Raw genomic sequence first — 102,329 nt, 5'->3', positions numbered from 1 at the left:
CTCAAACAAGGTCCTGATGCCAGAGATTAATGAGAAGAATTTAAATAATATCATTTCATGAAGATGCAAGAAGGGGAACAAAGCAGTATTTTAAATCCTTATAATTGTCCAGATAATGTGATTTTAAATTCATCTGAGGATCTACAACAAACGAGACACTACAAGTAGATAACTATTCCCTTTAAATTTCTAAAAGTTTACATTAGGTCGAACCATATGAGATTGCCATTTTTGCAGGTTAAAACAGCTGAATGTTGGCAATTTCACATGGTTCAACTTCATAAACTCAAGTTGGCAATACACACAAAAAGATATTATTGGGAAAACGATGGGTCACCCTAGCTGTGGGGTCACCTTATATGCAGGTGTGTACACTTCAAGGTGAAAGTGGAACACTGGAATTTTCTAACTGCGGAATCTTCAAGGTTAGGGTCATGATGATATTTAGTAGATTTATTGAATTTTTCATTAACGGAGGACCATTTGGGGAGACAAACTGTTGGCTTCATCAGTAGTTACTCCAATAACCCTCCTCTTTTTAGAATAATCAAGATTTTAGTTGTTTTCATTATAAATTATCATTTTTGTTCACTATTTGCCCAGTTTCTTTATTAGAAGGTCTACTTTCACGTGAAGTCATGGAATACTTATTTCATGTGCTCACTAGTGACATCAGTGGTGAATCATTTGCCTACAACTAATGCCAAAATCAGGTGGCTGATGCTCTAGGAAGGATAAGATCACAATTATTCCTTCTCAGAATTCTCCAGGCTTTATTTATCCCTCTATCCATTGGGACCAGCCATCATTTGCAATTCTGCACAGTATCACCTTGATCCCCCATAGAATCCCCTTAATAGACTCATCATTCTTACTATTTCGTGTTTATCATCACTTTATGTAAGAAAGACAAATAAGTGGATATTCCAGGAGTTCCTGTAAAAGGAATTATCAAGGATACATTATGTTGACCTCCAGCTCTCATGTAAAGATCGCCCTCAGGAAACTGATTCTCTCTCCTTTGGGCTCACATTAGGTCGTAGGAAGCACATCACCCATCAGTTGTCCTCTTTGCCTTGACTCTTTGGAAACTCAGAGCCACGCTTGAGTTCAATCAACGTGGAACATTTATCACATACATTTCTTTTTTTTTTAATGAGATAATATGAATATTTATATTGATAAAAGGCATAATCCACATATAGGTACAAATATTGTAAATCAAACAACATAGCATTCGAAGTTGAAGTGCGAGGGGCCCCTTGGGGCATCTGTTTATCCACCTGAATTCGTTCTTCAGCTCTCCAGTGTGCGCAATGGGAGGTGGGGTGAGAGGAAGAGATTACATATGTCTCCCATAGAAGGCATCCAAGCTGACTAGTGGCCCATCTTACCCTGGAAAAAGAGTGGGCATCCATTTCTGCCCTTCGTATTGGGTAAGCAGCTGTGGGGTACACTCTGAATTTGTGGAAAAACTGAGAGTAGCCCTTGAACTGGGATGTGGTGTAGATGGGCCCAGGGTCCAATCTAGTGACCAGAATTTAGCCCAGTGCCCTTAATCCTTGTTCCCAGTTGCCCCAACCTAGAAAAACACATTCCTGGGCATTTCAGGCTGGCATATAACACTCTTCTCCGAAGGATGAATTCCTCCTCATCCTTTAAGACATGGCTCCATTGTCACTTCCTCCAGGAAAGTTCCCGTTCTCTTCCCTGTGCCCCTCATCACCAAGTTTCAGTTTATTACATTACAGAGTAATTGTTTGTTTATGTGACTCTCATTCTCATTAGTCTGGGAGCTCTGTGAGGGGAACAGGAACAAAGGTTCACACAATTGTGTATCCTCCGTGTCCGGCTAGTCAGCCTAAATTGTTCAGTAAATATATGCAGAACGAGTGAAATCGCATTGATTCCTATTTTTTTGTATTTCATCTAGTAGTTTCTTCACCAAATTTGAGGACCAGACCTCATAACTTCCTTCTCATTCCTGGGAGATGTAATGTCATTGCACCTGCAGTATCTAATAAACAAGCTGAGCTTTATGCAATAGGTGGTGAGATTTCTTATAAGTGGAAGGAGCTCCCTGTCCTTTTTCATGAAGTCCTCTCTGATTGTGTTATGTTTCCTCCTTTACACTGCCCTCCACCCTGCATTCGCTCCAATTATTGCCCTGGACTTATTTGCTCACATCTCTCTTGTGTGGGTTACTCCAGGACAGTGTCCATACTGCAGGAATCAAGGGTGTGGCCTTGACACATATACACAATGGAATATTACTCAGCCATAAAAAAAATGAAATTGAGTTATTTGTAGTGAGGTGGATGGACCTAGAGGCTGTCATGCATAGTGAAGTAAGTTAGAAAGAGAAAAACAAATACTGTATGCTAACACATAAACATGGAACCTAAAAATATGGTACTGATGAACCTAGAGGCAGAGCAGGAATAAAGACGCAGATGTAGAGAATGGACTTGAGGACATAGGGAGGGGGAAGGGAAAGCTGGGACTAATTGAGAGAGTGGCATGGACATATATACACTACCAAATGTAAAATAGATAGCTAGTGGGAAGCAGCTGCATCGCTTGGGGAGATCAACTCGGTGCTTTATGATCACCTAGAGGGGTGGGATAGGGAGGGTGGGAGGGAGGAGATATGGGGATATATGTATACATATAGTTGATTCACCTTGTTATAGAGCAGAAACTAACACACCATTGTAAAGCAATTATACTCCAATAAAGATGTTAAAAAAAAAGGGCCGGGGTGTGACCTTGAGAGGAACGCCTGGTCTGGATCTTGGCTCTACTACTTGTGTGAACTTGACTTTCTCCACTTTTTTCAGCCTCAGTTTCCTCACCTCAAAAATAGGGGTAATATCAGTTACCACTTTTGAATGTGAGTCTCAACTCTTCACATGGATTAACTTGTCTAATCCTCATAAAGCCACTATGATGTTGGTACTGTAATTAGCACCCCTGTTTTACAGATGAGGAAACCGAGGCACAGAGAGCATAAAATAACTGGCCCAAGATCCCAGAGTAAGAGAGCAGTGAGTTAGAGTCAGAACTCAGGCAGCCCATGTTTGTAACCACCACACCCATCTGCCCTGTGTTCACTGGACTTTGAAATAGGACTTGCTTTGTAGGGTTGATAAGATATGGAAAGCCCAGCAGCCGACACAGAAAGAGCATTCAACAAAGGTTATGTGTTGTGACCTCCATACTCTCCTATTGCAAACACTCAGTACATGTTGACTAGTTTTGAGTGTTAATAAGTGTGTATGAGGATATAGGAAAGAGACAGACACACACATACAAGAAGACACAAACCCACACATAAGCATGCATCCTCAGACACATGCGTGCACAGACCAGAGGGACTGAATGTGGAGTGTGGGGAGTCAGTACGCATCACGACACCAGTAGGGATGCGGGAGCGCCTCAAAGGCAGGGCAGGAAGCTGGGAGAATAGAAAGCATCCCGGATGTCTCAGTGCTACTTGCAGGTGCATTCAGGGCCAGGGAATCTCAGTGAATGCGAGGAATGGCCGTCAGGACTGCCACGCGTGATGGTGCAGTCTGTGCCCTACACAAAGATGTGAGCTGGGAGTGGCAGGGGGCGTGGAGGCTGATGTCCAGCCTGCACTCTGTCTGCTATAGTGTGTCCCCCAAGGCTGTGTGCATCCCCAAGGGGCACCCTTTCTGTTTATCCGCCAAGAGGGAGTGCCCTTTCCTAACTCTCACAATGGTGCTGTATAGGCTAATAATGGCAGTAAAGACCCCAAGAGACCTAAGAGATCCCAGGAAAAGGTAGAGCTTATGGACAGCACCCTTTCTTGGGGTTAAGCAGTGGGGTTATGCGTTCAGGGTACAGAGCCCCAGTAGTTCATTCATTTACTCAAATAATAATTAAGTACCTACTGTACGCTGGGCACTGTGCTGAGGAAGATGGACACGGTCTCTTCTTTCCTGGAGCTTACAGACCCAGGTGGGAGAAAGATATCAACCAGTAAACTCACATATAATGCCAGATAGCGGTAAGTGCTAAAATGGAAGGAAAACAGAAGCACAAGACTGAGAATGACAGGGGGAAGGGAGGACAACTCTGGGTAGATATTTGAGCCGAGAACTGGACGATGAGAAGGAGCCAGCCATGCTATCTCGGGGATCAGCTCTTTAGGAAGAATAAGCTGCTTTTGGCGTTCAGGGTAAGATCAGAGTGGTAGGTATGGCAAACGGTCAGAACCAAAGAAAACCTAGGAGAAGACTGGTCCCAGGGTCTAGGCCAGCAGGAGCAGAACACTGGGACAATTTTGGCCTGAGGGCAATAAGGACACCAGGGAATTTACCACCCAAACTGGGGCCCTGCTGAGTGTGGAAGGGACAGTGTCAATAATTTCTCCAGGACATCAGGTATACACTGGATCTGTCCTGGGAAAACCAGGGTGAATGATCACGCTACCCTGGGCGTAATGGGTATTGAGTTTATTGGGCCAAAATCTTTACAGCTCATCAGTTTAGACTCAGCCACTTGCTCCTGGGTTGTGAGAGTGACTTAATTCCTAGGCACATTGGAAGAGATAGGATGGAGGAAACTGCTACGAGCTTGGTTCTATTGGAGATGCGGTGGATCTAAGCTGACAGGAGTGGTAGGTTCCACTGCCAGGAACCAAATAAGTGAAAATAAAGGGAATACAAGTGAGCACCTACTATGTGTCAGGCACATGCTTTCTCACCTAAGACTCACAACAAACCCCTTATCATAGGTACAATTTCTGTCCCAGTTTACTAACGATAAAATTAGCTCTAAGAAGTTGACAATCTGACCAAGATCACATAGGTAGGAAAGAGCAGAGGTAGGATTCAAACTCAGACCTACCGGGCTCCCAATGATATATTGTCTTTAGACAGAGGCAGGGAAAGCAAGGCTGACACAGGTGTAGGCACATTCGGATAGGCTCAGAGAAACACACTTACAGAGCGACACTCAAGACGCAAGAGATCCAGACGCAGCTGGAAGCTTTGATGTGTGGGTAAGGTTCTGTGCCCCGTACAGCTAGGTGTCCCCCAATATCTGCTCTCCCCTGCTTCTATAGAATACCCCAGTTTTAGCCGAACCCTGTGCCACCAAAATGACAGATTATATTTCCCTACTTCCCTCGCATCTAAGAGTTCTACCCAAGATGATGTGAGCAAAAATAGTACCACTATCCTTGCACAAGCCTAGGGGGCACTGTTCACAATGTGAGGAATATATGAGTAAAAAGGATGTTGCAACCTTGACTGGAAGAGGTTTGTTCTGCCCATTCTCCCTTTTGCTCCCAGGAGACTGAATATTTGAAAGGAAAACGGCCAGACCATATATGACAACAGAACTCTGACCCATACTCCTGCAGCAACTGGCCTGGAATGGTCAGGACCTGCTCAATGACTGCCAGCTGTCCTACTTTTATGTCCCTGCTTCTAACTGAGGACCCACCAGAGAAAGTCAAGTATGCCCACAAAACAATCACATAGGATGCCCGCTTCTAGTTAGCCCACCTCCAGCTTCGCGGAGCCAATAACCACCTTCAGGGCACACCTGAAGAGTCAGGACGCTCTGTGTGTTCTCTTTTGGGCGATCTCCACTGATTTCTACACTCCCTTCCTGCTGGTGAGTATGGAATGAGCCATCGTGTATTGTGAGCTCCAGGATGGAAGGAACCTGAGTCTCCAGTAGTTTGGAATCACCGTGCACCCTGGACTGTTAGTGAGAGAGAAGAACGCTTCACACACACACACACACACACACACACACACACACTCAGGTCCAGAGGAGACTTTTTTGTCCCAGATTGAATAGTCAGACCTCATCTATTTAAACCATACTAATTTGGAACTTGTGCAAGTTTGCCCTTGGGCAGCCTGGGCGAAAGGGTACTTTTGCACTGGATTAAAAATCAGAGGTTGCTGAGCAGATTCATGTATACACCTGATTTCACTCGTTTAAACTAGGATTTTTAAGGTACTTTAGCATCTTTCATTTGCATATGATGATTGATACGCTAATTACAATGGACTCTGACCTATTCATTAATACTTAGAGGCTACTTAGTCTGGGAGGTCTGTGAATGCTTATAATGCAAAGGAATAAAGCTGCATTTGTGCACACAAAATTCAGAATTTTCATCAATTCTAACCGGATTCTCCCTGATCAGGATAAACAAGCAAATTTCACTGACTCTTTCTTGGGTATTTCCTTTGTGTCCCAAATTCTATCACCCTCTGGATACAACCTTGGCCACCGCATGGCCCAGGATCACAGGACACCAAATACTTTTGGATGGGGAATTTATAAGGGCAATTCATTAATGTCCACATACAACTCATCACCAGAGATTCCGGGCTCAGCTTCTGGGTGGTAGCAGCTCCCATTGGCCTCTGTGTCCCTTCTCCATGCCCATGGGGGATGCACAGAGGGGGCAGACTCCCAGAACTGGATGGATTCTTGGTACAATGTTCTCAGTCATTTGATCTCCTAAGATGCTTGGGGTGGAAAGATGGGTTAAGACGCAGAGCCAATATCTTACGTTTGTAAGTCTTGTAAGTCAGACTCTTATTTTCAGGAAGCTTCCATGATGCCTGACAGAGCAGACAAAGGCAAAGTGGCCCCTGGAGGTTCAGCAATCCTTCCCAGCTACCTGTGGGTCCTATGGAGCTATCTGGGAAGCGTCCCAGAAGTGCAGTTCCATGGGACATTCCTGTCCCTGCCACCAGACCTCCAACATCCATCCACACACTCACACATTCATCCATCAAACACTTGCTGTGTGCCTACTACATGTCAGCAAGATACAATCTTGACTCTTTGGGAGTTCACGGTCTATGGTCAAGACAGACATTTACACAAGTGATACTCTAGTGTGATAAAGGCTGGAACTGAGATGCATACAAACTACCAAGTGCAGAAGAGTGAGCAGATAACTCAGCTTGGTTGGGGAAGACATTCACAAATATCAAGCCAGCGACAATTGACTGAAGTCTTACGGGAGCAGGGGTTTCCATTAGCTGGAGACACATGGGGGGAAGCATTCCAAGAAGGCATGGAGACAGAAAAGGATCAAGAAAAGACACGTAGTTCTGTAAGGCTGGGTGAGGGAGGAGAAGTGCATAATCCCCAAACTGACATCGGGGTTGTTTTGGGCACCATGCTGGAGGATTCGGACTCTATTCTGAGGCCACGGTACACACTCAAAGCAGGGCTGTGAACGCAAATGCCTACAGGGTCAGGCAGATGATGAGGGGGGCCAGGTGGGAACTGAAAAACCGAGAAGTGCAGGTCCCATCCAAAGGTGACAGCCATTGTCGCCGTGCTGGAGCACAGGCTCAGCGTGGCCAAGTCTCTATGTCATACTGACTGAAGTAAGTCAGACAGAGAAAGACAGATATCATATGATATCGCTTATATGTGGAATCTAAAAAAATAGTACAAATGAACTTTTTTACAAAACAGGAATAGAGTCACAGATGTAGAAAACAAACTTATGGCTAGCAGGGGGGAGGGGAGGAGGGATAAACTGGGAGATTGGGATTGACATATACACACTACTATATATAAAATAAATTAACTAATAAGGACCTACTGTATAGCCCAGGGAACTCTACTCAATACTCTGTAATGACCTATATGGGAAAAGAATGTAAAAAAGAGTGGCTATATGTATACGTATAACTGATTCACTTTACTGTACAGCAGAAACTAACACAACAATGTAAATCAACTATACTCTAATAAAAATTTAAAAAATAGAAGCTGGAAATCCATATTTTTATATGAACACTCCCAAGTTTTAAATGTTGGAAATTATTTCAAAACATCATGCTGGCCAAACAAAAACATGTCTGATGTCCTATCAGCCTCTAGTTTGGCTTCACTTCAGATGTAAAGCTTAAACAGAGAGCTGACACCGTCAGACTATGTTTCAGAAAGAGGATGTCCCCACTGACCTCCCCAGCCTTTGCCAGCAAGGACCTCTTCTTCTCCCTCCTCCACCCCCTTGCTTCTTCCCTCACTGCCCTCCCAGACCATCCCCAGTGCAGCCCCATCTTGCTTGGAGGAGCTGGATGAATGCGCCGTGCTCCAGGCCTGACTTACAGAGAAAGCCCAGCCATGAGAACACGAGAGAGCCGTATTTATTTCACATGGACAAGCGTGATTCTGTCACATGCTGAACATGAAAGCTCGCGTGAGGAAAGTACCCGTAACAGCAGAATTATGTGCTTTTGTCCACAGGGAGCAGGGAGAGTCACAGAGTGGTTTTCAAAGACAGTTCAAGCAGCGTTGAGACCACAGGCTTTGAAATCACTGGTTTATTTCATCAGCGAAGGGTCTGTCTCCTAGGAGTGACCAGGGGGACACTTCCAGCTCTGTAATCTCGCCACGAGCTGCTAAGGTCAGGAGGACGAGGCTGGTTCCCCATCCATCACCCAGGGTGGCTCAGAGACTTAAGCTGAGAGGGGAGGTACATGCCACTCGAAATTAACAAACCCACCCCGGGGTGGACGGGGACAGGGACAGACTGCTGTGTTCATAGCAACAGACCATCATCCCTTATAATATGTATCGTAATTGGAAGATGCACTCCCACTCCTCCTAAAGCAATTTCCCAAGGCCTCTTAAGGGCTGAAGGGAAACAATTCAGAATTGACCGGACATGCCAGAAGCAGATCAGCTTTGCATGGACAGACTGGGAGGGCTAGTGGCAGGGACCCCTCTGGTCTCTTGGCCTTATCTGGGCTCCCCGGTTCCAGGATGATGAAATCTGAGATAGGAACAGGGGTTGGAGCCTGGGTTCCCTGGGGGCAGAGGGTCAAGGGCTCTCAGGGCAAACCTCGTGGAAGAGACAAGTGGAAGAGCCCTTGCATCTCGCTGGCTCATTCCCACCTGAAGTCCTGCCCAACAGTTTCATAAAATTTAATATTATAAGGTCTATAAAATTCCCGGAGCTGGTCTATCACTTCCGGATCGATCTGTACATGAGTTCTGCCTTTCGATTTGCCCAGGCATCGAGGCAGGAGGCTCGATTCTGTTTTTTTCAAGCAAGGGAATCCTTTGGTCTTGTTGAAGTAGAAGTGCTTGTCCGTGATGAGCCTCTTAATGCCCAGGAAGTCCTGGACCCGCCCCATCTCGCCGGCTGGGTCAGTGATGAGCCGCTCGCCGCTGACGAAGTGGATCTGGGCCAGCGGGAAGTAGCGCAGCCAGCTCTCCAGGTGCAGCGCGTACATGCCTATGCGGATGGCGTTCCAGGACACATCCACCAGGCCCAGCGTGCGGTTGCGGAAGGAGAGGCCCTCGAAGGTAGGGATGTCCGGCTTCTTGGAGAGCGTCTGCGTGTAATCGGAGATGGCGCGGGTCACGGGGTTCCGCACGACCACTATCAGCTTGGTGTCTCGGGACATGTTGAAGATCCGGCGAGGGGCCTCTTGAGTGACGAAGTAGCTGGGGGTCTTCTCCAGTGTGATCTGGCTCTCGAGGGTCCGGGGCATCAGGCTCCTGTGGGGCAGAAACGCACATGATCAGCCAGGGCTCTGCTGGGGGCTTGGAGCAGATCACTTCCCTCCACCCAGCTCCCTAGTGAAGCACCCGCCCCTCACCAACGGGACATTTGAGGCTCACCTGCTCTCATCTGATGAAGAACCCACTTTAACTCTTGTTGACTTTTTTTTTTTAGGTCTTTAACAGTTTGCTTTAAGACAAGAACCAACCTAAATGTCCATCAGTGTGAAATAAATAAATGATGGAATAGCCAATTAATAGAGTTAGGTAGATCTGCGTGTACTGTTATGGAATGATTTCCAAGATTTAGTGCTTAAATGAAAAAAAGCAAGATACAACTTGTTTATCTCAGGAAAGATACCAAGAAACCAATAAAAGTAATTGCTTCTGGGGAGGGGACTTGAGTGGGAGCAGAGCAAGGAGGTCAGGGATAAATGAGAACTACTTTTTATTGTGCAATCTTTTACGCTGCTTGAAATTTTTATTGTGTTTATTACATATTCAAAAAATACAAAGGAAGCCACCGAATATTGTTCTGGCCGAAGATACTTCTCTAAATATATTAAGAAAATCTTTTGGGGGGAGGAAAGGCATACTTTGTAGGAATAACATGTGTTTTAGAAATGAGTTCTGATGTCTTTTCCTCCTTGGTGCAAGACTGAAGAAGCACAGAACTGCAGGCTAGTTGGGACCTCAGTCGGAAGCCCTAATGCAACCTCTTGCTCCCTTACTTTTTTAATTTCCTGGTTCTGCTTAAGGTTTAAGGGAGGATGGTGGGACACGCTGATGTCTCCTTCTCAGGTGTGTCTCTTTCAGGCCCTTGTGGAGGGGAATACCTCTGGCTACCAGTCGCTACATTTTTCTTAAATAAAATAAAAATTTCGTTTTTATTTTTGGCTGCATTGGGTCTTCGTTGCTGGGCACGGGCTTTGTCTAGTTGCGGTGAGTGGGCTTCTCATTGCGGTGGCTTCTCTTGCTGCGGAGCACGGGCTCTAGGTGCACGGGCTTCAGTAATTGTGGCTCGCGGCTCTAGAGCGCAGGCTCAGTGGTTGTGGTGCACGGGCTTAGTTGCTCTGCGGCATGTGGGATCTTCCCGAACCAGGGATCAAACCTGCGTCCCCTGCATTGGCAGGTGGATTCTTAGCCACTGCGCCACCAGGGAAGTCTGCTACTTCTTTCTGAAGGTTGTGTTTTACCCTTAACTAGTTTTTCTTAATCCTGGCTGTTCATTAGATCACCCAAAAAAGTTAAAAAAAAAAACCCCACAAATGTCTGAGCCCCATCCTAGACCAACTGATTAAAAATATTTGGGGGTGGGTTCCTTTGTGAAGCTCCTCCAATGTGAAGGTAGGGATGAGAACCATCAACACAGCGTCCTTCCCCCACTCTTAACACTACGGCTTCCCAACACCCACAGAATGCATCTTCACAGTCCTCTGGAATAGAGGCGCCTGGTACCTGGTCTTCTTCGTCCCAGCCCCTATCGTCATCTCTCTTCAGTAACCTGGCCTTACAGTTCTTTGACCAAATATCTCCTTTTTCTCTTCCTTTTAGCAACTCTTTTTCATGGCCATACCTTAGGTCTTGTCCTTGGGATTGCCCTAATTCTGAAAAGGTTCACAATGAAATTCCACTCTAGGACTATGTTGTGGGTTGAATGATGATCCTCCAAAAGATACCTCCACCCAGAACCTATGAATGTGACCTTATTTGGAAAAAGAGTCTTTGCAGATGGAAGTAAGTTAAGGATCTCAAGATGAGGTCATCCTGGATTAGGGTTCCTTGTAAGGAATATCCTTAGAAAAGAAGAGAAGGAGAGAAGAGATACACAGAGAAGGAGGCAATGTGATGAAGACAGAGCACGTAGTGATACGTCTACAAGCCAAGAAATGACAAGCATTTTTGGCAGCCTCCAGAAGCCAGGAGAGAAGCATGGAGCAGATTCTTGCTCAGAGCCTCCAGGAGGAACCAACCCTGCTGACAATTTGGTTTCAGAATTCTGGCCTTTAAAACTGTGAAGGAATAAATCTCCATTGTTTTAAGACATCCATTTTGTGGTCATTTGTTATGGCGGCCACAGGAAACAAACACAGAGTACAACCTTCTTTCTTTCTACCTTTACCACGGTTTCAAATTCATTGTATTGATACCCGATCTTCAGATTCATCTGTGATATTCTTGATTTCACTTTCTTCTAAACCTTCTCTGGACCCAGTGAACAATCATTTCAATAGCATCATCTTCACATCTAACCCTAACCCTAACCCTAACCACCATCGCCATCACCATCATCATCACTAATTTCTTTGTAATACTTGCTCTTCCAGTCTCTAATAATGCATCTTGCCGACTTTTCATCTTTTCTAATTCTGTCTTTGGGTTGCCAAACAGCAGTAGAGAAAATTGCTGATCCTGACAAAGGATTTCTTCTCCTTTATATATTTATTAGTTCTAGCTTAAATTGAGCCCTCAACACTGCTCAATAATCTTTTATATTTGTCTTTACAGCACCCCCATCATTCCTCATAGTAAGTGTTCCAAATTCTCACCATAAACTCTCAACCATACTCAACCACCCTAACACACAACTAGTCTCCCACTACTCTAGAAAAGGATAAGCTTCCACCCCTCCACTCCTTCAGTCTTCCTCTCCTTCACCTTGAAAGTGACTATTATCCATCCTTAACCCCTCCCATTAATCTCAGAAGACAAGGTAGGCAAGGGCTCACCTGCCCACCTGTGCTGTCAGATCCCTTCCCCTACTGCCTTCCTTGCAAATCTACCCATTATCCCTTTGAATCTTCAAATTCTCTTTGCAGCTGATAAGCTGATACGACTGATATTTTGCTTCTAGGCCCAGAGTCTATAATGCACCCTTATGGGTTGAAACTTAAGTATTTATTACTACTGAGAAGGCCATTTTTTAAGTTGGATATCATTCTTGGCGAATAATCACAGGTGTACTTGAATAGAATTCTTTGGCTGGATTTTCTTAGACATCTGCCTGTAATATTTTACGACCTTGGCATACATTGTAATGAGGTTTTGGCCTTTATGACAAGAGTAGATGAAATTACATATATGTGACAGTGCATTTAAACTTAAGGACTTTCCAAACTTTATGGGGGTTACTGATATCAACACACAAAAAGTTGACCTGATAAGCCATTAAACAGATTTCTTCACAATATCCTTTTTTAAAAAAGATTTATTATTTATTTATTTAATTTATTTTTGGCCGCGTCGGGTCTTAGTTGCAGCACACGGGATCTTCACTGAGGCATGCAGGATCTTTTGTTGCAGTGTGCGGGCTCTTTGTTGTGGTGTGCAGGCTTCTCTCTAGTTGTGGCGCGCGGGTTTCTCTCTAGTTGTGGTGCACAGGGCGCATGGGCTCTGTAGTTGTGGCACGCAGGCTTAGTTGCCCCGTGGCATGTGGGATCTTAGTTCCCTGACCAGGGGTCGAACCCAAATGCCCTGAATTGTAAGGCAGATTCTTTACCACTGGACCATCAAGGAAGTCCTTCTTTGCAATATCCTTTAATACGCTAAAGAACATCCAAGAGAGGAATTGAAGGTGCAGCATTTCCAAAGCTTATCTGGCCAAGGAGCTGTGAACTTTTGCCAGGAGCACCAATTGACACCTCTTTCTGTTACCAGTTTGGGAAATTCTGACCAATTCCAGTGATTGTCAGAGTGTCACATCATTCCCCCAGCTGTGAACTGAAGTGAAGTTCCACCCTTCTAATTCCTAATTGGTATATCAGCTACAAAACCAAATTACAAATACTAAGAAAGATACAAACACCAGACTGTAAATAACATCACACCAAGGTCATCACGTCGTGAGTCAAATGTGTACTCCAAATTTTCTCTATCCCACCAAAGGACACCCCTATATATTTATTTCTCCTTAGGTCACTGGAATAGAGTACAGGAGGCCTGCGAGATGATAATGTACAAGGAGACCATATGGACACACACCTCCCTGCTCTGTGGTGGGAAGGGGGCATTAGGCTTTTCCTTAAGGCTCATTTTTCCTCCTCATGTCATTGTTCAAATTTTGCTGATTTGTTTCCAGCTGCTAACAAACAGCTGAACTTTTCTCTCACCCTGTAACCCTTTTAAGCTTCAGCGTCCTTTCTTTTCTGTGTAGCTCTGCAAAAATTACGGAAAGAATGGTCTAACACTCATCGTTTGGACTTACCTCCCATCTGTTATTTTAACCTGCTCAGCAACAATTTCCACCACATCTGGTAACAGCTCCCAGATTTTTTTAAGGAACCACCACTCCTGCTTTAGATAAAATCTTAGCAGGCCAAGGGGAGGGTGCCGTGACTGAAGTTAGGCTAATTAGTGCCAATTGTGTCAGAAAGACAAAAATGTATCATAAAGACTGAAAGTGGACTGAATCTTCCAAGAAGACACAGAGCATGGAAGAGCCTCCCTATCGATTTTTTTTACCAAATCCCTTCAGCTCTCTGGGTTCTTGCCCTTTCTGAGACCTGGTTTTCCCACTTTCCTCTGTATTCTGTGAGTTACTGCACATCCTTCTAATTTGTTTGTTTGTTTGTTTCTGGACTACTTTAAATTAGTCAGAGTCCGTTTCTGTTGTTTGCAACCCAAGAACTCCAACGTGTCTTACACAACTTGGCTTCCTCTCTGTGGAAGCTACACTCACCCCCACTAGATTATAAACTCCATGAGGGAGGGCAGGTGCACCTTATTTGCATCTACATCTGCAAAGTCTACCACAGCCATGGCACAAGTAAAGTCTCCATCAATATTTCTGAGGTTACATGAAGCCAACAACCTAATCCAGTTATGCAACGAAGCCCTCATCCCTTTTCACATTCTCAACTCTCTCCAAACCACTGGGAATCTTCCCAGGAGTCTATCTCCCACTTGTCTTATTCTACATGATCTTCCTGGATGACCTCATTCCTTCCCCAGCCATTAGCACCGCCCAGGAGTTGTTGACTCTTCATGAGCCTGTAACTGCAGCTCCAGCTTTCCCACACTCTGGCCTGGAACGTCCAACTGTCTGTGGATTGGACACCCCACCTCAACAACCGAACTCCCCATTTTCTTTCCAAGCTTACTTCTCTCTTTTGCCTGTTCGTGTAGGTGATATCACTGCGAGTCCACTCACAAAGCAGAAAAACGTCAGAGTCATTCTTGACTCCTTCTCACATCTAATGTCTGTCGTCCTTGTAAGTTCTCAAGTTTCCCCCTCCCCCTCCCCCAGCACTCATACACCTCAGGCTCTCTGTTCCTCTGACAACAGATTTCTCTCTGACCTCCATGCTTCTACTCTCTTCTCCCTTTCAATTTATTCTGCAGTCTGTGTCCACCAGGGAACTGCTTCTCAAGCAAATCCAATCTTGTCAACCATCAGTTATTCTTTTGAAGAAAGCCCACATTCCTTGACCTGGTACTCAAGGCTGCTGCCTACCTTTCCAGAATTTATCTCTTGCCACCTCCTGGCAATCTGATGCTTATACTATGCCGAACACAAAATCCACTCCCCAAACACATCCTGCTCTTACGTATGTTTTGCACTTGCTGAGTATTTTTTTATTTTTTAAGACTCTTGGTCATCTCTCTTGTCTCTTTCACCCTGGTAAATGTCTACTCATGTTTCCAAGTCCAAAGGAAAAGTCATATCCTCTGTGAACCCTTTCTTGTAATTTCTTGGCACTTCCTGAATCCAACTACTAAGACCTCACCCCATTGTGTAGAACTTACTAGGTATGCATCCATTTATTCCAACAGATCATCAGCATCTTGGGTGTGTTTCTCATTCTTTTTTGCCTTCCTAGCACAATACCTGGCATGACATAGGTGCTCAATAAATTGATCAAAGATCCAGTGTCAAAGGTAGGTGCCTATTCAGAGGTTACCTCTAGTCCTCAGAAGTTACCAGTGTTTGCTTTATGAAGCTTGGCCTTTTCTTGGCATTCTGGCCTTGGGCAGAGGAAGGTTCCAGCAGATAGTCCTGGGGCGAGGGGATCGCTGTGCCGTTTTAAAAATTTAATCATGGTCACACGTGCTCAGGTTCACAGGCTGAGGGGAATCCAAGCTCTGCTTCAATCAAAACCTCCCAATATACGAAGGTAAAATGAGATTGAAAGGAACACATCTTGTACCATTTCTGTTTTGCCATCTGCACTCTGTCCTTTGCCCAAGGCTGCCTCCAATGTTGAAAGAGGACAGGGCTGTGGTCATCTGTAGTGTGGCTGGGAAAGGAGGAGTTGGGGAAGTCAAGCTGGACTCTGGGACCACCTGGAGGGCTTTGGAAATATGTAAATAACCCCACACCAGACTAATTAAATAAGAATCTCTGGGTGGGCACGGAGGCCTTGGTACCTGCGACTTTAAAGCTCCTCAGATGATCCCAGTGGGCCCCCCAGGGCTAAGAACCACGGTTGAGGACTGCATGTTCCTTTAGGCACGTAGCCTTCAATATGGTAGCTCAGGAGTATCACCTGGGGGTGTGCCTTAAAGGGTCCCAGTACATTCAGCTTCAGCGGGTTTGGGGTGCAGCCCAGTAGCCTACATTTTTAACAAGCCCCCTGCCCCAGGACTCATGATCAGAGAAGCTTGGGAAGCACAGCCTTAATAAAATGCACCCTCATAAGTAACATGATGGTGCTCATTACTACCTAAGATGTTATATATTTATTTGATGGATGTCTCTGCCCACCCCTGCCCCCAACCATAGACTGGAAGTTCCAAAAGAAGAGTGTTGGTGTCTGTCTTGTTCATGGCTGTGCTCTCAGCACCTAGGAGATGGCTGGCACTTAGTAGGGGCGTAGTCAATATTTGCTGAAGAGAAAAAATAGAAAGGCAAGGTTTTGGTTCCCAAGTCTGGGAACAACGAGGAAGAAGCATATTTGTGTGTGCCGGTGGAGATGTATGCACGAAAGTCCGTATTTTATCTTCTCCCTAATGGAAAAATCACAGACTTCTGCAGCCCTTACCGAAAAAGACATACACACACAAAATCCAAACACTCACTTGTCAGCTTGAGGCTCTCTGGAAATGGCATTTTCTGACCCACCCAGTGGGACACAGGCAGTTCCTGTGGCTCCACTGTCCACAGAGGGACGTCCTGTGCGGGGCCTCTGAGCAGGGCCGGCACACCCCTGATTATCACTGAGAGGGTTCTCTGGAAGATTTCATTTCCTGCTAAATCTGTACACTCTGTGTATGTGTTCTAAAAGGTCTGCGGCCTGGGGGACTTCAGTGATTTATTAGCTCCTAGCTGGGCAACCAGGCTCCTTGAAGAAAAAATCATTGCCGTCTCCAGAGGGATAATTAGGAGCGGAAGAGGGGGGAAAAGACTTTCTTGCAAGAACCTGGTTCTTAAAACTAAACCTAGAGGGGTGGGATAGGGAGAATGGGAGGGAGACGCAAGAGGGAGGAGATACGGGGATATATGTATATGTACAGCTGATTCACTTTGTTATACAGCAGAAACTAACACACCATTGTAAAGCAATTATCCTCCAATAAAGATGTTAAAACAAAACAAAAGTAACCTAAACCTGCTAAACCTGCTCACCCGCTACATGCTGGCTGCGCGCAGGCACAGCACCTGTGAGGGTAGAAATGAGGCCCCACTAGCATCGTGGCAAGTCCACAGCCCCAGATCCTTATATTGATGTGACCCAGGAGGAAACCGCTGAGTCCCAGCCTGAACCCCATCAATAATTCTTCACTGCTCACAGGATAGAGGCCTAAACAGGATTTATGTGGCTCATCTTGATCTGGCCCACAGCCGCCCTGGGCTCTGGCCAGACTGGACTATTCAGGATTCTCCCCCGAAACTGCATTTTTCATGCTAAGGGACCTCTGACATGTTTTGCCCTCTGGGGGAAGGCTCTGTAGCCTATCAGGCAGAACTTCTTCATCTCTCAGCTCTTAGTTCATCATCACCTCCACCAGGGAGCCTTCCCTGACTGTGCCCTTATTATTTCCCCCTTCCCAGGAGTTAGGCAATTTGCAATTTGTTACCCTTGTGATTCCATGGTAGTCACTACAGACACATCCCACTTTTTTACACATTGTCTGCATCTGTCATCACCCTAGAATGTTAGGTCACGGAAGGCAGCGATCACCACTGTCACATCTCTATCAACAAGGCCTGTCCTGTGCTTGGTACGCATTCATGTAATCATTGGACAAGGATTTATTGAGCACCTGCTGTATGCCAGGGTACAAAGACAGGCATGGTGTAGTCTCTGTCCTCAAGGAGTTAACAGTCTTGTAAACCCCAGGGATGAAGGGGTTCCCTTTTCTCAATGTGAGGGGCTGCACTGAACTTGGCTTCCCACTAGGGCTGGTGGCTTCCTCCTCTGCCAGGAGGGGCCATGCCTGAACCCAGTCTCTGACAGTCATCAAAGCCCCCAGGGGCTGGGCAGCTGGCTTTCCCAGATAACTTCTGTACACAGCTGGCACCTCAGCCCAGCCTGCCTGGTGTCCCAGTAGTTTGATTGTCCCCCCAGCTGACAAGGCTGTTCTCACCCCTGCCCTATAAGAGGGGAAGTTGATGTAGGTGTCGGGGCAGAATCCCTTCCCTGGAGCGTAAACCCGCAGCTGGTCCAGGCTCTGGTATGTCCCCCAGGGTGACGGTGAGAAGACAGAGTAACCCCTTGCCTGCCTCTTCTACTGCAAGTTTCCCCAGTGACGCTTATTCTTTTTTTTTTTTTTTTAAGATTTATTATTTATTTATTTATTTTATTTTTGGCTGTGTCGGGTCTTAGTTGCGGCATGCGAGATCTTCATTGCGGCATGCAGGATCTTATGTTATGGCGCGTGGGCTCTTCGTTGCATTGCTCAAGTTTCTCTCTAGTTGTGGCATGCGGGTTTTCTCTTCTCTAGTTGTGGCGTGCAGGCTCTGTAGTTTGCGGCACGCAGGCTCTCTAGTTGAGAGGCGCGAGTTCAGTAGTTGTGGTGCACGGGCTTAGTTGCCCTGCAGCCTATGGGATCGTAGTTCCCTGACCAGGGGTCGAACCCGCGTCCCCTGTATTGTAAGGCGGATTCTTTACCACTGGACCACCAGGGAAGTCCCCCCAGTGACACCTATTGTTTCACCCATACTTTGTGCATTATGGAATTTGTCTTGAGTCCTGCCATGTGACCGATGGAGACAAGAAAGGGATCCTCCTTGCCTGATATATCCTAGACATGTTCAGAGGGCAGTGGGCTACTTTAGCAGCTGGTTTTGAGTATGGGATTTGGAATCAAAGAGACCTGAGTTTGAGTTCTGCCACTTGCTAATCAGAAGAAATGGGCACACAGCTTACTTCACTTCGCATAATGTCCTGTGGGTTCATCCACGTTGTCACAAATGGCAGGCGTTCCTTCCTTTTTTATGGCTGAGTGAAATAAGCCAAGCACAGAAAGACAGATATCAATACTACATGATTTCACTTACAGGTGGAATCTGTATGTCTAACTCATATAATCAGAGAGTAGAATGGTGGTTGCCAGGGGCTGGGGTAGGGGGTGGGGAAATGGGGAGACTTTGGAAAAAGGGTACAAACTTTTAGTTATAAGATGAATAAGTTCTGGGGATCTAATGCATAGCCTGGTGACTACAGTTAACACTACTGTGCTGTATACTTGAAATCTGTTATGAGGGTAGGTCTAAAGTGTTCTTACCACACACATACAAAAATGGTAACTATGTGAGGTGATAGATATGTTAATTAACCTGACTGTGAAAATCATTTTACAATGTAAACATATATTAAATCATTATGGTACATACACACAGCATACATCAGCCATACACATAGTCTGCTACAGACTGAATGCTTGTGTTCCCACCATCCCCACCCCAAATTCATACGCTGATGCCCTAACTCCCAGTGTGATGGTATTTGGAGGTGGGGCCTGTGGGAGTAATTAGGACATGAGCGTGGAGGCCTTAGTGCCCTTATAAGAAGAGACATGGGAGAGATGATCTCTCCCTCTCTGCCACATAAGGACACAGTAAGAAGGCATCCGTCTATAAACTAGGAAGTGAGTCCTCACTGGGAACCAAATCGGCTGGCACCTTGATCTTGGACTTCCAACCTCCAGGCTGTGAGAAATAGCTTTCTGTCATTTAAGCTCCGTGGTCTATGACATTTTTGTTATAGCAGCCGGAGCTGATTGAGATGGGGTCATTGATGCCTTCGATGTAAACAAGCTCACAGCTAACATTTCTTGCGCAGTGACCGAGGGCCAGATGCAGTTCTCAGCTCTGTGTATGAACCACCTCCCTCAGCCTTCACATTAACTCCACGAGGCCGGCACTCTCACTATTCCTGTTTATGGGCTGAGGAATCTGGGACACAGGGAACTAAAGTCAGTCACCAAAGCGATGCAGCAAGTTGAAAAATCTGGATTCAAGCAAGTGTGACTCTAGCACTAGAAGAAAACATGAGAATATAAAATTAATCTTGGCACGAGGACAGCCTTTCTAAGCATGAGACAAAACTCATGGAGGAAAAGACTGAAAAGTTAGATACGTAAAAAATGGAAGTATCTGGGATGGAAAAATACCATAAATAAAATAAAGGGAAAATGACTCACTGGAAAAACATTTGCAGCATATAAGATAGGGAAACAAAGGATGATTTCATATATTTTTAATATCTATATACATGTTCATATGTTTTATATATTTTTTCAAAGTTCTTGCAAATTAATAAGAAAAAGAGCCAGCTGGTAGAATAAAGGAACACAGGCTGTGAAAAGTTAATAGCAAAAGAGCTACCTATGGGAAATAAATACATGAAAAGATACTCCATCTTTCTTAAAATTAAAGAAATGCAAATTAAAACTAAGATGAGATCATATTGTTCACCTATAAGACTGGAAAATATACTTTAAACAATTATAACAGTTATTGCTGGCAAGAGTGTGTAGAACTAAGTACTTGCCAATATTGGAGGGAGTGTAAATCAATGCATCTTTAGGAGGACAATTAGATATTATCTACCCAAATGTAAAATGCACATACCCTTTAACCCAGCAATTCCACTTCTGGAAATTTAGTTGTGCAAGTGTGTAAAGACCTGTGTGCAAGAATGTTTGTTGCAGCATTTGTGGCAGAGATGGGGAGGTGTCCACCAAAGATCCCTGCCCCTCACTCCATAGTGTAGCTCTGTCTCTAGAGGGCGGTGGCCCAGCCACGGACTACATTTCCCAGCACCCCCTGCATCCAGGTGGGGCCCTGTGGCTGGTTCTATGTGTGTTACCTCCAGACCCAGGTGCTTACAAAGTAGGTGTGTCCTTTTCATTTTCTTTTCCATCTACTAGCTAAATGCAGAGAACTCTGAGGCCCTAGAAGGTCCAAAAGGTAGAAGGGGAACGAAGACCCCTTATAACTGGGAAAACAACCCCCTTGGACTACCGTGAGCAAGACATACACTTTTCTCTTGGCGTTTGTTTGTTACAGCAGCTGGCATTGACCTAATGACTGAAACACTGTTTGTAGCAGAAAGAGACCAGAACAACCTACATGTCTATTGTAAGAAGCTGGTTAAATAAAGCCAGACAATAGCTTATTTTGTGGCTGTTAAAAAAATAAGCTGGTTCTATGGATATTGACACAGAAAGGAGTCCAAGATGTATTCTTAAGTGAAAAAAAAAGCAAGATGCAGAACAGCGAGTTCAATATGCACCTATTTACATACAAAATATACACACAGATGCCAGTATGGATATGCATATACCATCTCTAAAAAGATACACAGTAAACTGTTAGCAGTGATCACCTTGGGGGACCTGGATGGCCCGTGGTATAGAATGGACTTTTTTTTCACCTTTATCTTTCTGCACTCATTGGATTTCTTTTCCTTTGCCATGAGCATGCATTCTTTGTAGTTAAAAAAACTAGCTAATAAAAAGCTATGTTAAAAAAATCTCCATTGATATTGTTTAGGGAGAAGATAGCCTGCATGGAAACAGTTTTGAGGAGTGAGGGGGAGGAAATGTGTCTGGAGGAGATGGGGTGTGGGTGAGAAGCAAAGATATGCAAGGCCGGGAATCCACAGCTCTGCTCTCCGGAATCTTGGCTCGGAAAGGAGGAAGGGCGACCGTGGGTGTGTTGAATGAATGGATTTTGCTGCTGCACATACAGTTCTGATAAGTTTCCAGGCAACTGGACCTCAGTTTCTCAGGTGCCATCAGGCTAGTCTGGCCTGACCATGGGGACACTAGCAGGGCACCTTCTGTGGGTAACTCTGGGTCTCTCACCTTCTCCCACTGTCTGGGCTTAGCTCCTTCCCCACACTAAGCCTACGCTCCCTTTTCCCTGGAAGTGGGTCCCTTAAGTCAGCCCTTCTCACACTTGGAGGCACATTTGTATCACCTGGGGGTCTTGTGGAAAGGCAGATTCTGATGCTATAAGTCTAGGGAGGGGGCCGAGATTCTGCATTTCTAACAGGCTCTGCAGTGAGGCTGACAGGCTGGTCCATGGCCCACAGGTTGAGTAGCCAGGTCCTGGCCAGCCTGGCATGAATTGCATAGTCAGTGACTGTTTATGCACTAAATGGAATTGGCTAATGGATATTGGATGACGAACTGTAGATGATGTGAATTCAGAAAACCCAGATTGGAGGCCCAGCTTTTCCATTTCCTGGCCTGTGACTTTCATAGTAGTTCCCTCAGCGCAACAGGTGGATGGTGATAAGGTGGGCTTCCCCTGGCTGCTGTGAGGTCTAAGCTGGATGAACACATGAGAGGCCCATGTAAACCATAAAGCACTGTACCCAGCCATCAATGGATTCCTCTTTCTCTACTTAATTTTCCCCCTTTCATTGAAGTCTTTTCTTTTTTGTTGTTCTTTCATTTATTCAGTTATTTTTAAAAATTGAGATATAAAAGACATATAATATTATATTAGTTTCAGGTGTACAACGTAATGATTCAACATACATATATATTGTGAAATCATCACCATTATAAGTCTAGTGAACACCATCACCACACAGACTTACACACAGTTACCTTTTTTCCTCACGAGGAGAACTTGTTAGAGCTACTCTCTTAGCAACTTCCGAATATGCTATAGAGTTTTATTAACTGTAGTTACTGTGCCATAGTGTTTGTCTTTCTCATGTTCAAAAAGCCAGTCATCTGTCCCTTCATGCTCTCCTGCTACAGCCCTATATAGCTCCTTTTCTTCCCAAAGTTCATGAAATAAAGCTCAATGGTTCTCCTTTCTCACCTCACATTCATCCTCAACTTGTCACACCTGCCTCCTTCCTCCTCACCCACTTAAGGCAGCTCTCTCTGAGCAAACCCATAAATGCCGGTGTCATTTTGTCCTGGCCTTGTTTTAACTTTCTGTGGCATCTGAGGCATTAGCCCACTCCCTACATTTTTATTTATTTATTTATTTATTTATGGCTGTGTTGGGTCTTCGTTTCTGTGCGAGGGCTTTCTCTAGTTGCGGAGAGCGGGGGCCACTCTTCATCGCGGTGCGCGGGCCTCTCACTATCACGGCCTCTCTTGTTGTGGAGCACAGGCTCAGTAATTGTGGCTCACAGGCCCAGCTGCTCCGTGGCATGTGGGATCTTCCCAGACCAGGGCTCGAACCTGTGTCCCCTGCATTGGCAGGCAGATTCTCAACCACTGTGCCACCAGGGAAGCCCCACTCCCGACTTCTTCAGGAATGTGTTCTTTCTTGGCTTTGAGAACACAAGGTCTTGGTTTCCTTCTTACCCCTCTTACCAGTCCTTCTCCATACACATTTCAGTTATTTTTCCCGCACTTACCACTTATATCTTTATGTCTCACTTAATGGCCCCACCATCCACCAGTTGCCCCAGCAACACTCACATCTAATCTGTAACCAAATCCAACTGGTAACCTCTCACCCAGTCTCTTCTGACATTGGTCCCTGCCAGCTTAGGACCAACCACAGCATCCTCGTTCACGGTCGGAGCTGCAAGGAGCGGCTCAGCATCTTTCTCTAGGTAGACTCCGCTTGCCAGCATCCATTCTGGGCCAGCTTGCTCCACCAAGTGGCCCCAAGGCTACCAGGGGTGGTACCAAGGGGTGGCTTAGGGGGCCTTCATCCTCCTTGCAGTCTCCTGAAGTCAATCTAAGTGAAAACAGATGGAGGGGAAGAAGGGAAAGTGCTGCTGGAGAACGTCTGAAACTGGCAGGATGGCTCCATTACAAATACCTTATTCTTGACACAAAGGGGGCCTCAGCACAGCCAGCAAATTCCACCATGTTCCTCTGGCCAACTCGCTCTCCCATTCTGCACAATGACTATCTCAGACCTTTTTTCCATTCTCTGCAAATGATCAAAGCCAGCCCTTTTCTGTCCCTCTCAGCAGATGAGCTCGCACCATGGAGAACAGGAAACTGTTAGCATGAAACATCTTCATTATCCTGCTGCCAAACACATAAATTTTTCCACACTGACCAGCCGAGGATGGAGATCGTCAACCCAGTGGCCTTCTGATGCTTGTCCCCCAGACCTGCGCGTCTCCACCTCCACCTCCACCTCCACCTCCCAGTGTTCCCTGCCTGCAGTGTCCACGGAGGCCCACCTTCCACCTGTGCCTGGATCCATGCTAAGGACCTGTCAGTCCCCACCAGATCTGAATGCATCCCAGGTATCTGCAAATACCCCAGCCAAAGACTGGATGAATCAGTGAGTTCATCTTATTTTTTAACACCAAGCTTTACAATTTCACACTCCAGAGTCCCTGTGGGTACTAAATTTCGCAGGGTTGAGCTCCACAAGCCTGCCCCCGCTTCCTGCAGCATAACAGTGCCCCCTAGTGGGAGGTGATCCAACTGCAGCTGTCCATCAGGAGTTCTTTCCATTTTGTCTCCCGAAGAGGCAGGTGTATCAGAATACACGAAGCCCAGTGGTTGCAAGGGTGAGCAGGGGTTGGCTTTCTGATCACGCAGGGAGTAAGGAGAGCAGTGCTGTTGAGCAAAGCATTGGAGAGTCAGCTGCTCAGATATCATCCGGGCCAAGCTGCATGTATGGTTACTGAGTCAACAGCACTTCTACAGGGTCCAGGTCTCGCCCAAACTGTGCAAATCTGGATTCTTGTCCAGGCTGTGGTGTAGAATGATCCAGCTCGGCACTTCGGTTCTGGAAGGCATCCAGGACACCTTGCAAGATGAGATAGCAGACACTCTCAAATCCTTCAGTCCTACCCTTTCCTGCCTCCAGGGCTTTTCTGCTCTTTCTGCCTAGAACACTCTCCCCTGACTCTTCCATGGCTCAGCCCTTCTCATCCTCAGGTCTCTGTTCAAATGTCACCACTCTCAAATGTCACTCTCTAAACCCCATGGTTTATTTCCCTCCTCGCGCTGAGCACAACCTGTAATTCTTTTGCATATTTGTTTGTTTATCTATTGCCTTTCCCCCAGTTAGTCTGCAAACCCCATCAGGAAGGGATGCTGTCTTCCTTGCTGAGTGTGGAGTCTCAGTCCTTGTCACTGGGCCACACCACCACAGGCAGTCAAAAAAGCATATGACTCATGCTTGTCAAGTGAATAACAGGGGAAGAATCAAAGCCTAAAGGCAAGAAGACCTGGGTGCCTTGAGAAAATGCAGCAGCCTGAGCTCTTTAGAAAGGGTTTCCCAAAGTGCAGTCACATATAATCTCTGGTGTGCAAGTGATTCATGGATGAAAATTACATTTTTTTAAAACAATTTTGTGTTTATTTTAATGTATTTTAGAAAAATAGAACTAGAAGATCATCTATATTTAACAGATTTTACTGCTTAGGATGAGGCTTAAATATGCAGTGACCATAGAAAATGTGACTTGATCTAAAGACAAATACTAAGTAAATAGTACAAATGGTACATGAATATGGAAAAAAGGTGATCCTTATAATGACTCAAGTTTGGGAACCTCTGGCTCAAAACAATGTTAGTTTGGCCAAAGGAAATCCAAGCCAGAGTAATGTAGACATAGACTCATTCAACAGATAATTATTAAGTACCTACTGTTTGCCAGCCATTGCTGGTGCCGAGGCCATGGCTCTAAGTAAAACAGATGTAGCACTTGCCCTCATGGAGCTTCTGGTCTGGTGGAGGACATAATGAACAAAAAATAAGCAAATATATAATTACAATTTGGGGTGGAAGAAAAGAAGAGCAAGTGTAACGAGGGAATTGAGGGGTCGAAGAAACCCCAGAGTGGACATTTGAGCAGAAGTTCAGGAGATGAGCATTGGCTTGGATGAAAAGGCCATACGATGAAATGAGAAAAACAATAGGATAAGACAAAAACAGGTATGGATGAGGTAAGACGGTACTGTAGAGAATCTAAAAATGCCCTAGCAAACTACACTGACAGAAATCAAGAGTAGAACTAGCAACGTAGAAAATAAAAATCAGAACAAACTTGAGCCTGATCTTGGGCTTCTCAAGTAAAGATCCACAAGATTGAACTGTTGGGAGAGAAGATGACATGGAAGACAGAGTAGTCACAGGCAACGAATAGTTTGCGATGTTACTGAAGAGGAAACCTGAAACAAATTGGACAGAGCTATGGGCAAAGATTTCATTAAAGAGACACTTCCAGAGATAAAAGATGGCAATGTGGGCAGATCAAAAGGCCAGCTTAGTCCAAACAAAATAAAACTTACATCAGTGAACCCATCCATCCATCCATCCATCCATCCATCTATCCATCCATCATCTATCTATACAAACATGCGTCGGTCAAACATTTAACATTATACGTAAAATGCAAACGTTTTATAAGTATTATATATACCCAGGATGGATAAAGCAAACAAAACAGTTTTTCTACAAATTCAAGCCGGACAAGGACTTTGTAGCAGCAGTAAATGCTAGAAAACACAAATCATCATTCATAGAGTTTTGCAGGAAAAAAAATTGTTACTTCCAATACCTAGTAGTTAGACAATTTTCCTGTGAAGGCAAAAGAAAAGCACTATAAGATAAGCTTGAAAAGCATTCCACCTCATTCTTCGAAAAGTTTTCTGAAGATAAAAGCAGTGACCTGAGTGATGGTGTGAAGGAACTTGGGAAAGGGAAGTTGAATATAAAAGGAGAGTGACTGGAATTGAACACAGCACAGAGTGTAAAGAATTAATATATCTAGCTCTTAATATCAATAGTTTTCTTTAAAAATTAGATGTAAAAAGTAATCATTTATACCCCAATACAGTTGAAAAAATTAATAATTTCATCAATCAAATTCAAAATCCCAGGTTAAATTAACACAGACTGAGAAATTGGCAATAGAGGAAGAGGGGGAGGGAAGCGGCAGAGGGAAAGCACAGGAGATCCTTTACCAGAAGGTCCCTCCTGCTCATTTGCTCTATTAGAGAAAAATACAATGAAGCATTAAAAACAGGACATACATCTTTCAAAACACTGGAAAATAGAAAAGCAAAGTAAATGCAGCTCATATAACAAAAGAGACACGAAAGGAAAGCAAGGAAAAAATAGCCAAAATTGTAGAGCAAGATGACAGAAGTGCAGAAGTAGGATTGATTGTGTTAATATTAAAAATCACTGGAAATAGGCTAAACCCCATAATTTAAAAAAATGACAACAATAAAGATTTCTCATTCTCACATAAAACCTAGTCAGTCATATTTGTGTTTATAAGACCACCCAGAACACAGGGATGGAAACATTTTATATGAAAATGGAGGGGTTCAGATGCAGCAGGAAAATGCCAGTCTAAAGAAAGCTAGAGTCACATTATTAACACCAGAAAAAGTAGAATCCAACGCAAAAGACATTAAATGAGACAAAGGGCATCATTTAATATTGATAAAGGGCCCAATTCATGGTAGTGCGTTCATATAATGTGAGGGAATCACAGTGTTCATCTCTCTTCTTTCTCTGGTCACCACTAAGTTGATAATGAATGGATAAAAGGTACAAAGTCAAAATATCAAGAGAATGGGTGAAGAGTTGGTGGCAGACAAGGAAGAGAGACTTACTTTTGGAAGAAGGGAGGCTGACTTACAAGGGGTATTTGTCTTGGAAAAGAAAGCTGAAACTTAAGTGGCTGCAGAGAGAAGAGGGTGTCACTATTGAGAAGAAAGTGGAATCTTCCAATAGCTCTGGAATTGGAGGCACCAGGGACCCTGGTGGGGTGAGAGGGCAGAAGAACAGTCAGTGTTAGAGGTCTCTAGAGCGAGCAGCTGGACCTACAGAGCTTCCCCCAGCCCTACAGCCAGGCTGGAGCCACTTTCCTAGTAGGGCAGAGATGGGGAGATCATCTTGTGGCACTATTAAAACAGGCAGACCCCAGACACTGGCCAAGGTGAAGAGGGGGGCGAGACACCTGCCAGAATGCTGTCAGGCAGCTTATCTACCTCAAGCTGACAAGTGAAAGATCCCTCTTGAGAGAAACTGACCAGTCAAGATTTCAAGTAATATCTACCAAAGCACAATTTATTAAGAGAAAAGCTGCCACATCCCATTGAGATCCATATCATTACATGTAATACAGAATCATAACTCAGTGCAGAAATAGGTCAAAAGGAAAAATGATCCTCTCAACTGATTCTGAAAAGGCACTTAGTAAATTCAACATCCATCACTAATTAAGAAAAAAATTACCTTAAGAAACCAGGCAGGCTGCATCTTTAACATGAAAAAGAATATCCATCTCAAACCCACAGGGACTTGTATATTGAAGGATGAAATAGTATCAATAGCTAACTTAAAAAAAAAAGTTTTTATTGAAGTATAGTTGATTTACAATGTTGTGTTAATTTCTGCAAAGTGACTCAGTTATACACACATACATATATGTATTCTTTTCCATATTCTTTTCCATTATGACTTATCACAGTATATTGAACATAGTTCCCTGTGCTATGCAATAGGACCTTGCTGCTTATCCATCCTATATATAATAGTTTGCATCTGCTAATCCCAAACTCCCAATCCTTCCCTCCCCCATCCTCTTCCCCCTTGGCAACCACAAGTCTGTTCTCTTCAATAGCTTACTTTTATTGAGAGCCACGTGGCAGGCATGGTTCTAAGTATTTTCATATCTATTATCTCATTTAAATCTCACCACAATATCACTAGGTAGGTATTTGCATTAACCTTGTTATTCACATAAGGAAATTTGGTGCAGAGAAATAATCTGCCAAAGACCCAAGGTAGTAATTGGTGAAGCCAGGATGTAAACCCAAGGGTTTTGATTCTAGTTGTATGTGCTGTAACCTCCAGGCTATGAGTCTCGTTAAAGTCAGGCAAAACAAAGATGCCTGCTAACACAATTGATATTTAAGATTGTTCCATATTTTATAGACAGTTCAATTAAAACTTTAATAAATGGAGAGATGGGAAATTGTAATATTAGAAAGACATCCATACTTCTCAAATTAATCTATAAATCAAATGTAATACCAATCCAAGTCCCAAGAGGATTTTAAAAATTGAATTTGACATTATAATTATACAGTTTCTTTTGGATGAATAAATTAAAAATAAGAGCCAATGCATTGTGTTAGAAGGAAGAATCATGGGGAGGAAGCTACAGTGTCACACAATATATATTATAAAGCTATAGTAATTAAAACTGTGTGGTTCTGGCTCAGAAACAGGCAAATGTATTTATAGAACCGAATACAAAATCAGAAATAAGCACAGCTACATAAAAAACGCATGATAAATGTAGTATTTCAAGTCAGTTGGGAATTATGCATTATTGGGACTTTGTTGGGACAATTAGGTTATTAAGCTGGGAAAAATGTAGTCAGATTTCCTCATTTACATCTACACCAATATTAATTCAAGATGAATGAAACATTTCAATGTTAAAAAGAAAACAATGGAGTAAGAAATTAAAATATCAGTAAATATGTATATATTCTTGAGAACTGGGAAGGCTTTATAACCATGATATCAAAGAAGAAAGAAAGAAGAAAGTTAAAAGTTAAAGTTTTGGGGAATTCCCTGGTGGTCCAGTGGTTAGGACTCAGTGCTCTCACTGCTGGGGCCCCAGGTTCGATCCCTGGTTGGGGAACTATTATCCCACAAGCCGCAAGGTGAGGCCAAAAAAAAAAAGTTAAAGTTTTGGAAGACAAAAAAAGTAACCATAAGGGAAAATAAAACGCAAAAAAGCAAATGGTGTTCCAAATATGATAGACAAATATTTAGTATCTTTACTAGAGTTTTTATAAATCAGTAAGAAAGACACCCCAACAGAAAACTGAGGAAAAGACATAAACGATTCCTGAAAGAAGACATAAAACTGGTAAAATATTAAAATTCATTAGGTATCAAAGAAATACAAATTCAATCCAAATAAGATAGCATTTTGACCTATCACAAAGTTATTATTTAGTGTTATCCATGGTGCATAGAAATATGCACTCTCATACAATGCTAGGTTTGCAAATAAGTTTAAAGTAGTAGATGCAGACTATTACATATAGAATGGCTAACCAACAAGGTCCTACTGTATAACACAGGGAACTATATTCAATGTCCTGGGATAAACCATTATGGAAAAGAATATAAAAAAGAATGTATATATGTGTATAACTGAGTCACTTTGCTGTACAGCAGAAATTAACACAACATTGTAAATCAACTACACTTCAAAAAATAATTTAAAGGAAGGTTCTCGTTAGAATTTAGCCTGTTGAAATGTTAAGATATTTGTATAAAGATGTGTTATAAGGCTGCTCAACACAATATTCTTTATTTAAAGTGGTGAACTAATAGAAACAACCTAAATACGCACAATACCATAATGATTAAATGACGGTATGTATATGCATTTTGAGAAATGCTATGCTGCGATTATAAATAACTTTTCAGAAAATGTTTAATACACGGGAAAATGCTGGTATTAAACTGGTAGGTTGAAAAAAAGAAGTTAGAAAATACCATATTACACATGTTAACTGGTCTTCTCTGTGTGTGTGTGTGTGTGTGTGTGTGTGTGTGTGTTTGGATAGCAAAAGCGAAGACATAGTTACCCCTGGATATTCTGGTTTCCTCTATTTCTCCCAACTATGTATAAAAATATACGACCTGCTGTTCTTGATGACTTTTCCTGAAAGATGTGTAGATAGAACAGACTGTTCTTCATTTGATATTTATACAAAACCCTTCCCAGTTTTGCTCCCAAAGCATTTATAAATTCTAAATGGGAAACTTCAGTACAGAGATATGGTCCATTTCAGCCAAACAACTTATAACCGCAACTTCAAAGAAAAAAATGAGGTGTACATGCATAGTTATATTGGATGCTACGTAAGAGCATGGTAGAGTGGGCCTCTGGGAAGGGAAACCAGGAGACTAAGGGCTGGGAGGAAACTCCATTTTCATTACACATCCTTTGTATATCCTTTGACTTTTTTTGTCAAGTGCATTTTTTCTTCAAATGAAGAATGCAGAAGGGGAAAAAATATAGGCATTGGAGCCAGACATGTCTAAGTTTGAGTCTCTGTTTTGCCACTTATTTGTGTACAGACTTGGGCAAGTAACTATCCTCTCTCTGAGCCTCAGTTTCCCCAATAAAGGGTAGAAAATAAACTTTACTCTGCAGGATTGTGGAAAGGATTGGAGGTGATGCATGAAAATTTCCCCGTGTGTTGGCTGGTGCATAGTAGGCACTTGTTAGCTGTGGTTATTATGATTAATCTTGTACCTTCCTGAGACTGTAGGCAGAGCTGAAGCAGAATGTAATTATCCATTGTTGGAACAAAGCTAGGATACCTGAATCTTGCAAAACATGCTGTTGAATGTTCAATCAAGATATGTAAGTACACACAGCCGCAGAACATACCCAGTGCTTTCCCCCAGGGTTCAGGAAGTAAAATGCATTTTACCACAACACATCTGCTCGTTTTTTAAAATTCCACAACTAATTAACCAGAATCCTCATCAGCCATCTCCATGAGGATTAACTAAACATGTCAGCAAACCCTGGCCCTTTTCTGTTAAACACAGGCAACTTCTTCTCCCCACCAGTGGTTCCAGCAAGATGCTGACTGCAGGGGGATTTGAACTGCAAAGTCTACCCTTCATTTAAACCACTGTAAGGCATTTCTCATGCAGTAGGTCAGTTTGATAGCTCCTCAACATTAGGAAGGCACATATCTTAGTGGTTAAATCTACAGTCCCTGGAGTTGGTCTGAGATGGCTTTTAATTCTGCTTGATCACCTCTTAACTGACAAATCATGGGTAAGTTATTTAACCTCTGTAAACCTCAGTTTTTTTCCATCTGTTAAATGGGGCCAATTATGGTGCTTACCTCATAGGATTCTTGTAGTAATTAAGGGTGAAGATGGAAGAGCATTAAAGGTATTTTGCACAATGTCTGGTGCTAGGCAAGGCCTCAAAAAATGATAACAAAACAAAGATATATGTGCTTTTGCATTAGAAGATTCCCGGGAAGGATCATGTCCTCATGCAGGCAATGGGGAAGTCACCTACCTCAGAAAGATGTATGTAGCTGAGCTCTCTTTAAGGAGCCCTGTAACGACCAGAAAAAGCAGTCACAAAGAACATGCACATTGTCCTCTGTGTTAAGTTTATAAATAATTTGCTTATCAAATATCCTAAAAAGGAAAATGTGAGGAAAACTGTTTAAAAGTATGATTGCATTATGGTCAAAAACATTTCATTGGTTTTCAAAAAAAAAAGAAAAAAGCTATGCTCCTTTAAGAAGAAAATCCTTTTAGAAAACCCCAAAGTCTGGTTATTACTGTGATTATCTAATAGTATCTCTCATATGTCAACATTTTTCAAGGGGTGGGCTGTCATGTAAATGTAACTAATTATTATTTAATTCCAGTCACTTATGTGAAAAGTAATTTTCTGATTAGCAAGGCGGTCAAAGGAGAGATGTCAGAATTTTTTTTTTTCCTTTCTGATTGTACAAGGTTGTCATGGAGGAGACGTGGATTTGTCCTTATTATATCAAGAATCTTGACATGGAAGAAGGTAGTCACCATTTAAATGCTATATCTTGAATCAAACCTAAGAATAGCCATTGCGGCGGTCCCACCCCCTGAGCCCAGAATGTAGCCCGCATTTCTGCAGAGCTGGAACTCCTGGCTCGGGGCCTCTTCCCTCAGCCGTCACTGAACTGCCCCGGAGCCCGAGGGGAGGGCGGCCTCACTGAGGCTGCCGGCTCTGGACGGGCCTCAGCAGCCGAAGCCACAACAGTCCTGGGGACCGTGGGCCAGCCGTGTGGGTGACAGGCTCTTGGTGCTCCAGCCAGGCATCAGGGCTGTGCCTCTGAGGTGGGAGAGCCAAGTTCAGGACACTGGTCCACAAGAGACCTGCCAGCTCCACGTAATATCAAACGGCGAAAATCTCCCAGAGATCTCCATCTCAATGCCAAGACCCAGCTCCACTCAACGACCAGCAAGCTAAAGTGCTGGACACCCTATGCCAAACAACTAGCAAGACAGGAACACAACCCCACCCATTAGCAGAGAGGCTGCCTAAAATCATAAAAAGGCCGCAGACACCCCAAAACACACCACCAGACATGGACCTGGCCACCAGAAAGACAAGATCCAGCCTCATCCACCAGAACACAGGCACTAGTCCCCTTCACCAGGAAGCCTACACAACCCACTGAACCAAACTTAGCCACGGGGGACAGACACCAAAAACAATGGAAACTATGAACCTGCAGCCTGTGAAAAAGAGACCTCAAACACAGTAAGTTAAGCAAAATGAGAGGACAGAGAAACACACAGCAGATGAAGCAGCAAGGCAAAAACCCACCAGACCTAACAAATGAAGAGGAAATAGGCTGTCTACCTGAAAAAGAATTCAGAATAATGATAGTAAAGATGATTCAAAATCTTGGAAATAGAATGGAGAAAATAAAAGAAACGTTTAACAAGGACCTAGAAGAACTAAAGAGCAAACAAACAGTGATGAACAATGCAATAAATGAAATTAAAAATTCTCTAGAAGGGATCAAGAGCAGAATAACTGAGGCAGAAGAACGGATAAGTAACCTGGAAAATAAAATAGTGGAATTAACTACTGCAGAGCAGAATAAAGAAAAAAGAATGAAAAGCATTGAGGACAGTCTCAGAGACCTCGGGGACAACATTAAACGCACCAACATTCAAATTATAGGAGTCCCAGAAGAAGAAGAGAAAAAGAAAGGGACTGAGAAAATATTTGAAGAGATTACAGTTGAAAACTTCCCTAATATGGGAAAGGAAATAGTCAATCAAGTCCAGGAAGTACAGAGAGTCCCATACAGGATAAATCCAAGGAGAAACACGCCAAGACACATAATAATCAAACTATCAAAAATTAAACACAAAGAAAAAAAAATAAAAGCAGCAAGGGAAAAACAACATATAACACACAAGGGAATCTCCATAAGGTTAACGGCTGATCTTTCAGCAGAAACTCTGCAAGCCAGAAGGGAGTGGCAGGACATATTTAAAGTGATGAAGGAGAAAAACCTACAACCAAGATTACTCTACTCAGCAAGGATCTCATTCAGGTTTGATGGAGAAATTAAATCTTTACAGACAAGCAAAAGCTAAGAGAATTCAACACCACCAAACCAGCTTTACAACAAATCCTAAAGGAACTTCTCTAGGCAGGAAACCCAAGAGAAGGAAAAGACCTACAATAATAAACCCAAAACAATTAAGAAAATGGTAATAGGAACATACATATCGATAATTACCTTAAATGTAAATGGATTAAATGCTCCAACCAAAAGACATAGACTGGCTGAATGGTTACAAAAACAAGAGCTGTATATATGCTGTCTACAAGAGACCCACTTCAGACCTAGGGACACATACAGACTGAAAGTGAGGGGATGGAAAAACATAGTCCATGCAAATGGAAATCAAAAGGAAGCTGGAGTAGCAATTCTCATATCAGACAAAATAGACTTGAAAACAAAGACTATTACAAGAGACAAAGAAGGACACTACATAATGATCGAGGGATCAATCGAAGAAGAAGCTATAACAATTGTAAATATTTATGCACCCAACATAGGAGCACCTCGATACATAAGGCAAATACTAACAGCCATAAAAGGGGAAATCGACAGTAACACAATCATAGTAGGGGACTTTAACACCCCACTTTCACCAATGGACAGATCATCCAAACTGATAATAAATAAGGAAACACAAGCTTTAAATGATACATTAAACAAGATGGACTTAATTGATATTTATAGGACATCCCATCCAAAAACAACAGAATACACTTTCTTCTCAAGGGCTCATGGAACATTCTCCAGGATAGATCATATCTTGGGTCACAAATCAAGCCTTGGTAAATTTAAGAAAATTGAAATCATATCAAGTATCTTTTCTGACCACAATGCTATGAGACTAGATATCAATTATAGGAAAAATCTGTAAAAAATACAAACACATGGAGGCTAAACAATACACTACTTAATAACCAAGAGATCACTGAAGAAATCAAAGAGGAAATAAAAAAATACCTAGAAACAAATGACAATGAAAACACAATGACCCAAAACCTATGGGATGCCGCAAAAGCAGCTCTAAGAGGGAAGTTTATAGCAATACAATCCTACCTTAAGAAACAAGAAACATCTCAAAGAAACAACCTAACCTTACACCTGAAGCAACTAGAGAAAGAAGAACAGAAAAACCCCAAAGTTAGCAGAAGGAAAGAACTCATAAAGATCAGATCAGAAATAAATGAAAAAGAAATGAAGGAAACAATAGCAAAGATCAATAAAACTAAAAGCTGGTTTTTTGAGAAGATAAACAAAATTGATAAACCATTAGCCAGACTCATCAAGAAAAAAAGGGAGAAGACTCAAATCAATAGAATTAGAAATGAAAAAGGAGAAGTAACAACTGACACTGCAGAAATACAAAGGATCATGAGAGATTACTACAAGCAACTGTATACCAATAAAATGGACAACCTGGAAGAAATGGACAAATTCTTAGAAATGCACAACCTTCCGAGACTGAACCAGGAAGAAATAGAAAATATGAACAGACTCATCACTAGCACTGAAAATGAAACTGTCATTAAAAATCTTCCAACAAACAAAAGCCCAGGACCAGATGGCTTCACAGGCGAATTCTATCAAACATTTAGAGAAGAGTTAACACCTATCCTTCTCAAACTCTTCCAAAATATAGCAGAGGGAGGAACACTCCCAAACTCATTCTACGAGGCCACCATCACTCTGATACCAAAACCAGACAAAGATATCACAAAGAAAGAAAACTACAGGCCAATATCACTGATGAACATAAATGCAAAAATCCTCAACAAAATACTAGGAAACAGAATCCAACAGCACATTAAAAGGATCATACACCATGATCAAGTGGGGTTTATCCTAGGAATGCAATGATTCTTCAATATACACAAATCAATCAATGTGATACACCATATTAACAAATTGAAGGAGAAAAACCATATGATCATCTCAATAGATGCAGAGAAAGCTTTTGACAAAATTCAACACCCATTTATGATAAAAACCCTCCAGAAAGTGGGCATAGAGGGAACTTTCCTCAACATAATAAAGGCCATATATGACAAACCCACAGCCAACATCGTCCTCAATGGTGAAAAACTGAAACCATTTCCACTAAGATCAGGAACAAGACAAGGTTGCCCACTCTCACCACTATTATTCAACATCGTTTTGGAAGTTTTAGCCACAGCAATCAGAGAAGAAAAAGAAATAAAAGGAATCCAAATCGGAAAAGAAGATGTAAAGCTGTCACTGTTTGCAGATGACATGATACTATACATAGAGAATCCTAAAGATGCTACCAGAAAACTACTAGAGCTAATCAATGAATTTGGTAAAGTAGCAGGATACAAAATTAATGCACAGAAATCTCTTGCATTCCTATACACTAATCATGAAAAATCTGAAAGAGAAATTAAGGAAACACTCCCATTTACCATTGCAACAAAAAGAAGAAAATATCTAGGAATAAACCTACCTAAGGAGACAAAAGACCTGTATGCACAAAATTATAAGACACTGATGAAAGAAATTAAAGATGATACAAATAGATGGAGAGATATACCATGTTCTTGGATTGGAAGAATCAACATTGTGAAAATGACTCTACTACCCAAAGCAATCTACAGATTCAATGCAATCCCTATCAAACTACCAATGGCATTTTTCAGAGAACTAGAACAAAAAATTTCACAATTTGTATGGAAACGCAAAAGACCCCAAATAGCCAAAGCAATCTTGAGAAAGAAAAACGGAGCTGGAGGAATCAGGCTCCCTGACTTCAACTATACTACAAAGCTACAGTAATCAAGACAGTATGGTACTGGTACAAAAACAGAAATATAGATCACTGGAACAGGATAGAAAGCCCAGAGATAAACCCACAAACATATGGTCACCTTATCTTTGATAAAGGAGGCAAGAATATACAGTGGAGAAAAGACAGCCTCTTCAATAAGTGGTGCTGGGAAAACTGGACAGCTACATGTAAAAGAATGAAATTAGAACACTCCCTGAAACCATACACAAAAATGAACTCAAAATGGATTAAAGACCTAAATGTAAGGCCAGACACCGTCAAACTCTTAGAGGAAAACATAGGCAGAACACTCTATGACATAAATCACAGCAAGATCCTTTTTGACCCACCTCCTAGAGAAATGGAAATAAAAACACAAATAAACAAATGGGACCTAATGAAACTTAAAAGCTTTTGCACAGCAAAGGAAACCATAAACAAAACGAAAAGACAACCCTCAGAATGGGAGAAAATATTTGCAAATGAAGCAACTGACAAAGGATCAATCTCCAAAATATACAAGCAGCTCACGCAGCTCAATATCAAAAAACAAACAACCCAATCCAAAAATGGGCAGAAGACCTAAATAGACATTTCTCCAAAGAAGATATACAGATGGCCAACAAACACATGAAAGAATGCTCAACATCATTAATCATTAGAGAAATGCAAATCAAAACTACAATGAGATATCATCTCACACCAGTCAGAATGGCCATCATCCAAAAATCTACAAACAATAAATGCTGGAGAGGGTGTGGAGAAATGGGAACCCTCTTGCACTGTTGGTGGGAATGTAAATTGATACAGCCACTATGGAGAACAGTATGGAGGTTCCTTAAAAAACTACAAATAGAACTACCATACGATCCAGCAATCCCACTACTGGGCATATACCCTGAGAAAACCATAGTTCAAAAAGAGTCATGTACCAAAATGTTCATTGCAGCTCTATTTACAATAGCCAGGACATGGAAGCAACCTAAATGTCCATCGACAGATGAATGGATAAAGAAGATGTGGCACATATATACAATGGAATATTACTCAGCCATAAAAAGAAATGAAATGGAGGTATTTGTAATGAGATGGATGGAGTTAGAGTCTGTCATACAGAGTGAAGTAAGTCAGAAAGAGAAAAACAAATACAGTATGCTAACACATATATACGGAATCTAAGGAAAAAAAAAGCCATGAAGAACCTAGTGGCAAGACGGGAATAAAGACACAGACCTACTAGAGAATGGACTTGAGGATATGGGGAGGGGGTGGGGTGAGATGTGACAGGGTGAGAGAGTGTCATGGACATATATACACTACCAAATGTAAAATAGATAGCTAGTGGGAAGCAGCCGCATAGCACAGGGAGATCAGCTCGGTGCTTTGTGACCACCTAGAGGGGTGGGATGGGGAGGGTGGGAGGGAGGGAGATGCAAGAGGGAAGAGATATGGGAACATATTGTATATGTATAACTGATTAACTTTGTTATAAAGCAGAAGCTAACACACCATTGTAAGGCAATTATACTTCAATAAAGATGTTTAAAAAAAAAAAAAAAGATGTGGCACATATATACAATGGAATATTACTCAGCCATAAAAAGAAACGAAACTGAGTTATTCGTAGTGAGGTGGATGGACCTAGAGTCTGTCATACAGAGTGAAGTAAGTCAGAAAGAGAAAAACAACTACCGTATGCTAACACATATATATGGACTCTAAAAAGAAAAAAAGAAAAGGTCATGAAGAACCTAGGGGCAAGACAGGAATAAAGATGCAGACCTACTAGAGAATGGCCTTGAGGATACGGGGAGGGGGGAAGGTTAGCTGTGACAAAGTGAGAGAGTGGCATGGCCATATATACACTACCAAACGTAAAATAGATAGCTAGAGGGAAGCAGCCGCATAGCACAGGGAGATCAGCTCGGTGCTTTGTGACCACCTAGAGGGGTGGGATAGGGAGGGTGGGAGGGAGGGACATGCAAGAGGAAAGAAATATGGGGACATATGTATATGTATAACTGATTCACTTTGTTATAAAGTAGAAACTAACACACCATTGTAAAGCAATTATACTCCAATAAAGATGTTAAAAAGAAAAAAAAAGAATAGCCATTGCTCCAAAGGCAGCTCTTTAGTCTGTTTTATTTTTTTTTTTTAAGAAATATTTTTGTCAAAAGTCCATTATGTCCCAGAAAAAGGTTATAGGTAATACCCCAAATCTCAGGTCTTATCCCACTTCCTAGTTGTAAAAACCTGCTGAATGTGTCAAGCATAACCCACAAGGAAATGATTTCAGTGCAGTGAAAGCTCCAGCCTGAGTTCTGATCCAGTCTCCACCGCTTACACTGAACAAGTCACTTCAACTCTGGGTCACTTTCTACACATATGAAAGGGAGAAAGTGATACATTTCTACAATGGAGAACTTCAACTATAACACTAATGTTAAGTGTCAACTTGACTGGGCTAAGAGATGCCCAGAGAGCTGGTAAAACATGATTTCTTGGTGTGTCTGGGAGCGTGTTTCTGGAGGAGATTAGCATTTGAATCAGTAGACTCAGCAAAGAGAGTGGCCCTCTCTTTACTCCCAGCATACGAGGGCATCATCCCATCCATGGGATGGAGGGCCCGGGTGGAACAAAAAGACGAGGAAGGGTGAATTCAGTCTCTTCCGGAGCTGGATGCCCATCTTTTCCTGCCCTTGGACTTGGGGCTTCTGGTTCTCAGACCTTCGGCCTCAGGCTGGAATTTACACCATCGGCTCCCCTGGTTCTTAGGCCTTCAGACTTGGACTGAATTCTACCACCTCTTCTGTCCTCCAGCTTGCAGACAGCAGATGGTGGGACTTCTCAGACTCTGTAACCACGTGAGACAATTCCTATAATAAATCTCCTTTTATATATAATCTATATATGTCTTATTGGTTCTGTTTCTCTGGAGAACCCTGGCTGATACAGTCTCTCCCAGAGCTCCTGTGAGGGCTAAATAAAGTGTCTATAACGTGGTAGCACAGTTCCCCGCACGTGATCAGTGGAAGGCTTTGAGGGAGCAAGGTCACCGGCTGCAGGGCTGGGACGAGCGAGCGGAAGACTGAACACAGAATGAAAGGTCTGAGATGACCCCTGGGGCATGGAGAGAGGGGGCCTCAAGGCTCACACACAAATCGCTCAGAAGTGCTCGGGGCTCTGATGAAGTGTAGGATCCACAATTCAACAGTAGCATCAAGGCCATAGCAACGTCTTTCAAATGTGAGGTGTAATCCAGCGGAGAGCGGAGCAAATGTCTCCTTGGCTTCTCGAGTTTGTTTTTTTGATTTTGCTTTTTTAAAAAAAATCTATGAAGCAGAGGTCACTTTCTGGGCAGTATAAAAGTGCCTGCATCAGGTCCACGACCTAAAGTTGTACAAATTGTCTCCTGCCCCAGGGTGTTCCAGCCGAGGGAGAAATGGGGTAGAATCCAGTCGCCATCAGGTTTACTAAGTTTCTCCCATGAAGCTGGTTTACTGGGAGTGATGACTTTGTCTATTTTGCAGGAGGCTGGTGGTGACCCTGGGCTTCATACAAGGAGTCCCCTTTACCAAGGTTTGGGGCAAATGTGGCTCCTCAAAGGCAGGCCATCCAGGCCCCACGTCCAAGGGAGTGATGTGAACCTACCCTTAACTTGCAGCTCCCCTCGCCAAGTTGTATTTTCCCAGAAAGGTTTTCCCCATTAGTATCAGAGGGAGAGAGAGAGAAGAGCTATATTTCAGTTTGTTTATTGCTCTAAAGCATCTGTTACTTTGCTATGTTTTGCAGGGAAACTTGGCATCTCATACTCATAAACTGGGCCGCTTTGGGTTTAATTGTGTAAATAACTCAAGCTATAAGCTGGGATCCGTGGTGGTCTGGAAAGATTTTCGGCAGAGAATCAAGTGAACCTCCAGGGTTACTTTACTTAGAATATAGTCATGTATTAACTGCACCCCTGTAATTGATGCAAATGTAGCTCTCGGTCTTGGGTGTGAGGGAGCCTGGAGCCCCACACGAGAGAATGGCTGATTTCTGATGACCTGACCCTGGGAGAGAGCCAGGCTGGGCCAGAGGTAGTCTATTGAAATCTCTGAGTGCCCTGCTTTTGGCAACCAGACGGTACTGACCCCAAGACTGTAGGCCAGACCTCCCACTTGGTGTTGTACCCAAGACCTCATTTCTTCCAGATACACCATGGTTAGGTCAGTGCTGTTCTTCTAGGGAAGGGTCCCCACTATATCCCCAGTAGAGGATCATCTCTGGTAAAAATCTAGAACAAAATGGAATCTACAGGGACATACAATGAGGCCACTCTGGTAGGAAGTGACATTTGAGGGCAAGAGCCCCAAGTTCAAATGTTCTGCTCTTTCTGGGGTTTTCTTGGCTTCTCTCAATTCCCTCTTCAGAGACTGTGGACTGGGTTGGCCTCTGAAGGATTCTCCTGTATTTGAGGTTTAGGAAAACAAGGGTGGGAAGGCTTTCTTCCTCCAAGCTACCTCTCACAGATCCTTAAGTTAAAGAGGCAAAAATGGGGGAAGCCAGTTGGTACTGTGGTTGTGTGTTTTCATATAAGAGTGAAGAACACGATGGTCTAGGTCTGAAGATGTATCTGGCAAAAAGGAATGACAATCAAGGTAGATGTCTAGATGGAATCAGATCCTGCCTAATTTTTCACAGGGGATAAAGCTGACAGTAGATATTTTTTCCCTCCATTTTACAGATGGAAAAACTGAGGTTAGGGAAGTTACCCGAGGTCATCCAGATAGAAAGTGGCGGAGGTTTGAACTCAGCTCTGTCTGACCCAGCACCTGCCCTGGAGGGTAAAACTGCAGGACCTGGCGTCCAGGGAGGAGACACAGGATATGAAGCCCCTTCTATTACAGAGTCCTGGGCCAATGGGCCAGGGAGACTCCTGCCAACACTTGTATCATCTCCGAGAAGCATCATGAATGAAGCTTCTGCATTTCCTTCTATCTTGGCAGGAGCTCCAATTTGGAGTCAGATGAACCTGGATTTGAAGCTCAGCTCAACCTTTTACTAGTATGTTCTCAGGCAAGGAACTCCTCTGTTCCTCAGGTTTGTTATCTATAAAACAGAGACAATAATAGTAATACTTCAGAGGATTGTTGTTGCAAGGATTAAATGAGATAATACGAGATAGATCACATGAAGCCCTTAGAATGGTCCCTGACATGTAATAAGCACTTTGTAAGTGTTAGATGTCAGAATTAATTAATTACATGGTGATATTTGGGCCAAGCAAGGCTCAGCTTCTTTCCTGACCCTGTGTTTCTCCCTCTTCCTCTGTCTCTGTGACTTGCCTAGAAATGGAGCCCTTATCCCACCTGGGGCAGGTCCTGCCTGTTCTGGTTTCAGGAGACAGGTCTGGAAACCACCCTCTGGCTTTTCTCAAAAGAGGGTGAGGCAGACCCAGAACCTCTCTGTGGCTGGCTGGTGGGGTGCCCCAACTTTTCGTGCAGGCTGGCCCAAAGTCAGGTTCAGGGGGTGGTGGGAACTTGCGGAATGCCTACTTTTGGTCTTGTGTTCAAGATGCGTTCTTCAATCTAGCTTCACCAGGAATACAAGCAGATATTATATTTTCATTTCCACCTACATCTATTTTTTAAATTTGGTTTAGAATCAGGAAGTGAAGAGGAGTGTGATTAATTGCTAACCTCAAACCTCAACAGAAGGGAAGTATACAGTTCAACTACCATCTAATATATTATCCTTAAGCCAAAAAAGGAAAAACCCAGTTAAGTGGTTATTCCAGCCATTCCAGTGACTTCTCAAGACAGCTCACTTCATTTCTTTTTTTTTTTTTTTGATTGTGCTAATTGTGATGCCTTGAACTTCCCATCCATCATCCACAGCACAGGCAGGCCTTCCATCAACGGCTCTTCTATGGAACAGCTTTTCAAATACTTCTATCTTAGAACTCTCTGGTCCTGGCAAAACTGCTCCTTTTCCTTCAACTCTTGCCCGTTGAACCAGGTTTTTTTTGTTTCCTCTGGCCTCTCCGATGTATCTGGCTCCCTCTTAAAGGGTATGAAAAACCCTCTGCATTGCTGGGCTGATGATCTGGGCAGCACTTGCCTGACACAGTGAGCCTGGAGAGCATTCCCTGGGCTTCTTCTGTCACTTCCTCTCCTCCTGTGACTCTCAGAGAAGGAGGCACAAATGGTCAACATGTTTGGAAATTGGCATCTGTTTGCAGTTTATAATATTCTGCAAGTGCTATAAAGTGATCTGAATTTGCCCCAAATGGAGCATATGGTTGGCAGGATTGTTGCTATGATCTGGGAATCTTAATGTAGCTGAGTTCACCTCCCTTACTGATCCCCAAGACTTTCCTTGGAAATCCCACATATGCTATTTTTTTAAGTGAAGTGAGAAATAAAGATTTTCCTATGAAAGTTCTCAATTATAAAATTTTGGTGAGTGTTTTCAAACAACATCAACAGCCACTAAAAACATGATTAGGTCCAAATCAAATGTGTTCCTGACGCTGCAGCCTACTGGCTGCCAGTTTGCAACCTGTGTGCCTTAGGCCACTGGCATGTTCTTGCTTTTACCAGATGTTTATTAAAGACCAATTAAATGCCAAGAACTTGAGATGATGTGGGGAGAAGAGAAGCAAGCAAAGGACCCACAGTTCTTGCTATTGCAGGTCTTGCAAATAAGTAAATTAAGGCAAGAACCTAAGGCATCAGTTTCTGAGATGTTATGAAGTGTCTTCTCCAGCTTCCCAAGGTCACTGGAACCTTCCTGGTGAGCAGTGAGGATTCTGCCGTGGAAGTCAGCTGCCCCTATGTAAACCTTTGTTTCTACACCTGTGGGCTTCCTGCAAGCTCTGCTTCCTTTCAACTTGGTTTGATTTGATACTTTCCATTCTGACATGGCTGGACATGCATTCTGGTACCCTCTTTAGAGCATGGAGGGGGCTGGTAACTGAGGGACACAGAGGAAAGGGGTAGAGATAGTGCAAGAGCAGTGCCTGAGAGCAGCCCTTAGAGCCTGCGGTTTTCATGTGGATCCCGCCGTATCCCCTCCTGACAGCACTGATGTCTGTACTGCCCACCAAGAGGTAGAGCATCAGGGAAGGAAGGGAACCAGAACTGCACTGAGCACCTGTTAATGCCACGAAATAATCAGGAGCACTCACGTTTGCCCCTCCCAACAGCCCTACAAGGGACATGCTTTATTATTCCTACCTTGCAGATAAGTAAAGTGAATGTAGATGAGGTAAATTCTTTCCCAAGATCACAGAATTAGTAGATGGCAGAGCTAGGATTTGAACAGAGGTCTATCCCTTGGTTGCAAGTGACAGAAACTCAGCTCAAACAATAAGAGAATTTATTGCCGCACACACTTTGGAACTCCAGTGATTCATCTAGTCTCAGGTGCATCCAGATCTAGGGGCTCAAATGTGTCACTGCGGCTCTCTGTCTCCATCACTTGGCTCTGCTGTCCTTGGTATGCTGGCTTCATGTTGCAGACCGTCCCTTCCATGTGACTGGCAAAGATGTCCATTGGCACAGTTTGAGGTCCCAGAGAAAGAGAGACTTATTTCTACCGGAGTCCATATATCATATCTTAGGGAAGTTTTGACTGGCTCAGTCTGAGTCACATGCCATCCCTGAACAAATCACAATGGCCAAGGGATAGAGTTCCCTGATTGGCCAGCCTAGGTCATGTGCCCACCTCAGTGGACCAGGTGCAGTCTATATACTCCTCATCCAGGACCACGTGGCACAAAGGAGGTTCCCCAAGGTGAAATCAAGGTCTAGTACCAGCCAAAGAGGGGAATGGACGCTGGGGGAGCAAACCAATAGATGTTGTCCACACTTTCTGATATCAAAACGTTTCCCACACCTTTATGGGAAAGAAGACGAATCAAGATAGGATAGGAGACTTAGTAAATTTGAGCCTTCCCTCATTCATTTGATTACTCTTTAATATCTAGATTGGCAGAATGTCCTTGAATAGTTTTGGGCTCTATGCCGCCTGGAGCTTTGTGGGGCTGGGGTGTTCTTCGTTCTCTCTCACCCTGACCCATCCAGCCCACGGTTGGCCATCAGGGGCTCTCTCCCAGACCAACGGCCCCTGCCTCCTGCCTGGGATGCTTGGCCGTGGAAGATCCCCAGGCGTTGGTGGCAGAGGAAGAAAGTGGCTGCCTTACCCACGCTGGGAGCCCAGGGAAAGATTTCAGACTCAAACATATGTGCAGAAAGGATTCGGCAGTGGAGTTGCTACCTCCAGATTAATTTACACTCCAGTGGCCCCCAGAGAGGCTGACAGACGGATGGATGGTGATGCCTGCTGGGTGTGCCACCACGTTAATGCTGCCACAAGCTCAGCTCATTAGCTCCGAGTTCCTCTCCTTCCTCGCCACACCTTGGACACAGTTAATCTCATGTAAAATGGGGCCATGTGTACTCAATGGCAGATCCCTGGGGTGGATACCCAGCTGGGCTACCAACACTGCAGAGGATGCTCAAGCCGCCCCTACCCCCCACCTCCATCCACCATCTGCCTTCCTCCTTCCAAGGACAGGGTGCCTGGGTGCGCAGGGCGCCTGGCAAGAACATGCTTCACACGAGGAGCTCAATTACCTGCCCGCGGGGAGCTCAGTAACAGCTCCGAGGATAGAACCCTCCATGCCACAGTCCCACCCTGCAGGGGATTCGGCACAGGAAGGCTCCTAAGTCTATGAGACGCTGAACCTCTTGGTGGATTCTGTTGGAATCCACAGAAATAATCAGTCAAACTGGTTATTTGCTCAGAAAGCAGAGCCCGGAGTGTGTAGCCAGAGCCCAGGTAACCTGCATAGACGGTCCTGGCACTGGCTGATGAAGGCTGGTGCTCAGCTCGTGAAAACAGAGCACACAATGGTTGACCGACTTTTTCACATATTCCCCCCAAAGACTGGGGCAGGAATATATAGATAGGGCTTTGGGTAAATGCCAGGAGACCTTCTGCACCCTCCCCCTTCCTTCTGTGACTTCATCACCCACCACTTCCCCCCTCCTCACTCCAGTCCAGCTTCACTGGCCGTTTTGCAGTTGAACACGCCAGCCACACTCCCACCTCAGGGCCTTTGCACGTGCTGTTCTCTGCATGGAAAGCTCTTCCCTCAGAGCTGTACACCTCCCTCACCTTTTTCAAGTCTGTACTCAATGCGCCTTCTGGAGGAAGACATCCCTGACCACCCTACTTAAAGTTGCAACACCCCTCCCCCAGCACTCCTTGCCCTCATGTCTTGATTTATTTTTCTCTGCCTCACTTACCATTTCCTAATATACTCTGTAATCTACTTATTTCTGTTGTTTGGATCATGTTATGCCCCTGCTTAATATCTTTCAGCGGTTCTCCATGTCTTACGGGTCTCCCATAAGGGTGGGTGATTTGGTTGGTCCTTGGGCTCAGCATTTATTAACATTGAATCATAGACCAAAAAGTTTAACCTTTCCACTCTCTCCTGCTTAGTCAAGGACAAAGTCTCAGTCGGTGTTAGCGTGTCTCTAACGTGTTATTCTCCATTTTTAACAGAGAGATCAGTTCTCAGGCTCTGAGCTTTCAGCAGGCAACAGTTTCTAATCAGAATTGAAGAATATCATTTTGTGTTTGTTGTATTTATTTCTTTGACAAAAGATACCAGTTTTTCATTTACCAGTGATAAAAAGTTTACTTTCTGAATAATTTAAGTAGAAAGCCCAAGTACCTGATACGAAGAAAATCATGAAGGGGCTACACGAATGACACAAGTTTAAGAAATTGTTATATATACAACAGATTCAAAATATCCTTCAACGGTGCACTCAGCCTTTCACGACCTGGCACTTGGTGCAGTCTCTTAGATACTCTCCTCATGCACCTTGACTCTGGAAATACAGGAGGATTTACGATTCCCCTGGCATTTTTTGCTGTTTCACACATCTGTGCCCAGAATGGGCATCCCAGCATTATCTTCTGGGTGAAACCCAGCTCATGCATCAGAAGTCAGTGTCACCATCACCACCTCTGAGAAGCCCCTTGCAATCTCTCTGTGGAAGACAGAATTCATCCTTTGCTTCTCTCTGCTGCCTGTCTACCGTGTTTATACCTGTATTGTTGCACGAATTACATGGCACTTGTTTAGACAACGGTTCCTTGAGAGCAGAGACTGCCCTATGCCTCTTGTATCTACTGTGTGGAGTGGCTCGCACACATCAGATGCTCAATAACTGTTGAGTGAAACACTGTATCTCATGGACACTGCAGGACAATCTGATTGCCTGGCACTTTGGGGTCAGGGATGAGTCTAGAATGAAATCCAAGCTGATCCTGGCCTGCACCCTCCTCAGGGTAAGTCAGGACCTTAGGGCTCCCTCAGATTCCTCTCCTCTATCCAAGTGAGACTCTCCCAGCCCAGCACAAAGGGACATGCATCCTCCCCTGTACACTGAGTCACCTGGCCAACTGGGTATGTCAGAAGGACCTCCATTTCCCTGCCCACTTAGAACCACGTGGAAAGTCTTCAGCTAGAATAACACTCCTGGTCTCTCTCACCACCCTGCAGTCACTCCTCACATTGCCTTGATTAGCTGGTGAGTTTGGAAGAAGTAACAAACCATGCTGTGGTCAGCAACCCTCTCAGAGCCCTGTCAGAAGCAGCTATCCCCCAAAAAGGGCAGTGCCCACACCTCTGGTCCATCGACGCTGAGGGACAGCGCTGGGGGATGCCCAAAGTCCCAGCTCTGCTGTGACCAGGTGTGAGTCTAACTCAGCAGGGCCATCGGCAGGCTCTCTGGACCACATTCTCAGCCACCTTCATCAGTGACAGAGCTGACCTTTTGATCGCCATTTGTCTGACTCTTGACTCAACTGGTTCTGAACTTGGGAAGGGAAGAGAGGAATGCAATCTCACGTGTTGCCCTCCTCCCCGCCCCAACTTTCAACAGGGTATAAAGTCTTGGAAGTCTATAGAAGCCAGAAGTCACAGGCTCAGGCAGAGGACCTGGGCTTGAGTTGTCAGGGAATCTATAGTCAGGACCCAACTGGGGGTGCTCTTGGAAGACTAAGTGCCCCACAGAGGCTGTATTTTACCCCCAACATACACCTACACTCATGCCAAGGCCCCAGAGTCCAAGTCCCTTCAAAGGGATCTGATTTGTGTGAGAACCCCACCACGGCAAGAACACACCCTTCTGGGTTCACTCATCCCCCTTTTCTGCTTTCATCGTCTGAGCCCACAATTTCAACCACTCATGGCCACCTCCTCCTCCCTGTCTTTGGCATTCAGGTGTAGCCAATTAAGAGCATGGGCCCCAGGGTCAGGCAGACAGGCTAGGGCTTGATCCTCATTCTTTCCACTTACCACTGGCTGGGCCAGTACAGTGACGGCATCTCCTGGGGTCTCAGTTTGCCCTTATTTAAATAGTGATAACGATAATACGACCTGCAGGGTACATGCTCAGTATGGTGCCTGGCACATAGCAAATGCTCTGTCAATGTTGGCTGCTGTTATGATGGTCCCACTAGGGCATGTTTCTGCAGCCTTGGCCTCCGACACCCTTTCTTGTTCGTGTCTGGTATTGACCTTCCTACTTAAGCCACAGGTACGAGTCCTGCCCACTGCATCCACCCAGCCCTAGGGGAGCCACACAGGGGGATGTAGCCCATGTTGCCTCCCCACAGGGTACAAGGATCAGGCAGGTCCCAGATTGTCCAGATACAGGCAAAGTTCTGGGGTGTAAACCCTGGTGAGTGTCTTCTGAGTGCCTGAGGGACTCAGAACACTAGTCCCCTTTAGTTCTAGTGGCCTAAGGATGTAGGACCCAGAGACCTGAGGAGAACCAGGAGAGCTGTCATTAGTCCGCTGTTTCAGCTTCCTGGGGCCTGTGGGTCCCAGCGCTCATCCCGACTGCGACAGGTTCCAGCCCCAGCAGCTGCCTCTGCCAGTTCTCAGCAGTGATGTTCACAGTGAATAATGCCGTTTCCCAGACAGCATATGGCTTTGGCAGAGTTTGGAATTCAAAAGGCACAAACTCACGGTCGCATGGGCCCACTGCCCAAGCTACTCTGGCCAAGTCAGGCCACGCAGGGCAGCAGGGGTTGGGGGACTTGAATGAGTATCACCGTGAACCAGGCTTGAGGGGAGCAGGGTACCAGCCCCGCTGGAAGGCTGGCTGGTGCATCCGCCAAGGAACAAATTCCCCACGGGTCTAAGAATGTGGAAACTGGAAGTAAGGGAGGACTACTCCCTTTCTAGATTTTCCACTTGTTAGAAGTCAAGGGAGTAGTTTTCCAAGTAGGCTTACAGTCATGGTAGGATGTATTGTTTGCAAAAATGGTAACAACTCCCCTTCCTGTATGAACCCCTTTGGTAGAGCCCTCCCACAATGACTTTAAACTTGGCCACATGACTTCCTTTGGCCAATAGGATAGCAGCAAATGTGAAACATGGAGAAACTTGAAAATCGCTGTTGCATCAAGGCTTGCCCTCTTGCTGCTCCTGGAACCCTGTGGCCATCACTGAGAGCTCCCAGGCTCACCTGCTGGAGGATGGGAGACTGTGTGGAGATGGGCTTCCATCATCTCAGGCATCCTGGACCAAGACACTGTCCCCCAGGCAGCCCGGCCACTAGCTGGCCACAGATGCATGAGGGAGTCCAGTCAAGTTCAGGTGAGCCTGGCCCAGACCAGAAGAACTGTTCAGGTGAGCTCAGGCCAAACTGCCAAACTGCAGAGTTGTTGAGCTTAATAAATGGCTGTTAAGTCACGACGTTTTGGAGTACTTTGTTACGCAACAAAAGCAAACGGAAACACGTGGATTTTGTGTTGTCAGAGATCGCCAGAGTAGACACAACTTAATCCAGCTAGACTCTGACATATCTGTTTAGAACATCCCAGGATGGCAATTTATAGAAATTTAAAGAACAAAGGAAGTGATTATGAATTCAAAGTGACCTGTATCAGAAAGAAAAAGCCATCTCCCAATGCTCCCTCCCTTCCCAGTCTAGTTTATCTGTCCCCCAGAAGTTTTAGTCGGATGTAAGTTGAAATAAGGGAAAATGGTCCAAGAAACTTGCCGTTAAAGTAAGATAAGACTTAATGGACATTTAAATGCCTACCATGTGCCAGGCTTTGAACTTGGTGTTTTAAACATTCTCGGTTTCATTCGCCGCCGCTTAACCTACGAGATGGATTCTGCTTCCGCAGGTTCTGAAGCCCAGGCTCAGAAAAGAGGCGTTGTTTTCCCCGGGAGTGGAGGAGCCAGGGTTTGAAATCTGCTCTGCTAATTCAAACTTCAGGTGTTTTCATGTTACCACAGGATCCCTATTCCAGCGAACGCTTGTTGACCGCTACTTATGTGCCAGGTCCTTTTCTGAGTGCTTTACATAAATAATTTAATCCTCAACTCTAACCCAGTCGGGTAGGAACCGTTGTTACCATCACTGAACAGATGAGGAAACTGAGGCATGGACAGCTTAAGAAACGTGTGCATGGTCACACATCTGATGAGTGGTCGATTTGACACCAGGCCTTCTGCCTCAAGGGCTCATTTTAGCCAGATTGTTCAGTATTCGTGTCTGAAAGTCTGGAAGTCATTATACAACTACCTCCTTCTCATTTTGCTGTTTAGAAACCAAAACTAGGGCCCCAGGCAGGGAAGCAGATTGCCTGACAAGCCCATGTTTTGGATTCTTTGGAACGAGGTTTGGGAGAATCTTATATTCTGGGGTCCAGAGCTGCCCCCTTCTCTGTCCTCAACGAGCAGCCCACCACCTAGTGGAGGGTGCTAGAGTTGCCAGTTTAGGCACTTCCATGGATCAGGCAGGTAACTGGTGAAGGCAATGGGCTGGGTGGGGCTGGTGGGGAATCCTTGGCTACACACTTCATCGAAAGAGGAAATTATTTCTTTCCAGCTGATTGTTAGCAGGCAGGAATATGGGTCCACTGTTGCCCAATTTTCCCATTTTTCAAGGCAAGCCAGAAATTTAATTTTTTCATGTGTTTTTATTTTTAAGTTGGCATCCAATAAAATTTTTTTTTCTCAAAATACCACGTGAGCCAAACAAAACTTCTTTGAGCCAAATATTGCCCAAGAGCAGCATTTGCTATATTTGGTAGAAGAGATAAAAGTTGGGGTAAATGACAATAAAAATCAGAATGAATTTAAGGGGGAATTTATCTCCTAGAAAATAAGTCTGGAATAATCATCTTTAGGGTCGATAAGAGAAGTGAAGGGTGGATTATTAAATAGTCTTTCACTTGGGTTTATCTCCAGGGCTGCCATTTGACATCCTAACACTCAGTTGACAAATCACAAGACTGTCCCATTTCTGTGTAGAGAGCAGATTTACAAGCCAAATTCTGAAATTTTCATCTCAGAGAGTCTGCTGTGCTACTGGCTCTTCGGGTATCTACAACAGTCTACAGATCTCGTTTCCATCAACAATAAACACACAGTCTGGAGAAGAATGGGCACCATCTGTAATCGTTCTACTGGCACCCAGCAAAATGTTTATATGCCTGGTCAGTTCCCACAGGGCTATTCCAGGATTGTTTGTACCTCCCAGGTGAGCCTACCCTGGCTCTGAAAATGAATCCTTTTCCCTGCCAACATCGGAGTCTGAGCTACACAGGTTTCTAGCCCATGAGGTGTTGCTGATAGAGGCTGCTCTCAATGTAGGAGACCTGCTGGCTTCCTTGGGAGACTTTGCCTCCAAATCCCAGGCCCCTGTGGGTGGAAGGATATTGGACCAGGTTCATTCATTCATCAAATGTTTATTGAGCACCTACTATGTGTGAGGCACTGTTCCAGAGTCCAAAGGTAGACTGAACAAAAGAGACAAAAACCCCTGCCTTCATGGAGATTGTGTTGTGGGGAGATGTACAATAAACAAGATGAATAAGCAAAATAGATAGCATATTAGAGAACATAAGTGCTAAGGAGAAAAAAACAAAGCAGGGACAGGGATGATGAAAAGTCAGGGGGTTAAAATTTTACAAAGAGTGTTTGGGGAAGGCTTTCCTCAGAAGAGGTGTTTGGGCAGAGTTTTATAGCAAGTAAGGGAAGGGACACGAGGCTCTTGGAGGAGAAAGCATTTCAGGTGGTGCAAACACAGGTGCACGATCCCCGAGGTGGCACTGTGCCTGGTGTATGCTAGGGAGAGTGAGGAGGCCGCGCTGCTGGAACAGAATAGCAGGAGAGGAGGTCAGAGGGACAAAGCACAAAAGGCTGGGGTGTGGGACATAGGAGGTCATAGAAGGACTTTCATTATTCTGAATGAAATGAGAAGCAGAGGAGTAATCTAATCCATTTATGTTTTAGCAGATCCCACAGGCTGCAGTGCTGGAGACGGACAGAAGAAAACCAAGGGCAGAAGCAAGAATCAGTTAGGAGGCTATTGACAGTCATTCACAAAAGAGATGATGGTGGCTTGGCGAGAGAGGGTAAGAAGTGGGCAGACTATTTGGTCAAATCCCCAAATTCTTGATTATTACTGCCACCACAAGCTTATTGGGCATTGCTGGTGGGCTTCGCTGGGGCCCATGGATCCCATGAAATTGTCGGCAAAATGCTGTTTTGTGTATTGTATATATACGGGAGGGTCAGTACATGACAGTACATCCCAGGGATTATAAACTGCCCTCTGCAGTCAAATGGCCTGAGCTCAAATTCCACGTGAGCGCCTTACTCTCTCTGTAACCCTACACAAGCTTTTAAACCTTAGTATACTCACCTGTAAACTCAGGGATATTAATAACTGTGCCTACCTTATGTGTTTTAAGAATTGAAGACTATATTTGTAAAACACTTCATAGTAAATATCCAATATACGTTAGCTATTTTTATCCAATTTTTTCAAGGTGTCAGTAACCCAAATAAGGTTGAGACTCTAAGCCTTTGCCTTCAACCTGAGCTGGACCACATCTGGTATAAAAGGGCTCCTTTTGTTCCCCTGGCTTAAATTTTACAAAGGTTGAAGATCTTGAGGTTTTAGCTTAGGCCTGCTCTGTAATCTTGAATCAGGAAACCGAGTCTTGGGTAGGCTGAGTAATTTGCAATAACCTGCCCAAGACTGCAGAGCTAGAAAATGGCAGGGCTGGGTTTGAACCCACAGCTGTCTGATGCTACCCCATATCTTTACAATACCATGCTGCTTCCCGAATGTGATGGAAGACCTTCTCAAAGATTTGTCCAGCAAGGCTGATGAGGGACGTCTCTAACAGAAGGCAAAGTCAGAATCAGCCCTGCCTCGGAGGGCTAGTTTTACGGAGACCCCCCTTCTCCAGCTTCACTGGGCTTCCCTCTGCTCTTCCAACAACATAAATCGCAGCGGCAGGTCTCGCTGTTGAAAACCTGTCAGGAAAATGCTAATTTCATTGTAGGTCCCACCGCTGTTCAGATGATCACAAACAGTTCCATCAAAAGTCCTCAGGGGACAGCATTTATAAGTGATTCCCCCTGTAGACTGTACCAGTGGAGCCTCCTAAAACTGCTGCTTCATTAATGGGCCATCTTCATATTTGTTAATGTCTAATTACTGACACTAATGGACTCGTGTATTTTAAAAATGAAATTATGGGTTTTATTCAATTAGGAAAAGCACCAGATAAACTGCTGAATAAATCTAGCAAGGGACACCAAGGACTGCTAGCTAAACAGGCACCCCCCAGCTCAGGAGACCTCAGAATGCTGCAGCAGCAAAAGTAACTCCAAAAAGAAACAAATCAATGCCTGGGATTATAAAATGGAGCACAGTTGTGGATGAATTCATCTTTAGATTAACAACAGTCCTGGGTACGGCCCACCCTCAGAAATGGATCTGAAACTTAACTGCTGCTGACTTTAAAATATTTCCTGACTTTGCATTCTCTGGCTGATTTACATGGAAATAACATATCGGATAAGTAAAAAGGAAAAAACGAAGATCCTGTATAATCCCACCATGTACAAATAAACATTATTAACAGTGTGTTGTATATTCTTCAGACTTTTTATGTTTCTATTTATATGATTTTGTGCATGTATTTTCAAAAACTAAACAGAATCACACTAAATGAACGTGATGTTCTGTAACTTTCTACAACTTGTTAATATACAATGGATAATATTCCATGTTAATAGTTTACACTATGTACTTCATCGCTTTAAACAGTTGTATAGTATTCCATACCAATCTCTTATATTGGATATTTGTTTGTTTGCATTTTAAAATATTCAAACGAAGCTATATTAAACATCCTTGAAGTTAAATATACATCTACCCCTTATTTTCTTGAATTTGTTTTCTAAAAAGCAGAGTTTCTGAATGTGACTGAGTCTAAGGCTTTCCAACAAACAGTCAAATTTCCTTCCAGAACAGTTATACCAATTGACATTCATAATACCACTACAAGAGGGTATTTTCACATTTTCCAATTTCATAAGTGAAAAAATGCTGCCATTATTTTACTTCATTTTTTTCATGACTACTGAGTTGAGCACTTTTCTTTCATTTGTAGATTGTCCATTTGAATTTCTGCTTCACACATTGCTTTTTCACGCTCATTGCCCAATTTGTTATTAGGGTGTCTGTCTCTTTCTTATCTATATGTTATAAATCTTTACAAGTTAAGGATAGTTAATGCTTGACTGTCTGTGTTGCCTATACCATTATCCATTTTTAATTTCCGCTTCACCTGTATAATTTTTTGGTGTAAAAATGCTTTTACATTTTTATGTAGTCCAATTTCTTAGTCTTTTCCTATATGTTTTCTGTCTTGGTGTCATGCTTAGAAAAGTTTAACCATTCTATAGCTATAAAGTGGTTTTATTTTTAACAAGCATGATGAGACATTTTGATATATGTGAGGGAAGAATTATTTTCCAAATGGCTACCCAGTTGTCCCAATACCATTTCTTAAATAAGTCTTTCCCACTGATTCAAGTGTCACATTATCATATAACAAACTCAAATATTTTATGAATTTTCTATTCTACTCCACTGAACTTTCTTATAGCAGTACTATACTTTGAATTATTATAAACTTACATTATGTTTTAATATAACCATATTCTCCAAATTCAAAATCTTCTCCAGTGTTCTCACTGATCTCCAGATGAACCTTAAAAGTCAAGATTTTTCTTTTCATTGGTGTTTCCATTTAAGTGAATGAAAGGAATAGATTAATTTGAGAAGAGTTGACATCCAGGTACAGGCCATGCCCTCCACTCATTCAGGTCTTTGTTTACATTATCTAGTAAAGTTTTATAGTTCATACACAGTCTTTCTAGGCATTTATTTAAGTATTTAGCATTTTATTTCTGTCATAAACAGCCCTCCTCCCTGTGTATTGTGTGTAACAATACACAATATTCTTAACTGATTATTGTGTGTGTGTGTGTGTGTGTGTGTGTGTGTGTATGTGTGTAGGTATCTTTCCCTCTGCCAAGCTCTGCTAAACTCTTTTATTAGTTCCTAAACTGTCAGTTGATTCTCTGGTTTTGTGGGCAGAAAATATCATCATCTGCTAATCAAGAAAAAGGATGACTTCTTTTCAGAATCTGTGTCTAGTTTCACCTTTTTCTTGTCTTGTTGCATTGGCTATACCTTCCAGAACAATACTAAATAACTGCAGACATAATGGTGTTGTTCTGGGCTTTAAATGCCACTTAAACATAATGTAGGAAGCTAGTCAGATAAATAAAAAGACTATCCACTAGTCCTAATTTAGTATTTTGTTTTCAGAAATGACCACTGACTTCTAGCAGTGCCTAATTTAAAAGCCATCCAACTGATTGTGAATTTTTCCTTCCTTTTACCCACTATATGCTTTGCTCGTATTATTAAGCACCCTAATAACAAGCCATTCCTAGCATTCTTGGAAGAAATTCTACTTGGCTACAGTAAATACCCCCTCACCAATTCTCTAGATATATATTTCTTTGTGTTAATTTAGCTGAATATTATTTGCTCCTTTATCATTCAGGTTTTCTGCATCTGTGTTCAGAATTTGGTATTAGGGAAATCCAGTTGCTTGCTAGTAAAATAAACAGGGAAGTATGTTTTTTATATGTCTGGAATAGCATAAATTATCAAGTTTCTTGAAGCTTTGATTGAATTCATACAGGGACTAGCATACATGGTCTAGCAGCTTTTGGGGAGACATCATTTTCAAATACGTTCATGGTTGTTACTATGTTTTCAGTTTTTCTACATCTTCTTGAGTCAATTTTTTTCCCGTAGAAAACCATCTGCTTAAATGAGGTTTTCCCTTTTAATAAGTGAAATACATATATTTTAAAATCTGCTGTTTTGTCTTTCTAATATTGTGCATTCAAGTTTTCTTCCCGCCCCCCCCCCTTGATTTACCTATCCAGAGATCTATTTTGCATTTTTAAAGAAGCAGCACTTGGGTTTATTTATCAATTAAAGTGTCTTGAGGGCCATGCTCCTAGCAGAAGTTGTAAATGTGTGATTTGTGGGTACTCAGTCATATGTACCCAGGGCTGTCTGCTCAGTCTACATCTCCCTTTCTGCAAGCGACCCCTTCACTCACAGGAGTGGCCCCTGCAGCCTCTTTGTACTGAGTAGCCTGACCTCCTAATCTGGACCGGAGCAGCTGTAGACACTTGGCTGAAGCTACAGCAGTCAAGCAATCTTGCGAACTTGGAACTGAGAATCAGATATACTAGTTAATATTTGCCATTTGCTCAAATAGGTAATTACTGCCTTGGTTCCTGGCTACAGTTCTTCATGAGGTCCTGCCATATTTCCTATACTTGGTTCCATGAAATATCCCTGTAACTTTATAATAAACCCCCCTTTTCTGCTTTACCTAATTTGAATAAGTTTCTGCTATTCTCAACCAGATGCTACTTGATTCAGACAGTCGCTGAGGGTCAGACATCCATCACATCACCACCTCCAGAAACAGAGAAACTGCATGTTGGTCATGTTGGTGTGGCCTTGACTGAAGGGACCGTGTGGATCAGATGACTTTCAGTCCCTCTATATTCTTACTTTTTAAGTTTATATGTTACCTTGAGACTTCAATTTCTACCCAACTTACCAAAAGAACGTTTGTCCAATACATTTGCAGTTACTGTGGTGTTGAGAGTTTATCTAAGCTACTCCATGGTACTGCTGCCTTGGCATCCATTCTGTTTGGTCAAGTGGGCTGTGGAGGCTTTAAGCTGACACTAGCCCCCGCACGTAAGCACATGCCCTAGGTAACAGCCCACAGAGTCACAAGCAAATGTAACTTCCTGATATGACTCCCCCAGCAGCCCCGCACTCCTCCCAAGGTCTTCCCCTTGTGTGCCCCTTAGATAAGACCCCCATGGAGCTTTCCAAAATCCTACTCTTTCTGGTTCAAATTGACCAATCTGGCCTTAGCCCGGGAACCCCAAAGCACTCCACACACAGACCCTAATAAAGGCATATTTCCCAGGTCCTATCTCTCTTTCGGCCTGCCCCCTGCCTTGACTTCCCTGTGTGGCCCTGTGAGATATGCCATGTACTTGAGAGAGATGCCATGTACTTCCTCCAGGACGGGTGAGTAATTAACTTCTCTATTTCAGTTTCTCTTGTGGTCTTTTGTTAAACCTCCTCACCATCCAACACCCTGTGTTCCACTTAGCAAATGTTAATTTAACAAAGTCTTAAAACCTGGTCACATGAGCGCCATGATTAGGGGCTTTCAGATGGAGTGAGGAACCCTGCCAAACTCAACAGAGGAAGGAACAGTGGAGTGCTGTCATGGGTGCTGGGAGCTACAGAGGCTGAGAGGAAAGGGTGGTGGGTATTTGCCATTGAGCATCTTGGATGGCCTGGAGAACTATGGATTGTACTGAAATAGCCAGAATCTTTGCCTCACTGATGGGACTTTCGGCACTCCCCTGTGTGTGAGCCTTGTGAGTAAAGGACACTTGCTGCATCAGAGGTGTTGTAGCAGGAGATGATGGTCTTAAGGGCGTGGGTCCTTTAGAAGGGTCCTGGCCTGGGAGGTCAGAAAACTTTGAGTGCTTCTCAGAGGAAGAGGGCCATTGAGTCAGGGGACCTGTGTGTGGAATGACACCAGTGAGTGAGATGGCTGTTTTCATAAGCACCATGAGAATAAGAACAACTTTATGGCCCTAAGGTGGAGACAAACTAGCAATCACATCTACTGATGTAACATCCCAGAAGGCAGGATTCAGGAGGCACAGCATTCTCAAACACGTACCATGAATCTGCTCATTTGGGGGCACTAGTGGGGTTAGCAGGAATCCCAGAAGAACTTATATAAGGTCCTGGGCAACTTGTAGTGCTTCACTTGCAGCACAGCACAACTGGGAAGACATTGTGTAGTTGGTGGAATAATGGTCCCAGAGATACAAGGGCCTAACCCCTGGCACCTGTAAATGTGACCTCATTTAGAAAAGCAGTCTTTGCAAATGCGATAAAGTTAAGGACCTTAAGCTGGGGAGATTTTCGTGAATTATCAGAATGGGCCCTAAATTAAATCACAGGTATTCTCTGTAAGTGGGAAGCAGAGGAAGATCTGACACGCACAGAGGAGCAGGTGGTGTGAAGACAGAGCAGAGAGAGATTTAAAGATTGGAGTGATGTGGCCACTAGCCAAGGAATGCTGGCAGCCACCAGAAGCTGGAAGAGGCCAGGACCAGATCCTCCCCAAGAGCTTCTAGAAGGAGCACAGTCCTGCCAACACCTTGATTTTGACCCAGTGCTACTGATTTTGGACGCTGGCCTCCACTATGTGAGAGAATAAACTCTCATTGTTTTAAGTCACGGACTTTGTGGTAATTTGTTACGGCAGCCTTAAGAAACTAATACACTGTACTTGTGGCTTCCCCGAGAGCACCCATGGCCAGTGTGTCTATTCACAGAATGTCCACGAGAGAGGACATTCACAAGAATATTCTGGGTCAGGAGGCAGAGAGCCACTCATTAGTGCCAAGCAGAGCTCCAGTGGCAAGCGGGCAACATCTCAGGGCAGAAAAAACCATTTGCAGGAGCTGGTGGACCCATGACTATTAAGAGGTTGGAAGGAGTCTTTGAGTTGCAATCAGAAACCAAAACAAAAAGGGTTTGAATGGAGAGAGAATTTTTGCCACAGAATGGAAGCATGCAGACCCCACTGGATCCAGGGGTTCAGATGATGTCCCCAGAGCTCGGCCTCTCTCTGCCCCTCCCAGTCCCAACTCCCTCACTGCTTTATCCACATGCCAGGGGCAGGCATCCTATCAGCCCCGTAACTTCAGTAGAAAAATGAAGTTGCCCTGATGACTCTGGCAGGAAAGTCCTGCCGCAGACACTATGGTTCAGCTCGTACTGTGAACCAATCACCACAGCCAAGGGGGCTGGGCATTCAAGGAGGTGTGAGACTTGAAAGTGGATGTAGGGGCAGAGATGCAAACAGTGCACCTGTGGTTGACAAAGCTGAATGGCAGTGCAGAGATCTTGGGATTCCAGTGGTGGGCATGGGTGGTTAATACATTGCAGAAGGCTTGACAACACACCTTCATCTTGAGGACCAAAGGGCCCTCTGCTCCAAGTGAGTTGTTACCTGTCAAGTTCAAGTTGATGGCAGTAGGAAGCTTGTGCCAGGGAATTCTTAGGATATGCTGGCCTTGGCAGGTATGTTGCATTTTTTATTGGGCTACCCACACACGCTATTACTTTTGCCCCACTGCATCTTTAAAGGCATCCCAGGACACCAAAATCACCATTATCTGCTTTCTCTGCTCTTCCTACCAGGCTGATGGGGAAAGTAACAAAACCTAACTAAATGGGGATGCTGTAAATTCAAAAGCAAGCACTGTCATTTTAGCCAGCGCCGTTGAAAAAATTGTACTCAAGTATTTCCTTAGCATCCACTATTTTCCAAGCTGTGCCGGTGCAGAGGATATTAGCATTGAACAAAACAAACCTGTTTCCTGCTCTCATGGGCTGCCTCCTCCATCCCCGTAGGGGATGTTCCAAACCTTTACTCTTTTCCTCTCGGCTGTCAACCTTGCTCAGCTCCTTTGGAAAGATGAAAGCCAGCAGGCATGGCTTGCTACCCACCCTGAGCCTGGGAACATCAGAGTCACGTGAGATGACTGGTTCCCCAGCCAGCTTCCTGAGAACGGACTCTGATCCATGCCGGGAGAAGTAGAAGCCACAGAAGGTGTCTGAGCAATCTGATCCAACAGTCAATGTTGCCAGAGCCAGGCAGGTAACAGAGATGTGGGAGATGGGAAGAGTGTAAGACAAGTGATGCTAAACAGCTGGGACTGCAAGAATAACAGGTGCTTAGTTAGTTTGCCTTTAAAACACTGTGGGAGGGGCTTCCCTGGTGGTGCAGTGGTCGAGAGTCTGCCTGCCAATACAAGGGACACGGGTTCGTGCCCTGGTCTGGGAAGATCCCACATGCCGTGGAGCAACTAGGCCCGTGAGCCACAACTACTGAGCCTGCGCGTCTGGAGCCTGTGCTCCTCAACAAGAGAGGCCGCGATAGTGAGAGGCCCGCGCACCGCAATGAAGAGTGGTCCCCGCTTGCCGCAACTAGAGAAAGCCCTCGCACAGAAACGAAGACCCAACACAGCCAAAAATAAATAAATAAATAATTAAAAAAAAAAAGATAACATATGTATATTTAAAAAAAAAAAAAAAAGACTGCCAGTGGGAATTTTGAAGGGAGGTACAGACTTCCTTTAAGTTGGGCTAAGAAGCCAACTCTGACAGGAGAGGACCACTCTGGCCCAACAAGGAAGTCTTTGAGACAAGAGAGCGGGCACAGCCCAGAAAGGCTGTCAGGAGTCCTGACAGTTGGAATAGCGACCATGCCACTGAGTAGTAAATTACTGACTCAATTACATTTTCAGCAAAGAATCACAGAATAGCTACTAAATTCAGTTATCCAGCCTTCTGCAAATTGTGAGTTCCCACTATCTTTCCCCAAATATCCCCTTTGTGCCAAGAATTATTAGAGGCCGTTTGCATTGTTTGCAAACACGAACAAGAATGTGTACCGTGAGTGTGGCAAAATACTTCGTGCTAGTCTCGAGTGTGGAGGCATGGGTCTTTCCTGAGCGTGGGTAACATTTGACTGGGATCATTGAGTGGGGAGGCAAGATCAAAAAACAAGGACAGAGTGGTTTTATCATATTTCTGGTCAGCAAGATTTTAGGTTTTCTTTGTTGTATATATAATATGTATATATTATATCATATAGCACTTTGCAATATATCCAATGAATTCATGTACATTATCACAGAGACGCCCAGCAAGGGAGGCATTTCCCTCATTTTGCAATGCAGAAACAGGCTCAAAGAGGGGAAGGGACTTGTCTAAGGTCATACAGTACAAAGCAGGGACTTGAACCCAGGCTGTCTGACTATACCTTTAAAGGTCTTACTACTCTAGCCTCCTTACTAAATTGACTACCTCCCCAGAATAGCTCACTCCCCTTCAAACAGAAGAAACTGATTCCAAAATAGGTCTTCCTAGAATTATATTTGTAATAATATAGTAATCTACTTATCCTACACTTCATAATTTGAGAACATAGAGAATTCTGTTGTCTCAGCGGGTGAATTTTCTGGTTTAAAAACAAGTACAATCCACACCACAAACGCATGTGCTTACACATCCTCCTTGACAGCCCATGAGCTGCTCAAGAGGGCCTCAGCACATGTTATTCTTTTACCTTTTGTGTCTAGCACTGCACCCGGCACGCTGTAGATGTCAGGAAATGTTTGTAAAATGAATGAATGAACAACAACGGAAAAAGCTATCCTACTTAAGAATCCCTCACATCTCTCCTTCAGCTCCCCTCCGATGCACCGAGTGGCTTATTAATTATGGATGGAAATGGAAGCTCTGAAACAGAAGCTGATGTGGGTATAAGCACACCCTGTGTTTGCATAATCATAAGTAGATTATTAAAAATGGATAAGGCAGCCATAATTGAGCTCCAGCCCACCAGAAATCTTAGAGGAAGCAGATGGAGTATTTGGGCATTTTCTGTGCTTTAATCTAAACCAGCAGGAAAAAAAAATTGATTAGAAGATTGTCTTTCACATTCCATTATTGATGTCCGGGCTATCATTAGCAAATGGGTCGCTGTAAGAGCTTTCCCCAGCACAGAATCAGAGACATGGGGCTTTTATTTAGAGGGAGTTAAAGTTTTCTCTGTTTGTCAGGCTCTTTTGAGAGTTTGGGCTTCTGGCCAAAGTTGTAAGTGAATTTTTCCCCAAACACATTTTCCTTTCATTTTGAAGTGGGGCTGGAAAGGAAATGATATTAATGCATTTTCCACTGTTTATGCTTAAAAATCATCTCAAATACTCATCAAGGGGCTCCAGTGGAAATAACAAGAAGGCTTTCTTAAAGGGAAATCATGCAAAGGCTTGAAGAAAGAAAATGGTGATTGGATAACACACGTGCGGAAAGACGCAAGAAATGTCTTGTGAAACAGAGTACCTATTGGCTCATGTGAAAAATTACAACCGTGGAAACCCAAGTTAACAAGTAAATAAATGTAAATAATCAAGGAGGAGCATTTCTCGAGTGCTTATATCATTGCCAAGTGGTCATATCGACTCATTTCATCCTCTTGACCACGAGGCAAATGTTATCATCTCCACTTTACAGAAGAGAAAATGCGTGCTCGAGGTCAAAGAGGTATTAAAGGACAAAGGTCAAATCTGAACGCAGCCCTGTCTGATCCATGTCACAGGCCATCCACCTTCGCTGTACAGATCTGAGTCATTAAAATTAATGTTATTTTTGTCACTATATTCAGGAAATCTCACATAAAGTCATGCGTATGAGAGCTAACCGAATTTTTATTATACAAACAGGTGTCATTCAGCCTCCCTGAGCCTCACTTTCTTTCCTCACTTATAAAATGGGGGTGACAGTAATATATACCTGTGGAGTTGTTGAAAGGGTTAAATGATGCAGTGCAAAAAACCCCTAGGGCAGGGCCTCATGTATATTAGCATTGAATAAAGTGTTGTTATTGAGACTATGTAGCAACAGTCAAAATGTTTCTATTCTTACATTTGAATGACACCCCCAGGCATCAGCTGAGAGCTGGAAAAACCTTCAGAAATGACCCAGCCCTGCTCCCTCATGTAAAGGCCCAGAGGAGAGACATGACATGCCCAAGGCAGAGAAAAATCAGGATTGCTGCTTCCTGGGGCACTTTAAGGTCACTACCAACTGATGACACATCAGCTACCAAATGGAAGCAGACATGGAGCTCTCCTTCTCTTCCAGAGCCTAACCCACCTGCCCCAGAATGGACTTCCTACCGCTCTTTACCACCAGAAGTGCTCAAAACCTACGAGGTAAGAGATGGGGAAAGCTTTGGTTTCTTAGTGAAGGTATATGTTTTGGGGCTATAGGCATGGAGGCAGGAAAGAAGAATAATCCTACATTAGCAATAGGATTTCTATTTCTGGGGAATGACACAGGATGGAGGATTTACATACTTAAACGTGCAAAAATAAGCTGAAGAAACTGCATCAGGACTAGCAGTTGAGGGAAAGCAATTACAGATTGCAGAAAGAAACACTGAGCAGACTACACCTCCAGAAGCCTGCCATGTGATATCAGCCTGTAAGCCACCTTCATGCAATTAGTAAAAGATGCCCCATCTGATACTTCCATCTGTTGGGAAACTGTAAAATTTACACAAATCTATAATGTCTATGATGTGACTTGGGCCCCTTTAAATGTGGCATGGCTGTGTAGTGCACGACCTGCCCAACTGTACATTGCATCCCTGCTGGACCAATTCACTACTTACCACTCTGAGGAAGGAGAGTGGTTTCACAGAATTAAGTGGAGAAGGTTTCTACAGTGGACATCTATTGTTTGTGTCACTGCCATCCATTCATCCTTTTTATAGTAATAGTACCCCAACATTTATTTTTTAGGATTTGGATGGGGTAGATTCCAAACCCTGCTTGAGAAGTAGGACTATGACCCATGCTGAAACTGGGCAGAATATCCCATCTCCTAGATGTGACGAGTGGTTCAAAGATGAGCATGTGATCCAATTGAAGCCAACGAGCCTACAACCAGACTTTTCCCGGGAATGCTGGGAAAGAAGAAAATATTCTTTCTGGTGTATATTTGGAGTTGTGAGGGTATGAGGGCTGAAGCTGTGGCGGGCATCATGCCACTGTAGGGGGCCTGAGAATGAAGTCAATACACAGAACGGAGAAAAGAGAGAGACTTGATGCGTTGTTTCTGATACCCCTGTACCCAGCCGGACCTAATGACCCCTGAACTTTTCAGTTATATCAGATAAAAAGTTCTCTTTTGCTCAAGCCAGCCTAGGTTTGTTTTAAGGTCACTTGCACACAAAAGAGTCCTGAGCATCATAACCCCCACTGATTTTGAGAGGTCTGGACATCTGGAATGTTCAAAACCTGTGATGTTGGCCTGGTCAATTGTGGAGAAGGCACAGCCCAGGGCTGGGACTGTCCGTGGCCTCACCTTCCTTCTCTGCCTCCCAGGAAGCTCAATCCAGCAACTTGCAAAATCTTCCAGCTCAGGATCCATGTGAGGGAAAATTATTAGGAGAATCTACTGCCCTCTACTTGGGAGGAAATGCCAGAGCTGGATGCAACTCTCATCAATTAAAAATGATAAAAAGGAAAAGTATGAAGCCTGAAAACTGCATCATAAAATGGACAGAGCACAATTATACTTTTGAAAATGGTTTACTGAAGGAAATAGAAGTAAATTCCTATAGCATTTGCTTCGGGCTTTCAATAAAATTAAAGAAAATGCAGACATCATGAAACAAAAACATAGATGAGATGAAAAGAAAAAGGGATGAAAATGATTCTGGTTTAGAGGAAGAAAGAAATTAAACCGTTTAAAAATGCATTTGATAAATGTCTATTGACAGATGAATGGATAAAGAAGATGTGGTACATATATACAATGGAATATTACTCAGCCATAAAAAAGAATGAAATAATGCCATTTGCAGCAACATGGATGGACCTACAGGTTATCATACTAAGTGAAGTAAGTCAGTCAGAGAAAGACAAATATCATATGATATCACTTATATGTAGAAACTAAAAAAATGATGAAGGTGAACTTGTACAGAACAAGAAACAAACTCACAGACTTAGAGGGCGGGCTTGTGGTTGCCAAGGGGGGAAGGTGGGGAGGAGGGATGAATTGGGAGGTTGGGATTGGCATGTGCACACTACTATATGTAAAATAGATAATCAACAAGGACCTACTGTATAGCACAGGGAACTATACTCAATACTCTTTAATAACCTATATGGGAAAAGAATCTGAAAAAGAATAGGTATATGAATATGTATACCTAAATCACTTTGCTATACACCTGAAACTAACACCACATTGTGAATCAACTATACTCCAATATAAAATTAAAAAATTTTTAAATGCATTTGATACAGTAACAGCTAAATGAACAATGCAGAAAAGCAACTTAGTGACAACATGGCAAGTGTGAAAAAGTTCCCCAGGATTCAGAGGAAGAGAACAGAGGTGAAAATTGTGGAAGATGGGAGATATTAAAGACAGGCAGTGTGATGCAGCAGCAAGAAAACTTGTATCTGTGAACAAGACTCCAAAACAAATGTAACAGAAGCAATGTTCGATATGAGAAAAAAAGTTTCTTGAATGAAAGAAAAACCAAATCTGTGTTTCAAAAGAATGCAAAAATCATATCAGGAAAAAAAATTCATAAAAGACACCAAAACCTAGATGTGTATTCTGGTAAAGTTCTAACTTCAAGGAAAAGAACTACAAATATTCAGGGGAAAAGCTAACCTATAAAGGATGAGTCGGCCTTGCCTCAGACTTCACCTCTGCAGCATCAAACAGAAGATAATGTCGAGTTTGGGGGATTCTGGAAGCCTGCAACCCCAGGTCTCTAAACACACAGCCAAGCTGCTGTCCCCATGTGCCACAAAAAGGAGGCTATTCTCAGCTATGGAAGGCTCAGAAGGTTCAATGGCCATATTCTATTGCAGTAATATTCCAGCCAACCACTGGCTGATTCAAAATGCAATTGTGAGACCATGCGTGTCTGAGTTTATAAACTGAAAAGTTGGATGAAATGGATGTTTTTCTAGGGAAAGATAAATTACCAAAATTGACTCAAGAAGAGTCAAGCTGCTTACACCAATAAAGGTGCTAGGCTTCTTGCTCGACCAGACAGGAAGCCTTGGAGGACGCCCTGTCTCAGTGGATTTTGATTTGCTTTGGCTGCTAGCCCCAGGGAGACGCCTTCCATGGAGCTTTGCAGCACATGGCAGCCTTCCAGTTTTGGAGGGAACCCAGCCACCACATGGACTTCTGCTTTAGGGATCTCCGCCTGCCCGTGGCCCTCTTCCTTCCTCTCAGGATGGGGAAAGTGAGGCTGCCTTCCAAGGCACCTTCAGACCAGCCTTATCTGTAACCGATCTAGCAGAAAATCCTTGAAGTTTCTACCAAACAGGTGAAGCTATTCTTAATATCTAAAACCCATGCATTGGGATTAACAGATACAGACTAGTATATATAAAACAGATAAACAAAAAGGACCTACTGTATAGCACAGGGAACTATATTCAATATCTTGTAATAACCTATAATGGAAAAGAATTTGAAAAAGAATAGATATGTATATGTATAACTGAATCATGTTGCTGTACACCTGAAACACTGTAAATCAACTATACTTCAATAAAAAATAAAAATTATAAAAAGATAAAACAAATGCAGATTTTCCTCCTATTGTGTTGATCCTTGTCATGGGCATGAGGGGGAAGGGGAGGAAGACTTAGATGCCCATCCTCTTCAGAAGTCTCTAATCCTGAAATGCAAATCAAAACTACAATGAGATATCATCTCACACCGGTCAGAATGGCCATCATCCAAAAATCTACAAACAATAAATGCTGGAGAGGGTGTGGAGAAAAGGGAACCCTCTTGCACTGTTGGTGGGAATGTAAATTGATACAGCCACTATGGAGGTTCCTTAAAAAACTAAAAATAGAAGTACCATACGACCCAGCAATCCCACTACTGGGCATATATCCTGAGAAAACCATAATTCAAAGAGTCATGTACCAAAATGTTCATTGCTGCTCTATTTACAATAGCCAGGACATGGAAGCAACCTGTGTCCATCAACAGATGAATGGATAAAGAAGATGTGGCACATATATACAATGGAATATTACTCAGCCATAAAAAGAAACGAAATTGAGTTATTTGTAGCGAGGTGGATGGACCTAGAGTCTGTCATACGGAGTGAAGTAAGTCAGAAAGAGAAAAACAAATACCGTATGCTAACACATATATATGGAATCTAAGAAAAAAAAAAAAAGAGGTCATGAAGAACCTAGGGGCAAGATGGGAATAAAGACACAGACCTACTAGAGAATGGACTTGAGGATATGGGGAGGGGGAAGGGTAAGCTGTGACAAAGTGAGAGAGTGGCACGGACATATATACACTACCAAACATAAAAGAGATAGCTAGTGGGAAGCAGCCGCATAGCACAGGGAGATCAGCTCGGTGCTTTGTGACCACCTAGAGGGGTGGGATAGGGAGGGTGGGAGGGAGGGAGACGCAAGAGGGAAGAGATATGGGAACATATGTATATGTATAACTGATTCACTGTGTTATAAAGCAGAAACTAACACACCCTTGTAAAGCAATTATACTCCAATAAAGATGTTTAAAAAAAAAAAGAAGTCTCTAATCCTCTCTTTTACCCATTCATGGACTCCTGAAATAGCAGTGGTAGAAATGTTACCAAATCTTTCCTCTTCCCTGTGGAAGAAGCCATTTAGAATCCTGTAAATAGTACACTCAACCACATGGATGAGTTTCAAAACATTATGTGGATGGAAAGAAGCCAGACACACATGAATAAATGCTGCATGACACACTGTATAATTCCACCTCTATGAAGTTCAAGAACAGGCAAAATTAACGTTTGATGATAGAAGACAGAATAGCAGATGACCTCTGTGGGGGTAGTGATTGCCTGGAAAGGGGCACAAGGGGACTTTCTGGGGTGATGGAATGTTCTAGATCTTGATCTAGGTAGTGGTTACATGGGTGTATACAGATGTAAAAATTGATCAAGCTGTACCCTTCAGATTTGTGCATTTCACTGTATGTAAATTATACAGCAATCAAAAAAAAAAATCCTTCCAAGTGGATGAGGAAGGTGAGCTGGTAGAAAACGGGACTGCATATTCAGTAGGTAAAAATATTTCTATAATTTTTTTTAACTTTTTATTTTACATTGGAGTATAATTGATTAACAATGCTGTGTTAGTTTCAGGTGTACAGCAAAGTGATTCAGTTATACATACACATTTCTTTTGTGCAGATTAGTCAGAACCTGATTCTTTTCTCTGTTTGAGAACCAAGACTACATAAAAACATCCTAAGGGATGTGGGGATTTTATAAAGGACCAAAAGGAACACTTTTCATCTTTTCTGGAAAAGTGCAGAATGAATTAAGATCCTTGGGGATACGAGTCACCATTGAACGCACGTAGTCGTCGGGACTGGAGAGTCTAGCCTGGAATGATGAGAGAAAAGGCGAGCTTTTCTGCAGGAGAAAACAAGCATTAATAACCAGCTGGAGAAAATTCTTCAGACAAATTGAATGTGACAGACAGGGGAAGGGGCAGGCCTTGTGAGGCAGAGAGTCATTTAAGGGCTTCAGGAGGCAAGAAAGAGGATCATATGAAGTTTGAGGGAGGAATCTTTGGGGCTTAAGGTGGTGCCCCCCTTCCCCAGGAAGTAAGAATCCAAGCTGATCTGCTGGGCTGCCCTTTGCCAGAGGAAATGCCTGGAGACCAGAGCCAGCAAGGAGATTACAAAGCTTAGCTGGGAGGAACCATTTATGAGCTTGCCCCATAAAACACGCTTCTCTCATTTGCCATCATATCTGCCATTTATCACCTATAATGCTGCATTAAAAACCTCCCCCCAAACTCAGAGGTTTCAAATAACAATCACTTATTTCTGTGCGTGTGTCTACAGGTAGGCTGGAGGTCCACGGTTTCTCAACCTCAGCACTACTAACATTTTGGGCCAGATAATTCTTTGTCATGGGGGCTGTCCTGTACATTTGTAGGATGTTTAGCAGTATCCCTGGCCTCTACCCACTAGATGCCCATAGTGTCTTCCTCTTAGTCATGACAACCAAAAATGTCTCCAGGCATTGCCAAATGTTACCTGGTGGGCAAAATCACTTTCAGCTGAGAACCACTGGTCCAGGCTGAACTTGGGCTGGGCTCACCTGGGCTTGGGCCTAAGCTTCTGGTTGAGGCCAGGCCTGTTCCACGTGTCTCCCATCCTTCTAGGACCAGGTGGTGGTTATAGAAGCACAAGGGAGCAAGCCCAATGACACAGGCACATTCAAACCTTTGGTCATGTTACATCAGCTAACATCCCTTTGAGCAAAGCATGTCACATGGCCAAGCCCAACACTGATGGAGGGGAGACAAGAGTGATTATTTATGGAATAATAATCCAAACTATCCCAGCCATCAACACCACCATTGGCTGAAAATTATATTAGTCTAATAAGTTCTTTACCTTTTATATTAAGTTATCCTAGGGGAGACCCAGGAATGTAATACAACAAGTGGGGATTGGAAAATTCCCATGAATCAGGGGAATATGGATTATACCCTCCTTCAGGTGGATGGGTTTTCATCTTTATTCTAAAATACATGTGTAATAATGGTCCCACTCCAAAGAATAGACAGCTGGACTGCAATGGAGAAAAAAATAACTTTGACTTGGAATTGGAAGACCTGAGTTCTAGTCCTTATTTTGCCACTTAGTAGCTGTTTGATTTGGGGCAAGTCCTTTGACTCCACCGAGACTTTGGTTTCCTCGTCTATAAAATGGGGCTACAACAGTTTCTACCCAGTAGGGTCGATGTAAGGGTTAAATTACATAACATACATAAAATGCATGTGGTTGACAGTCTCCAAGATGACTCCATCAATCCCTTCCCTCCCTTTACACACATGCTTCTCCTCTCATAAGTGATGGGGTCTAATTCCTTTCTGCCCTTGAATCTAGACCAGCTTCAGTGACTTGCCTGACTAACAGAAGCCAGCAAAAGTGAAATTCTGGAACTTCTGAAGCTAAGTCATAAGAAGTCCCGCAGCTTCTGCCTGGACCTCTTGGAACACTTGCTCTTGAGATGCTTCTTCTCAGAACCCAGCTGCCATGCTCCTAGAAGCCCAAGCCAGGTGGAGAGGCCACACATCATCACTCTGGTTGACAACACCAGCTGAGCTCACAGCCAACAGCCAGCATCAACTGCCAGCCATGTAAGCGAGCCACCTTGGACATTCATTCCAGTAGAACCTTCAGATGATAACAGGCCCAGCTGACATTTGACCGCAACTGCATGAGAGATGCTGTGTAAGAACTGCTCTGATAAGCCCGGTCATTGCATGGAACCATGAGAGATAGTAATAAATTATTGGTTTAAGTGACTAAGTTGTGGGGTTGTTTGTTACACATGCCATGGTAAGGTATTATTTCAGAGCTATATCACACATATACATCTAAGAGAAGCATCACAACCATTCAGCCCTGGCATAGTTATTATGGTGAACCACTTGTGGTTTATGACACTGAGTAGTCTCTTATTCTGATAATGTAGCATCCACTCTTTGCTTTGAAGGAACCACTGGCTTGGGAAGGGGGTTCCCATATGGTGTTGCCAGTTTTAGCAAATAAAATACAGGATATCCAGTTAAATTTGAATTTCAGAAAAACAATGAATAATTTTTTAGTTTAAGTATGTCTCCTGAAATAGTTGGGATTTACTTATACTAAAAAAAAATTCTGTGTTTACCTGAAATCTAAATTTAACTGGGTATCCTGTATTTTATTTTATGGGAGCAACATTACTCCCATACCCAGCCCTGAAAGTGGAGATGACTACACTAAGCTGACAATGCATTGTATTGCCCTAGCCTTGGTTATCACTTCAGGATGGCTATATTACTCAATCCAGGACAAAGAGAGAGGGACTTCAGGGTTTGTGTGGAAACTATTTGAGGGAACCCTGTCTCTTTTGCTGAAATGGGTGCTGTGGTGATGGGAAGCCTGGAACTGCCAGAACCTGAGGATAGAAATAACCCAGGAGAAGCAGGTCCAAAAGATAGAGCATAATGGCCTTGTTTGTGCCCTGGATCAAGCCTTTCCTGAAGCTACTTCCAGGCAGAAATGTTAAGAGCCAGTGCATATTATTTGCCACATTCCATTTCCACTACTGTGGTGAACTTGGAAGCCCATGTTGAGATGAGGTCTCCATGAGCTGGGTCCCTCAGTGACCACAAGGAGAAGAGGTCCCCTGCTGACACTTGAAGGACATGTAGCATAAACAAGAAACAAACCTTTGCTCTGCTAATCTTAATGATGTGTTGGGGGTGTTTGTTATGCAGCATGACCTAGCCTATTCAGTCTGTCTAAATCGAGTTAGAATGAGAACTAGACAATAAAATGGATGGTATTCCCACATACTGAAGTTGAGCTGTAACATGTCCATACAGCAAACATTTTAGTAAAAGGTTTTTTCCCCCTCTTAATTTATGGTCTTAGTATCTGAGTGGGCTGGCTTATTTTAAAGAGACAGAGGACCCAATTATTTCAAAGAGGTAAATGTATATGTCTGTGAGCTCCTGCTGGCTGGCAGTGGTGAAATAACATGAGTGGGGGAGTGATAACTGCCAGCAAGTGAGAGTATCTCTGCTAAACCTGCTATTTAGGGCTCGTTGCTTGCTTCACGACCCTCTGGGTGTTTAAATACACCATGCTGAAGATCATTCCCGTTTCCTAGATGAGAAAAACAAGGCATAGAGGGGTAAGAAAAACCCACACAAATCACAGTGAGTCAGCTGCATTGTCCAAAACCTGCTGGATTTAAAATGTTCAAAATGTGAACGCTTTTAAAGACTTTCAGGTTGAATACAAGATTTTAGAAAGCAGCTGGATAATTTTATAGCGTGTATAACCTGCTGCTAAGATGAATGCAATCAATCTAAAGGCCTCAGAAAATCATCGCAGTCCACAGTAGAGTGTCAGGGTTTCTCGACTCTGTGGCAGGCGTGGGGATAATCATCCAGCCTCGCGTTAAGTTATGGTCTCTCTAACAGACAGCAGAGAACAAAAGGGAGAGAGAAATCAGCTTGAACACACAGAGTCCTTCTCCCCAAGACCAGCAGGGAGGAAGGTGAGTGAGAAGTCACAGAGTCCTCAAGCCTGAAACAGGGCCGGGAAGTGGGATGGCAGAGGCATGTGTGAAAGCAGAGACTTCCTTTCTAAAGGTGCTCAAAGGAGAATATTTCACAACCACACACAGAAGCAATCTGGATGCTTTAAAACAATGCTGTGCAGAAGCTCTGTTTTAGCTACACCTAAAGCCACCATCTTCTGCTCCAGTCTATGTGAACATCAGTCCCTTTCTGTTCAAAAAATCTTCCTGGAACACCTACGATATGTTGGAGAATATAGCAAATATAATCAAGGAGAGGATGCTAGGATTTACTGAATATCTACTACAGGTACTGTACTGGGGACAATGGTTCATACTTCCTCATTTAGTCTTGGTAAAAATCCTCAAAGGTCTTTGCGCTCCTGTTTTCCAAATGAGGAAACTGAGGCCCAGAAAGATAACATGACCTTGCCCAAGGTCACACAGTCAGTGGAAGAGGCTCATCTGACCTGCAAATCCATCCTCTTTCAACTACATCTTGCTGCAGCCATGTAACAACAAATAAGACGTAACTCCTGCAATTAAAGAGCTTATCAGTGAGTTGGAAGGAAAGGACACATATTAAAATAATAATTACAGGATTCTAGAAAACACACAAGGCTGGCCTGATCAGGCAAGAATTCAAGGAGAAAATGAGACTCCCAACTGAACAAATGTTTCTTTCTTATTTATTCTTCTGAACACCATGTGTTGAGAGTTAATCATACTCCCTGCTCTGTGTCATCATCATTGGTCTGTGACAGCCCCTTTCTTATGTATTTATTAATTAATGTACACACTTTTCTCTTCATTCCCCTCTCCCACAGGCAATCCATCCTCATATATTTATTGGATATCTTTCTGCTTGAGTATGATCTTGTGAAATGTATATTGTTTGGCATGTAGGTTTTTAAAAATTTACATAAATGGTATTACGCTGAATATCTCGTTCCTTTTCCTGCATTGTTCACTCGGTGCTCTACTTTTAAGGTCTATCTGTGTTGCTTCGTGTTCATCTATCTGCTGATGCTGAGGGCTGCAGAAGACCCCACCTGTGTATCCCCACCCCTGTTCACCGACTTTCCTGGGGATGGAGGCTGTGTCCAGCTCCCCACCTCTATAACTACACTGCAGTATCTTTCCCTGTACATGTCTTTTTACGGAAATTTGTGAGGATGTCTTTGGGCTATCTGCCCAGGAGTGGAACGCTGGAGTTTTTGATATGTTTAATTTGACAGTCATGTCAGATCGCTGTACAGAATTACAGCAGTCTGCCTTCCCATCAGCAGTGCCCGAGAGTTCTCACACCCTCTTATCTACTCTGACACATAGCATTTTTCTAATTTTTTGCTAGTTTAATAGGTGTGAAATGATATCTCAAATTGTTTTAATTTTAATATCTCCAATTACAAATGAGTTCATATAAAGCATACAGGTTTGTTTTTTTTTTTAAACTGCCTACTATGTGCTTGGCACTGTGGGTGATGTGGAACAAGTAGGTGACTTGGTCCAGGATCTTACTAAGATTACATGAGGGTACAAAGTAAGACCAAGCATATAACAAGGGAGGCATTAAAGGTGGGAAGACAAAAGGGTTTGCAATGAGAATGGGAACATCACTGTCCAATGCCGATAATACGTGAACAAGTGCTGACTGGGCCTCTTGGCTCAACGCAGCAACCAAGCTGAAGGACCAGTTTACACCTGACCACCCTGAAATGAAATCAGACAATAAACATCTTTTGTTAAAGAGAAGAAAACTCAATTTGAGAAGACTGGAGGGGGCTTCCCTGGTGGTCCAGTGGTTAAGACTTCACCTTCTAGTTCAGGGGGTACAGGTTTGATCCCTAGTCAGAGAGCTAAGATCCCACATGCCTCGGGGCCAAAAACCCAAAACATAAAACAGAAGCAATATTGTAACAGATTCAATACAGACTTTAAAAATGGTCCACATCAAAAAAAAAAAAAAAAAAAAAAAGGACTGGAACTTTACCAAAAGTTGAATTTGCTTTATCAAAAAGCCTTACCTTCAACCTCCTACTAAGTTGCTGATCGTATTGCTAAGCAAATACAGCCATAATTAAAAAGACATCATATGGCCCTGTAGCAAAGTAGCCTGAGTTAACATGGACTCTCCTATCAATAGAAATTCTAGATAAAATATTACAGTAAAAATACATAGTTGAGTTCACAAAAAAGAAAGGGAAATCCCTGAATGGCAAACATGAAGAGAACTTTGATAGTTAGAATGATGCCACAGTGGCCCATAGAAATAACAGACCATATATAGGCCTTAGTCGATGGAGTTGTTATGCCCTCAGAAGGACTGAAGGTGTGACCCTAAGCTCATGGGAGGTGGTTACCTGGAATCAAGACCCCTGTATAGAGCTGTGAAACTTGCAAGGGTTGTCATCTTTGGGAAGGAAGACTAGAGAAATTTGCCCCACTGGCCCAGGGGAACTGTAAGGAACTTTGTCTTTATTCAGGGTTCTGGGAGGAAAAACTAAGTCTTGAAAAACTGAAACCTTGAGCTTGTGTTGAGCACGGTGTAGGAGTCCCAAAGCAAGAAATTAACACAAAAGTCTGTCCCAGTGCAGCAGAAGCAAATGCAAAGCCACTCAGTAGAAATACTTCCAAACCAGGACACATGGTACTCACATGGCAGAAACAATCCCCACTAAGATGAGCTTGAAACTTAAAAATTAAAAAACACTCCAGGAAATAATCCATCATAATGGAGAGTAAGATGATATGACAAAAAGGGAATAAGTGTTCCCAAGAACTTGAGATAATAAAGCCATTTAAAAGAAACTATGAAATAAATATGTTTAACATAATTAAAGAGATAAAAAAAACCCAGAAACATGAATGAAAGAATAGCCCATTATGGGGGAAAAACCAGGCAAATCCTAGTTTTGGTAAAAGTTCTAACCTTTCCAAAGTGAGCCTTTCTCTTGTTAAAAACAAATACTCTCCAACAAATGAAAAAATACAAAGGAAGTGTTCTATAGTTTGACACTGAGAGATTAAAGAAGGCAAACAGGGGAGAATATTAAGAGATGAGAGAAATGCATTAGAAGGTACAACACGTGTCTAACAGGAGGACCTAGGAGGAAGAAGGGAGAATAGAGAATGGAAAAGAAAATACTCAGAGATGACAGCTGAGAATTTCCCAGAATTTATAGAAAGCATTAATCTTCAGATTTAGGAAACAAAGTATGTTCGGATCAAAATAAAACAAATCCATACTTTAGATACATTGTAGTGAAATTCCAGAACATCAAAGAGATAGTGAAAAGCAACCAGAGATAAAAGACATATTTGCCTATAAAGGAATCACAACTTGATTCAGATTTATCAACAATGATACGAAAGTTCAGAAGATGCTGGAATTATATCTTGCAGGATCTGAGGGAGAATAACTGCCAACCTAGAATTCTGTACTGAGTTAACTATTAATCAAGAGTGAAGGCAAATAGAGACATTTTCAGAAAAAAAAGATATTGACAGAATTTACCAGTAAAAACTACTGAAGGGCATACTTGCGTAGATAGCAAGTGAACGTAGAAGGAGGAAGTGGATGAAAGATGCAATGGTGACCAAAGGAATTAGGAAACCTCTGGATAGATCTACAGAGAAGTTTCCTGTTTTTAAAAAAGGAGGTAATAATGATAATAGGATGTGGGCTGGTAAAAACAAGGTGTAACTAAAATCCTAGACAAAAACACGGTAGATGGGGGCCGGTGATAGGGATTTGTATGCTGAGGTTCTTGTATTTGGGGGGAAGAAGGTAAAATATTGACAGGCTGTAGACTATGAAGTTAAAATTATAAGGATAGCCCCTGAAAGAACCTGAGTATTACAGATAACGTCCAAAGTAGTTGAAGGAGAGGAGTCAGTGTGGCTTGTGAGCTGGCTTACGGTGTGGAGCAGTGGAAGAAATGTAAGACGTGCCTCGGTAGGACACTGTCACACACTCCAGAACCACCGATGTCTCTCCTAATAGCATGAGGCAGGTCATGAGGGGAATGATAACTGCGCCATTCTCTCTGGCCTTCCAGGTGGACAAAATCGCTGCTCCCTCCCAGGGCAGCCAGAAGCTCGTTTTCACCTCTTATATGCACTCTGACACCATCAAAGAATTCCTATTTTGTGAGCTCCTTTGGGTAATTGCAAAAGCAGGCGACATCTCTGAAATAATAAAGTTTCTTTGCCAAGCAAAGAATATGCAGACTGAGCGAGAGGTGACCTCCCCGACATGAGTACAAAGGAAATGATGTGGTGTGAATGCAACTTAAGGAGTCTTGGGGAAATGTTGTGCTCCTTGACACCAGGCCACTCTCACTGGGCAAAGCAACCCACAGAATCTCTGATTTCACTTGCTTCCACTTACTTTTGTAAGTCAGGTGCCCATTGCCATCAAAACCAAAAGTCATAATTGATTTGATGTCAAAGATGACATGCGCACTGCACCACAATCTCAGCTTCTTGTACCAGCTAAACGCTGGTGGCAGCATCGTTGAAACTTCCTTTTGAGTAAAGTTTAAAGGCTACTTTTTGTCTTATTCTGCACAACTTGGAGCATTTTTTTTCTAGAAAATGACCATTTATTTCACATTAAAAAGCTGAGATAAAAAGATGTTTTTTGGAAGCATCCCATTCATAGTGCATGGACTTGAAGGCAGCCAATTTCCATTGCAATAAGATGAATTCTGCAAAATGTTGCAGGTACATATTTATAAATTTGAGAGGAATGGGAATATAGTTTTCTTCATGTTCTTGGAGACATTTATGAGCAAAATGAAGTTAGAAGCACCTAAGACATTAATTCTAACTAGCAGGAGGGATAGGTATGGGGCATATTGGAATCTTTGGGTGAAAGGGGACAAAACTATGTGTCATCTAAAAAAAAAAAAGTATATAATATGCTACCTTGAGTTGGAAAAAAAAGAGTGGAGTGGCTTCTACCCTGGAAACAAAATTTCACATAACTTGTAGAAGTTACCCATGCAAAAGCTTTTGTGCCAAGAAGAAAACAACATTGAGAAATACTGCTCTAAGGTATGATTTAACTTATCAAATGTGATTGACAGGCCGTTCACAATTACAACTATTCTAAAGCTATAGGCAGAAAGGAACATTGTACCTCTCCTCCTTCGCTACTTACAATTTTGTTCTTTTCAAGAGCTCCTTCCAGATTTCCTGAGAAGCTTTTCATTCTCTTGTGAGTCAGCAGTGCAATGTGGTTTCAGTGGGCGCCTGTGAGTGAGGCTGAGTCCTGCCCTGCTCAGGTGCTACAAACCCTCGTTGATTCATTCGACAAACAGGTATCAATGTTATTAGGTGACAGGCACTGTTCCAGGCACAGAGGAGATGGCCAGGGACAAGGTTGGGCTTCCTTTTGCAGTAACGCACAGATGTTTGAGGACATTCAGTGCAGTGAGGGAGTGTGTTACACAGGGTTGCTAAGGGCAATGTAGGGATGCACAACTGTGATCATCACAGTTTAGTGCAGTTCACAGATGGGGTGACAGTGCCGGCTGGCACTGCGCAGGGAAGTGTGGGCTGGGCGTTCATGGTTGGGCAGTGACGGGCAGCATCAGGCGGGGCTGGGCAGCGCTGGGACCCTGTGGTAAAAACAGTAGATCAGCATTACCATACCTGAGTCCTGGGGTAATGAGATCAAGGCAGGATCTTATAGGAAGAAAAAGCATCCCCCGGACTCTTTCCGAGGCTGCAAATGGCAGTAGGGCACACACCCTAGCACAGGGGTCCCCAACCCCCCGGGCTGCGGACCGGCACTGGTCTGCAGCCTGTTAGGAACCGTGCCACACAGCAGGAGGTGAGTGGCAGGCGGGCGAGCGAAGCTTCATCTGCCGCTCCCCATGGCTCGCATTACCACCTGAACCATCCCCAGCGCCCCAATCCGTGGAAAAATTGTCTTCCACGAAACTGGCCCCTGGTGCCAAAAAGGTAGGGGACAACTGCCCTAGCAGACCCTGTACCACCCACCCTGCCACCTGGAACGAGGAAGAACCGGATTTGCAGTGGCCGCCTGCCTGCATACGCCGTTGTCCTTTCAACAAATTGTCTCCTCTCTCGATCCCATTCTTGCACTTCTCAATGACTCCTGCCCTTTCATAAATGCAGCTCCAGGAGCCTCCACTGCTGGGTTTCAGCAGCCGTGGACACCTAATCGATAGCTTTTCATAACGATTTTCTCCCCAGCAAGGACTCTGGCCCAAACTATTCAGCTACGACACACCTGGATTGATCTAAACAAAGATGTCAAAGCAACCAAAGAGGCAATTTGTTATTTATGCTTTTTAAGGACTCATTCTGAAGCTGCTGTAAGATATAGGAGCCTCCACCAACTGTCAAAAAAGCCTCTTTGATCCAACGTTGCAGAGGATATTGAATCTGAAGGGTGGTGCTTGGTGGGTCTGCTGGGAACACCTTCCAAAGGAATCCAACATGGATCATTCAAAATCCCAGGCTATGGAATGTTGCACCCTGAGTCCCAACTGCATGATGGATTTTTGCTCAAAGAGATTCTAGAGCGAGACAAAGGAGCTTTAAGTCCATTTGCTCCAAATTCAGTCGTTCAGATACAACCCCCATAATCCTGGCCATATACTTGCACTATTGTTTACTTTCTATTTCTCCTTAAAGTCCACTCACTTTTTTTTGCTTACATAAAAATATATTTTTTTAGTTTTAAAAAAATTTTGTTAGAACCATAAATGGAAAACTGTATCTCTTGCCACAAATGGTAGGTAACCGTAAAAATAAGTACAGAGAGGAAAAAAAAATTAAACTCTAACTAGGTAGCGTTGCAGTGTTAGCTATGAACGCCAAGCAGACCTTCTCCTTGACTCAACTGGAATGAGGAATGGGTATTGAAAAGGGCATGTTTTCACCATGAACTTTGATGTGTGTAACATGAGTATACATCATCCCAAATCACCTCAAGGATCACCCCAAACCACCTAGTTATGACACATTCCCCACTCAGGTTACACAAACCTAGTCTAACTCCCTGATTCTACAAATGAAAACACTGACACTAAGGGTACACAAGTCATCCACCCAAGAGCAAAGGCAAGTTGATGAACTTGTGGGAACTAGAACATGGGTTTCCTAACCCGAGACCAGAGCTCTTCTGACACCACTATTGGACTAAGCTTTCCTTCCTTCAAGGCTCAGGACCTCTGAGCATCACAAGCTTCCCCTGGGAGAACCATGCTGGAGACATTAGTCTAGGAAGGCTCAGCTATCTCCCAGCCACCCGAGGTCAGCCCTGACTGGACACAGTGGAGCACAGAGCCCTGGGAATGGCTGGCTGCCCTGGCACTGGGCCTCAGGGACCCTCCTGGAGGAAATGGCCTGGTCTGAAGGATTCCAAGCAAACAAAGGCCTGATAGGCACCTTTTAGCAAGAGACTAAGATGGGACTGAGAGACTAAGATGGGACCCTCTGTCTAGACCAAGCTCAATCTAAAAAACTGGAGGACTTGAAAGTCACGGCTGAGCTATCACTACTGAGCAGCAAAGTAGATCCCTGGTCCTTGGGAGATCTCTGTGTCTGCTTCCAGAGAAAGTAGTTTGGAAGAGTAAGCAGCTGGAGACCTTGACTTCTTTTTGAGCTCATGGGCAAGAAAGAGTGCACGATATGTTATGTGACAGATACATTCTATGCCCTGTTTCACTTCCCTTAGCCCACCTTGGACTTCAGTGGCAGCTATGATGGACAGTTCCTGTGAACCCTGACAGCACCCCTTCTCACTTTCCCCTCACCCAGGGCAGTCCAGAAAGAAGCACAGGGAGGGAAACACTCCTTGGAGAAACTCTTAGCCAATGGCTCTCATCTGGAGAGACAATTTTGAGGCACTTTCTAGAGGATTCCTTAGAATTCCTTGGATTCCCCAGCACAATTGAGTCCAAGTCACCACCGTGCCAACCAGCTATTCGTAATTCACTTCCCCCCTTCCCCTTGTCCCTCTATCCACTATCCTTCCTGCTTCCAGGAATCATCTCCAAAATAGGTCAACTGTCTACTCCTGTAGAGAAAAGAGAAAAGATCACCAGATGTATGGAAGAATAAAGTACTGTAGCTCATAAATCAGTGCGAGAAATAAGAGTAAACGTTAAAGCAGGACAATCGCTACAAGGAACAAAAGTAATATTAGAAATAGCTGCATTCTCAGCAAGATTCAGAAAACATTACATCCATTCAACTGTAGAGAGGGAATAATCTGAAGTCAATAAGGGTTGCATGGAAAAGAAGAACTGATTGGTAAAGTAAAAGCCAAAAATGGAGGTGGGACTCCACATTTCAAACTACATAGCAGTGAATAAAGCAACTCAGGAGACACTTATAGAATTCAGAGGCAAAAGAAAAAAGTGATAGAGAGAAGAGAAAAGAATTTTAGAGGACAAATCTGTAAAGTTTATTAAGAATTTAATGGAAAATCCAGATGAATGCTATTGATCAGAGTAGAAGTGTTAGTAAGTAGCAAGGTAAACTCATGAACCACATCTAAACATATCCTGATTCAATGTTTTAACTTAAACAGTAGAGAAAAATCACAAAGCATCCAGGCAGGGAAAAAGACAACCACACAAAATGAAACAGTTTGTCTGCAGAGGAAAAAGATGAATACAGCTGACATCAAACTTCTCTTCTGTCTCATACACACACACACAAACACACACACACAAACACACACACCACAGGACAGTAGAACGCTGTTTTCAGAAGGGTTTTTGTTTTCTTTTTTAAAAGTTTTGCCCTAAAAATTTTAATTCAGCCAAATTATTGTTCATGTGTGAGAAAAGCAGAAAGATATGCTTAAACCTACCAAAGGGCTTAAATTAAAACAGTAACTTAAAAAAAAAAGTTATTGATGAAAGTTCTCCAACTGGTTGAGAGATAAATAAAAACAAACAGCTAAAGAAAAGATATAAATTAATGGAGGAAGGAAGGTGAATACTGGCACCAGTAAACAGAGACTTACGCTGTGAATACAGTAATGAAGCTTACGAACAATGTCAAATGTAATATTTGAAATGAGATACATTATATGAGATGATTTAATAATAATTACTTAGAAATAAAGCCCTCAGCAACAGCAGCTGCCACTTACCATTCTGTTCTCACCCTCCATGGCCCCTGGTGATGTCTCTTTCTACAGTTTGCAGGTAAGCTTTTTGTTTTTAGCTGTTACACTTGAACTCTTTTATCAATTATCTACGCTTTACTTAGCACTTCTGTGATTCATCAGCAGATAGAGTTTGGGGGAAATGATACCCACGTGAGTTCAGGATGTCGTGTTAAAAATTATTTTTAAAATCATGAGAAAAAGTATCTTTAAGATGCACCAAGTGGGGCTTCTCTGGTGGCACAGTGGTTGAGAATCTGCCTGCCAATGCAGGGGACACGGGTTTGAGCCCTGGTCTGGGAAGATCCTACATGCCACGAAGCAACTGTGCCCGTGAGTCTCAACTACTGAGCCTGCGCGTCTGGAGTCTGTGCTCCACAGCAAGAGAGGCTGCGACAATGAGAGGCCCACGCACCACGACGAAAAGTGGCCCCCGCTTGCCGCAACTAGAGAAAGCCCTCGCACAGAAGCGAAGACCCAACACAGCCAAAAATAAAATTAATTAATTAATTAATTTTTTTTAAAAAATGCAGAAAACTATAAGACACTGATGAAGGAAATCAAAGACGATACAAACAAATGAGAGATATACCATGTTCTTGGATTGGAAGAATCAACATTGTGAAAATGACTCTACTACCCAAAGCAATCTACAGATTCAATGCAATCCCTATCAAACTACCACAGGCATTTTTCACAGAACTAGAACAAAAAATTTCACAATTTGTATGGAGACACAAAAGACCCCGAATAGCCAAAGCAATCTTGAGAACGAAAAATGGAGCTGGAGGAATCAGGCTCCCTGACTTCAGATTATATTACAAAGCTACAGTAATCAAGACAGTTTGGTACTGGCACAAAAACAGAAATATAGATCAATGGAACAGGATAGAAAGCCCAGAGATAAACCCATGCACATATGGTCACCTTATCTTTGATAAAGGAGGCAAGCATATACAGTGGAGAAAAGACAGCCTCTTCAATAAGTGGTGCTGGGAAAATTGGACAGGTACATGTAAAAGTATGAAATTAGAACACTCCCTGACACCATACACAAAAATAAACTCAAAATGGATTAAAGACCTAAGTGTAAAGCCAGACACTATCAAACTCTTAGAGGAAAACATAGGCAGAACACTCTATGACATAAATCACAGCAAGATCCTTTTTGACCCAGCTCCTAGAGAATAGAAATAAAAACACAAATAAACAAATGGGACCTAATGAAACTTAAAAACTTTTGCACAGCAAAGGAAACCATAAACAAGACCAAAAGACAACACTCAGAATGGGAGAAAATATTTGCAAATGAAGCAACTGACAAAGGATTAATCTCCAAGATTTACAAGCAGCTCATGCAGCTCAATAACAAAAAAACAAACAACCCAATCCAAAAATGGGCAGAAGACCTAAATAGACATTTCTCCAAAGAAGATATACAGATGGCCAACAGACACATGAAAGAATGCTCAACATCATTAATCATTAGAGAAATGCAAATCAAAACTACAATGAGGTATCATCTCACACCGGTCAGAATGGCCATCATCAAAAAATCTACAAACAATAAATGTTGGCGAGGGTGTGGAGAAAAGGGAACACTCTTGCACTGTTGGTGGGAATGTAAATTGATACAGCCACTATGGAGAACAGTATGGAGGTTCCTTAAAAAACTAAAAATAGAACTACCATACGACCCAGCAATCCCACTACTGGGCATATACCCTGAGAAAACCATAATTCAAAAAGAGTCATGTACCAAAATGTTCATTGCAGCTCTATTTACAATAGCCAGGACATGGAAGCAACCTAAGTGTCCATCATTGGATGAATGGATAAAGAAGATGTGGCACATATATACAATGGAATATTACTCAGCCATAAAAAGAAATGAAATGGAGGTATTTGTAATGAGGTGGATGGAGTTAGAGTCTGTCATACAGAGTGAAGTAAGTCAGAAAGAGAAAAACAAATACAGTATGCTAACACATATATATGGAATCTAAGGGGAAAAAAAATGTCATGAAGAACCTAGTGGCAAGATGGGAATAAAGACACAGACATACTAAAGAATGGACTTGAGGATATGGGGAGGGGGAGGGGTGAGATGTGACAGGGTGAGAGAGTGTCATGGACATATATACACTACCAAATGTAAAATAGATAGCTAGTGGGAAGCAGCCGCATAGCACAGGGAGATCAGCTCGGTGCTTTGTGACCGCCTAGGGGGGTGGGATGGGGAGGGTGGGAGGGAGGGAGATGCGGGAGGGAGGAGATATGGGAACGTGTGTATATGTGTAGCTGATTCACTTTGTTATAAAGCAGAAACTAACACACCACTGTGAAGCAATTAAAAAAAAAAAGATGCACTAAGTGGTTTATGAGGATTAAATACGAATTCGATTTTATCTAGTTCTTTTTCAGCATTATAAAGATGCTTGAGCCCTTCGCAGATTTTTTTAAAACCTTCTGGCTCTATTCTTTTTCTCATTCCTCATTTTGCCTGTTTGTGCTCTTTTTTGTTCTTGATTAAATACCACAGATGTTTGTCTATTTTATTGATTTTTTTCAGAGAATCAGTTCTTGGGTTTTTTGTTTAAAGCAATGTTACTGTTTTCCTAGATTCACTTCCTGTTTTTATCTTTCCTAATGATTTCTTCCTTGTTTCCTTACATTTGTGTTATCATTCTTCCAACTTTTGGGGTGGAGTCCTTAGTCAATTCATCTTCTTCATTTAATAAAGAAGCTTGGCTGCTGTGGAGTAGAGTTTTGACTACATCTGACTAGTTTCAGTAAGTATTGTACACATTAGCATTGTTTTCCACATATTGCACAATTACAATCTTGAAATTCTTCACTTACCTGAGTAATTGAGAGGTGCGGTTTTAACTCCCAAGGTTATCTTTTTGTGATGTATAAGACACAGCAATAGAAACATGTTATTTAGTAACATGGAGGGACAGACGGAGAGGGAGCCAAAGGAATCAACATCGGGTGCCTTCACGAAGTGGACATCAGAACGTGGGGAGACAGGCAATAGGCTGCTGTTTTTGTGATGAGCCTCATGATATCATTTAACTGTTTAGACGAGGCAGACATATGACTTTGACAAACATTAAAACCACAAAAGTAAGTGGAATAAAATACTAGGCAACCATAACATAGCCAGTTGGGGCAGGGGAGGTTGGGAGTCACGGCATTCTAAGTTATTCTTTGTTAAGGCTTTGTTTGGTCAGATATAAAGGTAACTATCAAGCATAGAATTAGCTTGTATAACTTCCAGCCCAGTAGCGGGAAGAAAAGGAGGAATTAAGAAAGCTCCAACGATTCAAATAGCAGAGAGTCAGGGGAAGAGGAAAAAAGAAACAATGAAAATGAACAAAATAAATGATAGAAAAAAGTCCAGATACGTCAATAATCAGAACACATATAAAAATGTAAACTTTCTTATTGAAAGATGATTATCAGAGTAGATAAAAACATGGAAGCCAGCCAAATTTTATTGCCCCACCAGAAACATATCTGAAATAATATGACACTACAAGTGTGACGTCAATCCAGAGTAAGCGTCATCAATCACTACACGTCCTCTTTTAAAAAGAAAAGAAATATATCCAACAGGAAAAACAATTAACAAAAAAATTCAGGAAGTAAATACAAATCAATAATAAACATTTTATAATAGCTATCAAATTTTTCAAATTAAAAAGAGATTGTTTCCACATCTTATATTGGCAAAGATCAAATAGACTGTTAATAGTGTTAACAAGGTTGTGGGGAAGAGCCCTTTTAGGCTCTGCTAATGGAGAATAAATGCCTCACCTATATTGCAATAGGAGTAGAGGAAAGTTAGCAATTTGTTTCAGAAACTTTTCTTTCTTTTAGTATGTTTATCTTCAGACCCCAAATTCCTCTGCAAGAGATATATCTTGGGGGGTGGGGAATGGACAAATTTTTGCTGCTATCCTTTTTCTTACTAAATAATAAAATGTGGGGACAATCTAAATGTCCATCAATAGATTTGGTTAAATAGCTTACGGTACATCTACACAAGTAAATGTTATAAAAAGCATTTTAAATGATTCTGCAGATGCATACTTATTGTCATGGAAAGATATCCAGGTCAAATTGTTACAGCAATTGGTAAATGTGGTAAAAAGCAAAATCCTAAGTGGCTACAACCAGAAGTCCAATTCTGGGTGATTTTTAAATTATTTTATCAGTTTCCTAAGTTTTCCACAATGTACAACTTTTATTTTAATTTTTCAAAGAATGTACTCAAAAAATAAAAATAAAAGGTGTGTAGTGAAAAGTCTCTCTCCTACCCCTGTCCCCATCCACCTAATTTCACCCCCAGGAAACTGCCATTACTAGTTTCTGTGTATTCTTTCAGAATCTGTTGTGCACAAATAAGAAAATTTAAATATATATTATTCCTTCCCCCCTTTTACACAAAAGATAATATATGTTTTTCACCTTGCTATTTTTTAACTGAATAATAATGTATCTTGAGAACTTTCCATATTCGTTCCATTTTTCTTTCTTTATCTGCTATGCTGAATTCTACCATGTGGACACATCTTTCTTTGTTTGCTTACTTATTTACTTATAGATGAATTATAATCAGCAAAATTAAAGCATTTATATGTTGGGGACAATGATCTCAGTAGCAGATGCCAGATGTCTTGATGTGTGGTATGATCATCATATTTGAAATAGGTTAGTAGGAACAACGAGAGCTGACCATGGAAAAGTCCAAATAGACCAATAATCATGGGAAAAAGGTAATGTTAGGAAATACAAACCATCTTTTCCTCAGGGGCCAGCACAGAGTAAGAGATGTCGGAGGGGTGGACACCTCAGACACGTCTGGTGCACGTACCCCTTGCTTCACTGTGCTTTATGTGCGGACCGCCCGTCTCTATCCCTCCCCATCACTGTGTCCATTTACTTCCTGGTCACGCCACACCTTGTGACCTCCCTCTCCAGCGGTACAGGAGCCTGAGTTATTGCAGCTCCTTCCATGAATTCAATTAAAACCCACAGGCTGGCAACACTCACATTTTTGCCTCCAGCCCAGGTGACTTCAGCATAACCACCCAAGTTGTGTCTTCATCACCTAGTGAAAAGAAATCCATTCAAACTAACCCAAGGGAAAACTGGGGTTTGTGAAAGGATGCTGGGGTGGGTGCCTTGTGGATATAAAGTGCAGGCAGTACAGTCAGACTTTAATGGCCTCTCCCTATTGTACACGGGGTCTCTGTGTCTAATTTCAGATGCCACAGAAAGAAAGAACACGATTGGTGGCCCATCCGTAGTGGTGGCTGAGGAGTGAAGTCTTGTGGGGCTCTGGGAAGCATGGGTTCTTCACCAAGTACTGGGAGGAGGGAGCTGTGGGCATCTCCAGTCCAGGGTGGGTGCTCTTCCCAGGGCAGAAGAGGGGGTGCTCTGGCAGGAGAAGGTGCATTGGGGAGCTTTTTGTCCCTGCTGAGTTGGCTCGGGATGGAGGGAGTGGAGAGCAGGGGATGCTTCTGTCTCCGTCCTTAGGCTGTCTGGTGCTCAGGTGGTCAGACCTGCTGTTGGTAGATCGTGAATTGGTTTGTTTTGGGGGGGAAATCCTTGGATACCTCTTCCTCTGTGGTTTGTGATCCATTTTCCCCCATCGCACATGCCCCGCCAACTCTCCCCAGGACCTCAGCCAAATCTTCTTATCCACCACCAGGCACTCTGATTATGAGATGCATTTTCCACTGCTGCCTCCTCCATGTCCTGACCTCAGACCTTTAGGTGGAGGCCTGGCTGAACATCTGCATTGGCCACCAAGGCCCCAGACCACAATGGAAACCCAACCTTTGCGTCAGACCCCAGCATCGTTCGGAAATGTGGGTGTGGGATGGGGAAGATTTAAAGGCTACCCACATTCTTTTTTTTTTTTTTTTTTTGGAGAGTGATTTTCTTTTTTTTTTAGAAATTCACGTTCTTTTATTTATTTATTTATTTATTTATGACTGTGTTGAGTCTTCGTTTCTGTGCGAGGGCTTTCTCTAGTTGCGGCAAGTGGGGACCACTCTTCATCGCGGTGCGCGGGCCTCTCACCATCGCGGCCTCTCTTGTTGCGGAGCACAGGCTCCAGACGCGCAGGCTCAGTAATTGTGGCTCACGGGCCCAGTTGCTCCGTGGCATGTGGGATCTTCCCAGACCAGGGCTTGAACCCGTGTCCCCTGCATTGGCAGGCAGATTCTCAACCACTGCGCCACCAGGGAAGCCCTACCCACATTCTTGATTCTAACTCATAACAAAGATGGAAGGTAGGCTTGTGAACTCCAAAAACATGGGAGCTGGTTCGCTTTGATAATTAAGAACTAGGGATATAGGATGGCCCTTCAGTAGCTGAGTTCTACAATCATGGATATTTTTAAAATAAAGCTTTACTTTTAAATTTTATCTTTAAAAGTATTACACAGGAAAATAGACTTTTATTAGTGTTAAGCACTATGAATTTTAACACATGTATAGATTCATGTGGTCACCACCACAGTCAGGACACAGAAGGGTTTCATTCCCCACTGCGCACCCACCGCAAATTCCCTTGTCTGCCTCTTTATATTCACACCATCCCCCTGCCTTAAACCCTAGCAAACACTGATTTCTTCTCCATCATTTTAGTTTTGCCTGTTTGAGAGTGTCATGTAAATGGAACCATACAGTATGTAACCTTTCTTTCACTTGGCATAATGCCTTAGAGCTTCATCCAAGTCACAGCTTTTTTGTTTGTTTGCTTTTTTTAAGGAACAGTAAATAAAGATTTTACATAGGCCACTTAGGTTGGAATTGTCAAGAAACTTTGGGTAGCCCTCAGGTAATTGGTCTTATCAAACCCAGAGTCCAGAAAAAAATGATACAAAATCATTCCAGAGAAAAAGATCTAAAAATACTGCATAGCTGGATCTTTTCCTTCAGTTCTTCACGTCTGTATTCGCTTTTCCCATGATGCCCCATCAATTTGCAATTTAAATTGAAATCACAGCTTTTTAAACCACCCAGACTTTGTAATGTCAGCCAGTCCCTCCCAAGCTGTTGATGGACCATGACAACCAAGTATGATAAAATAATACAGTGACATCAAAGCAAGAGGGATCCAGGTGGGTAGGTCAGCATTTCCCAAAGTGTGAGATATGTACCACTACTGGTTAAAAAAATATTTGGGTGGCACATAGACATGCCTTTAAATGCCACCTAATCACATCATGACAAAATAATCATCTTTCCTTTTTCATTCTATTCAAATCTTCTGATTACATCATGGAGAAAGTCTTAGGCGCTATAATGTTAACGCCTCCCTAACAGATTTTGATCTCTCTCTTTAACAGAAAAAAAGAGGCTGCCTCAGGCAGAATGTGGCACAGGCAACAGTATTGGGCTGGAGTCTAATTGCATTGTTTGGTTTTTACTGCATTGGTTTCTATGACCACTTTCTGTTTCTGGCAAGTGATGATTCTCATTTAAGATAGTGATATAAAGTTTCATGTTTAAGTAAACAGGTTAAAGCAAAAATTATGAGTGGACTTTAACACCATGTAAAGGTTATAAAAGTATTTGTAGATGGCACCCAAACGACTGAAGATTGGGAAACAGTGTGTCAGATTTTAGATAGAACTTTGCTGACTCTTATGATGGGAGAAGCTTGTTGACAGATTACCCCAGAGGCAAGACAAACCTGGATGATTGCCTAGCTCTTCCACCAATGGTTCACACCCACAGACTCTCAATACTCATCATTCAACCAACCCAGTGGAGCTCTCTCCACATCAAAGCTCTGTTTGGCTTTAAAGGGAATTGTGTCAGAAATGACACAGTTCATCCTCCTGAGGGGCGGCTGCCTTCTCTTCTCCATCATACCCTTCTCCCTCCAGTCTCCTCTGCACCACCGTCCCAATGTTCTCCTGTCGTTCTGCAGGTGCCAACTAGGCTGGAGAGAGGTCCACCCCTGCCCATCCCTTAGCCTCGCCTTGCAACCAAGACCTCACTCTCCAGGTTGGACTTCTATCTGCACCAAACCACCTAATCAGAGAGGCTCTCACCTCCTGTGCAAGCTAGGTCATCTCTAAAACATGAATCTCTGAGCCATCACTGCTCCAAACTGCTTCTCCAGGGGATAGGAGCTCTCTGCAGCTGGGTCACCACCCCCAGCTCCCGGTGCCATAATCAGAGCAGCTCAGAGCTCTCCATCCTTCTACACACTTCCCTGGGCACCAGCCACCTGGACAGGGTAGAAGTGCTCAGAGGTTCGTGTTTTAGAGATGACCTTGCTTGCACAGTTGACATTTGAATCATGTCCAAGTTTGAGTACCTATAAAAAAATAGCTTTGAAATAAGTACCTCTCAGAGTCTTTGTGCCTATTTCCTCCTTGTCATCCTTGGTAGGAGAGAACAATCGAATTAAGCCAAATTCTTTCCCTCCTGACAAAATGACGGTCAGACAGAGATTTGGCCAAGTTGCCCAAGAATTTCTGGTTAACGGAGATGTTTGTGCTAGAGAAAATATGAGAAAGAGGCCTTAAAGTAGTAGGGATTTTGCTACCACAGAACTTTGCAGTGACTTAACTCATTTCTCACAGAATTAATAATTCAGATCCCACACTGTTTCAGCCAGAAGTGGCCATAAACTGCAGAGAGTTTAACCAGCCACTTCTAAAAATGGGGATTGATCCTGGGAAATGCTACCTCCACTTTAAGCCATCTCACTTGAGCAAAATGAAAGCTGTTGGATGATTTCATACCTTCATTAAAACCATCAAAGCAGAAATGCACTGCAAAGAGGCTGCCAAGGCAGAGAACATTTCCCCATGCTCCAGCAGCTTTGGAGAAGGTGGGGAGATTCAGATCCTGATTATCTTGCGGGAAGGCATTATGGTGTTCAATTCTGTTTGAAGGAAACCACACGTGAGCCCCCTAAATCTAGCAATGCCATCAAGGCAGCTCCCTTGCCAGGCATGTTTATGAGGCTGGAACAAGAATGAGAAGCTGGGTGATACACACACTGAGTGACACGTGCCTTTTCTGGGTTGGAGCAAAGGTAACTCAATCTTCAAAAAAATCTCAATAGATTACCTAAGAACACTGCATTTATAAAAAGGGCCTCAAAGACCTCCAGAAAGAGGGACTCTGCCATCTCTCACCAATTTGGGGGGGACCCTGCAGTCTCCAAGCTACAGTAGAACGTGACGGTCCTTTCTTTGGTTAGTTCAAGGATACCTACAGGTAGATGCTTGGCCCGTCAAACCAGGGGCTGTATTGGGAAGTATGTTAGGTTCAGACCCCAGCCTGCTGTCACCTGGAAGGGTCTGAAAGACAGCAAGCCCTTAAGAGATGTCATCATCACACCAGCATCTTCCCTGACTCCCCTCTCCTACCTAGTCCCTATGAATCCATCAGCAAAACCTGCAACTGTACCTTCAGAAGGTACCCAGCACCTGCCCACCTCTCACACCTCCAACGTTACCACTGCAAAAGCCTCCTAATCAGTTTCCCTGCTTCTGTCAAGCAGTCCAAGAGATCCTTTTAAAATATAAGTCAGATCATATGACTCCTTAGCTCCAAACCATCCAATATATCTCCCCACTAGCTCAGAGTAGAAGCCAAAATTCTTGCAATGTTTTGGAGACCATTTTGGCAGTATGTATCTCGAGCCTTTAAAAAAGTTCTTCACTGTGACATAGTAATTTCACTTCTAGGACTCTACGCTAAAGAAAGAATTAGAGATCTAGGCAATGGAGAGTTACTTAAATAGAAAAATAAAAATTGGGGATCAGCAACTAAATGTCCAAGAAGAGGGGAATGGGTAAGCCCTCCACGGGACCACATGATAGAATGAGACCCAGACACTGAAATCAAGGTTTGGAAATATTTAATGGTGTGGGAACATCTTAATGATGGAATATCGGGCAGAGAATGCAGGACTGAAAATTGTGCCTTATGTGTCTACACTACGGTCTTAATTTTGTTTGAAACAAACAAAAGCCCCAATTCTGCCGCTCCCCAGCCAGGTGGCTTTGGTCAAATCTTTGAGTCTCTGAGAAGACCAGTTTCTCCAACTCTAAAAGTGAGAGGGGAACATTTTGGATCTCTCAGTTTTCACTGGTGCATGACACAGCATATACTTTTTTAAAAAGTAATAAACAAATCATAAAAAAAAATTCTTGCAATGCCCTGCATGGATCTGAATGGGGGCCTGGCCACCTCTCTGAATTTACTTCTCATAACTCACCTCCTTGCTGTGGCCACTCCAGCCGTTTTGCCCCTAGATTTCCCTCAGTCACACCGGAGACCCTGCTGTCCTCAGAGCCTCTGCATTTCTTTTCCCTCTGCCTAGAGGGCTCTTCGCTCAGATCACACATGCTTTGCTCCTTCACCTCCTTCAGGTCTTTACTCCAACGTCACCTTCTCTGTAAGGCCTTCCCGAAAACACCCCGTCTAGAATCGCAGTGCCCCCCTCCCTGCCCACTGAGCTCTCTCCATCCTCCTTTCCTTCACTCTCCCACAGCACTTGTCACCATCGGACGTAGATATAATGTACTTACTTCTTTATTGACCATCTCCTTCCCACCCCATAGAAAGTAAGCACCACAGGAGCAGGGAATTTTGTCTGCTTTTTTTTTCAACCGCTCTCTCCCCGGGGACTATAGCAGTACCTGGCATGGAGCAGATGCTCACTAAATATCTGTTGAAGGGGAGGCTGAGTCACCGGCACCGCACCCTGCGCTCTCTCACCCAGCCTCCCGAGACCCACGTGTGAAAAGCCTAACGAAAGGCTGGGGCCAGTCTGTAGCCTTGGAGCAGACTCACCAATTCCTAGTCGTCCTGTACACCTAAGCGTAGTCACTGAACAACTATTTATTGAGCACCTACTGTGTGCCAGGCACCACTCTCAGCCCAGGGGACACGACCATGCACAAGACAGACAAGATCCCTGATGTCCCGGAGTTTTCTGTCTGGTGGGGGAGACGGTGAGTAAAAAGAAAAATGAACAAGATCATTTCAAATTGCAATAAGAAGTAAAAAGTAAATAAACCAAGGAGGAGACAAGAGATAGAGGGCAATGAGGAAGGTGAGTCAGCTTAGACTGGGTAGCTAAGGAAGGCGTCTTCGAGGTGACATTTGAGCTGGAACCTGCACGATGAGAAGCAGCCAGATCTAGGGACGCTCTGGGGGAAGAGTGATTCAGGCGGAGGAAACAGCCACTGCAAATGTCCTAAAGCTTAGGCATCAGCTCCCCGGAAATTCTCTCTGACCCACCCTGAGTGGGGGCCCCTCCTGTGACCCCATATGCCAGGAGCATTTTCTCTCTCAGCATATCTTGCTATTGGATTTGTCTGCTCCTTCAGTTCTTTAAAGGAGAGTTCTTTTGTATCTTAATTTTTCTAGGACTTAACACAGTGCCTGGCATACAGTAGGTAGTCAATAAATGCATGCAGAACTAAAGTGATTTGAAAAAACTTTTTTTTGATTTGACTGTAATCAGAAGTGAAATTGTGCAATGAATGTATTTAGAAACAGCATCCCTATAGGGCCACCCCTTTCACCCGCCTCCTGCAAAAATCCCGTCTGCCCAATGAGACCCAAATAACACACTATCTCCTCCAGAAAGCCTTCCAAAATTCCAATTGGATTTTGTCTCCCCCAACACTACGATAGCTCTGCTTGCATCTCTGTTATGGTTCCTATCATCAGCTCTGACTTGCGTAAAAACTTCCCATGAACATTTCATAACCCATCAAACTGGGAGGAACCCAGGAGCAGGACCTGTGTCTTATTCACCTTCAGGTTCTTAGCACTTAGCTCAATAAAGGAATGACGAGAAAATCAACGACCGATAATGACAGCCAACACTTGTTGGACACCTTCCACATGCTAGAAACTTTCTGAGCACTTTTACGTGATATCACTCGTTCAGTCCTACATGTAGGCAAGAGGGTTGGTCCCCATGTGCAGATAGAACTGGGGCACTTGTTGGTGGACCGACACTCCGTGGTAGAACCAAGATTCCAACTCGTTCATTGTGATTCAAGAGCCCGAGCTTTTAATCACTGTGCTGAAACTGTCTTCTGATCTCCATTTTGAGTTCATCTCATCCATGAACTCAGGGCTGCCCTCCTTCCCTCTTTCCGGTGCTCCCTGAGGCACTGCTTCAATGCCAGCTCTTTTTTCCACCAGGCCTAGGGTGGATCTGGGATTCCATTACCCGCAGTGAGCACCAAAGACCCGGAGCCCTGAGAAAGCAGGAAGCCTCCGCCTCATCAGGGTCGATGACTATTTACCCACCTGAAGGCAAGCTTGGGGAGCCCTGCTACCACAGACGTGCTCTAAATGGGTTCTGTTGACAACATATGGTAAGTCCCAAGGACAATTTTCCCCATCGGAGCTCCTTTTATGCAGCTAAAAAGTATTTACAAAGACATAACATTGTCTTCCCCTCTTTATACAGTGAGATCAAACTCTCTGAGAAAGCAAGAGTGACACCCTGCCCTGCTGTTATGTTTAAGCCTCACATCAGGCATCGCAGAGGGGGAAAAAAAAGGACTCTGCATCCTGAGATTTCAAAAAGACATCCTCTCTCACATGAGCCTCAAAATTTAAAAAACAAAAAACAGAATAAAGCTTTGAGCCCCTTTCACGTAAGTTGCCAAGTCCCTAGTGGAAACAACTTTACTTTTGACTTTTGTTAACACTGATGCCTGCAGGTATGTAACGACCTATGGAGATACGATATTCATGGGGGAGACCGCTGATTCTCCACCAGCAAAAGCAGTGATGAAACCAACAGTAAACTTGTGGGGTTTTTTTTTTCTTTTAAATACCTGCTATACCCTTTATTCAGGGACTCCTGTTCTTCTGAAGGCTAGACTACTTTGTAAATATTGTAAGCAGCAATACTTTTCTGAATGCTCATATTTGTTCTGAGTTTTCCTTTGGCTTGTCTCTTCCAATCATTAACACATCAAAGGAATCTGAACGCTAGACACATCACTGTATTTACTTACACTGGATGTTCTGCAGACTAGTAGTGTTTCTTATGATGTTGGCGCATAGCTCGTCTCAGTGATTTTAGATACTACATTAGACCTACTGGTGAGGAAATTTATTATCTTTTCCACTTCACTTTCATTCCTTCTGATTACATTAAGGAGAAATGTTTCACATTGATATAGTATTTCTTTAACTGCTCTTCTTAGTATCCCCTAACGTCCTCTTTTAAACAAAGATAGAGCAGGCTACAGGCTTGGAACATTCTAGCCACTTTCAGTAGCAAAAACTCAATAGCACTGTTTGTTTTCAATCTACTTATTTTTACAATTACTTTCTAATTATGGCAAGTGATGCTGGTTTTCCATTTAAGGTGGTTTTCAAATAAAGTTGTTTTTTAAAAATATGTATTTTGACTACATTTGCATAACGGGTGTTAGCTTTACAAATGCACAGCACATCTCTAGAAGGATACACAAAAACGGATCCCGTGACTGCTTCTGGGAAGAGGAACTGTGTGGTGGAGAGACAGAGTGGGAAGGAGCAGAATGGTTTTCATTGAATATCCTTTGTCACTCTTGAAGTCTGCACTATGGGAACATATTATCTATTCTAAAATGTACACACTGAAGAAAAATCAACCCAGTTCTTTACAAAAATTATAATTTTTAAATGTTAACGTAAACATACACATTATTAAGAAAATAATAGTAGAGGTCATGCCAGGTTTTGGCAACTATGAGGCGGTACAAAAATGACTGAAGCCTGGAAAATGCTACCCTCCGAAGATGAGGGCGTGACGCTGCCTCTCAGAGAACAGCAGTGAGAGGTCCTTGGGCCTCCACCCAGAGCAGACACCCTGGTTTTCTTACTCGTGGGAGCCGGTGGCCACGAGCACTGAGATGGAACCACGATTAACGCCGCTGATTTCAAAGCTTGGGAAGCCAGTCCCAGTGGACTTGTGTCCGGGAAATCATGTGATGCTCAAGCCCCAGGTAACCCAACAAGTCCATCTGGCCCAAGTTCCTTGGAAGCACACGCTCAGTAGTAACCCCTTGCCCCTCTCTCTCTAGGCCGTTATCCTCTGAGGAAGCCCCGTGAGTGCAGCATCGGACCAACAGCCCAGCTGTGGAGATGGACAGGCAGCAATTACCTCTGAAACGCTAAGTTATTTCCATCACTGTGGCTTTCACCCACCTCATCCAGCTGCCCATGGACTACAGAACCCTCCAGCCCATCCGTGCAGCCCACTAGGAGAGCAAAGTGGCAGCACAGCCGGTCTACAGCAGCTTGGCACTGATTCTGGCAAATCGTAGGCGTTTGACAAATAAATGGATTAACCACCCTGGGGTTAGTTCTGGAGGGGAGAGACGGTCCCACAGGTTTAGGTAGACTGCGTGACCTTGCAGACGCCCTCCAGCCTGACTCACAGCCAGCGAGCTTACCTACCCGCCCCACACCCACGGCTGAGCCCTCGCTCACAGAGAGGGCGTGCCCTCCAAGGGCACTCATTTCGGGGCACTGCCATCAATCTGGAGCTGTGTGCTTCCACCCCCGCCCCGCCCACTCGCTCACTCAATCATTCAGGAATGATGCGTGGAGGTCTAACCAACGAGAAGAAAACTATTCTACAGTCCTGCACGCCAGATGCATGGAACAGAAGCCAGCACTGCAGGCAACAGCACCTGTTGGGCATCAAGCATGCCCTGAACCTGTTAGGGACTCTTGGGATATGACTCCAAATATCTGGGCAGAACAGCAGCCCGTGAAGAACATGACCACCAGAGCATCTTGTTGTCTCCTGGTGGTTGTCAACCCACACTTCCCCTCATTTCAGGATAGAAAATGGCATGGGTAACAATCAAAAATCTAAAATGGGTACAGCTCCTTCACCAATCAGAAGAGACCCCTGCTGGCTGCAGAGACAAGCAGGGTCTTAGGGGCTCCCTGCTGGGCCGGGCATTTGCCACCTAGTTGCTGGCCCTTTGTAAGGTCCATGAGTTTCCAGAGCAGAGGGCATCTCTGGGGGAGAGAGTTTCCATCCAATATGGAAGCATCATATCTCAAGGACTTAAGACCCCATCAATCATTGGACACATCCTAATTTCAGAGATGTTAAAAGGTGAAAAAGAAAATGTGCTTCTTAGAATCTATGTAATATTTTAACATCCAAAACAGCTGTAACAATGTGTGCCGGTTGAATAGCACAGGGGCTGGTCCGGGTCTTTCCCCCCTAAATAGCCACATACCAAAGGCCATGGGGAAAGCCCAGTCTTCATTCCAAGCTCTTCCACTGTCCCACCCAGCTCTAGGGGGAAGCAAGGCCAGTTCTTCAAAAAGCCTCCTTGAGCGATGACAGTCCTTCTTGCCCATCCTGAATGTTCCTCGGTGCCTGACAAGAACTGTACACGTGCTGGAACTAACTACTATATCTCCAGCTGCTGCGAGGCTGACAGAGACCTACAAGGTAGACAGAGGATTTATGGACTCAGTGGATCCATTTAATCAGCGTGTGTGACATCCTCCTGGACAGAAGCAGGAAAACTCCTTATGAAGACGTGTCTGCACAGACACTGGAATTGTGTGTGCGGGTGCCCACGTGTGAGCTGTGCGTGCACACACACCTGTGCACGCGGCAAGCACGGGTCCATCTATGCCATGTGTCCATCAGTTTGTTAAAGGTGGTAAAGCCTTCTACGTTCATTACTTCCCCTGCCTTCTGCCTTTGGTTTTATTTCTTCTTAAAGTTTGCCTTTCTAGAGTTTGGCTTCGCTCTTGAAATTTGATTTCTTGATTGAAATGAGCTGGATCAGGTGATAGACCTTATTCTGTGCTTTTAATTCTCTTTCTCACTTAGACTATTGCCTCTCGGGCAAATGCTGTGTCTTCTTTGCCTTTCGCCACCCGCAGAACACCACTGCCACTGAACAAATAAATAACCAGACTTGTGGAGCCTAAAATTTACAGGACCGGCTCAACTATCACAATTTTGACACCAGAGCACAGAGTCAATTATCACATATTAACTTGCTCTTGTTGGCATTTCAATGCATTTAGAGAAGATTCACTTCCTCTTCACACTGCCACCCCCACCCCCAGTCACTGAAAACTAGCAAAATGGAGAACACTTTACACAAAATTCAGCTTCCCCTAAGACTTTAAAAACTACTGGACAATGCACAACTTACGTCTCTTTACGAAAGATGAAGGCCCTGAATATTCTGTCTCATAATCAACCTTTGATGCATCCTGAATATAATCTTAGATTGGGAGAAGCATTTTCACATACATTGTCAGATATCATTCTCATTTTAAAGGTGAGCACACTGACACCCAGAAATGAGAAGTGACTTTTTACCAATGCAGGAGGAAGGAGAGAAGGAAGGGAGGGAGGGGAAAAAAGGACAATTAAAGCAGAGCTGAAAGTAGAACTTAAGGCCAGGACCCTTCTGTATGTGGAGCAAATTGGGAGAGGGGAAGCTAGCCAGGTGCAGAGGTGAGGTAAGCTTCAGTGATGGGCTCTCCTAGGGTGGCCTGAACTGGGCTAGTTCCAAGAGAGGATTCAGGCTGGGGGTAAGGAAGGTGCAGATTCTGTCTCCTGGTCTCTGGCCAATGGTGCCTCTCTGGATGTTTCATTCTGCCTTCAGGCACCGTTTGTCACCTCCTGGTTTATCTCCACTTACTCACAGAAAGAAGTCTCTCCTTTTGATTTGTCCATTGTCTACCTTATTGGGGCCTCCAGACCTGGGAGGTTATCCCCAGGGGCTTCAAGGTGGGCAGATCATAATGAGATCCACTGTCTGCAACTCTGCAACTCTACCTTTAGAAAACACAGTCCCCTACAATAGGTGCAAGGGCTCTTTGGCCATGTCTACCCAGTGGACACTGGCTTTATGGTGGCAAGCTGTGTAGAACACTGGTTAGAGTACTTGGCTGGAAATGCACACACGCACGAGCTCTCACACACACACACACACACACACACACACACACACACAGCGTGTATGTGTAAGTCTTGGTGGGACAGTGCATGCCAATGACTTTTGGGCCTAAATTTCATCAGCTTGCTTTGGGTCCCATTCCAGATGCTCTCTTTTTGGGTTGCAGTTTTCACATCTGTGAAATGATAAGGGCAACAGGCAGAGACAGAAGCATCTTACCACCTGCCGTCCTAAGTCATGGAATTCAGGAATAAAGTGAGAGCATGGGTTTTAAAGAAAACCATCTATCCCCATCACTTCTGCAACTAATGCATATTACTTGAGTGATAATAAAGAGTAAAACACATACAGAGAAATGTTCTGGAAATTATGGAAACAGCATCCAAATGGGGCAGTATTACCTTATGCAGAAATGACCATCCACACCCGAAACCCTGGGCTCTGGGGGTGTGGATTTGCAACCCAAATAAGCACAAATCACACAGCCCCTCCTGATGCTAGAGGCTCCTAGCCTTTCTGGGGAAGTGATGGGGATGGGGCTGTTAGTACCTGACCTGCAGGCTAAATGTTCTTTCAGAAATATAAAGGGGGAAAGGGACAGTAAGACAGACCCTGGGAAGTGGGGGGTAGTAGAGAGAGAAGTGGAGCTGTCAGCATGCTTGATGTTAAATAAAACCTACCAAGACTCAGCTGAGAATTTTAGCAGAATCCAAATGTGCTATATAAAAAAAAAAAAAAAAAGGCATGGCTCCCATCTCTAAGGTTCACAGCTAAGCTGGCTTAGAATCACACATGCCAAGGTTAAAAATAAAAAGCAGCCATCCCTGAATGACACAGGCTCCGAGAAGGAAGCCTGAGGTATGGTGTTCGGTGGCAGAGCACAGAAGAGCGAGTGCAGGGGCTGGGTGCAGGGAATAGGTGTTTAGTGGAGGGCTCAATAAAAGCCAATGCTCAGAATTTTGCTGTTTTGCACTTAAAAGGCACTTCACTTTGGCAAAGGGTTTCATAATGATCTTTAGATTTTCCATCGAGGAAGCCCTGCCGTGCATTAGAGTATGGCCATGGCTGACCCACATCGCGCTCTGCTGTTAGATGTGTTTGCCTCTCCCACCCCACGGTCTGGCTCAGACGCTGTCCTCGAATACTTCATACACCCAGATGGGATGCCTGGGGGTCACAGCTTGGAAAGCACCAGACCTGCCACTCTGTGCCACCCTCCCTATTCCATAGAGCCAACATAACGGTGCCGGGGCCACCCACAGACCAGCTGTGCCCTGCGGCACTCCACTGGAGAGGGGCTGTGTGTCTGCTTCCTGAGGAAGGGGCATGTCCCACCCCTGGTCCCATAAGCCATGACCACTGCAGGCCAGGGCTCCCTGGCAAAGGGGACAAGTTGGTCCTTTTGCCTCGATTCTTACAAATCCCAGGGTCCTTATTATGAGCCCAGTGGGGTCCTCCTTCTAATGAAGTTGTCCTTTATCCAATATGCTTATGACTTTCTACTCCCTAGAGGGTTTACTTTAATAAAATTTTTAAAGAATAGCCTCAGCTACTGTGTCAGCTACCATGTTACCCCTCGCCAGTTCCATTACTAGGCAGACATTTCTAGCAAGTCTTCAAGGGGTCAGGCAAATGGTGAGAAATTTGTGACCCAGGTTTTATGGGGACCACATACATTACACCACCCCCAGGGATGCCCTGCTCAGCCCACACATGGGCCAGTCCTACACTTCAGCACCATACAGGGCTTGGGAGGGAAATGGGCATTGAACAGTGGAGGCTACTACCTTCCAGAAGCTTCAGGCTATTCCCAGACACCACCAGCTTGGGTGACTGTCATCCCTGGCCGTGCAGTGGCGGAGTGGACACTCTGCCTATGACTGGTTGCCCCTATGACCCTAGCCAGCCTTCATCTGAGGTGCCTACAAGTATTCCAAACTCCACACCCTGGCTGCTGGATTAGAAGCATCGCCCAGTGCAAAGTGTCCCTTTGACACTTTTAGAGCGCTTAGAAAGGCCTTGAGAGGCACACAGGGCAGGGACTTTTCCTGCTCCCTGTGATGGACCAGAAAATCAAGGCTCAATGAATTTTAGGAATTTGCTCAAGCTAAGTGACGGAGCCAAGACTCACATCCAGGGTCCTTTCCACTATTCAAAAACACTAATTCAGGGTCACAGTGACTGGGAGTCTCGGGCCAGATACAGCAGCAAATACCTGGAGCTCAGAATGAGACTCCGGAAGGGACCTTTGTCATGCCGGCACCTCTCATTCGTCCTGAACTCCGGGGACGTCGCCCAAGCGCAGAGCCCTGCCGCGAGGGGGCCCTCTTCGGACTTTCCCTTCTCTGGGTCCGTCAAATGCCAGGAAAGATCTGGCGAGACTCAGGAGGGGGCTGTGTTCAGGCAGCACCTGTCCTGGTTGCCCCTTCCCTGGGCACTCGGCTTTACCCCAGACGCTGGACACGAAGCCAGCCCTCCAGCTCGCCCCGAGGTCAGGCCAGAGATCTCCCTTCCCTTCCGGCGATTCCAGAGCCAACTGTCCTTCGCCGTTCAACAAATCGGGGCCCGTCTGCACAATCACTGGGAAGTTCTGGATAAATCCTTCTGCTAGAGTTCCCCCACCCCCTCACGTGTCAACCGGAACCCACTCAGCGAGCCGGGTTAAGGGGAAGCGAAAGCGCAGGAGATGGCTCAGAGGACGGAGCCGATTGGAGCCGGGGCGCGCTGAGTGGGGCTCCCCTCCTTACCTGTACCAGTCCAGCCCGCGGCCGTAGTTCCTGTCGAAGAAGTGGGGCTCGGTGCCCAAGGCCCGCACATCCGGGTGCACGCGGATAAACTCCAGCACGGCGCGGGTGCCCCCTTTCTTCACGCCCACAATGAGGGCTTGGGGCAGTCGCTTGGTACCCAGCTTTGGCGAGCCGGAGTGGTTGGAACCGGAGAGGCGAGGGGCGGGCGCGGCAGCGGCGGGCGCGCTGGGAGCGCTGGGCTCGCTGGGCGTCGGGCCCGGGAGATCGCAGGGCCGGGACTTCTGGAGAAGTTTCTGGCCGCCCGCGCTGGGGCCGCGGAGGCAGCGAGGCGCGCCGAGGAGGCGGCTCTGGCCGAGGTCGTCGCAGCAGCACAGGAGGCTGTAACACAGGTAAGTGCAGGAGAGCGAGAGCGTGAAGGCGAAGAGCAGCCTGCGCGCCCTCCGCGGCTGAGGTGGCCCCGCACGGCCCAGGACCCTATAGGCCATGGCTCCATGGGCCCGCGCCGGGGGTCATGGTTTCCGAGGGGGCGCCGGCGGCGGAGCGGCTGGGGCCCTGCGGCCGCCTAGAGGGCTCGAGAGGCGCGGCCCGGGCCACGGGGGTCGGGCATAGGGGGCGCCGTCTTCTCCGGGCGCTGCCGGCCCGGGCGCGCACCATGCCCGGGGATCCCGGAGGCGGCGTCTCCTCGGGGAACGGGCGGCGGCGCCTCCGACATCCCCGCGTCCTGGGTTCCGGGGCTCCGGGCAGCGGGGCGGCTCCCGGCGCTCCTCGGTTCTCACGTGCGCCGGGTTAAAAGCGCGCCCAGCGCCCGAAGCCCCATCCCGGATCCTCGCGCCGCGGCGCCCCGAACGCTCGGCGGCGGCGCGGCGGTGCGGGCGGGCGGGCCGGACGGTGGCGCTGGCCGCCGGCCGCGTTCCGGCTCCTCGAGAAATGCGGGGCCGAGCGCGCTGCCGGCTCTATTTAAGGAGTCGCCTGACGTCAGCCGCGCGGGTCCCCCGAGCCCGCGCCCCGCCCGGGGACCCGGCCAGCCCCTTGGCCCCCACTCTCTATCCCTCCCAGGGACACACCACCCCGGGCCCTCCCCACGTAGGCAGCTCCCTAAGGAGCCCAGGCCAGCTTGGGATGGTGAGGGGAAGGTGTCGAGGCATCTGCTCCTCCGGGAGGCTGGATACCCCGGCCACCAGGGCCTCCCGACACCCAGGGGTTCGAGACTGCGCCAACATCCAGACCCAGACAGAGACCCGGGCACAGACGCAAGCACCCTGCACTGATAACAGGTCCCACCACACTGACACATGCACGCACGCACAAACACAGGTACACGCGTACCTGAGCAGGATACACCCCCAGACCCCACATGGGGAGGGGAGAGACAAATCTAACCT

At 44.0% G+C, this 102,329-nt stretch overlaps 1 protein-coding gene across 1 annotated transcript; it reads right to left on the bottom strand.

Moving 5' to 3' along the window:
- Positions 1 to 8,146: 8,146 nt before the first annotated feature.
- HS3ST2 (heparan sulfate-glucosamine 3-sulfotransferase 2) lies at positions 8,147 to 101,851 on the bottom strand. The gene is made up of 2 exons (XM_082362590.1): positions 100,948 to 101,851; positions 8,147 to 9,528 (listed from the first exon to the last, which is right to left on the bottom strand). Exons 1-2 carry the CDS (start codon positions 101,430 to 101,432, stop codon positions 8,910 to 8,912), a joined length of 1,104 nt encoding a protein of 367 aa, XP_082218716.1. The 5' UTR covers positions 101,433 to 101,851; the 3' UTR covers positions 8,147 to 8,909.
- Between the last annotated feature and the right edge of the window lie 478 nt (positions 101,852 to 102,329).

The sequence above is a fragment of the Balaenoptera borealis genome, assembly GCF_965194805.1.
Source record: "Balaenoptera borealis genome assembly, chromosome: 16".
Taxonomy (NCBI): domain Eukaryota; kingdom Metazoa; phylum Chordata; class Mammalia; order Artiodactyla; family Balaenopteridae; genus Balaenoptera; species Balaenoptera borealis.
Note: the sequence above shows the minus strand (reverse complement) of the source record. Positions and strands in the feature narration are given on the sequence as shown.

Excerpts from the sequence above, each read along its gene's own strand:
- HS3ST2 (XM_082362590.1), bottom strand. The coding sequence starts at position 101,432 with ATGGCCTATAGGGTCCTGGGCCGTGCGGGGCCACCTCAGCCGCGGAGG. Across the intron at positions 9,529-100,947 it reads CGCGGGCTGGACTGGTACAG|GAGCCTGATGCCCCGGACCC; the intron begins GTAAGGAGGGGA and ends TCTGCCCCACAG.